The sequence below is a fragment of the Moschus berezovskii genome, chromosome 1 (genome assembly GCF_049115385.1).
Source record: "Moschus berezovskii isolate FMDL1 chromosome 1, NW_MosBer_1.0, whole genome shotgun sequence".
Classification (NCBI taxonomy): domain Eukaryota; kingdom Metazoa; phylum Chordata; class Mammalia; order Artiodactyla; family Moschidae; genus Moschus; species Moschus berezovskii.
The window spans coordinates 77400018-77526662 of NC_142460.1; the positions used below are offsets into that span (position 1 = coordinate 77400018).

Below are 126645 nucleotides of genomic sequence, written 5' to 3' on the forward strand. Positions count from 1 at the left end.
GTGTGTATGCCCAGGAGTGCTATTGCTGGATCAAACAGTTCTATTTCCAGTTTTTTGAGGAATCTCCACACTGTTCTCCATAGTGGCTGTACTAGTTTGCATTCCCACCAACAGGGTTAGAGGGTTCCTTTCTCTCCACATCCTCTCCAACATTTATTGCATGTAGACTTTTGGATAGCAGCCATTCTGACAGGTGTGAAATGGTATCTCATTGTGGTTTTGATTTGCATCTCTCTGATTATGAGGGATGTTGAGCATTTTTTCATGTGTTTGTTAGCCATCTGTATGTCTTCTTTGGAGAAATGTCTGTTTAGTTCTTTGGCCCATTTTTTGATTGGGTCATTTATTTTTCTGGAATTGAGCTGCAGGAGCTGCTTGTATATTTTGGAGATTAATCCTTTATCCGTTGCTTCATTTGCTATTATTTTCTCCCATTCTGAAGGCTGTCTTTTCACCTTACTTATAGTTTCCTTTGCTGTGCAGAGCTTTTGATTTTAATTAGGTCCCATTTGTTTATTTTTGCTTTTATTTCCAATATTCTGGGAGGTGGGTCATGGAGGATCCTGCTGTGATTTATGTCGGAGAGTGTTTTGCCTATGTTTTCCTCTAGGAGTTTTATAGTTTCTTGTCTTACATTTAGCTCTCTAATCCATTTTGAGTTTATTTTTGTGTATGGTGTTAGGAAATGTTCTAGTTTCATTCTTTTACAAGTGGCTGACCAGTTTTCCCAGCACCACTTTTTAAAGAGACTGTCTTTTCTCCATTTTATATTCTTGCCTCCTTTGTCAAAGATAAGGTGTCCATAGGTGCGTGGATTTATCTCTGGGCTTTCTATTTTGTTCCATTGATCTATATTTCTGTCTTTATGCCAGTACCATACTGTCTTGATGACTATGGCTTTGTAGTAGAGCCTGAAGTCCGGCAGGTTAATTCCCCCAGTTCCATTTTTCTTCCTCAAGATTGTTTTGGCTATTCGAGGTTTTTTGTATTTCCATACAAATTGTGAGATTATTTGTTCTAGTTCTGTGAAAAATATCGTTGGTAGCTTGATAGGGATTGCATTGAATGTATAAAGTACTTTGGGTAGTATACTCATTTTCACAATGTTTATTCTTCCAATCCATGAACACGGTATATTTCTCCATCTATTAGTGTCATCTTTGATTGCTTTCAGTAGTGTTTTATAGTTTTCTACGTACAAGTCTTTTGTTTCCTTAGGTAGATATATTCCTAAGTACTTAATTCTTTTCGTTGCAACAGTGAATGGAATGGTTTCCTTAATTTCTCTTTCTATTTTCTCATTATTAGTGTATAGGAATGCAAGGGATTTCTGTGTGTTGATTTTATATTCTGCAACGTTACTGTATTCATTGATTAGCTCTAGGAGTTTTCTGGTAGAGTCTCTAAGGTTTTCTGTGTAGAGGATCATGTCATCAGCGAACAGTGAAAGTTTTACTTCTTCTTTTCCAATTTGTATTCCTTTTATGTATTTTTCTGCTCTGATTGCTGTGGTCAAAACTTCCAGAACTATGTTGAATAGTAGTGGTGAGAGTGGGCACCCTTGTCTTGTTCCTGACTTTAGGGGAAATGCTTTCAGTTTTTCACCATTGAGGATAATGTTTGCTGTGGGTTTGTCATATATAGCTTTTATTATGTTGAGGTATGTCCCTTCTATTCCCACTTTCTGGAGGGTTTTTATCATAAATGGATGTTGAATTTTGTCGAAGGCTTTCTCTGCACCTATTGAGATAATCATGTGATTTTTATTTTTCAATTTGTTAATGTGGTGTATTATGTTGATTGATTTGCGGATATTGAAGAATCCTTGCATTCCTGGGATAAAGCCCACTTGGTCATGATGTATGATCTTCTTAATATGTTGTTGGATTCTGATTGCTAGAATTTTGTTAAGGATTTTTGCATCTATGTTCATCAGTGATATTGGCCTGTAGTTTTCTTTTTTTGTGGGGTCTTTACCAGGTTTTGAGATTAAGGTGATGGTGGCCTCATAGAATGAGTTTGGAAGTTTCCCTTCCTCAGCAATTTTCTGGAAGAGTTTGAGTAAAATAGGTGTTAGCTCTTCTCTAAATTTTTGGTAGAATTCGGCTGTGACGCTGTCTGGACCTGGGCTTTTGTTTGCTGGAAGATTCCTGATTACAGCCTCTAGTTCCGTGCTTGTGATGGGTCTGTTCAGATTTTCTCTTTCTTCCTGGTTCAGTTTTGGAAAGTTGTACTTTTCTAGGAATTTGTCCATTTCTTCCAGGTTATTCATTTTATTGCCATATAATTCCTGATAGTATTCTCTAATAATCTTTGTATTTCTGTGTTGTCAGTTGTGATCTCTCCATTTTCATTTCTAATTTTATTGATTTGGTTCTTCTCCCTTTGTTTCTTGATGAGTCTGGCTAGTGGTTTGTCCATTTTATTTACCTTCTCAAAGAACCAGCTTTTCGCTTTGTTGACTTTTTCTATGGTCTCTTTTGTTTCTTTTGCATTTATCTCTGCCCTAATTTTTACGATTTCTTTCCTTCTACTGACCCTGGGGTTCTTCATTTCTTCCTTTTCTAGTTGCTTTAGATGTAGAGTTAGGTTATTTAGTTGACTTTTTTCTTGTTTCTTGATGTGTGCCTGTATTGCTATGAACTTCCCCTTAGCACTGCTTTTACAGTGTCCCAGAGGTTTTGGGTTGTTGTGTTTTCATTTTCATTCATTTCTATGCATATTTTGATTTCTTTTTCGATTTCTTCTATGATTTGTTCATTATTCAGCAGCGTGTTGTTCAGCCTCCATATGTTGGCATTTTTAATAGTTTTTCTCCCGTAATTGAGATCTAATCTTACTGCATTGTGGTCAGAAAAGATGCATGGAATGATTTCAACTTTTTTGAATTTACCAAGGCTAGATTTATGGCCCAGGATGTGATCTATCCTGGAAAAGGTTCCATGTGCACTTGAGAAAAAGGTGAAATTCATTGTTTTGGGGTGAAATGTCCTATAGATATCTATTAGGTCTAACTGGTCTATTGTATCATTTAAAGTTTGTGTTTCCTTGTTAATTTTCTGTTTAGTTGATATACCCATAGATGTAAATGGGGTATTAAAATCTCCCACTGTTATTGCATTATTGTTAATTTCCCCTTTCATACTTGTTAGTAATTGTCTTACATACTGCGGTGCTCCTATGTTGGGTGCATAAATATTTATAATTGTTATATCTTCATCTTGGATTGATCCTTTGATCATTATGTAGTTTCTTTCTTTGTCTCTTTTCACAGCCTTTGTTTTAAAGTCTATTTTATCTGATATGAGTATTGCTACTCCTGCTTTCTTTTGGTCTCTATTTGCATAGAATATCTTTTTCCAGCCCTTCACTTTCAGTCTGTATGTGTCCCTCGTTTTGAGGTGGGTCTCTTGTAGACAACATATATGGGGGTCTTGTTTTTGTATCCATTCAGCCAGCCTTTGTCTTTTGGTTGGGGCATTCAACCCATTTACATTTAAGGTAATTATTGATAAGTACGATCCTGTAGCCATTTTCTTTATTGCTTTGGGTTCGAGTTTATACACCCTTTCTGTGTTTCCTGTCTAGAAAAGATCCTTTAGCATTTGTTGGAGAGCTAGTTTGGTAATGCTGAATTCTCTCAGCTTTTGCTTGTCTGTAAAGCTTTTGATTTCTCCTTCATATTTGAATGAGATCCTTGCTGGGTACAGTAGTCTGGGCTGTAGGTTATTTTCTTTCATCACTTTAAGTATGTCTTGCCATTCCCTCCTGGCCTGAAGAGTTTCTGTTGAAAGATCGGCTGTTATCCTTATGGGAATCCCCTTGTGTGTTATTTGCTGTTTTTCCCTTGCTGCTTTTAATATTTGTTCTTTGTGTTTGATCTTGTTATTTTGATTAATACGTGTCTTGGAGTATTTCGCTTTGGGTTTATCCTGTTGGGGACTCTCTGGGTTTCTTGGACTTGGGTGATTATTTCTTTCCCTATTTTAGGGAAGTTTTCAACTATTATCTCCTCAAGTATTCTCTCATGGTCTTTCTTTTTGTCTTCTTCTTCTGGGACTCCTATGATTCAAATGTTGGAGCGTTTAACATTGTCCCAGAGGTCTCTAATATTGTTCTCATTTCTTTTAATTTGTTTTTCTTTTCTCCTCTCTGTTTCATTTATTTCTACAATTCTATCTTCTAGCTCGCTTATCCTGTCTTCTGCCTCTGTTATTCTACTGTTTGTTCCCTCCAGAGTGTTTCTGATCTCATCTATTGCATTATTCATTGTATATTGACTCTTTTTATTTCCTCTAAGTCCTTATTAAACCTTTCTTCCATTTTCTCAATCCTTTTCTCCAGGTTATTTTTCTGTAACTCCATTTTGCTTTCAAGATTTTGAATCATTTTCACCACCAAAATTCGAAATTCTTTATCAGATAGATTCCCTATATCTTCCTCTTTTGTTTGTGTTGGTGGGCATTTATCTTGTTCCTTTACTTGCTGGGTATTTCTCTGCCTCTTCATCTTGTTTATATTGCTTTGTTTGGGGTGGCCTTTCCCTCTTCTGGCCGTTTGTGGAGTTCTCTTTATTATGTAGTTTCCTCGCTGTGTGTGGGGTTGGACAGGTGACTTGTCAAGGTTCCCTGGTTATGGAAGCTTGTGTCGGTTTTCTGGTGGGTGGAGCTGGATTTGTTCTCTCTGCAGTGCAATGAAGTATCCAGTAATGAGTTATGAGATATCAGTGGGTTTGGAGTGACTTTGGGCAGCCTGTATATTGAAGCTCAGGGCTAGTTTCCTGTGTTGCTGGAGAATTTGCGTGGTATGTCTTGCTCTTGAACTTGTTGACCCTGGGCTTCCCTGGTGGCTCAGAGGTTAAAGCGTCTGCCTCCAATGCGAGACACCCAGGTTCGATCCCTGGGTCGGGAAGATTCCCTGGAGAAGGAAACGGTAACCCACTCCAGTATTCTTGCCTGGAGAATCCCATGGACGGAGAAGCCTGGTAGGCTACAGTCCACGGGGTCGCAAAGAGTCGGACACGACTGAGCGACGGAACGGAACGGATGGATGGTTGGAGACGTTTGATGAGCTCCTATCGATTAATGTTCCCTGGAGTCAGGAATTCTCTGGTGTTCTCAGGATTCGGGCTTAAGCCTCTTGCCTCTGGTTTTTGGTCTTATTCTTGGAGTAGCCTCTAGATGTCTCTATCTGTCATTTCCAAGGTGGTTCCCTCTGTTTTAGCTTCTGTTTGCTGGTCTCTTCAGTGTGTCTAATTTCCGCCCTGATACTAGGGGGTGGGTGGACACTTTTTAAGGCTCAGTTGTTCAGTCCTGTTCTGGGAAGGGAGGAACGCTGCAGACGAATATCTCTGGCGTCTGTGGGGAGTTCGCGCAGCGTCTCGGCCACACTGGGTTTGCCCCCGCTCACAACACGTATGCTGTCCCAGTCTACACTGCACAGGCTCTAGGTTGCTCTGCCGGGAACTGTCCAAGGCTGGCGCCCGGTTGTATGCACTTCCCAGGTCTGAGCGGCTCAAGTTCAGGTTCTCAGGTACTCCACAAAGGCGCAGACTTGGTTGGGCCTGCGTTTTGTGCCTTCCCTGGTCCGAGCAGCTCAGGGGACCAAGTGTTTGGCGAGAGCGGTCTCTGCGACTTATCGCCTCCCCAGTCCCCGCCACTCAGTTTTCTGGGTGTACAACCTGTGCACCTTCTCAGGGGGATATCGACCAGCCTGAGCCCAAGAAGTCCTGATTAGCAACAAGCCTGTCTGCAGTTTGTATCAGATGCCTTTCTGGGGCCGCGGTTGCCCCCTCCGGCTCTGGCTGACCTCCCTGCCTGTCTCGGCGGGGGATGGGGGATGGGCCAACCGCAGCTGGCTCGCTCTGCTCAGTCCTCTATTCTGTGAGCGGGGCTGGCCAAGTCTTAGGTTAGAGCTTTCCGCCTTTTCATGGGGAAGCTATCCCACAGTCTGCTTTGCTCTCCCCAGTTCTCTCAAATTGTTCTCGCGGCATTCAAGCCCAGTCCTCTCTCCAAGCAGTTCAGCCGGCTCCTCCCTGCCCAGCCCCCGCTTGCTAATGGCGTATGCAGGCGTCTGCGCTGCTTCTCCGCTGGGAGTCACCGTTTGGCGGGTAATCTGTGGGTTTTAAAAAAATCTTAAAAAAAAAAGAGGGTTATGTGGCCCTCTGAGCTTCCAAGTCTCGCCAGTGAGAGTGTTTCCTGGTGTTTGTTTAAAGCTCCGTCCTTACTTCTTTTGTCTCTCTTTTTATCTTTTATGTTTTTTCCTACCTCCTTTCGAAGACAATGGGCTGCTTTTCTGGGTGCCTGATGTCCTCTGCCAGCATTCAGAAGTTGTTTTGTGGAATTTGCTCTGCGTTCAAATGTTCTTTTGATGAATTTGTGGGGGAGAGAGTGGTCTCGCCGTCCTATTCCTCTGCCATCTTGTTCCTTCCTCGGATATGGTGTTTCTTAGTCAAGAGAGTTTCACCCCCCTAGAAGCATTCATATAGTTTCCATGGGGGCTGGAGAAAGAGCAGGGAGTAGGGAGACAGACTTTGTGGCCTTCTTAGTTACTTGAGGATGATATTCTCTGGAAGAGGAATTGGGGACTGAAAAAATTATTGTAAAGAAGAAGGAAAAGGCAGTTCAAGGGTGTATTATTAAACAACTAACATGGGGGACAAATGTGTCTGTGTCCCTCTGGGTGCCTTCTGAAGAGTCGGGTAGAACATTCTCATGTGAGAATCACCCATATGAGTGTCAGAAGAGGAGGGATTTATGCAGCAACTCCTGTTCCCCCTGGTCGTGTCCCCCTGCCCCTGCCATGGGGGCATTAACTCCTTGTTTCAACATTGTGCATGTGTCAGAGGGGATGAGACCCTGTATCTCTTCCCCAGAGATGCCCAAGTCAGAAAGTAAGAGGTGTTCAGGGCAGCTGGGGAAGGGTGCCTTCAGGCTGCAGATGGTAGCTGCTGTTTGCCTCCACAACAGCTGGAGGTCAAAGGTGGAGAGAAAGGATGTTTGGCAAGGCACAGAATCCCTGTACTCACAGAGCTTACATATACTAATGCAAAGTGACAGTGTATTATACCATCACCGTATTAACTTACAATGATGGGCATGACAAAGGAAATACAGCTTTTGGTGTGGCAGAGACCTACGGTGGGAGAAGGTGGAGGAGGCTTAGTCACAGGAAGGGCCTCACAGAGGAAAGGACACTTGAACAGCCCCAGAAATCCAGCCATGTAAGGATCTTGTTGAAGGGTGTTTAAAGCAGAGAAAATGGCAAATACAAACACCTTGGGGCTCAGTGAACATGGAGAGCCTGAGGGACAGAAAGGAAAGAGTGGGCAGGATTGTGGTGAGCGAGGGAGTTGGTCATGGGGAACCTTGGTGAGCGGCTGATTCCTTTCAAGTGTGTGTCTGACCTAGGGTGTATGCGAAAAGGAGCTTGGACATTCACAGAGCTGGCAGTTGAGGTCTGCACCTCTCTCAAGTATCTCTTGGGGTTTCTGAGCAGTTTTCTGTCATAAAGGCACACATCTGAGATATGTGTGCTGTGAGGCTGATATGGCAGGGGGTGAATTGCTTTGTTGGGGACTGAGTTTAGTTGACAACCCAGCACCCACATTTCAGCCGGCTTCTGTTGTCCATCACTCCTGGCCTCGTACATGGCAACATCTGTGATGTGATTGATCCTTCCTTCTGTGGAGAAAATAAAGTAACCCAAGGTAAAGCCAAACCCTTGAGTTCAATATTTACAGTATAAATAGCTCTTGTGACTTCAGGTTCATCCTTTCCCTTCCCTGGACACCAGAGTCCTCGTTTTTAAAACAAGGGAGCTGATTCTTCTGAGGTTTCTTGGTTCTATAACTGTGCTTAGAGTGTGACATTGATACAAATACTTCTAATTCCAAGTAGACTCTAACTTTCCCAGAAGCAATGAGCCATGATTCTCTTGTAGAGGGAAGGAAGCTTTTCTAACATTCTCAAAAGTGACAAAACATGATTTTGTTTTAGGGGAAAAAAAAAGCCTTGGGGATTTTCAGCTTGCTTCAGAGGACCCTCCACACACAGCATTTTCTTTGTCATTTCGTTTACACCAGCCTCTCATGCTCCTGGAGATATGCCTTCCCAGACAGGTGCTGGGTTCCCCACTCAGCGCTAATTGTGGGTACTGGGGATAAAGGGGAGACTGAAAAGAGAAAAAGAAGTTGTAAATTGTAAATTATTTACAATTGCTCGGAATTGTAAATAAGAGAACTACGATGCCTTCTCTGAGCAAAACCAGAGGGAAAAAAAGATAAATGACTAAAGAACAGTGAAAATAGGATAAAAACTGATGCTGAGTTATAAACACCAGGGTAAGGTTAATTCAATAACTTCCATTAAAATATAGAATACCTGGTTTCACCCAAAGAAATAGTCAGAGTTCCTCCAGGAAATTAACTTGAAAAGGAAGCAAGCAAATACACAAACAGAAACTTTTCAACAAATATATATGTATGTGTTTATACATGTTGAGTATGACTATATAAATGTACATATACAAATATATACATATAAATCACTCACTGTTGTTTCCTCTGTAACATACAGATGCAGGTTAGTAGAGAAAAATGTCATAGGAATTTTTTTAAAAACTATGTTTTCTAGATTGTTGCTTCATTGTCAAGATATTGAAGGCAATTTGCATATTAACTTGAAGAATGGTTGTTTTCAACTGTTGAAAACATAAAACTGAATTTTTTAATAGTGTTGAGATAAGACCCAGGTGGCGCTAGTGGTAAAGAACCTGCCTACCAATGCACCAGACCTAAGAGATACAGGTGTGATCCCTGGGTCAGGAAGATCCTCTGCAGGGAAATAGCAACCCACTCCAGTATTCTTGCCTGGAGAATCCCATGGACAGAGGAGGCTGGAGGGCTACAGTTCATAGGGTCACAAAGAATCAGACACAACTGAAGCAACTCAATATAACAAGTAGTATAGAATTCTTTCTAAAAAAATCTTTGACCTTGGGCAAGACAATTTTATCTTTTGTGCCTCAATTTTTTTCTGTAAGATGAAGTGTTCTGTCTACACTAGATAATCATACAATTGCTTCTAGCTCCAACATTCTCTAGATCTTGGCAGAAAATATTCACGTTTTGTGTGAAAACACATTTGTGTCTCTATTTTTGACCCTTCTACAAAAGACAAATCTTTGAAAAGTTGGACTTTTCTGGAAGTGGGGAGTATGTTTTTATTCACAACTATCTTCTATGTTCTTTTGTTCCACTCTGGGCTCTGAGGTTTAGAAAAATATCCCTGGTCTCTGTAAGAACCTGAGTCACCAAATAAGATGAAATAATGTTCATTACAAGGTTTTTATTGATCCAGAAATGAGAAGCAATACCTTTTAAAAAGATGTTCAGCAATGAGGACTTTCTCTCTGACCATTTCCTCTCCTCCTTACAATCATTCCTCCTCCAGGAAAAAAGATTGGTTCAGCTCTCAGTTACCCTAGAAATCTATTAATCACATCTCCTATTTCCTGATAGCATTATTTAATTAACTTTGCATTAGGTTCACTACAAGAAAGAGAGAAGGAAGGAAGAAAGAAGAAGAAAATAAAAACTGACGTGGTCTCTTTTTCTCTCTACACTTCTCACTTACTCTCAAACTTAGAGCTTCATTTAAAGCAAATTATTGGGAAAAAAGAAAAGTAGAATTACTGACAAAGGTCAGATCCCATGCTTGGCCAACTTTCCCTAGCCTCTTGTTTTCAGAGTGTAGTAGCACAGTATCTCTATGTGACTCTGAAGTTTGTAAAAAGGTAATGTGGCGAAGAGTTTGTTTGTAGCAGTCTACAAGAGCTGACTCATTGAAAAAGACCCAGATGCTGGAAAAGATTGAAGGCAAGAGGAGAAGGGGACGACAGAAGATGAGATGGTTGGATGGCATCACCAACTCAATAGACATGAGTTTGAGCAAACTCAAAGAGATAGTGAAGGACAGGGAAGCCTGGCGTGCTGCGGTCCATGGGGTTGCAAAGAGTCGGACATTACTGAGTGACTGAACAACAACGAAAGGATCAGGGTGTGTGATTTTGTTCCATGCTTTTTTTTTTAAGCTCTAAGATCAATTGAACACTGCTCAAGTTTTCAAGGTGCTTTTAAATTTCTCCATTGATTGTGAAGAGACATTTGAAATAAATTTCATTGCTTTGAAACTATAGAATTTAAAATGTTATTTCTAATTCTGTTTATGCCAACTTAACCCTAGAAATGTTAATGGTTTTTCATGTGTATTTCTGCAAAAGTCAAAATTATTGAGTTATTGAATCATTAGCTTCCCGGGGCTTTGGAAAAATCAGGAACCATCTCTCTCTCTCTTTCTCTCTCCCTCTCTTTATTTCAATCTGCCACTGAAAAGAAATATCCAAAGATTACTTATTATAATTATTCAACTGAATTTTGTAATTCTGTTTCTAAAAATGAAAACTATTTTAATTTTTACTTAAAAACAGTTTTCTGAACTTCTGTAGAATAATATATTATGAAACTATTTAAAAAGGAATAAGTTTAGTTTTGTTGTAGAATATATATCTATGTCTGCAATATAGTATGACGTAAACAAAGCACAGGTTAGAGTGCAAGTGGCAAAGTACATAGAGAGCATCCATTTCTTCATATATACATATTTATGTGAATGTCTAGAAGAGTATAAGACAAAATATAAGTACTTCAGTTGTCTTTGGGTGCTTAGAATGCCAACTGATTTTTATTTATTTACTTTTATCCTTTTAAAGTGTTTTCTTGTAATGAGCAGTTGTTATTAGAAAAATGGATTACATTAAAACCAGTCCTCAACAGATGGATTGAGCATGATGGAAATGATGGTGATAAAACAGATTGTTGTGTGAAAAGTCTCATGAAATTCTTTCTTTTCTATTAGATGATAACTCTCAAGATTCAAAAAATTTGAGTGAAAACCAAAAGGAGGACCTTCATTCTCGTGGAGGCAGGGCCACTCAGTCAGTCAGTCAGTTCAGTCGCTCAGTCAAGTCTGACTCTTTGCGACCCCATGAATCACAGCACACCAGGCCTCCCTGTCCATCACCAACTCCCGGAGTTCACTCAAACTCACATCCGTCGAGTCAGTGATGCCATCCAGCCATCTCATTCTCTGTTGTCCCTTTCTCCTCCTGCCCCAATCCCTCCCAGCATCAGAGTCTTTTCCAGTGAGTCAACTCTTCGCATGAGGTGGCCAAAGAATTGGAGTTTCAGCTTTAGCATCAGTCCTTCCAACGAACACCCAGGACTGATCTCCTTTAAAATGGACTGGTTGGATCTCCTTGCAGTCCAAGGGACTCTCAAGAGTCTTCTCCAATACCACACTACCTGCACCTAATTGGTTCACTTCCAGTTGGAAGTCCAGTGATCACTTGATGATTACTCCTGGGGAGGGCAAAGGAGTAGGACCCATTCTTCCATCAGGAATCCAACTGCAGGTGGTTTTTCTTTCCTTGTATTCGGGTGCATGAAAATTCAGAGGAGATTTGATTCCATGTGCAATTGGATACCAAGCCTTACCTCCTCTTTCTTTGTAATGCCCATGACCCCATCACGCTGTGGTAAGGCAACTGCGAGGAAAGCTCTCATCCTCAGGTGCCTAAGGAAGTACAACATTCCTAAGAGATCTCCTGCCTCTTTGTTTTGCCTTCTTTTTTTCAGTCTACACGTGTCTACCTACTAATTCACCTAATTTATCCTACTAAAATGTTATTCTTAAGTACAACACTCTTTTGTTGAAAATCCAGTAACTCTCTCTGACCTGAAGAAAAAAATCTATAACCTAGAATTCAAAGCTCTCCAAAACTTAAACTCATCCTAGCACGACTTTGCCTCAACACCCCCAAGAAAGCCTTTGCTTCATGATAACAGCTAACTCACTGTATTGACCTTGAAATTCAATACTCCCAAGTGTTGGCTTTTCCTGTTTTCTCTCTCTGGAATGACTTACCTCATGGTTTCCCGCAGATTCACTTCTACAAGATAAAGCCAAGTTAAGATTCACACTTGATATGTTCCTAGCCCACTGATCTCTGAGAGATCACCCCCTTTTCTGAAGATCTGTGCCTCATTCACTTCTGTGCTTTATGTTACTTGACTTCTTTGGTGCGTGTGGAAGTCTTCTCCCCAGCAAAATAATTAGTTGTCTTAAGGACATGGGCTGCATTTTATCATCTGTATTTTAAAATCACCTAGAACTATGTTTCTTCAGTAGTATCCCCTTAAGAGTTGGCACTAAATATGTATTTTTTTTTTTTTTTTGATGAACTGAAACATTAACTAGAATGTTTTCTAAGCATTTTGGTAAAGAAACATGAACAACAGTAGAACACTCAACATTCCTGTTTTTTTTTTATGTAAGTAGTTAAAGGATGAAATCTAAGACCAATCAGTCATATTTTGAGTTAACCTCAGTGAAAACCACAAGAGTAAGATTACCTTTTGCTCAGCTTCCTATTTCGGAAATGTCCTTATCTCGTTGAGGGTTAGTGTTTAGATGGAGCATTTAAAAAGTTTGTCCAAAACACACAATTATGGCTTGCCTCTGGCAGAAATAATGTGTGCCCCCACTTCTCTGTCAATAATTGAATTTGCCTCTGAAGTTCAAGATTTCCTTTTGTGTGTAAAACTGGCTGCTTCTGTTTTCTCTGTATATGCAGCAGACCCAAATCTAAGGCAGAAGAAACGCTGTGCAGTGGGGATTTGTGAGCAGGGACAATAATAGGAGAGATTGACATGACTTCACAGAAGAGTTATTTTTAAGTGGAGAGAATGCCTATCCTTACGCTGAAAGGGCCTTTAGAAAATATTCCTGGGATTGAAAAGCAGGGTGGGTGCAATTCCCATCACCGGGCTAGCAGTGTTGGTCTGCAGGGCGTTGCTGCCACCTGCTGCATGCGAACAGCCATGGAGGGGCCGGTGTGGGGCTGGCAACTGCAGGATGCCAGGTGTGCATAGTTAATGTTCTGTGGGCATCCGAAATTTTTCTTCTCTTAGAGCCTGATTGAGTCTCAAAGGAAAACCTGTCCAATCTGTTGACTCTGGGCCACAGAAGTATAAAAAAAAAACCCAGGAGGGAGCTTTGTCCAGTAGCCACTATATGGGGACCCTGGGCATCCCAACCCCAATGAGAGGCAAAGATTCCATTAAAAGTGAGTCTGTAGCTCTGGAAAATAAGTGAGAATTCCCCTTTTTCTGAATCTGAGGGTTTTTTTTTTTTTTTTTTGAAGAGCTGCTTCACTTTACAACATTAAGAGATAGGAGACCTCTAGAAACTTTAAGAGGAGGATATTTTTCCTAGAGAATACAATAAATTTAGAGTCTTATTGGCATCCAGTTAGGTAGATTTCTCTTAATATGAAGAGTAGAGTAGGTATCTGAAATCCCTCCCCAGGCTTGTAATGTGTCTCAGTTTAATAGGGACACTAACCTACAAATCAGGGTCTTCGTACTGTATCTTCTGGCCTGTTTTTGCTACTGTACTCCAACACTGTGATTTACTGGAATTTCTAGGAGAAAAGGGGCAGAGATGAAGGCATCAAGATCAGTGATATTTCTTCCTGCCTTTCATTCAAAGACTTTGAACTCCCTATCCCTCCCTGAAAATACCTGTCAGCCCCACCTGACCCAACACTTCCAGGGACCTGAGACTTACTGAGGAGTTGAGAGTGGGGAGTAAGAATAAAGGTCTGGGAGTCCTGGACTAGGAAATCAGTAACTCTATCGTCTGACCTTTGCAGGAAACATCATTAGCTGAGCAGTAATGAGTAAGTACTACAGTTGTCATAGCAAATGTTTGTAGTGTGCTGTAGAGGGTAGCCTGGACGTCCAGGAAGACAGTAGCCCTGTTTCATCGTGTGAAAATCTCTTCTGCCAGGTAATTCTAAAATCTCCTGAATGGCAGGAGTGATGCTCTATATCTTAGCATCATCCATATCCCCCTAAATCCTTGCGTGGGCCAGATCAGTACACGCATAATAACACAATACTTGATGACAACCTGGTCAGATTTATCTCCACCTGACCTCAAAAGAGAAACCATCTTAAGAACACAACTCAGCCTTCTCATTTGTCTTTAGGCTTGCTGGGTGTTTCCTATATTTCAGTAATCAGATTAGGGTCACAGAACATTTCACCAATCGTTCATAAGATGGTATAGGTTCATTAAACTTATTCTGTAGTTCCAGCCTAACATTTCTTAAAGTTGGAAGGTAAAGATATCCTATTTTACCCCAAGCTAGAAACCCAGTACAGTCGTATCTGGCAGGGAACAGTCATCATGTCCCTCTGTGAATGACCAGATGTCTTTACCAAGGAGTCATTTCCCTGAAATCCAGTCTCCATTCTCTATAAATGGAAGTTAGTGGGTGGATGTTAACAGTCCTGGCGGCCAGCTGAGGTGGGAGATACTCGGCCTTTGGATTCTGATTGTTTTCTCTGTTTCTGTATGGTGTTTGCTGAAGCACAAACAGGATTTTCTGTTATCATCAAAGTAGGCCTCCTGCCCTCATGGTGGGAGACTTTCCTCCCTGACCACCAGCCTATCCTGGACAGAGTGGAAAAGGAGCCTTCACTTCTACACCTTCAGGGGATGTGGGATTCCCTGAAAGAAAGGAGATGTTAAAATTTCATTTCCTAGCAGGAGCTGACCTCTGTTACTTTTCAGATTTTATTAAAATTAAATGTGTTAATTCTTTGTCCTTTCACCCTGAAGTAATTCTGGAAAGAAAACATATTTTAAAATTGAACAGAAAGACTATTATGAAAGACGGTGAGCTCACATTTGTTAAATGACTTTGTGCTCTTGCAAAGAAATGTATGAAAAGCGCATTATGAACTGCTCTGCATGATTTCCTTTGTTTGGATTTTAGAAGCAGTTTGACTGACACAGAGATCCTGAAGGAGAGAATCTTTGGATACTGAAAATGCTTTTAACGAAGGTGATGCACAAGACTTCAGAGAACAATTTCAACATTGTTCTGTTGAAGGTTATACTTAGCTCTGAACCACATTACTTTCCTGTCGACGTTTCATTTCCTGGGGTCTTGCCAAGTGATAAACAGATACAGACGTGTGGTGGGTGTGGGGTTTTTCAGCACGAATAGGGTGGCTGGAGTTTTCTTAGTTAAAGGCATCTATTGACTTCTGTGATCATTATGAAAATGCTGGTGTGAGGCCTTCAGGAGACAATGGAGAAAAAATGGACATACTGTGCTGTCTATTCCATCATCCAAGTGCATTTGGTCAGGGGTAAGGCTTCTGGTTGTCCTTTCTTCTTACACTGACTGCTTTAGGGAGGGAATGGGGCCTCTCTTCATTGAAAATGCCTTGTGACTACTGCTGGAATTGATCACCAAAGGCAGATTGTTACTAAAGTTTTCAGTTATGTATTTAAGTGGCAGCTCTCAGAGAGATGTAAGGATCTAGAAATGATTACAAATGAGCACTAAAAACAAGAAAGGAATGGGTGGTTTGTGCCACTGCTCTGAGTCGTTTTCACCCATTTCCTTCCTAAGAGGGTCTCTGGAGTAACTGGAAAGCTATGCTTCTTGAAAATGAAATGCTCTCCAATGGTTGTCAGAACAACTCTGGAACACTAAACAAAAAGAAAAAAAAAGAAAAAATCACAATGCCATCAAGGCTCAGAGCTCCTTGCTCAACTTCTGCTCTCTCTCAAATACTTTCTCTTTTGGATTTAACAAGCATTTCTCCTCCAAATACTCAGATCTTTGGTAGTTGAACATATGCTGAATTTTAATGAGGCATGTATAGGTATGGACCTGGAAGACAAAAGTAGACTCCTTGTGACAGCGGGGACCAGCGCCTAAAGGGCCTGTTTAAAATAGCAGTAAGAAAGATTCATTCTGCATTCCATAACATGAGGGTATTACTGTGAGCCTGAGTGTCTTAAGACTTAACTGTGCTTTTCAGATATAGCTACGAAGATTTTAAAGAGGATTTCTAAATCAAAGGAGACATTGGAATATAATGCTTTAGATAGGATAAAACGTGTATTATCAGGCAAAGCCGAGCTCACAGGCAGCTACATTAAACTGCACTAACCTCTGCCTAACCAAACTTCTGCATCCATAAAAGTGTAGTAATTCCCATTTGTCAAGTACCTTTGAGAGCCTGGTTTTTTCTCGGTTGCTTGTCATCTTTTTTATCTTTTTCCTTTGTGAGCTTCAGTGGTACCTGTCACAATAATATATCATTCCTGAAACAGTATTCCATGTTAATTCTAAAACTGAGACCTGCACTATGGAAGGCATGTCAAAGGCTTAACATATCTGAAATGTCTTGTACCATTTGGTCAAAGAACTGATGAGAGGGAATCTTCTTTCATGTCTTGTATCTCAGTGTTGATTATAGATGATGATGTTCAATGGTTTATTTTCAGTGGAAACCTTTACCACTGTTTTTCCCCTTTTTACCTCAGGAATCCTAACTATAGGGATGGCCCTTTTGTCTCTCTTATATTGAATGTCAAGTTTCTGACTCTTCTCAACCAATTTGGAAGGCAGTTTGGAGGTTCTGTGGAGAAGGCGATGGCACCCCACTCCAGTAGTCTTGCTGGAAAATCCCATGGATGGAGGAGCCTGGTGGGTTGCAGTCCATGGGGTCGCGAAGAGTCGGAGACAACTGAGCAACTTCACTTTCACTTTTCACTTTCATGCTTTGGAGAAGGAAATGGCAACCCACTCCAGTGTTCTTGCATGGAGAATCCCAGGGATGGGGGAGCCCGGTGGGCTGCCATCTATGGGATCTCACAGAGTCGGACATGACTGAAGCGACCTAGTAGTAGCAGCAGTAGCAGTTGGAGGTCCTGAAGGTTATAGAAAGAGCACAGACCCTAGACAACTTCTTTCACTGAAGTGTGACTTTAAGCAAATCTCTTAATCTCTCTGTGCCTTGGTTTCCTCTTTGATGAATAGTGTTAACAGCATTACGCTTTGATGTGTGTGGAGGATTAAACACGATAACCTATATGTAAAAGCCACTTGTAAACATGTATTTTTTAAAATTGTTATATGCTCATTAGTTACTTTTCAGCTTCAGAAAATAATATTTGGTGTTATTGTGTGTTATGTGCTGTTTACTCATAAAAAAAGGCCAATTATATTCATTGGAGGAATAGCTGACATAATAAATTTACTAGTGGCCTTCAATCTTTAAATAGGCTTAATTTTTTTCACAGGTATTCAGAGACCTTAAGTTGTGTTTTGGACAAACCAATAGACCAAGAGATATTCAAAATTTGCTAACTTCCTCTAGTGTCTTTAAACAAATGTCTTCTCATTTGTGTTTGAGTTTTATACTTTTCTCTCTGAATCTGGCACAAGTTCTCTCCAAATGCTAAGGCAGCTAGGGAAGAAAGTTCCAGCTGCTCCCTCAGTTCACCAGAGTAACCAAGGTCTTTCACCAAGGAATCCCTCTCTGTGAATCATGCAAACTGATGGCTCACACCCTTCCTTTTCAGGAGTAGTGGAAGAAACGTTCAGTGCAGAAGAACACATTTACGCTTTACCTGGCTCTGATGTCAACCTGACCTGCCGAACACAGAAGAAAGGCTTCTTGGTGCAGATGCAGTGGTCCAAGGTCACTGATAAGGTGGAACTGCTTGCTGTTTATCATCCCCAACATGGCTTCTACTGTGGTAGCAAGAGTCCCTGTAGGTCACTGGTGGCTTTCAGAGAACCTCCTGGGAATGTGTTTGAGTGGACTCTGTACTTGAGGAATGTTTCCTCCTCAATCACCGGGAAGTATGAGTGTAGCTTCACTCTGTATCCAGAGGGCATTCAGACGAAAATCTACAGCCTAAAGATCCAGACAAATGGTAAGTATGACTGCAAGTGGGAAGGAAGCATGTGTTGAAAGCACTCAGCTTTCAACACGTATGTATTCTGAGCCAGCCATGTGCCAAGCACAGTGCCTAAGTACAGAAAGGTTGAGTGGAAAGAGGCATTGCCTGGAACTGAAGACAGAAATTGATCAAATAATGCCATGAATAAATGTTAAATTGAAGCAGTGATAAGTGATAAAGGGTACAATGGTTTTGTGAGGGTTTGTAATAGAAGCCAGGGAAATGGACTCTGAGAAAGTGGCACCTGAGCCAAGGTATGAAGACTGCCTAGATATTAACACTGTTTGGGAGGTGGGAGATTTATGATGGATCCAGAGACAGGAAACTGCTGTTGTGAAGGGCTGTACAGTGTTTCAGGACATGGGGAAATGCCAGTGGGACTGCGGTGCAGAATTAAGGGATGAAGTGGGAGATACAGGAGGACTAGATCATACTAAACCTTGTCAACCATGTTCAAATCTCTGCTGTTTATCTAAGCGCCTTGGGAAGACATTGAAGTATTTTCATCCAAAGAATTTATAGCCTGATTGAATTTATGTTATGAAAAGATGGTGCTGACTTCACCAGCACCAGTATGAGAATGAAGTGAAAGGGGATGAGAAGAAAAGGTGGAGAGAACTTAGGGAACAACCCCAGTAATGCAGAGGAGACAGAGTGGTTGTTTGGATAGATATAGGAAGAAGATGACAAATTTGACGCTTTGGGCATGAAACAGGTAGGACTTGGTAATAGAGTGGATCTAGGACAATGGCAGTGTGAGTGAAGGAGAGAGAAAACATACATGTGTCTGGCATATGTACACCTCAATAGTGGTGCCATTCACTGAGAGGGGAGACTAAGGAATCAGAGCAGATTTGTGGGGGTAATTCATCAAAGTGGCTTTGGATATATTTCTTATAAGGCAGGGAAAAGTACCAAGGAGGCTGCTGAATGTGTAGCATTCACTCATACTTGCTTTATTGGGCCACCTTTGGAGGCAAGACTCCTAACTTCTAATTCCTTTCTGGCTGGAATTGAATTTCATCTGGGGATTGGCTTGTACCTTCTCTGAGCCCATCTAGAAAATGATGATAATAATGGCTATCCTAAATTAGTTGGTCCTAAAGTAAATGATCTCTATACTAGTGGAAAAAAATGAAAATGAAAGTCAACAAATGGAAAATGCTTACGAAATGGAATGATTTTAACTTAGGGGCAAAGTGACCCGGTGGTATAAGAAAAAACACAACAAAAACTAACTCACAAAGGCCATGCTTAAAGAAGGCAAGGAGCTGCCCAGGACAAATAACACATATGGATTTATTGTCTTCTCTCCACTTCTCATCAAGAGATAAGACCATGGTGTTGGCAGTCCAGCTACAGAGCAGGACCTCCTCTACCTCTGCCTTAACAGTGCCCCAATTCCCATTGCTGTTTTCCAGGAAAAATATTTCATTTGGGGATGGATTGGGGTGGTAAGGTAGAATGAAGAGAAATGAGAAGACCTGTACAGAGTTTACCTGCATAATGTATATTTTGGAGTCAGGTAGTCTGGATTTGAATGTTGGTTCTGTCATTCATTATATATTTCATCTTTACCATCTTATTCTAAGTCCCTAAGTTTCTGTTTCCTAATGTAACAAATACAGATAATTATAGGATCTCCTTCATAGGTACCATGATTTTGATGATTCGACGAGGTAATCGCTGTAAAGCACTTAGCATAGTTCCTGCCAAAGAGTAAGAGTTTGGAACGTGGTAGTTTTCATTATGAATAGTAAATATAATCATAATGAGTGAACTCTATTTCTCAGGTCTTATTAAAAAATGAGTCCACCCTCCTCTCTTTTTGTATTTGACTAATATAGGTGGCTCAGATGGTAAAGTGTTTGCCCGCAATGCAGGAGACTCGGGTTTGATCCCTGGGTTGGGAAGATCCCCTGGAGAAGGAAATGGCAACCCACTCCAGTACTCTTGCCTGGAAAATTCCACAGACAGAGGAGCCTGGTAGGCTATAGTCCATGGGGTCACAGAGAGTCAGACAGGACTGAATGACTTCACTTTCTATCTTTCATTTCTTTAATATGGGGCCCAACAGACAATTTGCCACACTTTAGCACAAGTACATGTTGAACTTCATTTTAGAAAGATTTTTTATCTTCTTCCTAAAACTGTAAACTATGCTGCTACATATCTGAGAACATAATGTTTATTCCATGGAGAATTGACAACATGGATAGGAAATAGGAGGTTGGAATGGCTTGACATAAAGACAGCCAATGGAGAGGAGTTACTATGTCATTCAGAAAGGAGAGTGGTGTTGCCTTTGAGGGAAAATGTATTTCTTAAAGGGCCGAGCTTCTAGCTGCTAAAAACAGCAAATCACTGGGGAGACAGAAGTCATGTATACATGCTTTGTGCTTGTCAGTTCCCAATCGTCTGATTATAACTTTACTGTTCATCAGCTGGACCAGAGGGGAGAAAAATGGTGTCAATGTTAAAGAAATGTTCTGGTGCTGTGAATTTGGATATAAAGGGAGAAAAATAGAAAAGAAAAAAAAAAAGAAAGGGAAAAAACTCTTTCACCATGCAGGGATCTAAGATGTTTGTGCTCAGTCCCTCAGTTGTGTCTGACTCTTTTCAGCTCCATGGACTGTAGCCCACCAGGCTCCTCTGTCCATGGGATTTCCCAAGCAAAAATACTGGAGTGGGTTGCCATTTCCTCCTCCAGTGGATCTCCCCAACCCAGGGATTGAAACAGTTGTCTCTTACATCTCCTGCGTTGGCAAGGAGGCTTTTTACCACTAGTGCCACCTGATCAAAGCTGTGAGCCTGGTATAAACCTAAGGGACAGATACTTAGATGGGGCCTCTTATTACTCAAAAGCCCTGTCGAATTCCCCTAATGATATCTTTTTCCCCTTAATTCTTTTGATCCTTCGCTCACTTCTCTTCTCACTTGTGCCACTTCCCTCTCACATCCCTGGGAGATCTTCAACAGGTTGGTTGGGTCGGCAAAGCACACATGAGTGCAAGTGTGTGCAGTAGGTGAGCAAATATAGACTGAAGTGGTGTGTAAGAATCTAAATATGAAAATGCCAAGGGCGTGGTTGTGACCTCTTTCTGTTTCCTGTCTGTTGTTTGGGGGGTCAGTCTCTTCCCTGTCTGTTCTCGAAACAATGTGTCTAAAGCCTTCCTGCCTGCCCACATTCCTGGAGTCTTTGAGGGAAAATGCTGAGAAGGGAAAAGCTGAGAAAGTGAGGGAAAATGCTTTGATGGAAAAGCTGAGAAGGGACTCTTCTGACTGTACCTTGTTCCTTTGTATGAACTAATGCTCTGAGGCTGTGGACAAGGGCAGAAATGTTACACACTGGCATTTGCTTCTTTTTTCATTTTCATTTGACAGAGTTTCGTTTTAGATTAGCATTTGATTTATTCCAAGAAACACAATTCGTTGAGTCAAGCCTTGGGTGACTGTAATCCAGGTTTCCTTCATTTGATGCTACTGGATCACACAGTGCTTCAGACTATTAAGACTTTAATGCATTTAAAATATGTAGTTGTTAGGACTGGTTATAACACATATAATGTGGCTTTAATTTCCCAGATTACAGCAAAAGCCTTGTGGGGGGAGGGGTGTTCAAGTTTTTAGAAGCATTCATAGGAGAAAAAGGAGGAATGGTAGTAGAAGGAGGAGGAGGTGTGGGAATAAAGTAGTATGGACCGTAATAACAGAGTGGTAGTACTGGTAATAGAAAGGAATATTCTTGATAATATAATCTTGAAAATCTTAGTCTAACTGCATGCTGTTACCCTGCCTAAAGGCATAATTCATTCTTCGACCTTTTTTCCCCAGTTTCATTGATATATAATTGACATGTAACATCGTATTCACTTTAGGTATACAACATGATGATCTTTTATGTGTGTATGTGTGTGTGTGTGTGTGTCTGTGAAGTAATCATCACAGTAAGTTCAGTTAACATCCATCACCTCACACAGTTACATTTTTTTTTTTAATGATGAGGACCTTTAAGATGTACTTTCTTTAGCAACTTTTAAACATGAAGTATGGTTTTTCACTTTAATCACTATGCTCTACATAACATCTGCAAAATTTATCTATCTTTTAACTGGAACTTTATACCTTTTTATCATCTTCATTCATTTTGCCCACTTCCCACCTCCTGCCTCTGACCAGTCTGTTCTCTTTTAATCTGAAGTCTGTCTGACATTTCTTATTTTTCTTTGCCAATGCACCTGTTGAGCAAATTTGATTATTTGTCTTGTATAATTACCCACAGCCTGGATTTTGCTTTTACATCTCATGGTATCTCCATTTCTTCTTTCACCTTTTAGTTAGGTATACATATTTGATCACATTTATTTTTATCTTCCAGTAAGAATATTTCATAGATGATGTTGTGTAGTTATATCAGCACTACATAATGTATGGTTGTGTGATGTTAAGAGCCATTGATAGGTATTGCCTTAGATCCATTCATTCATTATTCACTGCCTGATAGTGATGTTCTAATCTTTCATTCCTTCATTTATCAGCAGAAATGTTCTTATAAAGAGGAATTTCCTCTCATGAACCAACTGTTTATTAGATATACAATTTGTTTTAAAAAAAAAACACACAGCAAAACACTTGATTCTTTCCCTTTACTTACAAGTTTTAAAAATGAGTTTATTCACGTGGATTCTTAGGTGACAAATAAGTATTTGTGTTTAGTACCAAGAATCTATATGAACTTAAGCATATTAGTGAGTTTTAATTCATTATAGTTATTATCTTGATTACACTGATAATATATTACATATAAAATATATTAACCCTTTGTGATATAAATTGCAAATATTTTCTCAGTTTTTCATCTATCCATACTTTCTTATGGTATTGTTTCCAGTGCAGCATAATTCTTACTTTTTGAAATAAAATCTATCACTTTTTCCTTAATGGTTCTAATTTTGAGTCACACTTAGGAAAAATTTCCCCCATTCCTAGATTATACAGAAATTCACTCTTTTATTTCTAACACTTCCATGTTTTTAAAATTAGTATTTAAACTTTTGATGTTAGGTTTCTAGTATTAAATATTATATCAAAATATATTTTTATTATTTCTAGTACTTTTTTGGTATTTCTTACTTTTTTCCTCTCTGTGGTTCAGTTAGGAAATTTTCTATTGACCTATTTTCCAATGAACAAATAGTGTTTTTCTTGATATACAGTAATTTTTCAATCTCATCAAATTCATTCTTAATTTCTGATATTTTAAAGTTATTGTTTTTGATAGAGTTTTAATTCTCTGATGAACTTGTTCATCTTTTCACCTATTCCTTTCATCTTTTTCTCTATTCTTGAATATGTTAAAAAATTATTTTAATATCTTATTGTTAACTCCAATGTTTCTGTTTTTCTGTGTATGCAGCTTGTTATATGTATAACATATATAAAGAAGACATATTGTGTTGTTAATGACAATAATAACAAAAGGAAGGGATGTGCTGGAGTAAGGTGTGAAAAAAAGAGAAAAAGTAGACAAAAAACAGACACATGAACGATCTCATATAATAGATCCAACAGAACAGTGCTATAATTAATGATTTGAAGAATTTCATGTTTTTAACAAAAACTGAGAAGAAAAAAAGAAAATATATATAAAACCTTATCAGTTCAGTTCAGTTCAGTCACTCAGTCGTGTCCGACTCTCCGCGACCCCATGAATCACAGCACACCAGGCCTCCCTGTCCATCACCAACTCCCAGAGTTCACTCAAACTCATGTCCACAGAGTCGGTGATGCCATCCAGCCATCTCATTCTCGGTCGTCCCCTTCTCCTCCCACCCCCAACCTTTCCCAGCATCAGAGTCTTTTCCAGTGAGTCAACTCGTCGCATGAGGTGGCCAAAGTTTTGCAGTTTCAACTTTAGCATCAGTCCTTCCAATGAACACCCAGGATCGATCTCCCTTAGAATGGACTGGTTGGATCTCCTTGCGGTACAAGGGACTCTCAAGAGTCTTCTCCAACACCACAGTTCAAAAGCATCGATTCTTCGGCGATCAGCTTTCTTCACAGTCCAACTCTCACATCCATACATGACTACTGGAAAAACCATAGCCTTGACTAGACGGACCTTGGTTGGCAAAGTAATGTCTCTGCTTTTTAATATACTATCAAGGTTGGTCATAACTTTCCTTCCAAGGAGTAAGCGTCTTTTAATTTCATGGCTGCAATCAGCATCCGCAGTGATTTTGGAGCCCAAAAAAATAAAGTCTGACACTATTTCCACTGTTTTTCCATCTATTTCCCATGAAGTGATGGGACCAGATGCCATGATCTTTGTTTTCTGAATGTTGAGCTTCAAGCCAACCTTTTCACTCTCCTCTTTCACTTTCATCAAGAGGCTTTTGAGTTCCTCTTCACTTTCTGCCATAAGGGTAGTGTCATCAGCATATCTGAGATTATTGATATTCCTCCCAGCAATCTTGATTCCAGCTTGTGCTTCTTCCAACCCAGCATTCCTCATGATGTACTCTGCATATAAGTTAAATAAGCAAGGTGACAATATACAGCCTTGACGCACTCCTTATTGACCCATATATTACCATTTCACATGGTCTTCATTCCATCCCATGGAGAGAAGTTACTATTTGGTATCATTTCCTTTCAGTCTGAGGGACATCGTTTAGAATTTCATATAAGAAAAATCTACTTGCCATGAATTGTTCTTTTTTTCTCATTTTCATTTTTGAACGTTAGTTTCACTGAGTGTAAAATTCTTAGTGGACAGTTTTTTCTTTCAGTATTTTGAACATGTCTCTGATCTTCATTGTTTCCAGTGAGACACAAGCCGTTGATTCTGTTATTGGTCCCTGCATGTGATAAGTTTGAGATTTTTCCTTGCTGATTGCTTTCCTAATTTTCTCTTTGTTTTGGTTTTTGGCACTTTGATTATGATATGCTTAGGTGGGTATTTGGTTATATTTATGTTACTTAGGTTTTAAAGTTCTTGAATGTATAGATTAATTTGAAGAAATTTTTTAAAAATAAAATATAAAGTTTTTGGCTTTTGTTTCTTCAAATATTTTTTCGTCCTCCTCTGTTTTATCTCTCCTTCTATGACTCTAATTACATATATGTTAGAACATTTGATTTGTCCTATATGTTTCTGAAACTCTTTGTTTTCCTTCAATCTTCTTTCTCTCTGTTCTTCAGATTAGGTAATTTATATTAATCATCATTTAGGTATGCTGTGTGTTTTTTTTTCTCCTGCCATCTCAAATTGGCTGTTGAGAATCTCCAGTGAATTTTTAAATTTTTATTATTGACTTTTAAACTCTAGAATAATCATCTGTTTCTTTTTATCTTCACTAAAATTCCCTATGTATTGAATCATTGTCACCATATTTTGCTTTAATCCTTTGAACATACTTTTAATAGCTGCTTTGAAGTCTGTTAAATCTAATGTAGGGTCTGCTCAGAGTGAATTTCAATGAACCACTTTTTTCTTGAGTATGGGTCACATTTTCTTGTTTCCTTCATACATTATCATTTTGTTGTTGTTGAAAGCTAAACATTTAAAAAAAACATAACGTCACAACTCTAGATTCTGTGGGTTTTTTAATTTTTCAATAAGTTACTCATATTTAAATTGCAAAATCTATCTCTTTTGCAGTATATGGCCATTGATACCTGTGCTTAGCTTTTTACTATAATTCTCATGACTTTAGTTTTGCTTCCAAGGAATTGCCCACACATTGTCAAATTCCCTTTGTTGGTTCACAAATGAATTTGCAAAAACTGTGCTCAAATACCTCAAGCCCAATAGGCTTCCACCCTCTACACATAGACGTCTGTATGGGAGGGAGTTAGAGACTGCGTTCAAAGTTTTGACAGTAATACCTCCCTTGGCTTTCACTTTTCACTGAGCTCTCTCCGATCCTCTTGTGTGAAGTCGCTCAGTGGTGTCCGACTCTTTGTGACCCCGTGGACTGTAGCCCACCAGGCTCCTCCGTCCACGGGATTCTCCAGGCAAGAATACTGGAGTGGGTTGCCATTTCCTTCTCCAGGGGATCTTCCCGACCCAGGGATCGAACCCAGGGATCAAACCCAGGAATCGAACCTAGGTCTCCCACATTGCAGGCAGACGCTTTAACCTCTGAGCCACCAGGGAAGCCCCTTACTCATGTATATTTTTCCCAGTCAGCCCGGAATGTGTAAAGAATTTATGTCAGCTCTTTCATGACTCTCTGATTTCTAGAATCTCTGTTAACTGTCTGTCTGGTCTGCCACTCACCCCACTGGGACTGCACACCCAGGCTAACCAAACCTTAGTTTTTTTCTGTTGCCTACCAAGTTTATCCTTGCTAGCTGACAAAGTGAAGGATTTTCATGCTCAGACCTAACTTAAGTCTGTCCCTTCTGGAAGTAAAGCTGCTGGGTTTTGTAACCAGTTCTAAGATGGTGAAATGACCTTCTCCCCGACGTAGTTGAGAAAGATGATGCTGATGCTGCTGCTTCTGCTAAGTCGCTTCAGTCGTGTCCGACTCTGTGCGACCCCATGGACAGCAGCCCACCAGGCTCCTCTGTCCCTGGGATTCTCCAGGTGAGAACACTGGAGTGTGTTGCCATTTCCTTCTCCAATGCATGAAAGTGAAAAGTGAAAATGAAGTTGCTCAGTCGTGTCCGACTCTTCACGACCCCATGGACTTCAACCTACCAGGCTCCTCCATCCATGGGATTTTCCAGGCAAGAGTACTAGAATGGGTTGCCGTTGCCTTCTCCAGAGAAAGGTGATGGAAGGATCCCAAAGCAAGCAGGCTGAAGACTCCTACTGTTCTTATTGAAGCTCTGGTGGCTTGTCAAGAATAAATGTTTCTCAATTAAATGTTTGTCTTTGGTCAATTTCCAGGGCCCTGAAAATGGTGATTTTTTTAACACATTTGGTCATGGAGGAGCCTGTTGGCTGCAGTCCGTGGGGTCACTAAGGGTCGGACACGACTGAGTGACTTCACTTTCACTTTTCACTTTCACACATTGGAGAAGGAAATGGCAACCCACTCCAGTGTTCTTGCCTGGAGAATCCCAGGGACGGGGGCCCAGCCTGGTGGGCTTCTGTCTATGGGGTCACACAGAGTCGGACACGACTAAAGTGACTTAGCAGCAGTAGCAGCAGCATATGTATCTTTTTTTCACTGACCTCTTCATGCTCCTGAAACAAGGAGTCCCTCAATGCCCACCCAACCCTGTTTTTGATACTTATATTGTATCTTCATTTAAAAATATATATTCATTACTACTCACTTATGACAATTATTTATTCTTAGTGCTAAAGGTAAATACACATTCAACACTTACCCTCAGCCTTTATGTAAATGTCTCTTCAGTTTGAAGTATATTCTGTTGGAGAATATTCAGGAAATGCTCATGGGGCACTATTCCCTGAGCTCTTGCACGACTTTTAATAAGTTTTATTTTTATAATCTTCATGTTAAAGATCGAATATAATATCCTTAACTCATAGTTTCTTTCCTTGAGTATATTAAATATGTTGTGTGTAAGTTGTTGCTTAGTCATGTCCAACTCTTTGCAAGCCCATGGACTATAGCCTGCCAGGTCCCTGTGTCCGTTGAATTCTCCAGGCAAGAATACTGGAGTGGGTTGCCATTCTCTTTTCCAGGGGATCTTCCTGACCCAGGGATTGAACCTGGGTCTCCAGCATTGCAGGGAGATTCCTTACCATCTGAGCCACCAGGGAAGCCCATTAAATATGTTACTATATTATTTTCTGGCATAACGAATTACTGTCCCAAAATTAATAATAATTTGATATTTTTCCCCCAGAACTGATTTTGTTTAACATTTTTATAAAAATATGCTTAATATCTATTCTGAGAGTATTTTCCTACTTTTGCAGTATAATCTTTTAATATATATTTTCTAGTCATTTTATTTCAAGAATTTGTACTAAAGTTATAATTTCCAGTGTTTTTCTATTGTTTATTTCCTTGAGTATCTTGTGTTAAACATAGTCTCCATCTTTTTGCCTATCTCTTTCTTTGAATCTCTTTTACCTCTTTTTGCTTATAAAATCCATTATTTATTAACATCTCACTTAAAAATTTCCCTCATTCTATTTTTAAAATTTCTTTTAATGAATTAACTTTTGCATTAATACATTCTTGGATTTTTTTTCTAGTTTGCTTTTAATTTCTGAAATGATTTTAAAACTTATTTCCAACCCTTTCCAGAATTTTCTCACTTATCTTCTATAGAATTTCTTCTCTCCAAATGACTCATTTAGCAGTCTTTCTAAAATTTATCATAGCTTATATCATTTTCTTTATTTCTTTTAGCTAATTTTGAATAATTGGGCTATAGTTTTTATTTATTTTGAAGTCATGTCTTTCTAACATGCTGTTATTATTGTAGGAATATTACTTTGCTCTCTATTCTCTTTTTTTCTTATGGTATCTTTATATGTGATTCCAACCCACTTTTTTTCTATTGCTCTAAATATGTTTGTTAAATAGATTTTGACTTTTATCATGGAAGAGTACACCAGGCTATCTTTTCTAGAGTCTTCAGTGTCTCTAGAGCTCTCTCTTCTGTTATTTTCAAAATAAATTATATGCCATTGTACTTTGTACGATGTACTTCCTTTCCTCCTATCCCTCACTTTTATCTAAATTGCCTCTGCTTTCTCCTGTTGGGCCTGTCTGGTGTAATTAGGATTCTACTCCCAGGGGTTTTGTCTCAGAGTGGGATTTCTCTGAAAAGTCCCCTCTGCTCCATCACTGACAAACCTTTTCATTTTTCTCTTGAAGGCTCTGGTAATTTGGTGCCTACAAACTTCTTCCTCTATTTCTGCTGCTATTCTCAGATTAGTCTGCCTTTCTTTGCAGTGATTGTTGACTTTTTTCTGGAAGGTCGGAGGGATAAGTTCTTAGTTCTAAGGGCCACTGATTATCCTGTTTCTTTTTGCACAATTGCTTACACCACAGTGATTTGTTGATTTGTCCCCAGGGTGGAGGAGCCTGGTAGGCTGCAGTCCGTGGGGTCGCTAAGTGTCGGACACGATTGAGCGACTTCACTTTCACTTTTCACTTTCACACATTGGAGAAGGAAATGGCAACCCACTCCAGTGTTCTTGCCTGGAGAATCCCAGGGATGGGGGAGCCTGGTGGGCTGCCGTCTATGGGGTCACACAGAGTCGGACACGACTGAAGTGACTTAGCAGCAGCAGCAGCAGCAGTCAATGATGTTATATTGTCATTTAGTGTTCCCATAGATATTGCCTACAGTTTTACTACTCTAGTTCGTCTATTTTTATTAGGAATCTCAGGGATATTAGAGTTGTGCCGCTTGTATTGCCAACTTCTCAGAATCTGGACAAACTTTACAAAATTTTACTACTCATGTGTTTGGGTAATGCACATTAAAATAGAATTTGCATATCAAGTAGATTTCATAAACTATAAAATATGTGCCTTGGTCAGTCTCTGTTTAAAATTGATGTAAGTGGAACAATTATAATCTCAAGAATAAAATAGTATTAATGGTGGTATACAAATATGGCCAAAAAATTTGGTGGTGATATACATGTAACTCCATTTGGGAGTGCTGTTATAGTAAAGGCTTTTAACCATAAAAGGCAGGAATTTTGTTACTATTGTTTGTTCTGGTTTTTAAATTCTGAGGTTGGAGTAATGTATGGAAGCAGCAATAGAGAGCAAGGAAGGCCCTGATCCGATCCTCCTGATCTTGAGGCAATAAGGATACAACAAAATAAACAACCACTATCTGAGAATGGTGCAGGGAAGATGGGCCCTAATGGGAAGGCCTGGCTTCAACTGAGAAAGCAGGAGGAGAGAGTTATCATTAAAGAGGACAACTGATATTGACAGGAGCTTGAAATGCAGCAAAACTTTGAAGGCAAAATGCAACATTTGAAACATTCCCATGTTTTTTTAAATGTGCTGTTGATAATAAGGAGAATGTTCATACCTCATGACCTATTAATTATACTTCTGGAAATGTATCTTAAATAGCTAAATGGTCAGAAGAAAGCTATTAGTTTAAGGATGAACCTTGCTATAAAGATTGTAATAATTTAAACAAGTTAAAAACAAAAAGCATACGATTCAATACTTGAAAATTGCTAAACAAATTATGATGTATGTATGTGATGTAATATAAATTTCAACCACAGGTAGCTTAAGAATCATGCAAAACCTTTTAAGTAAACTTATAGGTAACATTTGCTGGTAAATAAAATTGCAAAGTATGAAAAAAAAATAATGCATACAAGCAAGATTTGTATAGATACAGGGAAAAAGAATAAGATTTTCAGGATATTAAGATGATAGAATTGTTTTCATTTATAAATTATTTTTTGATATTATAGTTTACTCACAAATGAATATATAACTTTCCCCAAAAGAGAGACTATAAAACTATCTCATATCACTTTAAAAATGAAAATAGTTCATTAAACACGCTTCTTTGGCATTTCCTGATGTGTTTTTCTTTGTGATTTCTTCTTTGGAGAAATATCTGTAAGCTCTAAAAAGACAATCAGGTATAAAAGCAGTGAAAAGATCAGCATATGTCAGAAGTTTGGTGAAAGGGATGAAAAGGCAGAGCACACAGGATTTTTAGGTCAGTGAGACTATTCTATATGATATTACAAGAGTGGCTATATATCAGACTTTGGTCAAAATTCATGGAATGTACAACACCAAAAGTGAGCCTTATGTAAATAAAATATGGACTTTGGGTGATGATGTGTTTGATGTGGTTTCATTGATTGTAATGAAGGCATCACTGTGGTTAGGGATGTTGATAATGGAGGAGATTGTGCATGGATGTAGGCAGGGTGTATATGGAAACTCTGTGCTTCCCACTCAGTTTTGCTATGAACCTAAAACTTCTCTAAAAAAATTGTCTATTAAAAATTTTAAAAGACAATTGAGGCCAGATTATAATGTTTTATATTCTACCTGATCCAGGAAATATGATCTAAAGACTAATGCACCAACTTGAGGTTAAAGCAGAAGAATGTACTGAACTGTGAGTTGGATTCTGTTAGGGGAGTTTCCCTGTAGTTTTTCAGTGATAGACAACCCTGTGCTTCTCAGTGACCCTGTTGTGCCATTTATACAATGAGGACTGTAGGTGGTGGGGTCCTCTTCATAGGTGTACCCTGAAGATAGTTGAATCTCTATACTAAAACTGTTCTCGTTTCTTGGATTAAAAATACTTTACAGACCAATCATAGATCCATGTCTTTCCCTCCTTATGTTTTGTTACAGTTGCACAGGAAGAATGGAGAAGCAACCATACAATAGAAATAGAGATAAATGGGATGCTGGAAATACCATGCTTTCAAAACACCTCCTTAGAAATTTCATCTGTGTTCACCTTTGCATGGCTGGTGGTAAGTGTTGCCCTTTTCAGTGAATAATGGCCATGATCTTTAAATATTAATGAAGTGAAGATGAATAACGAGTAATAATAGGGAAGGAAGCACACTGGCTAAGAGACAAGCATTATGTGAAGGTTGAGTTAATGTCTGGAGGAGGGAAGGGAGGACACTAGGATTTCTTCCAACTCAGCAAGCCCCCGGGTCTTTGAATGCAGTAACTTAGAAAATAGTTCCTAAAGGTTAGTTTATATTTCAAGCTGTATACTCAACAATGATAACAGAGAGAAAAAAGTGTGGTGGTACTCTGGAGAGGAGCCACATCCAGCAGAAGACACTGCTCACACTTATTTGTTTACATGCAACATGTGCAGGGGCATAGACTCCCTTTTCTCCCAGAACCCTACTACCACATCCTGGAAAATACACAACATTGCTTGGACTGGGAAACACAAACTCTTAACACATATCAAATACAAATAGAAAACGTCCATGAGAGAAGCAGTATGTCTATATGAAACAGCCACTGCCCATCTCCATCACCACCACAGGTAATGACAGGCCCATGGTAGCTATGTTTTCTGATTTACAAGAATAAAACAAAACAGAAATATGGATTTTTATGTGAAATTTTCCAAGGCAAGTCAACCAAATGGCATCCAGCTATTAACCAATATATAGAGTGGACTTCTAATACTACTGTTAAATCAGTTGATAACGCAAGCCTTACACAATTATAATTACCATAAACACAGTTTTGAGAATCATGAAATGGGTGGGGTTATTTAGATGATCCAGAATATGACTATATTAATTATTCAGGTCTTCATCAAATGAAAACACAAGATTTTAAAATTCTTGCATAACTAATAGATGTCCATGAGTATAGCAGCTGATACCATCTGCAAAATACTGTACTTGCATGGTTGATCATTTATATTACAAGTTAGCAGAGTTTTGTGGACTGTCTTGGAAACTGACCCTTCATGTAAAAAGATTTCTCTGAGGATGTGCCAAATCCAAAATAACTGACTTTCAAGGAGACTTTAAAATATAACCTACTAATAATGTTTTATTGTCTAGATATTTTTTGGATAGTTAGTATGATCAAAAGACATTATAAAATGCCTTTCTCAAATTGTTCTAAAAGCTACAGTGTCTGTTTATCATGTCGAAAAACGTTTGCTCCCCCGTTTTATGGTTTGGTTGCTAAAATGTAAGACTTCCTGCCTGACATTATGCCCATCATTAAAAAGTCAGTTTTTCTTAACTAATGTCATACAAGGTGGTTCTTAGGAAAAAAAAATAAGAATAGAGATCTTCTCAAGAAGACAGAAACCTGCTCTACTAAACATTACTGTAATGGAAATACAGTACCTATACCTAGTTTACGTTATTAATATTTCCACCAATGGGCAAAAGTTTTCCACCCTAATTATCACTAATTCACTATCAATATGGATAGTAATATTTAATACTAATCAAAAAAACTAAGATTTAATAAAGCTTTACTTAGAGATTTTTACGGGCTATTAAGTTGATCTGTAGTATCCTTGTCTAATCTGAAGAGAGTCTAATCTGTTTTTCCAACAAACTGTTAAAGTTTTCAGTCAGCTTGTATCTTTTCCGTGACACTGAACTTCTCCAGGGCAAAAAGCTGCATCACTCATTTTAAAAATCCCTAGATCTAGTATATTGCCTGACTATAGGCACTCAGTAAATATCTAATAAATGATTGAGTGGATTTGTCTCATTCCTCTTTGTCCTCTCCCTTCATAGTCCTATTTGTTGGCTTCCTATTTAGTGGGTGATCACCAAACCTCATGCTGGCTGTGTGATTAGTTAATGAGAAGCTCATTAAGTATCAATGACTAGATAACTAACAGGACATCCTCTAACAGTTGTCTTCAAAGAAATTAAGAAGGCTCTGTAAACATTATCTTTGAATCCTGCCAAGACATTTTAGATCAATAAGGGATGGAGAGATTGCATCTATGGTCATAGTGAGAGAGTGAGTCCTAAACTTCTACTGAAACCTCAGGCAGTGCTCTAACTTTAAAGAATAAATCATAACTGAGACAACTTGAGGAATCTTTTTGAAAGAAATTTCTTTTCAAAGGGAACATTGTATTGGCAAATATGCTGATTAAATTCCAACTGTGCATTCCCCTTTTAAATGTCGAAATCTTTTTGCTCCTTTGATTTATATTCATCCTCCACCCTGCCAGCGCTGTGGGATTCAGCAAGTCTGAGATGAAATCATCTAATCTCCCATTATTAAGGAATAAACTACAGCTCTTTATGTCATGACTGTTATAAGTCTGCAGAGGATATAAATATCCCCTCAATCCATATTTTAGTACTTTAGTCTCTTGTTAAGCCAGCAGTAATAATCATAATGATAACCAATCGTTCTTACAGATAATGATGTAATGTGACTTTTAGAAAAGGTTACAAAGTGATGATGAAGATGAGCTCAGGAGGGCAGAAACCCAGTATATCGAACTCAGTAACTCTGGGGAGCTACAGAATGTTCCCCACTTCAAGAGCTGCGTTAAACCCTGCAAACAATTAGACAAACTAAAATTAGTTTAATCTAGGTCACTGGAAAACAAAAGCCATGTTCTGTATGTGGAATTTTATAAAATCTAATTCAGTTAATGACCTTCACGGGAAAGGTAATTATTGGGATTTTCCGTTATCATAAAAACATCGACTGTGCTTCCCTGATCCCATGCTGAGACTGTGTTAAATGTGTCCATGGAGCAGATACATTGCATTCTGGAATTTTACATTCCAGGATCACTACTACACTGAAGTAAAAAGGCATCTGGTGCAAACTGTGTATCTAACATTTCTGTAGCACAAGAGTTATCTAAGTAAGCACAGAGGATGTCAGTTGAGGGTACCTGTGCATGATGTGATGATGAAAAAGTCATAGAATGTGTGTATTTAGATGGAATGCAGTTTGTAAAGGACATATGATATTCTTCCCAGTTTATGTCCTGGGGCATGAGCCTGCAGTCATCAGGGAAATTCTGAGGGTTATTCTGGGAGCTTCTCAATTCACTCTAATGTTCTGTGTTCATTCCAAACTATCATCCTGATTTCCCATAGTATAAATTTCAGTTCAGTCTAACAAACATATGTGAATCTGTTTTAAGCACTAGGTCCTACAGGGATAGAAACCTGTATTGGACATGTTTCCTACTGTGAAATACAACTTTAATAAAAATGTAAAATAGCAACATGGAGGGAAAATAGTTTGATTCTGACTAAATGGACCTGGAAAAATCTCTTAGGTTATTTTTGAGCTGGATAATTAAAGCCAACAAACAGCAGACGTGTATTTCACCGAGACCCTGGGACCTGTGAGCACACGTTGGCAGCACCCCCTTTGTCAGGGTGGGAGAGATGTTGAGGGATGGTTGTTCCCAAACTTGATGGATAAAGAGAAACCCATGACTTTTCTCTTTAAAATCAGGAAAAGAAAGTGAGAAACACAGTTCAATACTGATGATAAAGGCATACAACTAGAATCTTGATGCTTGTTTCTTTAAATTTTTCTCTATAAATGTATCTCTTCTGTACTCTCTTCTTTATTATTTGTAATATTTTACATGTAAATGAAAATCGAAATGAGCTTCCCAGGTGGCGCTGCTGCTGCTGCTGCTGCTGCTCCTGCTGCGTCACTTCAGTCGTGTCCGACTCTGTGTGACCCCATAGACGGAAGCCCACTAGGCTCCCCCATCCCTGGGATTCTCCAGGCAAGAACACTGGAGTGGGTTGCCATTTCCTTCTCCAATGTGTGAAAGTGAAAAGTGAAAGTGAAGTCGCTCAGTCGTGTCTGACCCTTAGCGACCCCACGGACTGCAGCCTACCAGGCTCCTCCATCCATGGGATTTTCTAGGCAATAGTACTGGAGTGGCTTGCCATTGCCTTCTCCAGGTGGCGCTAGTAGTGAAGAACCCACCTGCCATTGCAGGAAACATAGAGATGTGGGTTCGATCCCTGGGTCAGGAAGATCCCCTGGAGGAGGGCATGGCAACCCACTCCAGTATTCCTGCCTGGAGAACCCCTTGGTCAGAGGAGTCTGGCGGGCTACCGTCCATGAGGTCACAAGAGTCGGACATGACTGAAGCGACAGTGCTTACACACTGTAAACAATATTGGTTTTCCATGCCTATGGGAGGCCTAGCTATTCAGAAAAGAAAGCTGTCACCTTCTATCTGATGGCAGCTGACCCTAGCTATCTTCACCATAATCAAAATTGAAGTGTTAGCCAACCTACAAAATGTTGACAACCAACTGTGTTGATTGGAAAAAATATTGTTGTGGATTTCTATAAAATGGACATGGGGAGCTTTGCAAGCAGCCTGCTTTGATAGCACTGACTGGATGGGTATAAATAGAGCAAAGTGAAGATAAGAAGCAGTTAGGAGATAAAGAAGTATCAATCGATGCAGTTAACAGAATTTATTGAATGGGCTCTACACACTCAGCACCTGCCTTGTGCTGTGGCCACTACTGGCTGCTCTGACATGGAGCTCAGGGCAGCCAGAAGTGAGGTAGCCTCACTAAAGCAAATAGTACCATAGTCTGTTTTCTGCACTGAAAATTCTGATTCCACTACTAAAATAGGAGCCCTTCTGCAAATTATCTTAAGGATTATTAGGTCATTAAGAGACATTCAGGAGAAGTTTTCCATGATTCAATATGACCCCTCCCAGCCCTCATCATGCTAATTATTTTATCCAGCTCCTGTTTATTATTTGCTTATGCATTTATTTTCCTTCTCTGGGTCCTGATTTTCTGTTTGTTTTTCTTGTGAATTTGTTCTTCTCCTCAAACAGACTCTCAGCAGAAATGTCAAGGACTATCGGTTCTACTGCCTTTTTGAGGCTCTGTGAAGCAAAGTCATTAACAGCATGGCTTTTAGAGGGAGATTGTCGTATTCAACTCCTGTTTTCAAATCTGCATTTACTAGCAGTGTGACCTAGGAGCTAGGATTAGGGTGAAGTGAGTAGGGCCTTCACCTTGACTGCAAAATTTAAGGAAGTTCCCCAAGAAATCAGTAATCACAATACTTTCAAGTATCAAAATTTACAGAAAATCCATGACAAACAAAATGCCAAATTTTTAAATAAAAGCACGGTGTCTTCTGTTCGTTATGAGACCCTGCTATGCTCTTCAAGGAACAGGGTTTTCACAATCAGCCTGTGGTTCCTGGGTTTTTGTGGCATGGTGCTCCCTTAGGGCCACAGGCATGAAGGTTGACAAGGACAGGAGAAAAGATTGAACAATGCATGACTTAATAAAGTCATTTTTCAAAATGTTAAATTTTAGAGTTTTTATTAACTTTTTCCACTGTTAAATATGTCAGAATATGGGAGGATATTTTGCTAAGTGCGCATAAGGACACACATTTTTCCTTTTGTCTCAGAATTCTATACAGCCTTGGATATGTTGCCCAGCCTGATTTTAGTTCTGTCACCCACAAAAAGAAATAATTATATAATACAATGATAATTTTATTATAATTATATAATTATAGTACCAGCCCCATGGTGGTGTTGTGAGGTGGTGATTAACTTAACAATGTACCTATGCTCAACACATATTAAAAAGTAATTTTTAAAGAGTTCATTTTAGTACTCTCCATAATTCTTTAATTTAACCATGCAGAGAGTAAATACTCATGAATTCACAGCAAACTGATCCAATTCAGGTTATAAGACAGTGATTTAGTATTAACTGAACATTTGTTGAGTGTTAGGACTCGTATAGATGTATCCTATACACTAGCTAATTCCATCTACATTCCTCATTCTATTGTAAAGGTCCAGCAAATTGTAAATTTCATGAAGTTTTGGAAATATTTATTAATATTTTAGGGATTCCCAGGTGGCTCAGTGGTAAAAAATCCACCTGCCAATGAAGGAGACAAGAGTTCGAACCCTGGGTCAGGAAGGCCCCCTAGAGGAGAAAATGGTAACCCATTCCAGTATTCTTGCCTGGAAAATCCCATGAACAGAGGAGACTGGTGGACCATAGATCACAAAGAGTTGACTATAGGTCGCAGAGAGTTGATTATAGGTCGCAAAGAGTCAGACATGACTGAGTTCTCACGCACATTAGTATTTTAACAATTATCAAAAGAAGAAAAGAAAAACAACCAAGAACAAAGATTCTGTGCAAGATCCCCTACCAGTATTTCTTGCAGAACAAACGCCCTAGAATCATTCTTATCAGGTGAGAGTTGAGGTGTATTCTGTGACACCTGTCACCAAAGGTAGGTCAGTTCAGTTCAGTTTTGTGCCCGACTCTTTATGACCCCATGAACTGCAGCACACCAGGCTTCCCTGTCCATCACCAACTCCCGGAGCTTACTCAAACTCATGTCCTTTGAGGTGGTGATGCCATCCAACCATCTCATCCTCTGTCGTCCCCTTCTTCTACTGCCTTCAATCTATCCCAGCATCAGAGTCTTTTCAAATGAGTCAGTTCTTCACATCAGGTGGCCAAAGTATTGGAGTTTCAGCTTCAGCATCAGTCCTTCCAATGAATATTCAGGACTAATTTCCTTTAGGATTGACTGGTTAGATGTCCTTGCAGTCCAAGGGACTCTCAAGAGTCTTCTCCAACACCACAGTTCAAAAGCATAGATTCTTTGGTGCTCAGTTTTCTTTATAGTCTAGCTGTCATATCCATACATGACTACTGGAAAAACCACAGCTTTGACTAGATGTACCTTTGTTGATAAAGTAATGTATGCTGTCTAGGTTGGTCATAGCTTTTCTTCCAAGGAGCAAGCTTCTTTTAATTTCATGGCTGCAGTTAACATCTGCAATGATTTTGGAGCCCCCCAAAAATACAGTCTCTCACTGTTTCCCCATCTATTCGCCATGAAGTGATGGGACCGGATGCCATGATCTTAGGTTTCTGAATGTTGAGTTTTTCACTCTCCTCATTCCCTTTCATCAGGAGGCTCTTTAGTTCTTCACTTTCTGCCATAAGGGTGGTGTCATCTGCATATCTGAGGTTACTGATATTTCTCTGCAATCTTGATTCCAGTTTGTGTGTGCTTCATCCAGTCCTGCATTTCTCATGATGTACTCTGCATATAGGTTAAATAAGCAGGGTGACAATATACAGCCTTGACATACTCCTTTCCCAATTTGGAACCAGTCTGTTGTTCCATGTCCAGTTCTAATTGTTGCTTCTTGACCTGCATACAGATTTCTCAGGAGGTAGGTCAGGTGGTCTGGTATTCCCATCTCTTGAAGAATTTTCCATAGTTTGTTGAAATCCACACAGACTTTGGCATAGTCAGTATAGCAGAAGTAGATGTTTCTCTGGAATTCTCTTCCTTTTTTCAGTGATCCAGTGGATGTTGGCAACTTAATCTCTGGTTCCTCTGCCTCTTCTAAATCCAGCTTGAACATCTGAAAGTTCACAGTTCATGTATTGTTGAAGCCTGGCTTGGAGAATTTTGAGCATTACTTTGCTAATGTGTGAGATAAGTGCAATTGTGTGGTAGTTTTAATATTCTTTGGCATTACCTTTCTTTGGGATTGGAATGAGAACTGATCTTTTCCAGTCCTGTAGCCAGTGCTGAGTTTTCCAAATTTGCTGAAATACTGAGTACAGCACTTTCACAGCATCATCTTTTAGGATCTGAAATAGCTAAAGGTAGGTCAATATATCATGAAAGGCTCCTTTCAATCAGCAAACTGTCCACACCTCCAAGATCTCCCGTTCATATAAAAACCTCTGGCTTCCTGGAGTTTCTTTTAAATTTTTCATTCTAGATAATCCACAAAACTGTTTTATGATGGTTTGGTTTTATTAAGATGTAATGTCTCAGAGACTTTTTTGTCCCTTTCTTGGTACTGTGACTTAAGTACCTTCTCTCTATGACCTTTGAGCAAGTTACCTAACCTTGGTTTATTCCAGATTGTTTTAAGGATTAAATAAGACTTGAAAGAACTTGGCAAAGCACCTAAAAGTAGGTGCTTAAGCTATGACTAATAGAGATTTAGTTGTGGTCATAGTAATAGTAATAGCATTTAGTAGTAACACTAAATAGTAATAGTATTGGTAATAGTAATTTAATAGTAATTTAGTTGTGGTCACAACAATAGTATTGTCTCTCCCTCTCCCCGCACTAGACATTTCATTGTTTGCCTACGTTTTGTCACCTCTCTTCCCATTTGCTCCGTGAAAGCAGGCATTCACATGCAGGTTCCTGCCCCATCCCCTTTATATCTGGGGCCTCTACAGTCTCTCAGGATCTCCTGATGTTATAGGTTACAGGGACGCTTTGCAACTGAATCCATCTTTCCCAATGAAGGGACAAATCCCTCCTCTATAACAGTCGAACTCCCAGAAAACAAGCAAAAAAACCTAAGTCTGATTTCTTTAAAAAATATCTTTTCTCCATCAGTTAAGCTACTTTGGCCAGTCATTCCCAGAAACACAATAAGGAAAAAGCCATATTCTCACCAGTCTCCCAACCTCAGTCTCTGACTGCCTATCTTCCCACAACAAAGTGACAGATGGAAACATTCTAAATAGCAAGGCATTTACTAAAAGATCAAGCATTTTGAACTTCTGGATTCTCACAAAAAACAGCCCCTTGCATAAAACAAGAACAGTGAAATATAGCTTGTACTGAAGGACCTGCAGGGCAAGCCTGCTTCCTTAATTATAGTAAGTTCCCTACGTATGAACGAGTTCCATTCTGAGAGCATGTTCATAAGTCCAATTTGTGAGTCCAACAAAGTTAACCTAGGTACCCAACTAACACAATCAGCTATACAGTACCATACTATAACTTTTCACACAAATACATTTAAAAAAAAAAAAAAACATTTTCAATCTTACAGGACAGTGCCTTGAAAAGTGCAGTAGTACAGTGCAACAGCTGGCACACAGGGCTGGCATCAAGTGAACAGGCAAGAAGAGTTACTCACTGGAGAAGGGAGTAGAGGTGGGAGATGACAGACCTGAAGGATCGTCAGCCAGAGAAGATGGAGAGAAAGCTGCAGTTTCACTCACGCCTGACGATGGCGCAGTTTCTCATTCTTGGCTGGATTCAATCCTCTATCTACCCTCTTGAAAAAATGATCCAGTGATGTCTGGGTAGCAGCTCTTTTATCCTGATCATAGATGACACGATAGCCCTGGATTGCATTCTAAATGACAGGCGCGGCCTTTGTGTACTGTTCTGCATTTGGGTCCTGTGCCTCAAAAGCTAACAGTGCCACCTCAAATAAAGAACGTCCCCTTGCCGGGTCCCATGTCATGAATCTCTTTGGTTCTTTGGTTTCTTCTTCTTCCTCTGGTCTCTCTTTGTTTTCTCTCTGGGCCTCCAGTTCCATCAGGTCTTCATTAGTAAGTTACACAAAGTAAGCGCACAAAAGCACAACCCCTTGTAGAGAATGCATGCACATGACAATGTACACCAGACGCGTGAACTAATTTACATGATTAAACATGCAAACACACGTTCCCATCTTTGAAAGTTCACAGCATGAATGTTCATATATCGGGGCTTTATGTACTGGCCTCCAGATCACAGAGGCTCAGTGAAATGCCTTCCAATTTCTTCTGCTGTTGCCACCCAATACTTAGGACACCTTTTGGGGTCCCTTCTCCAGAACATAATCTGAGGCCCCTGTCTCCCTTTAATTTTCTGTACTCTCTCTTGTTAGGAATACAGCAACCCAGAATATTACGTCCATCTTTATGTGGGTATGTACTTTGCTTCAGGAGTAAGTCTGTGATTCTCTACAGGCAGTTCAGTTCAGTTCAGTCGCTCAGTCATGTCCGACTATCTGCGACCCCATGAATCACAGCACGCCAGGCCTCCCTGTCCATCACCAACTCCCAGAGTTCACTCAAACTCATGTCCACAGAGTCGGTGATGCCATCCAGCCATCTCATTCTCTGTCATCCCCTTCTTCTCCTGCCCCCAACATTTCCCAGCATCAGAGTCTTTTCCAGTGAGTCAACTCGTCGCATGAGGTGGCCAAAGTATTAGAGTTTCAGCTTTAGCATCAGTCCTTCCAATGAACACCCCAGGATTGATCTCCTTTAGAATGGACTGGTTTTATCTCTTTGCAGTATAAGAGACTCTCAAGAGTTTTCTTGTCTACAGGCAGTACTGTCTGTCTATTTTCAGGAAAGCTGTTACCAATAAAAATGGTGTCTTATGTAAGAGTTTTTACTAAGTGTATTCTGGAAATACCTATATAAACCATTAAAGAAGTCTGTCTTCCTGTTTATACTTCCTGTTCTGCTCCCGGCTCATACTTGAATTCTCTCCCTTACCTAGCTTCCTTTCTTCTATGCAGAATCTAATTTTTTGAACTAGAGATTCCAATTCACAGAACTTTGTTTTCATTGTTTCGTGAATTCTTTCCCATCTAATGCATCCTTGTTCAGCCTTCTCCTTTTCAGTTCCTTCCATTTTTCCCCCAGCCCCTACAAATAATGATTTATCTATTGTTTGGCATTAGATCAGTGGTTCTCAGCCCTGGCTTCTCCGAGGACCTTTTTAAAAAAGTGCCCTGAGATGATTGCCTAGAAAATCCCATGGATGGAGGAACCTGGTAGGCTGCAGTCCGTGGGGTCGCTAAGGGTCGGACACGACTGAGCGACTTCACTTTCCCTTTTCACTTTCACACATTGGAGAAGGAAATGGCAACCCACTCCAGTGTTCTTGCCTGGAGAATCCCAGGGACGGGGGAGCCTGGTGGGCTTCCGTCTATGGGGTCACACAGAGTCGGACACGACTGAAGTGACTTCACAGCAGCAGCAGCAGCCCTGAGATGAAGCTTATCCCAAAACAACTGCACTAAAATCCCCAGAGAAGAAGCTGTGCATCAGAATGTATTCAAAGCACTCAGTTGAAAATGCTGAGTTATAAAGGAGTATAAATATAAGGTCATAACCTTCCTCTGAGAAGACTCTTGAGAGTCCCTTGGACTGCAAGGAGATCCAACCAGTCCATTCTAAAGGAGATCAGTCCTGGGTGTTCATTGGTAGGACTGATGCTAAAGCTGAAACTCCAATACTTTGGCCACCTAATGCGACGAGCTGACTCACTGGAAAAGACTCTGATTCTGGGAGGGATTGGGGGTGGGAGGAGAAGGGGATGACAGAGAATGAGATGGCTGGATGGCATCACTGACTCGATGGACATGAGTTTGAGTGAACTCCGGGAATTGGTGATGGACAGGGAGGCCTGGCGTGCTGTGATTCATGGGGTTGCAGAGAGTTGGACACGACTGAGCGACTGAACTGAACTGAACCTTCCTCTACATTTATGCCCCTCCAGAGTCCCCTCCTCACTAGACCCTTAATCAGCACATGTACTGACACAGACCAACACTGTGACGCCTTGTCCATGAAATTCAGGATAAGGCAAGAACGATGGGAGCATTTTTCATAGATCTAGAAAAGAATATGGACTAGAGGAACCAAGTACTCCAGTTAAACTCTGATCTCCAAATTCAGATTAGCATTTACAGCCTAATCTTTATGTGTCCTCCTTGAAGGTCACAGACACAGAAATAAGAGCAGAGGCTAGAAGATGCCAAAGGACACAGTATTTAAGGAGGCACCCACTTTCAGTGCCCTTTCTGCACTTACAAGACCCTGAGAGTGAGTGCCTCCTTAATCTTTGCATTTTAGGAGTCTCTCTTTACCTCATCCTAGTCCTCATTCCAAGTGGAGCTAAAATGAGAGCTTTTCTAAAGGAATGCTGGGAAGAAAGGATGATTTTCATCATCCAGTTCAGTGAAAATTTAATGAGTAAAACTGATACATCCCCCTGAACATATCCTAGCATTATGATTTCAGAACTTGAAATGAGAATTATGACCTGACATTAATTCCCAGGGCTGTACTCTCCCCCAAATCCCACTCTCAATATGCAGCTCATGGAAGGTGATGAAGGAGAAGTTTTAATCAGAAGAGCAGCAATTTCTATTCGTGTTAGGAAAGAATGACAGTATATTTTAAATTGAAAGTTGAGTGTAATGATACTTTCTCTAGTAACATACTCAATATCTCTTAATTTCAATTCTTCATTCATCATCTCCATTGTCACAAGGTACAACTGGATTATTCCATGTGGAATGCCTAGTCCAGAGCTGGCACGATTGAGCACTCAAAGCTGGTAACCATTTTGTCTCATCAGGAGGATAATGGAACTCAGGAAACACTTACCACTCGAGGTCACCCCATCAGCAATTCCGCGTTATTTAAAGACAGAGTCCGGATAGGTACCGACTACAGGCTCTACCTCTCTCCAGTCCAAATCCACGATGATGGCCGGAAGTTCTCTTGCCGCATTGTAGTCAGGCCTGGCAGAGTCTTGAGGAGCTCCACCACGGTCAAGGTTTTTGGTAAGAGTTTCTGTTCTCTGGAGTCTCTGCCATGCTCCTGTTACTGTCTCCAGATTCTTCCCCCGCCAAAGATGAAGCACTCTTGTTAGCTAGAGAGCAGCCACTCAAGGGTCGCTGTTCTGGAGTTCTGTTTGTCTTGACACTTGTCATTCATGTTGGGGGTGGGGATGAGGGAAGGAAGCTAAAGAATGATGATTCAGCTGCCATAGATTATCAGTTTCCTGGTGACCACTAACCACTAATTTACGTGCCCTACCATATGGTTTTCCATATGACCACTACTTTATGGTTTTAACGTCTCTTGAGAATATGGGAAGTCTCTTTCATTATAACTCCCAAAATCTAGTTGCTTAGTTGTCTAGTTGTATTAGTTGCTTGCTGGAGCAAGATGGAATAAGGCCAGTGTGAGAAAAGGTAGATGACAAACACAGCTCCAAAGAAACTCTGCAGGAATCTCCTCGCCCCCACCAAGGCCAGCTGGGGTGAGAGACTGTCCAGCTCCTCCAGCAAAAGAACCTGCAGGGCTGGCCCTCTGACCCTGCATTTGCAGGAGAGTGGGGCTTAGCTGAAATATCCACTGTGGCCTCAGTCAGACTGCAGAGACTCTGCAGGTTGCAAATTTAAGGGAAATGGGAAAATTCTGTTTTGTTCAGTGATGCAAGGAAATATTAATGAATAGAAACTTGTTGGCTTTAGATATTTTTCATTTTTGTGACCAAGAACTGTGTTTTTCAAAACGTCATTTTTCTGTTATTTTTATTTTTTGAGTTTATTTTTTATTAAAACATCATTTTTAAATGAAGGCCAAGAGGAAAGCAGTGATGTGGATGAGCAATTCATGTTTTTGAAAATGAGGTAAAAGAGAAAATAATTCACAAAACCTAAGAGCATGGACTGGTAGATTTTTTTCTCAGTTAACTGAATGATAGGATAAGTGAAAAATCTTTGCTTTTATCTAGAACCTTATTGAATTACTACTAGAGATCACACAATCCAGTATTTTAAAGGAAATGCAAACCCTTCAGGTCACAAATAAGGAAATAGCTGCAGCCAAAATGTATTTAGTTTGAAGTCTCTTGCTGATCGCTTCCCCCATATGTCTTTCTTTGACTCTGTCTTTCTCTTGCCTTCCTTCCCTTGCTCCTTCCTTACCTCCGTCTTTCTCTGGCTCTCATCTGGGATGGGTTAGGGAAGAATCAATTGCTCCCATGATCAGGTTCCTTATTGTGCCTAGACAGTGTCCTGTGATGAGTTGGAAAGACTGTTCATCTCTTTGATTGATACCACCATTCTCTCATTTATGGAGTGTGACTGTCTTAGCCCAAACACGAGACTGATTCATCTGGCCTCACTATTGGCAAATCGATGGAGGCAGTCATCCAGGATGTGAAAAGAAATAATTCTGTGTTAGGCAAACTGTGTCCCATTTGACCAAGGGTTTTTGTACCATAACTCGATCTAATTGCCTTGTCAACATTTAAACCATGTCCTGTGTCTCTTTGCTGCATTAAAGTATCTTCATCTTGGCCTAGAATGCTTTTCACTCTTTTCCATCTCATCCTTATGCCGCTCTACATCTCTCTGCCTCTATATTTTGTTTGCTTCTTCTTTGAACTCCTTTCAGTGGATGCTTAAAAATATGACAGTGCCCACTTGTTTGAATAACTAGACTTTTCTGCTTTCTGCTTTTCTTTTTTAGCAAATGGGCCAGATAGGTTGTGTTTGGACAGTCTTATCCAGTCTTTAATCTTTTTGGGGTGTCACCCGAGTGTATATCATAGTGATCCTGGCACAGAGTTATACTGCATTCAGGACCCACTCTGCATCCCCAGGTGATGCCTCAAATAAAATAAGCCAAAAACAAAAACATGAAAGCCTTGAAATAAATACTCATATGTGTCACTGAGGAACTCTACATGTCGTTCATCTAGTTTATTTCTTCTTCCTGAATACCTTTGTCCTCTACCAGACCGTCAACCAGAAGCTTGCCCTTTGCCACTTCCTGGATCCCCCTCACTAGTCTCCTATGACTTGACTTTCCTTATGGGGAGTCCCCTGCCATCACAAGTTTGTTCTTGCACAATCTTGATTCCCCCCAAATAATCTGTCTCTATCACCGTTGCAACTTTTAGTATACTTGTTCCTGCCTTCAGGCCCTTCATTCTACCAGCATTTGTTGCTAATAAGAGGTCAGAAATAGGCCTCCTCCCATTACTATTGTATCTTGGTTTGAGTTCCCCTGAAAGAAAACTTTGAAACAAGGATTTGAATTAATTTGAGAGATAATCCTAGGAAATATAGGAGTGGGGGAAAATATGTCAAGGAAGGGAAGGAAGATAATAAAATGTACATGATCAAGCCAGTTAGCGATGTAGGCTTAGAGCTCACTCCCACTGGGAAATCGTGGAAGAGCACACATCAGAGATACCCGCAACAAAGGCAAGGAAGTTGGGGCGTTATCCACAACTCCCCACCTGTTACCACCATTAACCCTCTGGGACTTCCAGTCTGCCCTGTTTGTGGACTGAGTGTGTGTCCATAACCCCAGTAGATCTTCAAGAGAGAGTCATAGGTGTGCCTAACAAGAGGCTGCATGGATGCAGCAGAGGCTAAGTGGATGTAGCAGACACTGATGGTACCTGTGACAAGGCTCTTAATATTTTATCCACAGGTTCATAGAAGGCTATGTCTGTTATACTCAATTTATCTTGAGGCTACTTCAGTTCAGCATGATGTTCTCAATGTCTGTTTTATGCTGGGCACTATCAATGCTAGAGATGAAGAGATGAATAAAGCATTCTGGTTTCAAGAACTTACAGTGTAGCAGAACAACAAAATCACTGAAATAGTCCCTGATCTTTTCTGATGCCAAGCAACTAAATAAGAACCAGGTGCTTTTCCGGTCTCCCTTCAGGGACCTTAACTTATGCTTTATTTCTAGACCTGTGTGCACATAGACTGTTCTTCTCTTTTCTCTGCCCACTGCCTGTCCCCTCCCCTCCCTCACATCCCTTCTGTCACCTGCTCCTCCTGTTGCGGTTTAGTTGCTAAGTCATGCCCAACCGTTTTGCAACCCCAGGGACTGTAGCCTATCAGGTTCCTCTGTCTGTGGGATTTCCCAGGCAAGAATACTGGAGTGGATTGCTGTTTCCCTCTCCATGAAATCTTCCTGACTCAGGGATCAAACCCTCATCTCCTGCATTGGCAGGTGGATTCTTTACCACTAAGCCACCTGGGAAGGCCCTTTTCACCTGACTCACCCATAATCATCTTTAAAGCATCAAATGTCCCATCTTCCAAAAGCCTCCTCTTATTCCCCAAGATTGGGTTAGAAGCTTCTCTTAAAAGCTTTCTTCAAATTCTGCCGCTGCTGCTGCTGCTAAGCCGCTTCAGTCGTGTCCGACTCTGTGCGACCCCATAGACGGCAGCCTGCCAGGCTCCCCTGTCCCTGGGATTCTCCAGGCAAGAACACTGGAGTGGGTTGCCATTTCCTTCTCCAAAGTGTGATGTCCCTAATAACAGTTCTTATATTAATTCTAATTTCTAGTTTTTGTACATGTATTTTCCATGTAAATCTAAATTTCTCAATGAATATGATGTGTCCACCTTTGTTTCCTTGGCATCTAATATACTGCTGGAACACAGTGGGAGTTTAATATATATCTGATGAGTTATGAATTTTTCACACACACGTGTGAGCACATACACACACACATATACACACACTAGTGACCAGGCAGGGTATCATTCAGGACCACTAACTAACTGTTTTATTTGCCTTTAAGCTAAGCCGGAAATCCCCATGATTGTGGAAAATAACTCCTTGGATGTCATTGGAGGGGTGAGTCACATTAAAGCCTTTGAAAATTGACAGTATAATATGTCAAGGTGTGTTCATTTGCCTCATTGCTCAGAATGTTTTCTCAAAGGACCTTAATCCAATTAATTTCTGATAGGAATAAAGGTAAACTAATTTGATTCATCAAGGCTGTATATTGTCACCCTGCTTATTTAACTTATATGCAGAGTATCATGAGAAATGCTGGGCTGGAAGAAGCACAAGCTGGAATCAAGATTGCCAGGAGAACTATCAATAACCTCAGATATGCAGATGACACCACACTTACCGCAGAAAGTGAAGAAGAACTAAAGAGCCTCTTGATGAAAGTGAAAGAGGAGAGTGAAAAAGTTGGCTTATAGCTCAACACTCAGAGAACAGTTCATGGCATCCAGTCCCATCACTTCATGGCAAAGAGATGGGGAAACAGTGGAAACAGTGGCTGACTTTATTTTTGGGGGTTCCAAAATCACTGCAGATGGGGATTGCAGCCATGAAATTAAAAGACACTTACTCCTTGGAAAGAAAGTTATGACCAACCTAGATAGCATATTAAAAAGCAGAGACATTACTTGGCCAACAAAGGTCTGTCTAGTCAAGGCTATGGCTTTTCCAGTAGTCATGTTTGGATGTGAGAGTTGGACTATAAAGAAAGTGAGTGTGGAAGAATTGATGCTTTTGAACTGTGGTCTTGGAGAAGACTCTTGAGAGTCCCTTGGATGGCAAGGACATCCAACCAGTCAATCCTAAAGGAAATCAGTCCTGAATATTCTTTGGAAGGACTGATGCTGAAGCTGAAACTCCAATACTTTGGCCACCTGATGCAAAGAACTGATTCATTGGAAAAGACCCTGATGCTGGGAAAGATTGAGGGCAGGAGGAGAAGAGGATGACAAAGAATGAAATGTTTGGATGGCATCACTGACTCAATAGACATGAGTTTAGGTAAACTCCAGGAGTTGGTAATGGACACGGAGGCCTGGCATGCTGTAGTTCATGGGGTTGCAAAGAGTCGGACACAACTGAGTGACTGAACTGAACTGAAGTTGATTCTAGAAACCAAAAGGGAATTCTTATTTTCTGCTTTAGGGCTGTCGGAATGTATGATCTTGTGATCCTTAGTCCTTAAATTTCCTGGAAAAATTGTCTCAGTCGTTTAAATTTCTGTTGACTAAAAATTGAAGTAGATAGTGAAGGAAACAGAGAAGGCAATGGCACCCCACTCCAGTACTCTTGCCTGGAAAATCCCATGGATGGTGAAGCCTGGTAGGCTGCAGACAATGGGGTTGCTAAGAGTCGGACACAACTGAGAGACTTCACTTTCACTTTTCACTTTCATGCATTGGAGAAGGAAATGGCAACCCACTCCAGTGTTCTTGCCTGGAGAATCCCAGGGACGGGGGAGCCTGGTGAGTTGCCATCTAAGGGGTCGCACAGAGTCGGACACGACTGAAGTGACTTAGCAGCAGCAGCAGCAGCAGCAGTGAAGGAAAAGTAGGGTGGAAAGCAGTGTGAATGCTGGTGTAAGAATGAGGTTTTGCTCAGCTGACACTAATTTGTTCTAATTCAATTCCTATATCAGCTTTCCCAGTGTTTTTATTTTTAAGTGGTAAGAGGAAATGTGCCAATCTGAACTTTTTTCAGAATTCTGGCTATTTTTAGGCAATATAGGAAGAGCAGGAGGAAAAGGAAATTGGAATCTGACTTTAATTTCTTGGAAGTAGTTCCTAACCCCTAGTCTTTGGGATCTGGTCTCACTTCTCAGCTCTTCCTCCTATTGGCTGTGACCTTGTGCTAATTAATTATTACATCTTTGTAGTCAGGTTTCCCATCTATATGAAGGGGATGAGGAGAGTTTATGCATATTGTTGTTGTTTTTAAGATGGCTTCCCAGGTGGCATTAGTGGTAAAGAACCTGACAGTTAATGCAGGAGATGCAAAAGACACGGGTTGGATCCCTGGGTCAGGAAGGTCCTCTGGAGAAGGGAATGGCAACCCACCCCAGTATTCTTGCCTGGAGAATCCCATGGACAGAGGAACGTGGCGGGCTACAGTCCATAGGGTCACAAAGAGTTGGACATGACTAAAGTGTCTTAGCATGTTGTTTTTAAGAATTGAACAAAATAATGTGTGAAAAGTTCTTAGTTCTTAGCTTGATATAAAGTGCTTAATAAGCATTTTCGTTGATGTTTTGTTACTCAGCTGTCTTGTGACATTATGACTTCATTCAAACTTTTCAAAACCCCAAGTAAAATGAATATTCTTCATTAATTTTCAAACATGTCCTATTAAATGGGATTAGAGAAAATTATACTCCTCTTCTAGTTTCTTCTTAGTAGTTTAAATAAAAGACATAATCTCATGTTATAATGTTTGGTAGGTGTTTTTGTTTCTTATGAGGATTTTTCTATAGTTTCTTGGGCCAATGTTCACAGGTAATGTGGACTCAGTCCATGTATTGTTCTAATTCATTTCCTCCACCAGCTTTCCCAACTTTCCAATCACAAGATTGGATCCAAGAATTTCAGTTTTTAAGAAAAGGACTTTGTCTTATGTGTCATCAGATTTTCTCTTCTGTACCCATACTTCTCTAGGCACTAACTAGAAAAACCAGAGAATGTTCCTTCCTGGGGAATTAGTGAATAATCTCTCACAACTCCACATAATCAGTTGCAGGACACAGCTTGTCTATGGATCTTTTAAGACCTTGCCAAACATTAGTAATTTCTCACTCTGATATTCTTATAATCTTCATTGTATTTTTAATAGCATATTAACTCTTCAAAGACCTTTCACATACTTTTACCACGTGATACTCTGAAATAAGCTCTGAAATAGGTAGAGATCTGTCACATCACAGATGAGAAACGGGAGCCTGGAGAGTCTAAACCACTGGCTAAGCCACTGACAAAAGGCAGAACTAGGATGAGAATTTAGCATGCCCATACCCAGGCAGGATGGCATAGCAAAGCAATCATGCTTCAGGGGCCAATAGAAATGAGGTCAAATCCTGATTCAACCACTTACCAGCAAGATAGCCTCATCAAGTAGTTAAGCTCTATGCGTCTCAGCTAACTCATTTGTAAAGCCAGGATCATGATAAATATTATGCTGGGTTCTTAGGTACATTAGATTTATCCACAGTAACGAGTAAATAGCACAGAGTCAACGTCTCAGAGATGTCTTTTTTCCATGCACTCACTCTCTTTCACTTATTCCTTCCTCTGCGTGTATACTCATAAATCTACTGTGTGACTGATTCTCAGAGACAGTGGGGAATAATGAAATGGCAGAATACAGATTGTGGAATTTGATAGATCTTGGTCTGAATTCTCCTTCACCACTATTAATTCCGGGCCTTAGACCTCAGATTCCTAGGTTTCTCATCAGTGAGCAGGGACAAAGACTCCAACCACACAATGGTGACCTAGGGACCAAATGAGAGAACCACATGCAGTGTCTACCATCTGGCAACCACAAGTGCTCAGTAATGGTAATTTGCTTCCCCATTCCTTCATCTCTTAGAACTTATCATGCACCTATGGAATGCCTTACTAGGTACTACACATTCACTACACGTTAGAGCAACAGGGATTTGAACTGTGTCTTCCAGTGTCACCAGTTAAAGTTATGAAGTGTATGGTTAATTTAGTTTTCTCATAGAAGAGAAAAGTCCCCTGATTATTCTAACACTGAAGACTTTCAGGCTTAGACATGATAGAGAGTGACAGTGACACTGTCATATCCTCTATGGATGTCATGTTCTTACATGTTTCCAAGGGCTCAGCTTCTCCAGGGCCCCCAAAGTGGCACACAGCCTTGCTGCCACAGCTCCATGGGAAAAAAGGGAGTCTTTAGCCTAAACTTCAACACCTCCCCCCACCCCCCGCCCATGTAGCAGATTTTTGCTCTAGAGCAAAAGATACTGGGCCAAAGAGCCTGTGAACCCAGCCCACAGCCATATCCACTCTGATAATGCAGCAAAAGAAGACTCAGGAGAGATACAGGAAAATTCTAGTTTACTCAACAGGGCAGTCTTTCCATGATGTCTCTTTCCACATGGGTCTCTTTACTTGATCATCTCCATGGGGTCCTCTCCTTGTCACTCTCTATTATGTTTTATAAAATTTAGGGAAAAAACTAGAAAACAAACAAATAAAAAACTACTTCACATGAAACAGGAAGCAAAAGCAAATGGGATTAAAATGCCTAAAAAAGGAAGAGAGGTTAAAATAATGAGACTCATGGAAAAAAGACCCTGTAATCTTAAAACCAAACATCGGAGTTTAGCAGGAGAGCTCCATTAGCTATTTGCAGAATTTGATTGTTCGTGTTTATTTAATTTTGGTTTTATAAAACTTGAGTTTCTATGGATTTCTTGTCCTTCTTAAACGCTATTCCTTGTGTGTGTTTGTTTTAGATATTGCAGCCTCTTTTTTCCTCCTAGCTCTTTGTGGCATAATAAGGCTCCTGAGTCCATATCTCCAGCCAGGTGATGACCAGTCATCATTTGCAGCAGTGAGCCCTGAGCTTTCACCACAGGTGGAGAGGGTCCTCAAAGGGGCAACACACTTTTTGGGGGGAAACCACAAGGGAAGTGAAAGCTTTAATATCAGGCACATTTCTAGAAAAAGAGGGAATTACAAGACTACAATACAGTGTGGGTTTTTCACAAGTCTGGTGTTTGGACTTGTGTCTTTTCCACAAACAGCTCACAGGGAAGACAAGATATGGCTGTTAGAGCTGCTGACAAGTCTAAGAACAAGCAGTAGAAAGGGACCACGTAGGTAAGGACCAAAAGGGGTATGATGCCATATTATACCAACATCTTGTCTGCTTTAGGGAGATGAGTAACTGAAAGCACTCACACTGTCTACAAGATGAGATACTGGCTTAGTCTCCACTTGTCTTCTGCATCTCTCACCATACCCTCCCTCCCACTCCCAACCCAGTTTTAAATATATGTAAATAATAAGGTTTAATAGGAGTCATCCAAAACAAGTCAGCTCCAGCACAAAGGCCAGAGTGGTTTCCAGTTTGATCTTATTCAAAGCCTGTGTTAACATTTTAAACATGGTCTCAGCAGCCCAGGGAATTTACCTTTCTTATGGACTGCTGGATTCCTTTTTCTCAAAGCATCTCTGAATACTTAAAGATGAACAGCTTTTTAAAAATTGGAGAACAAAGCATTGGCATGTAGCTGTAATGCCAATAATCTGAGGTGTATAATCTGAAACCTACTGCTTGAATGAATGAGTGATCCGTGTGGTCTGTGGATACAAAACAAAAGGAACTTTACTCATTAAAACTGACCTCAGAAGTGAAGAAAATGTTCTCTGTCCTTCATTCTCCCAGACAGGCAAGGTCTCTTACCTTTCCACGGTGAACTTTCTCTGGGGAGCTGTCTTTCTCAGCGTCACATTACTTCTCTGTCCCTTCTTCCGTTTTCTGCCTCTTCTTTTTCTCCTTATATAGGCCATCTCTCCACCTTTTTCTTTATCTTTCTGAGTTTCTTTCACCTCCTCCTCACAAACTCCTCCTCTAACAAAGCTTAATGTGAAATCGAATTATGTTTTTAAAATATTTATGAACAAATTTTTATATGCTCTATTTTTAATGTTTAATTCAAATAAATTGGAAAGTCTTTAATTAGCTGTGCTAATTATCCATTAATTACTTATCTGTTAGATTGCTGGAAAGACTTACAGGATTAAGATGGGTTATTCTGATAAAACAGCTTTAATATAAGACTGCAATAATGGGAGAAAGATATACATTGAAAGAGTCTGGAGATTTCAGGCCCACATTTCTTTTTTCTTCCACTGCTGGGTCCCACAGAACCAGCTTTACATCCAGTTCTTGAATCAACACCAGAATGTGTGCAAACACCTGTGTCCCAGGAAGCCTGAGCTCTGCTCATCGTGGGGTCTCCAGAATGAGCTGGCCACATAAGTATATTTCAGCCACCCATCCAGTCTCAACCATCAAAACCTTCAGCTCCACCAAAACCAAGTGCTAGGCATAAATCCCATTATTTTCACTTACTGAGGCTGACAGGCTGGTACATTCTGCCCCCAAATAACTCACAGACCCATGTTTAGTATATTTTAAAGTTTTGGTGAGTACTGTTCTAAGGAACCTTAGATAAGATAAGCATTTGGCCAATTCAGACCTGCTGAGATTAACCTATACTATTCTTTTTCTTAAAAACAAAATCCTACCAGGCTACTTTGCTGTATATTTAAGCTGGAACTAAAAGGACTTTTTTGCTATGGGTCTAAAGTCAGTGTTTTCAGAATAAATTTCTCCCAAGCCCCCGTTTAAACAAAATGAAAGGGATGAGCTGCCCCAGACTGGTCTTTCTCTCTCTGGCAGGCCTCCTTCTCAGCCCTCACCTTCCGCCTCATCTCCAGGATGGCCCTCTCCACCTCCTCCAGGGCTCGCTCTCTCCTCTCCACAGCCCGCTCCCGCCATTCCACCGCCCTCTCCCTCCTCAGAAGCTCTTTTTCTCTTTGGCTGGCCCATAAAGCCAGGGCCCCCACCTGCTCCAGGAGCCTGCCCCAGTCGCCCTCAATACCCGTGGGCAGCTGCGGCCCCTGAGGCCTGGGGTCCTGACGCTGCCCAGCTTGCCCGTGGCCACTCTTCTCCAGCTCGTCTTTGTGCATGCTTTTCAGATGCTTCCATAGGGCTGTGGTGCCCACGTTAACCCCAGGGCCGCGGCTCACCTGCCTGCCACACAGGCGGCAGGTGGCATATTGGTTGGGGTGGTGCCCGGCTCGGGCAGGGGCCAGGTGGAAATATTCCCAGGCCTCGGAAAACCGAGTCCCCTTGTTGTGGGGCATCGCGGTGGGCGTGGCACTGGCAAAAGCGCCGGCCGGTTCTCCCGTCTCACTGATCTCCTCCTCCTCCTTCACTTCCAAGTGCCCTTTTGCCTTCATCCTGTTTCCGTCCTCTTCCTCCTCTTCCCTCCTCATCCTGTCTCCTCTTTACAGCTTTCCTTGAGCCAGAAGTCTCTAAAGCTAAAAGTGTACTTGGGAAGGGACTGGGTGACTCTCAGGGATTTGCAATAGTGGTCAAAGGCTGGCCACACCTGGGTGGCGTGATGTTTCCTCCTTTCTGCTTCACTGGAGAGTCAGGGTGAGTCAGAGCCAAACAAAATGGCCTTTGAGGCTCTCCTGTACCTTCCCTCCATGACCCGGATACGTGCTGATCCCTCCTTGGCTGGGCCAGAAGGCAGGATAATTCAGTGAAGCAATTATTAATACAAAGCTTTCCAGTGAGATTAGTGTTCAGTAGCTCAATCAGCACCACAGGTGTTTTTGAATACTGAGAATTTCAGGTATTCTCTTGATTCTTCTCCTGGATGCTTCCACTGCTTCGGTGCTCCCGGAGACCTGTCTGATGCACTTTGCAGGCAGGAGGAGCAGCCTCAGGGTTCAGGTTGTCCAGGATGCCAGAGCGAGGGCCTCACTGGGTCTCCCTCAGTGTGCGTAGAAGCGAACAGAGACAGATGCTAATGTAGGAGAGACTAGCTGTTCCTCTGAACAGATGCAGAAGTCAGTCCAGAAGCTACAAAGCCTGCCAGGGTCTGGGAAATACAGTTCCCAGTGTAAAGTCAGCTTGCCCCTAGAGAGGTTCCTTGGGGGCTGGGATTCTAAGAACTCCAAACAGCAGGCATAGCTGTTTTCAGCAGGAGGAGCTGGCATACCTGGAGGAGAGAGCAGGGTAGGGCATCTCCACAGCCTGGTTGTGTTGGGGTGACCTCAGCAAGCAGCTCACCACGCTCCACCTTCCCCAGCACCATCACCTGCAAAGCCAACAGTGGATAAAATCTTCCTGATGGCAACTTCCTCCAGATGTTTGGTGTAGGGACCCCATTCTAAGGATAAATTAACACATGGAAAGTTATAGTGCATTTTAAAAAGAGCCTGACTGGTCTCTCTTAGATCATTTTTTAAATGACTGAGAACCTTATCCATCAAGCTTTGCCACCCTGAGCAATTCGGAAGCACCACCCAGCCCCAAGTGGGTACTTACCGGCAAGCAAGGCTTGGGACTGGTCTCTGAGGGTTCCGATGCAGGGAGTGCTCCTACCACGTTGGAAGGTTGTTAGCTGTCTGCTGCCTCCAGGAGGAGGGCACCTCCACTTCCTGTTCCCTCCCACTTCCAGGGAAGCCGTGTTTCTACATGGGTGTGACCCTACCTGTAGGGTTTTTCTGCAATAAATGCAGACCTTTTCTCCTCCTCCTTCCACCACCAAAAAAAGTCGTCCCTGGCAAATGTTGTGAAGTAAAACAATAAATCAAGCACCTACAAGTCTTAGCTGTTTCCAGAAGACTAGATCATCTGGCCTCTCATCTCAAGCAAAGAAGATTTAAGACAAGGGAAGGGTGAAAAATGGGCAAAGCAGCCGCATGCCTTGAGGATACCTGAGGTTTCAAATATTTTGTCCAGTTGTCAGGCTGTGAAGTCTCCATTGTTGGTTGGAAACTATTGGTATTATAAATAAAGTCAGTAGAAAAGTCAGAGAATTTGCAGAAAGGGAAGATTAAATAAAAGGACCCTTCTCCCACAATTTAGAGAAATATAGCAAATTTGGGGTTGATTTCTATTATATTATGTAACTAGAATCGGAAAAGCTGAAATCTGTTGGCTTCTGCTTTCAGCTGAAGTGAAATAAAGGGATAATCACAACTTAAGCAAAAAATATAAATATACAGATAGATAGATTTTAGAGGGAAAACCTACTAAGAGGAGACAAGCACATTTTAAAGATATCCATGGGAGGAAAAACCTTGAGTTATAGGAAGAAAATACAGAAATGGTAGAATAGAAAACATGTAGAGACTAAAAGTTAAATTTCAAGTGAAAAGTAAATGTGTGGGGCCTGGAGAGACTCCAAATAGAAATGAAGAGCTGGTAAAAAAATAGAGGAACTTTTTTTAAAAGTATTTTTCTTTCTAGACTAATAAGCTAAATATTTTCAAACTGATTCTGTGAAAAGTCCTTTGGAAAAGATCCTGTCCAAACTTAACCAAATTGAGTATGGGATCAGTTACAAATGGTCACCATTTCAGTATTTCATCTGTGGAAATAAGGGAATGATCAGTGTTACAGCCAGATTTGGATTCATTTTGCCTGACTCGTCAATCTCATCTTGCTCCAACCTCTGCTTCCAACATCCCCAACTCACACCCAAGTCCATGAACCAATCCATCACCCATCGTCTGTGAATTTCCCACTACTTTTCACCTGTAGGTTCCAGGCCTGATTCTTCCCTGTCCACAAAACATAACTGTGCCAAGTTGTTCCCAGATTTCATCCTTCTCTGTACTCTCACAGAACTCTCCAAATGCTTTTGGCACTTTCTACAGAATTCTTTGTGGTATTACTCACTTATACCATATGTACTTAGAATAATGTGCTGGAGAAACCAATAATTTGCTTGTTTCGTGAATACTTCAGAAACAGACTCACATTGAGTGAGTGAATGATTTTGACTCCTCAGCACAGAAAGGTGTGTGTGTGTGTATGTGTGTGCACGTGTTTGTATGCATGTGTACATAAACTCTTGTTCATATTTATTTCATATTTTTTTCCAATCTGACGTGTTTTTCTTCTTAATCCTTTGAAAGTTAACAAAGAAATACAACTTTGCTTGCTCAGCAAAATCACATATGCTTGACATTTCATAACATGTTTGACTTCAGTTTGAACTAGTTTAGTCTGAAGTTTTTCAATTTTAGAGACCAGAGGAGTTTCAGGACAAGAACCATATTCCTAAGCAAAATTGTAGAACACTGTCTGTAGATGGTATAGAATAGTTGAAACCTGAATCATTCCATGAAATCTGAATTTAGAAAATTTGCAGGCATTAAATCTTTTTAATATTTTTATTGAGTTAACAAGAGATTTCTTCAGTGAACCAGTTGCCTTTATAAAATAATGGAACTTCTACTCCTTCCTGATACTACCATATCATCATCTTTTGGTAGATTAGATGAGCATAGAGAAAATGAATAATGAGAGGGGCTAAAGGTACTGACATTAATACAAACCTTTACACATTTTTAAAACATTTTTTTCACTGTAGATCCTACAGAAATCACCTAGATAAAGTCAGTCTTTGGCATTTTGTTGGATTAAATAAACTGAATTCTCTTTCCTTTACTTAATAAGAATATATTTCAGGAGACCTACTTTTGCTTTTAAGACAGAAAGAGATAGAATTTCATGGATCTGCATTCCTGTCATGTGCCTGCGTCCCCATTAAGTGCTGAATGGGTGGGAAATCTGGGGCTTTAGTGTTTGCTATCTACCATTTTGGGTACAACAAATAACCTCCTCTGAAAGTCTCAGTATTTCCTTGGGGGTTTTACGGTGATGTTCTGAGGGATGTTCATTTGCACCTTGGTGGGATCTCACCAGAAAGATGAGACTTAGTATTATTCTTAGATTTGGTTTCTCAGCTCTGCTCAAAACCAGACTCTTTGGGAATAACTAATCTGTGGGGGAACTGGCACACCAAAATTACATATAGGTAACAGTTCTTTACTAATTAACTAGCATATTCATATATTGTGAAAAATACCTGAGAATTAAAAACAGGGCTGGCCACATGTAAAATACACATATCTCTTGACAAGAAAACAAAACTATAAAAAGGATTATAATTTTCTAGTGTCTCAGATAAAATAATGAAAATCAGATAATACCTTACTGCATATTTTAACCAGGCTCTTGAATAAACCACCATCTCACAGAAACAAGCACAGTGTTGGGAGAAAAAAATAATATTAATAAACTAATTATTATATGAAATTAAAAGACACTTACTCCTTGGAAGGAAAGTTATGACCAGCCTAGATAGCATATTAAAAAGCAGAGACATTACTTTGCCAACCAAGGTCCGTCTAGTCAAGGCTATGATTTTTCCCATGGTCATGTATGGATGTGAGAGTTGGACTGTGAAGAAAGCTGATCGCCGAAGAATTGATGCTTTTGAACTGTGGTGCTGGAGAAGACTCTTGAGAGCCCCTTGGACTGCAAGGAAATCCAACCAGTCCATTCCAAAGGAAGTCAATCCTGGGTGTTCATTGGAAGGACTGATGCTAAAACTGAAACTCCAATACTTTGGCCACCTCAAGCGACGAGTTGACTCACTGGAAAAGAGTCTGATGCTAGGAGGGATTGGGGATAGGAGGAGACGGGGACGACAGAGAATGAGATGGCTGGATGGCATCACCGACTCGATGGACATGAGTTTGAGTGAACTCTGGGAGTTGGTGATGGACAGGGAGGCCTGGCGTGCTATGATTCATGGGGTCTCAGAGAGTCGGATACGACTGAGGGACTGAACTGAACTGAACCCTACTGCTAAGCTCCCTGGTTTTGTAACATAAGCTACCTGCTCTTCTACTTGTTTCTTATTTTAATGCAACGTGCTTTACCAGGAAATATCTTTTGCTGAGATTAAGGTAACACCTCCAGTTTTACCATCAACTACATTCCACTCCCTCTAACCATTCGGTGATTCTGTGCCCTGACTTCCCCATCTGTCAAATGGCAGTAATAAAGTGGGTCCTACCTAGCCTATAGGATTGTTAAGATGATAAAACATTAATTAAGTAAACTCTTTACAAGTCAAAAGTGAAATATTTATATTAAATGGTTTCTGTAGTTGTTGCTACAAACAGTACTTTACCTTATTTGAGGAACAAAAACAACAAAAGTCTGGGTCTCTTTTAGCTTTTGCTCTGACAGAATATTCTTCCCTGGTGTCTGCCTGTTATAACTTCTTTCTATTCTTTAGTTTCCATTTGTGCTATTTTATCTGCCTATATAGAGATGTAATCTTCCTTTTCCAGGACTCAGAATCCAGATTTGCAACATTAGTATAGTAATGGCAAGCCACTCCAGTACTCTTGCCTAGAAAATCCCATGGACGGAGGAGCCTTGTAGGCTGCAGTCCATGGGGTCGCTACGAGTCAAACATGACTGAGCGACTTCACTTTCACTTTCACACATTGGAGAAGGAAATGGCAACCCACTCCAGTGTTTTTGCCTGGAGAATCCCAGGGACGGGGGAGCCTAATGGGCTGCTGTCTATGGGGTCACACAGAGTCGGACACGACTGAAGTGACTTAGCAGCAGCAGCCCCAGCAGATTCTTCTTAAATTGACCTGACCTTGAATTCTAGCTGTTAATTTGTAACATATCTATAAGCGATTGCCTATTTATAGTTCACATTTTAAGCAACCTCTTAAAGGCAAACACTGCCTTGTTAAAAGTGGAAAGGACTTCCCTGATGGTCCAATGGTTAAGACTTTCCATTTTAACTGCAGTGGGGGTGCAGGTTCAATACCTGGTCCGGGGAGTTCCACCAATAAATAAATAAATAAAGTAATAAAAATGGAAAAAGTAATTGTGTGCCAATTTGCCTCATCTGAGGCCCAGTGGAGATGTATGGGGCACCAGTTTCTTCTGAATTGGCAAATAATTCTTTCCATATTCTGTCTCTAACCCCAGAGAATTTTTACCTGCTCACTGAGGAATGTGTTTCCCACAGCAAACCTCACCTGGTTTATACAGAGGAGCTTCCCGCAAGGTGAAAGAGAAGGTAAGGAAATCAGTCAGTGGAAGTGGGTTTGGCAAAGAAAGCAAGAAAACAAAGAACAATAGAAGTTGCCACTGCCCAGGTCAATCTTGGCATTTAAGAACAATTCTTATTCCAAGAAAAACATCATCTTGCCTACCAAATGCCATTTTCTGACACCTCATCTGGCTCCTCCAAGGAGCAGGGAGGTATTTCCCAGAATACAAGAAATACAGTTGACTTTGTCCATTCACATATAAACAGTACTGTTATTATTTAACTGTTGGCAAATGCAGATCTCTTCTATGAGAGCAAGCAAGTTTAATTCAATGTACATGTATTAATCATGTCATTTAGTTCCAGTTAACTTAGCATCACTACCTTAAATCAAGAAACAATTTCTATTTTTTCTTGCAAGGATCTGGGTAGGGTGGGGGTGGAGGATTGAAGGAAGTATATGTAAATAACTTGGCTCCATGACAAGGAACATGTTCATCAGGAGGATTAAAGTTCCCGGAGCAGGACATACATGGAGACAAGCTCAGGTGAGAATGTACAAAGCCATGTTTTCATGGTAAACACGATAGACACTGCCAGAACAATCTGGGCCATCTCTTGCCTGGGACAATGGCCCTTCTCCTTTCTCCAGAGTCATTTTTCCTCAAAGCTCAATATATTTTCAACAGTAGCAGTCACATATTTCTTGCTGCATTATCTTTAATTGATTAAGTTTTAAGTCTTTGTTGATGAATGATTTTATTGATCCACTTGACTCATGTTGAATTACTGGTTTTGTTACTGGATCACTCTAAAAACAATTCACCCACAATAATGACAGGATGCAATCCTGCAAATATCTGTTAAGGGTCTTTATAGATTTGTTCATCATAGATATGTTAGAAGGGTCATTATCCTTACAACCATGAGGCCAGGCACTGTGGCCAGAATTTTACCAGCACACAACTGCATGTAGTTATTACTTTGGCAAGTGCTAACTTTAGAATTAGCATGTAGAACCTTTAGTGTCAAGAAGCTGTGAAACAAAGTTCTGACCTACAGGGACAGAGAGTTGTGCATTCATGTCGTGCTGCCATGTATGCTATTTGGAGGTGGTACCAACAGTGGCAGTTAAATAGGATTCTGTTTCTAAAGAAGACTCACAGGACCCCAAATGACAGTGTTATAAATAAATAACAGCTTGTTTCAGGAAAAGGATATAATCTAGCAACAATATCCTTAAAGTAAGGATATGGATCCCATGTACACATCTGAAAGTGAAGTGAAAGTGTTAGTCACATGCTCATGTCTGACTCTTTGGGACACTATGGACCATCACTGGCCAGGTTCCTCTGTCCATGGAATTCTCCAGGCAAGAATACTGGAATTCAGGCCATTCCCTTCTCCAGGGGATCCTCCCGACCTAGGGATCAAACCCAGGTCTCCTGCATTGCAGGCACATTCTTTACCATTTGAGTCACCATGTACACATTCACAGCACCTCAAAGTGGAGGACCCAAAATGGAGTCTCAGCTGAGGTTGTTTTATATTTTCCTGGTTACTTAGGTGTATTCTTGCTTCTATGCACTCTCCACAGAAGAGACCTCCCAGGATCTCACTCAGGCCAGGGACAAATCATCAGTGTCGCTGTTATCAGCAATGCTGATGAGCTGGGAAAACTTGCCCCCAGGCCCACTAGACCCCTGGTTATAAATAAACCAACGCCTTTAACCAGTATATCCCATACCTTGACCATGGATTGATGCCATGTAGGAGCTTGAACAAAACAGTTAAGTTTAATTCCAGGCTTGCCAGACAAATGGACAAGAGCTTCAGTTTGAACACCTTTAGACTACACCACTGTAAGCTGAACTGTCTCCAGCCATGCCTTGGCATCATTTTACAGCTTATATGGGAAATATTAGTGATGAACCTTATTCTTATCTGTCTTGCAGAAATGTATACCATTAGTGAAAAGAGAAAGCACAAAGATGGATTTTGGGAACTGAAGTCTGTTTTGACAAGTGTCTATGATAATAAATCAGCCCACTCAAAAAACCTGACCATCTGGTGTATGGCTCTGTCTCCAGCCCCTGGACACAAAGTGTGGAATAGCTCATCTGAAAAGATCACATTTTCCTTGGGTGAGTTATCTATTTAATGAGGTCAACAAGGGGGTGGCCAAGACTGCCATAAGATCAGAACATTTCTAACTAAAACAAATAGAATACTGATTGTTTCCATGATATTTTAACCTCTGAAAACTCTCTCTACACTATTCAAAATTATTTGATTTCTACGTATCAAACATTTTTTGACTAAAGGGACTCTACTGAAAAGAATTTCCTCAAATAAAAATAAACTGATTCCTGTTTGCAAGAATTTCTGGTGAATACAGTGAACTTTTTGTTCAGATTCAATTAATAATGACTCAATTAACTAGCATTTTTTAATCTACTATATAATGAAATTTAACACTAATATATTGATAATCAAGAGAGTTTTTAAAATCCTAAAATTACTTCTGAGTCTATAAAATCATTCATTTATATATAGCATATTTAATTCTAATTCTTAGGAATGGATAAGCCATGTTGTATATGTGTGTTTGCTTTCAGTTCAGTTAAGTTCAGTTGCTCAGTCGTGTCCGACTCTTTGCGACCCCGTGAATCACAGCACACCAGGCCTCCCTGTCCATCACCAACTCCCAGAGTTCACTCAAACTCATGTCCATCGAGTCGGTGATGCCATCCAGCCATCTCATTCTCTGTCGTCCCCTTCTCCTCCTGCCCCTAATCTCTCCCAGCATCAGACTCTTTTCCAGTGAGTCAACTCTTCACATGAGGTGGCCAAAGTATTGGAGTTTCGGCTTTAGCATCAGTCCTTCCAATGAACACCCAGGATTGATCTCCTTTAGAATGGACTGGTTGGATCTCCTTGCAGTCCAAGGGACTCTCAAGAGTCTTCTCCAGCACCACAGTTCAAAAGCATCAGTTCTTCGGTGATCAGCTTTCTTCACAGTCCAACTCTCACATCCATACATGACCACTAGAAAAACCATAGTCTTGACTAGACGGACCTTTGTAGGCAAAGTAATGTCTCTGCTTTTTAATATACTATCAAGGTTGGTCATAACTTTCCTTCCAAGGAGTAAGCGTCTTTGAATTTCATGGCTGCAATCAGCATTCACAGTGATTTTGGAGCCCAAAAAAATAAAGTCTGACACTGTTTCCACTGTTTTTCCCTCTATTTCCCATGAAGTGATGGGACCAGATGCCATGATCTTAGTTTTCTGAATGTTGAGCTTCAAGCCAACCTTTTCACTCTCCTCCTTCACTTTCATCAAGAGGCTTTTGAGTTCCTCTTCACTTTCTGCCATAAGGGTAGTGTCATCTGCATATCTGAGATTATTGATATTTCTCCCAGCAATCTTGATTCCAGCTTGTGCTTCTTCCAGCCCAGAGTTCCTCATGATGTACTCTGCATAGAAGTTAAATAAGCAGGGTGACAATAGACAACCTTGACGTACTCCTTTTCCTATTTGGAACCAGTCTGTTGTTCCATGTCCAGTTCTAACTGTTGCTTCCTGACCTGCATACAGGTTTCTCAAGAGGCAGGTCAGGTGGTCTGGTATTCCCATCTCTTTCAGAATTGTCCACAGTTTATTGTGATCCACACAGTCAAAGGCTTTGGCACAGTCAATGAAGCAGAAATTGATGTTTTTCTGGAACTCTCTTGCTTTCTCCATGATCCAGCGGATGTTGGCAATTAGATCTCTGGTGCCTCTGCCTTTTCTAAAACCTGCTTGAACATCTGGAAGTGTTTGCTTTAGTCGTGTCCAACTCTTTGCTTCCCCGTGGACTGTAGCCCACCAGGCTCCTCTGTCCACTGGAATTTTCCAGAATACTGGAGCAGGTTGCCATTTCCTCCTCCAGAGGATCTTTCCAACCCAGGGATCAAACCCACGCCCCTTGTGTCTCCTGCATTGGTAGGCAGATTCTTTACTACCCTGCCACCAAGGAAGCCTGGAAAAGCCATGTATACCATATCATGATTTTAGTATACCTAGATTTGAAGCACAGAATCTCACACAGAGGATTTTTATGACTCCAAAGTTGGTATGTGGAATCATTCTACTTATTACAACATTTGATTAACCAGAATAAATTACTTTGAACCAGATCAAATAATAAAGATTTACTACATAAAAGATGTGAACAAATGTCTCAACAAATATAGTAACAACAGATTGCCCATAAAAAACTGAAGTGTGTAGTGACAACTGTCAACTATTCTTATGTAACAACAAAGTAATGCCTATAAACCTTAATTTTGCAAGTCATTATTACAACTCCACAGAATCACTAACATCTTTTACCACCTTCCTATTTTCAGAGATATTATAGTCTATAGCTTATAAAAACCAGAATAATTTATGAGGGAAAAATTTCCCTTTGTTTCAAGGCTACAGTCTGCATATTGGGTCCTTCCCAACCCTGACACCAATGCTGATGGTTGGTTCCTGTGAGCCTTGGATGGGGTATGTGGCTCTGTAAGTCCACCCCCACCCTGCCGGAACAGGTGCCATTCAGACACCAGGACAGTAGCATCGTCGCTGCATCCCTACCCATTCACTTCATTCTGTGAACTTTGAATTAATTATTCAGGAATGGTCATGAAATATCCATACTCAACTTGGCCTAATTCCCTCAGAAATAAGTGCTCCTCCTTTCTAGAACACTGTACAAGGTTAGGGCTACAGTCTTAGAAGAGGGTAAAGGTAAATGGTTCTCACATAGATTTTAGTAGCTTTGGCAGAATCCTAAATCATCACAGACAGGTTTTGTTGTTCTTGTTTAGTCACTCAATTGTGTCTGACTCTTTGTGACCCCATGGACTATAGCCCACCAGGCTCCTCTGTCCATGGGATTTCCCAGGCAAGAATACTGGAGTGGGTTGCCATTTCCTTCTCCAGGGGATCTTCCTGATCCAGGGATTGAACCCACATCTTCTGCATTGGCAGGCAGATTCTTTACCACTGAGCCACCAGGGAAGCATCACATTTGAAAAATATTTTATGATGTTAAGACTCTGTTCCTTGGTTTTTTGTTATTGTTTAAAGACTATTTTTTAGAGCAGATTTGACTTCACAGCAAAATTAAGAGGAAGGTACAGAGATTTCTCATATACCCTTTCCCCACATGTGCATCTTCTCCCTCATTATCCACATCACCCACCAGATTGGTGCCTTTGTCACCACTGATGAACCTACACCAACACAAAACAATTGCCCAAAGGCCTTAGTTTACTCTAGGGTTTCCTCTTGGTTATGTGCATACTATGGATTTGGACAAATGATGTACTCATCATTATAGTGTCATAGACCCCTAAGTTTTCACTGTCCTAATATAGACTTCTTTCACTTAGTAATATGTGTTTAGGGTTCCTCCATGTATTTCATGGCTTAACAGGTTTTTTTTTTTTTAGCACTGAATAATATTCCTTTCAATGAGTATACCACAGTTTATATATTCATTCATCTACTGAAGGACATCTTGTTTGCTTCTGAGTTTGGGCAATTAAAAATAAAGCCTTTATATTCTTTTCCCACATAGGCCATTCACTTTACTATACACCTGAAGCTAACACACACTGTAAATCAACTATACTCCAGTAAATATTTTTAAAAAGTAACGCTACGAGTCAGACATGATTGAGTGACTTCACTTTCACTTTTCACTTTCACACATTGGAGAAGAAAATGGCAACCCACTCCAGTATTCTTGCCTGGAGAGTCCCAGGGACGGGGGAGCCTGGTGGGCTGCCGTCTATGGGGTCACACAGAGTCGGACACGACTGAAGTGACTTAGCAGCAGCAGCAGCAGCAAAGCTTCAATAAACATTCATGTGCAGGTTTGTGTGGGTCATGTGTTTGCAACTCCTTTGAGTAAATACCAAAGAGCACAATTGCTAGACTGTATTATAAAAGTATGTTTAGATTTATAAGAAATCAACAAATTGTCTTTGAAACTGACTATATCATTTTGCACACCCATCAACCAGCAATGAAGGAGAGTTACTATTGCTCCACATCCCTGCCAGCATTTTGTATTGTCAGTATTCTAGATTTCAGCCATTCTAACAGGTGTAGCAATATTTCAGTGTTGTTTCAATTTGCATTTTCTGATGATATATGATGTGGAGCATGTTTTCATATGCTTATTTGCCAAATGTATATTCTCTGTGGTGAGATGTCTATCTCTGGCCCATTTTTAAATCAGGTTATCTGTTTTCTTATTGTTGAGATTTAAGAATTCTTTGAATATTTTGATAACGGTTCTTTATCAGATGTGTATTTTGCAAATATTTTCTTCCAAGCTTGCCTTCTCATTCTCTTGAACTATATTTGACTTTAATATCAGAAAATAGTGAATATTTTTAAGTTAATAAGGAAGAGCACTGATTCTGGTATTCAAAGCACACCATAATTTCAATTTTACAGGATAACCCTGTGCTAGTATAATTTTAGGCTCTGAGCAGATGGTTAATTTTAAATTGTCAAATAAGTTTTCATCCTTCACAATCAAACATTAAGATAATAAATCTTAAACAGTTCAATTTCCCAAAATTATAGCTTGTATTCTGCTCATATTCTGATATCTATCTTCATGAATGATTTAGAAGATACAGTTGAGGCTCCACAAAGCACTGTCATTGCAATACCATATTTTCCCATTTGTTATACGTTCTTAAACATTTACTTGCAAACATGCTTTCTGCCTGCAGTGGTACTGCTGGATGCTTCACAAACTCTGGAGCAAAGTTCTGATGCCTTGAGTAAGGATCATTGCCTTGTGGAAGAGTCAGACTATTATTGTAGACAGATATTGAGATGAAAACGCAGGAGATAAATCTGTCTCTCAGTGCTAAAATAGAGAAATTCTGAGACTATTATCTAACAGAAGGGAGATTTAGAGAGAGAAGGGGAGGAGTTTTTGCTCTCTTTTGTTCCCAGAAAAGAGTAATAATGTGGGAAGGCTAAAAGGTAACAGCCCTCTGAGGTGCTTGCTTCCCCACCTACCCCTATCTTCCAGGACATTCAACTGCTCAGTGATTCTTACCCTAGAAAACTCAGGAAGGGGAAGGGATCAAGGTGAAGGTGACTTGTCAGGCAGCTATTTGGCCTAAAGAACTGTCGTGATTCAACAGTAGTTTAAAAAAAAAAGACTAAAAATATTCTAACATGTCAACCTAGTCTATGAGAATGTTTAATATTGTAGTGCTGCAGAATCAACGTTTTGGCATATGCAAGGAGTTATTTTGTTTTGGGGCAGTAGAGGGACTATCTTATATTGTTTCAATTCAAAAGTTAAGTGCAGATACCTCCCCAGGTAGGTAATATTATCAGCCTCAACAGAGATTTGTTGATTAAATTGATTTTCAAAACAGCTGAGATCCAGATCTTAGGGATACAAGAGAGTTAAGGATTAATGAGTGGTTCACTGTGTGTAAGAGTGTCCATATGTGTTTGAGGATGTGGGAAGAAGAGTCAAAAGGGATAGCTCAATAGCGGAATAAGAGGACTAGTGAATATGAAGATGACATATGCCAGCCAAATTCTCTGGTTTCATGGTTTCCCACATACCTGTGACTGATCCCAGGAAAGTTGAGAATATCAAGAAAGGACTTTATTGTACATATGGATCACCTAATGATCTTCTTAAAAAGCAGATTTTGATTCAGTAATTTGAGGGGTTGGGAGGGACCTGAGCGTCTGCATTTCTATTAAGATCCTAAAAGTTAGTATGAACCACATTTTGGGAAGCAAGGACCTACCCAAACCCTGAGGTTCAGTTCTTTTCTGAGTGAATCAGCTAATGGCTGAGTCAAACTCTGAGGAAGCTCCAGAATTGACCCCGCTGCCCCTGTGGGACACAGATGGCCACTGCTGCCCATGAGGGTGGTCCTAAGAGCCCTGCTAGGCCTGTGCAGAGTGGACACACTCAGAAATGGATGAAGTGTTCAGTAGCCCAGCCCTTCACAACATTATGGTAAATGTAATAGTCTGAAAACTAGCTGACATGTTTCTGTTAAATTCTGTATTTGATTTTGGGAAATAAATTTTCTTTGTTAGGCTTTAGCCCCTCCTTTCTATACCTGTTTAGTTTTGTTTTCACCAGGACAGAATTTCTACTTCAGAGGCCAGTCTGAAACTAGAAACTCTTGATAGCCTCAGCAAAGCTGTGCATCATTTTTGTCATAGAGCAAAGGGCTCATCTCAAAATGCAAATCTTTCAGTAATAACATCATAATGCTCTGTGAAGCTAAGGACCCTGCAGCTTACAAAGATATTTAGTGATGAAACCTGGCAAAATAATATCTTGAGATAGAAATAGTCAACAAATAAAAATTAAATGCTTCTTTCCTAATTTGGAAATATAGGATTGAGCATAACCTATCAACAGCTTTTGTTCCAGTTGGCAAACATTTTCTGTTTTTAACCTGCCAGATAGTAAATATGTTGTTTTGTGGACCGTGTGGTCTCTATCACAATTATTCAGCTTTGCTATTGTAGTACAAAAGCAGCCATGCTGCTGCTGCTGCTGCATCGCTTCAGTCGTGTCCGACTCTGTGCGACCCCATAGATGGCAGCCCACCAGGCTCCCGTGTCACTGGGATTCTCCAGGCAAGAACACTGGAATGGGTTTCCATTTCCTTCTCCAGTGCATGAAAGTGAAAAGTGAAAGTGAAGTCACTCAGTCGTGTCCAACTCTTAGCGACCCCATGGACTGCAGCCTACCAGGCTCCTCTGTCCATGGGATTTTCCAGGCAAGAGTACTGGAGTGGGTTGCCATTGCCTTCTCTGAAAAGCAGCCATAGATAATACATAAACAAATGGGCATGGCTGTATTTCAATAAAGCTTTATTTGCAAATATAGACAGTGAGTGGAATTTCACCTTAGCCATAGTTTGCCAGTCTCTATTATAATCAATCTACAGACAAAAACACCTGTGCATTATTTTTCCATACCCATGTTCCATCTCATTAAGGTTGCTATTTCTGTCAGGTGTTACCAGAAAAACCCAAACGAACTTTTTGCCCAGCCCAATAGTTTGGAAAATGAGGCTTATGACACAACAGCAGTCAGATACATATTTAAAACTGATCTTCTTTCATTCAGGGGTAAGAGGGAATCTATAGATATATATTCATCCACTTGTATTTGCCAGGAACTAGGAATATAGTGAGAAACAAAACAATTGCGTCTCTTGAGAGACATAGCAATGAAGTAATGGGACCTTTGCTAGGGTAAACATTAAGTACTATGAGCACATCACAAAGAACCCTAGGGTTCTTTGAGTTTGAGAGGTACGTAGTAGAAAGTTTGGAATGGGAAAGTCTCAGGAAACAGCAAACACAAAGATCAAGAAGTCATAGAAAACATATTATGTTTGGTAAATTGGGTTGGATTGAGGATATGATTTTAAAGAGATGTAAAAGATAAAGATTCCCTGGTGGTTCAGTCAGTAAAGAATTTGCCTGCAAAGCAGGAGACCCAAGTTCAATCCCTGGGTTGGGAAAATCCCCTGAAGAATGGAATGACTACCTCCTTCAATAATCTTGCCTGGAGAATTACATGAACAGAGGAGCCTGGCGGGCTACGGTGCATGCAGTTGCAAAGAGTCAGATATGACTGAGCGACTAACACTGTCCAAAGATAATAGGCAACATCAGGAAATGAAGATGGAAATTTAATGTGGGATTAAATCAGAATCAGATTTGTGTGTCGTACTGAGGAGTTCAGACTTGTTCCTGATAGCATGAGGGGAAGAGGATAGTCACTCTACTACATACTCACATACTCTTCATATAACTACCCCTCAGAATACTTAATAGCAAGCAAGTGGTCATTTATGATAGCAAGTCACAGCCAACTGTGAGCACAACCTATAGTCAACAGCAATAACAAATCACCAATGAAAATAAAGCACAGATGCTTTTAGGTTACAAAAACAAATTCATTCCAATGTGCTCTGTGCTATCAAGTGACATAAATTATATATACCTATTCCTTAAAGAATAGAAACAATGATATCATTTTTAATTAAATGTCCAAATAATTGATTCGGATCATCAGATGTGTAATACTATCCTCAATGCCATTATATATAGAAAAATCACAAAATCCCCTAACCTTAAATAAAAATAACTTTATTTAAATAAAATTAATTTAAATATAATTAAATAACTATATTTAATAATCAAATACTAATTATATTAATCCACATATTCCTAAAGTCAATAGGTCCTTCTGACATTTGTAAATTGTTTTAAACTGCTGGTAGAATTATTTTACAGTACAACAGTGAACCTTAAGGAACTGACATGAATGTATAATGATAAGTGAAACAACATATATCAGCCTCTCTTTCATCCCAGAAACCACACACACACACATGAGGGAGAGAAAAAATAGTTGTAGCCAAATAAAAATTTTACGAAAAAAATAGAAATTTTAGTAAGAGCACAATAGTACCATCAATCTTATGTCCATTCATGTCATGTCCTTTTGGAGAGCTGTATCATTGTTTCTATTCTTAGTGATAAAAAATATTTTTGTGGGTCTATGGATTTGTAAACTGTATAGTTACTAGCCAAATGCCTCAAAACATAGCTGCTATAATGGTTTTAACAGGTCTTGGTTAAAGGTGGCACTCTCCAGGAAGCTTTCCCTAACCTCTCAATGTTGGTTGGTGCCCCTGCTTGCATTCCCCTGGCATTCTGCGCTTCTCTTATCAGAGCACTCAGCACGGTGCCTAGCTACCTACCTGTATTCTAGGCTGTATGCTCTTTAAAGACAGTCCTATGTCTTTACCTTTCACCATTTTAGTCCACTGCCTTGCCCATAGCAAGCAATAATGATGACTTTTAATCGATAATAATTTGTTAGATGAATAAATAAATGTTTGGCGGGAACTAAGTTAATATTTTATCTTCCTGCCACAGTATTTTGCTCATTAGCAATGTCTGTTTATCCTTCCAGGCTCAGTGAACCCTCCAACAGATTCTCCACTCAATGCTACAGAAGCTACCCTTGGCACGCGACCTTCTCCAGCCAACAGCATATCTCCTACAGGTAAGAATGTTTTCATATGTTTTACTTCCCATGAACTATTAATCCTTTAAATAGACTGATAAAGAAAAAAATTTCAGAAAATTTGTATAATTCATGCCCCATCCTTATCTATGGAGATTTTAAATAAATATATTAAGTACTATTTTCATGGATTAAAAGAATTAGCACAACTTCCAAAATGCTTCACTTTAAGACCTGGCAAAACCAGGGTCAATAAATAGTCAATGAGAAATTTAAATTGTTTTTATTATTAAAGAAGTTAATAAATTGACAGTGCTCCTCTACAACCGTGCTCTCAGTGGGGTGTTTAAGAAATTCTTGTAAATAGGGATCCTGTGGGCCATAGGTAGGTAGATAGTTTTAAATTTAAATTTGTTCTGGTTCAAATTAATTTTGACAAAGTTGACTGGGGCGAGGACTTGAATTCAGACTTCCAATGGCATTATTAACAAAGGAGTTCAGGCTGGATCAGTCAGTGTTACCATGGCAAAGGGATAGCAGTGACTTTCATAAGTTGGCATTGATGCAAACAAATCATAAATTTCCATGTCTGTGGCCTTTATGTTTAATAAAGAACCAAGGTGACTTTCTCTAGCACAGAAAAGTATGTTCTACATACAGTAGAAGTATGCTTTTTATTTCTTCTTTAATTAAAACTATCAATTTTAGCTCAAAACAAGAACTGAAAATGGAATAAGACAAAGCAGGCACTAGCAATGAGCAATTCGTTTAGCCTGTAGCCTTTGACAGATAGCCTGCAGCCACTGTCACAGGTTGATGGCGCTCAGAGAATGAAGCATGTGGCAGAGTGAGAAATGCCTGCAAATCACCCAATAGAAGTTTTGCATCTGTCTATTTTTTCCTAGTTCTTAAGGCTTTGTAATTTTCTCTCTTTTATGCTTCTTTTTCTTCCACTTCTAACTCATAATTCAGCAATAAACCATAGTAAATTATGATATTCTTCATTCAACAAACATTAGCATATTCAACAGTAATACCTTAAATCTCTCTAGAACTCTATGTATTAGTTATCCGTCGCTGTATAACAAACTATCCAGACAAAAATAAAGTAGGTATAACATATATATTGTCTCATTTTTTTTTATTTTATTGGAGGCAAATTACCTTACATTAATATATTGGTTGGTTTTGCCATACATTGACATGAATCCGCCCCGGGTGTACATGTGTTCTCTTTCTTGAACCCCCCTCCCACCTCCCTCTTCCCCATATCCTCCCTCCATGTCATCCCCATGCACCAGTCCCAAGCATCCTGTATCATGCGTCGAACCTGTACTGGTCACTTATGATAATATACATGCTACAATGCCATTCTCCCCAATCATCCCACCTTCACCCTCTCCCACAGAGTCCCAAAAACTGTTCTATATGCCTATGTCTCTTTTGCAGTCTCGTATGCAGGGTTCAGGTTACCATCTTTCTAAATTCCATATATATGTGTTAGTAGAGTTTGAGTGTACTCCGGGAGTTGGTGATGGACAGGGAGGCCTAGCGTGCTGTGATTTATGGGGTCGCGGAGAGTCGGACACAACTGAGCGACTGAACTGAACTGAACTGATTGTCTCATATGTTTTTACACAAGACAGGAGCAGCTTAGCTGAGTGTGTGACTCAGATTCTTTCATGAGGGTGGAGTCAGGCTGTTGGACTCCCATCATCTGAAGGCTTGACTGAAGCTGAGGGCTCTGCTTCCAAACTTGAACACGTTGGCAGGAGGTCTCAGCTACTCACCACATGGACTCTCTACAGGGCTGCCTCTCTCTACAGCAGCTGTAGTCCCCTAGACTAAGTAATTCAAGAAATAGAGTCACCAAGATAAAACCCCCCTTCCTCCCTATGACCCAGTCTACAAAACTGTACACCACTATTATTGCTATATTCTATCTGTTAAAAGCAAGCCACACGTCCAGCTTATACTCAAAAGGAAGAGAATTGAGCTCCACCTCTTGAAGGAAAAAGTGTCAAAGAATTTGTGTACAAAGTAAAGCAACCACATTTTATCACTTAGAAAATGTTTGCACCTAAAATTCAATGTGGTTTGATCTTTTATATGGGAGGATCCCATAGACAGAGGCAGGTTACAAGTCCATGCGGTTCCAAAGAATCAGACATGACTAAAGTGACTGAGCATGCACACATTTATAATGAGAGGTAGGTGGAGTAAGCATTCCCATTCCCATTTTCCAGATGTGGACACTGAGATACTGAGAGCTTAAGTGACCACATGACTAATAAGTGGCAAAGCTAGTATTCACACCAAAGTGTTGTGAATATAAATCTAGTTCTCAACGCATTAGATGCCATGTTTTTTCCAGTTGGTCTAAAAACTTCATGAGGACAGGGATCATGTTTGTTTTACTTCCTCACACATGCCTAACACAGAACTGGCATGCAAAAATATTAGTTGAATAAGTGAATGAAAAAGAATAAATGAGAATAATGTTCCTTCACTATGTAGATATCATGTAATAGATTCTGTGATGATAATTTGTTTCTGCCTTGAGAAAGATTGCTGTGTGCTTGGAGAGAGATAGCATGCACATATGAAACTAGTAAGTCCAAACAGTAAGGTGGAAAGTGCCGTGTTTTATAGAATTGCAATACTGAAGGAGGTCATCATTGTCATGCTTGGTCACTCAGTTGTGTCCAACTCTTTGAGACCCTTTGGACTGTAGCCAGCCAGGCTCCTCTGTCCATGGAATTTTTCAGGCAAGAATACTGGAGTGGGTTGCCCTTATCTTTGAGTATGGAAGGGTGTCTATGAGTTCATGAATTCAGGAAATGTTACAAAAAGAGATGAAATAAGCTGACCTTAAGTGTGTATTGTATTTATTTGACAAGTTAAGAGTTTGAGAAAATATTTTAAACAAAAAATTGGGGTCACAAAGAGTCAGACATGACTTTGCAACTGAACAACAACAAACGAAAAGAACAAAGTGAGCAGTTGTGTGCTGGTGAAGATATTCGTGGGGATTTGAGGAAATATTGGTAGGTAAGTTCTGGCTAAAGGAGTGGGATTGTGTAACAGAGAAGCAAGGATGAAGATTGGAAAATGCAGAATAAAGACAGCCTTAAGACCAATCTAAGGATTCTAGTTATTATACCTTAAGAAATGGGAGGGACCTCATGAAGCATATTTAGAAAGGAATTGAGATAATTCATTCACCAAATGTTTATTGAGCACGTACTATGTACCAGATACTCTTCTAGGTGCTAGAAATTCAACAGTGACTTTTTCTCTTTTTCAAAAGAAAAAGAATCACGATGATATATCATGGTATATACAGTTTGCCAATTAAAAGCATAAGTGAATTTCTTCTAGCTCAGTTTTCTATGTCGTTAGTTGACATACACTACTAAACTGTTCCATCAGTTCAAATATCATTCTTATTTCTGTGAAGAAATTCAAGGAAAAGAAAAGGACATTTGTTATCCTTAAGGAGTCTTCAATCTAATATAGCCTCTAGTATTAGAGAAGTTGAAAGAGTGCAGTCAAAGAAACATATTTGTTTAAAGCAGAAAAAAAAAGTGCTACCTCATCTACAATCATACTAAGGTAACATAGTTGGGAAATTCCTGGAAAATCAAAAAACCTCCTTAAAAATTAGGTCCCCCCACAATGGACCTCAGGACTCTTTCAGATCAGTCGTTCTCACCAGGGTGATCTTGTTCTCTGTGCCCCCACTCCAGGGACACATGCAGTATCAGGGGACAGTTTTGGCTGCCACAATGAGGGAAGGGATGGTGCTCCTGTCATCTCTTATATAGAGGCCAAGGACGCTACAAAACAGGACAAAGAATTAATAGGGTCCAAAATGTCAATAGTGCTGAGACTGAGAAACCCTGTTTTACTTCCAGACTCAAGTAGCTCAAGTATACTAAGAGTAGCTATTTCTCACTTTACAAAATCTAGACTTCTGTCAAGATAGTAACAAGGTTATGTTTGATATATTTTCAAACATAAGTGATTTTTATATGTCAAAAAAAAACATGATTTAACATGGCTGCTTATATCTAAATGAAACTCACTTGCTTAGAATAAGCATTGACTTATAACTGAAAAATCTAAATTTCGTTTTGGCTATCCAGAGGGTAATTATGAAATCACATGATGACTGGCTGCCTCAGAAGCTGGTAAGGTTCACCTTTGTGTTCTTTTAAGAAAGGAAACAGGGTGGAACATGTCATGAAAACCAACTTCAAAAGGCTATGGTTTCATTACAAATTCTAAGATCTAGTGAACTGTATAATCAGTCAGAATTATTAAGCTACAGATCTTGCTGCAAACATCCAATTCATAGTCCTTTTCTCCCTAATGAAATTATATTCTTTAAACAAATGTAGAAAGTAATGAAAACAATGGAACTTCATAGCCAACGGCAAGAGTTACTCAGGAAAGCCCAGCTCAATTCAACCTGAATTAACGTGTTTTCTGTGTCCCAGCTGCTTTCTCAGTACTGTCCTAGGAAAAGACAAGAGGCTGAAAAGCTGAGTGGTGAAATAGGCACACACCTGCGTGGAATCATAGAAGACCCCAGACAAATTAAAAATGAAACAGTACTGGCATAAATCCAGGTCTTCCAGACAAGAATACTGGAGTGGGTGTGGGGAAGATGAACTGTAGCCTGCCAGGCCCCATTGTCCATGGGATTTCCCAGGCAAGGATGCTTGAGTGGGTTGCCATGTCCTCCTCCAGAGATTGAACCCAGGTCTCCTCCATTGCGGACAGATTCTTTACTGTCCGACCCACTCCTCCCCCAAAAACAATGGTATAGGTACTATCATTATCCCCATTTTACAGATGAAGATACCAAAGCACAAAGAGGTTAATTAACTTACCCAAAATTGTGCAGAAAGTGAAACAGCCAAGATGGAACCTAGACAGTTGGCATGAAAGCCTGAGTCTTACTGCCTCTGAAAGTACATGATGGGTGCTCAATAAATGTCACTGGACATTGAATAAATCCCTTCTAGTATGATGTTGGTATTGTTGCTATGAAAAGTCAACATGACAGTTATGCCTATATTAATCTTTCCCTTCTCTAGACCAGTGCTTTCTGAGAAATGCAGCCTCCAAGTGGGGCTAACATTTCCTCAGTTGGAAATAAATTGGAGACAAATCTGCTCCTCCATTCGTTTTCCATTTTCCTCTCAACATCATCATACTATAATTCTTATTGCCCAGAGATATGTACAGAATCCAAATAAAACTTCAATGCTTTCCATTGAATCCTAGGAAATTCTAGACACAGCCTCTTTGTCACCACCATTTACCTGGGACACACATTAGAGTTTGTTAAATAATTTCTCAATTCTTTCCATAGCTGTTGCACATAAGTCAAGGGTAGCCTCCTTGATGACTGATTTACCTTGGGTATTTGTTTATTCAGTTTTTCCCCTTGGGGTGAGTTACCTCTGGGGAGAAACTATTGGACATTCTTCAGTTCATTTACTAATTATTGAGTGTCTGTGGATGCACCACGTGATGTGTGATGAGCTCTGTCCGGCCTACTGTCATCTTCCCCTATAGGAGTCTTGAAAATTCTTTCTGGACCAGTAATCCAGCAATACACCTTGCCTTTAGTCCTTCAGTGAGCACCTGTTCCCCCTAACTATCTGCCTTCCATGGAAAAGAGTTGTATGTAAAAATTAAAATTTCACACCACACATCTTTTTTTGTTGACCTGAGGCTCTATATACACCTTATCCTGATATCAGGGGTTGATGAGGCTGACTCAGATGTGTTTAGATGTATTTGCTGACCTGTATTCTTTTAAGTGCAAATGTCCAGCTAATGCCATTGTGGGTTTAAAAGCTCTATTTTTATGCTGCAGGTGAATTGATGGAATATAAAATTATACATGTGTCAAGGAGACTGGGTAACTATGTCAATAAATGCTATGTCAATAGAGTGAAAGGTCAAATGAAAATATTACTATTTGAGAAAATAAGTTAGATTTTTAGATTTAACTCTACATAAGATTAGGCAAAGTCATGGACAACTGAGCTTGATGAACCAGATCACTATGACAGTAGCAGCCTAAACTTACAAATAAATTTTACCTTTGTTTTTAGTTGAATAAATAAGCTAAACTGAGTAGCTTAGTAAAAAGAATGATTTTCTTTTTTCTTATCATTCCCTGTTCGAATGAGCACTGTAGAGCTTCTACCTAGCTTCTGAAAGAAATTTTAGGTAATTTTTTTCCTTGGCTTTTTTGGTGATTTTTGTATAATAATTATCTGGTACCTTTCAGTCACAAGAACAAAGCTGTATCCATAATCAGCGTAATGTCAAAATTTGAAAAAGTTAATTCAGAACTTCTGTCCCTCCTCTCCACCAAACTTGGGTCTACTTCAACTATGGAATCCTGGAATGTCAGGTTGTATCTTTTATGTGTGCGGTAGGGAGCAGAGAGACATAGGAGGTATGGTTGAAATTTCCTGGCTCCATCCTCTTCTCCACTTTTACTTTTTGGCTTGAATTTGTCTTTGGAGATCACAAAATGCAGAAAAATGAGGAGGGGTAGATAAGGAAAGATCTTCCTTGTCAGCCTTACTGTAATGTAATTTAGGCGCCGTAAGGATGAGGACAATAAAAATTTCTATCTTGATTTCATGGCAACACTTTATCAGATTTCTCATTAACCCATAACTGGCCTATGGATGCTGGCCACTTGTGTGGGCCATGCCCATCCTTCAGTCTCCTGCTTACTGCACCCAGCACCGCCTGCCCTCCTCCCCACAACCAGTTAGTTTCTACTTGGGAACTCTTTTGTTCCTCTCAGTATTTTTCTTGGGTGAGATTTCTTTCTGTAGCATCCTGTTTTGTTTGGGAAAACATGCACCCAGCTTCCGATTGGGGGAAGTGCTCCTCTTCCCCAGTCTGGCTGTGTCTCTCTTCTCTATGCCCATTTAGCACTGTCGCCCAAGCATGGACTCCCAGTGCAGTCTCTTTAGCCTGTCGCCAGTCTTCTTGTCCCACACTCCAAAACACAGTCAGGAGCTCTCAGTGGTCTCTTGAACCCACACTTCACTTGGCTAAGGTAAGGAAGCATATTCTTCTTCCTTCCTCCATGAAAAGGGACTTGGTTCACAGCTCCCCGACAACTCTCTCCAAAGAAATGCTCGCCAGGACTGCTTCCATATGCTTATATGGCCCTGAGGTGCACGATGGAGCTGGCAGAGCCCATTCTGCTCTAACTTCACATATCCTTCATAGGTGGTCTAGAACTCTAGAAGTGAAGATGGCTTGCCATATAAAATCATTCTTAGCCTTTTAGACCTCTCCTCAAACAGGGGTACAAATAGTTTCATTTGAAAATTCTGTTCTGTGTTTTACATTAAAATTAAAAGGAATTCAGTGACACCAACAAAAAAAAAAGAAATCAAGAAAACAGTCCTATTCACAATAGCATCAAAATAGAGTAAAATACTTAGGAATAAATTTGAGCAAGAAAGTAAAATACTTGTACACTGGTAATTATTAAACACTGATGAAATATGCAAGCACATGAAAAGACATCTAATGTTCATGGACTGGAATAGTTAATACTGTTAAATTGTCCACACTACTCAAAGCAAAATACAGATTCAAAAATTTATTCAGTCCCTATCAAAATTCCAATGGTATTTTTCATGGAAATAGAAAAAAAAAACCCTAAAATTCATATTCACAAAAGACACCAAATAGCCAAAGCAATCTTGAGAAAGAAGAACAGAGTTGGAAACCCACAGCTGTGTTTCATTGCTGAGAACACAGAGTTCTCAAGTGATTTCTCAATATATTACAAAAATGCAGTAATCAAAACAGTATGGTATATGCATAAACAGACATGTAGGCCAGTGGAACAGAATAGAGAGCCTAGAAATATACCCAAACTAATTTTCAACAAAAGTACCAAGAATACACACTGAAAAAGAATAGTCTCATCAATAAATGGTGCCTAGGAAACTGGATATCCACATGCAAAAGATTTAAATTGGACCCTTTTCTTATATTGTATACCAAAATCATCTCAAAATAGATTAAAATTTAAATATAAGACCTGAAACTATAAAAATCCTAGAAGAAAACTTAAGGGAAAAGTTCCTTGATATCAGTTGGCCTCATCTATAACTTCTTTGATATGACACCAAAAGTTCAGGCAACAAAAGCAAAAATAAACCAGTGTCCTACATCAAACTTAGGGAAAAAACAAACAAACTAAAACCTCTTGCACAGCAAAGGAAACAACAACATGTAAAAGCAATCTATGGGTTGGGAGAAAATATTTGTAAATCATATATCTGATAAGGGGTTAATATCCAAAATATATTAGGAACTTCTTTAATTCATTAGCAAAATAAGAAACAACCTGGTAAAAAATAAACAAAAGACCTGAATGGACATTTTTCTAAAGGAGATATACAAATGGCCAAAAAGTATATGAAAAAGCTGCTGAACATCACTAATCATCAGAGAAGTTAAAATCAAAACCACAATGAAATATCACCTCCTACCTGTTATCCAAAAAATTAAAGGTATCCTTGTGTTGGCAAGGATATGGAGGAAAGAGAACCCTGTACACTGTTAATGGGAGTATAAGACACAGACAGTGGTCATGTATGGATGTGAGAGTTGGACTGTGAAGAAAGCTGATCGCCAAAGAATTGATGCTTTTGAACTGTGGTGTTGGAGAAGACTCTTGAGAGTCCCTTAGACTGCAAGGAGAGAGATCCAACCAGTCCATCCTAAAGGAGATCAGTCCTGGGTGTTCATTGGAAGGACTGATGCTTAAGCTGAAACTTCAATACTTTGGCCACCTGATGTGAAGAGCTGACTCATTTGAAAAGACCCTGATGCTGGGAGGGATTTGGGACAGGAGAAAAAGGGAACAACAGAGGATGAGATGTCTGGATGGCATCACCGACTCGATGCACATGAGTTTGGGTGAACTCCGGGAGTTGATGATGGACAGGGAGGCCTGGCGTGCTGTGATTCATGGGGTCACAAAGAGTCGGACACGACTGAGCGACTGAACTGAGCTGAACTGAAGACACGACTTTAACTGAAAATAGTATAAAAAACATGGAAAATGGTTTCTGAAGTTCCTCAAAAATTTAAAAGTAGAACTACTATTTGATCCAGGAATCTCTCTTTTTAGTATATATAGAGAGGAAATGAAATAAGTCACCTTTAAGAGATATTTGTGCTCCCATATTCACTGCATTATTCAAGATAGCCAAGATATGAAAACAGTCTAAGTTCCCATTGATTAAAAAATACATATGTGTGTATGTGTATATATATATGTGTGTGTGTATATATATATATAATTTGACCTTTAAAAAAGGAGATCCTGATGTACAACGTGGGTGAACATGGTGTACATTATGCTAAGTGACATAAGCCAGACACAAAAAGCAAAAGGACTACATGATCTCACTTACATGTGAAATCTAAAAAGAGTCAGATATATGGAAGCAGAGTAGAATGGCAGTTCCCAGGGGTGAGGAGATAGGGAAAATGGGGCATTATTGGTCAAAGTGTACAAAGTTGGAATTAAGAAGGTTTAATAAGTCTATATCTAATGCATAGCATGATGACTACAGCTAATTATACTGTAATGAATGTTGGAAATTTACTGAGAGTAGATTTCACGCATTTTCATCACATATACACAAAAGTAACTGTGAAAAGAAATAACATATTAATGGGCTGAGTGTAGAAGTCATGTCACTATGTATATGTATATCAGATCATCCTGTGTACACATTAAGTTCACGGTTCACATATTGCTGAAGCCTGACTTGGAGAATTTTGAGCATGACTTTACTAGCGTGTGAGATGAGTGCATTTGTGCGGTAGTTTGAGCATTCTTTGACATTCCCTTTCTTTGGGATTGGAATGAAGACTGACCTTTTCCAGTCTTGTGGCCAATGCTGAGTTTTCCAAATTTGCTGGCATATTGAGTGCAGCACTTTCACAGCATCATGTTTCAGGATTTGAAATAGCTCAACTGGAATTCCATCACCTCCACTAGCTTTGTTCGTCGTGATGCTCTCTAAGGCCCACTTGACTTCACATTCCAAGATGTCTGGTTCCAGGTGAGTGATCATGCCATCGTGATTATCTTCGTCGTGAAGATCTTTTTTGTACAATTCTTCTGTGTATTCTTGCCATCTCTTCTTAATATCTTCTCCTTCTATTAGGTCCATACCATTTCTGTCCTTTATTGAGCCCATCTTTGCATGAAATGTTCCCTTGATATCTCTAATTTTCTTGAAAACATCTCTTGCTTTTCCTATTCTGTTGTTTTCCTCTATTTCTTTGCATTGATCGCTAAGGAAGGCTGTCTTATCTCTCCTTGCTATTCTTTGGAACTCTGCATTCAGATGTTTAATATCTTTCCTTTTCTCCTTTGCTTTTCGCTTCTCTTCTTTTCACAGCTATTTGTAAGGCCTCCTCAGACAGCCATTTTGCTTGTTTGCATTTCTTTTCCATGGGGATGGTCTTGGTCCCTGTCTCCTGTACAATGTCACGAACCTCCGTCCAGAGTTCATCAGGCACACTATCGATCAGATCTAGTCCCTTAAATCTATTTCTCACTTCCACTGTATAGTCATAAGGGATTTGATTTAGGTCATATCTGAATGGTCTAGTGGTTTTCCCTAATTTCTTCAGTTTAAGTCTGAATTTGGCAATAAGGAGTTCATGATCTGAGCCACAGTCAGCTCCTGGTCTTGTTTTTGCTAACTGTATACAGCTTCTCCATCTTTGGCTGCAAAGATTATAATCAATCTGATTTCGGTGTTGACCATCTGGTGATGTCCATGTGTAGAGTCTTCTCTTGTGTTGTTGGAAGAGGGTGTTTGCTATGACCAGTGTATTCTCTTGGCAAAACTCTATTAGCCTTTGCCCTGCTTCATTCTGTGCTCCTAGGCCAAATTTGCCTGTTACTCCAGGTGTTTCTTGACTTCCTACTTTTGCATTCTAGTCCCCTAAAATGAAAAGGACAACTTTTTTGGGTGTTAATTCTAAAAGGTCTTGTAGGTCTTCATAGAACCGTTCAACTTTGGCTTCTTCAGCATTACTGGTTGGGGCATAGACTTGGATTACTGTAATATTGAATGGTTTGCCTTGGAAACAAACAGAGATCATTCTGTCGTTTTTGAGATTGCATCCAAGTACTGCATTCGGACTCTTTTGTTGACCATGATGGCTACTCCATCTAAGGGATTCCTGCCCACAGTAGTAGATATAATGGTCATCTGAGTTAAATTCACCCATTCCAGTCCATTTTAGTTCACTGATTCCTAGAATGTCTATGTTCACTCTTGCCATCTCCTGTTTGACCACTTCCAATTTGCCTTGATTCATGGACCTAACATTCCAGGTTCCTATGCAATATTGCTCTGTACAGCATCAGACCTTGCTTCTATCACCAGTGACATCCACAACTGGGTATTTGTTTCGCTTTGGCTCCATCCCTTCATTCTTTCTGGAGTTATTTCTCCACTGATCTCCAGTAGCATACTGGGCACCTACCGACCTGGGGAATTCCTCATTCAATATCCTATCATTTTGCCTTTTGATACTGTTCATGGGGTTCTCAAGATGGGGAAACAGTGGAAACAGTGTCAGACTTTATTTTGGGGGGCTCTAAAATCACTGCAGATGCTGATTGCAGCCAGGAAATTAAAAGACGCTTACTCCTTGGAAGGAAAGTTATGACCAACCTAGATAGCATATTAAAAAGCAGAGACATTACTTTGCCAACCAAGGTCTGTCTAGTCAAGGCTGTGGTTTTTCCTATGGTCATGTATGGATGTGAGAGTTGGACTTGAAGAAAGCTGATCGCCTAAGAATTGATGCTTTTGAACTGTGGTGCTGGAGAAGACTCTTGAGGGTCCCTTGGACTGCAAGGAGATCCAACCAGTCCATTCTAGAGGAGATCAGTCCTGGGTGTTCATTGGAAGGACTAATGCTAAAGCTGAAGCTCCAATACTTTGGCCACCTCATGCGATGAGTTGACTCACTGGAAAAGAGTCTAATGCTAGGAGGGATTGGGGGCGGGAGGAGAAGGGGATGACAGAGAATGAGATGGCTAGATGGCATCACCGACTCGATGGACATGAATTTAAGTGAACTCCAGGATTGGTGGACAGGGAGGCCTGGTGTGCTGTGATTCATGGCGTCGCAAAGAGTCAGACACGACTGAGCAACTGAACTGAACTGAACACATTAAGTATATACAATTTTATTTCAAAATTAAAGAATGAGTACAATAAATTCAGTGAAAATGAAGCAAGCTGATGTTATGATTTACTACTGAGATGGTCCACAGAAAGCTGTAGCTCTTGGCCACAGTGTGATGGATTGACAAGTAATAAACAGAATTCTGAAAAGCATAGCCATGATGAGGATGCTTGAAGAAAATGGGAAAAGAGAGATAAAAAGAAAAGGAAGAGTGTTAGCATGGGTAGTGCCTTTCTCGGTGGGTTACTAAAAGCAACAGAGGAGACTTGGCATGGAAAACACTTAAAGTACCTGGTTTATAGCATCAAATGTTACATTTTATTGTTAGTTCCCTTATATCTCTTTGAGGGCTTGCCAGGTGGCTCAGTGATAAAGAATCCACCTGCCAAGCAGGAGACACGGTTTAGATCCCTGGGTCTGGAAGATCCCCTGGAGAAGGAAATGGCAACCCACTCCAGTCTTCTTGCCTGGAAAATCCTATGGACAGGGTCGCAAAAAATTCAGGCACAACTTAGCAACTAAAGAACAACAACTATAAATCCCTTTGGGAACATGATAGAAACCCAAGGTAGGAAATAGAGTGGTTGATTAATTAACCAGTCTGTCTTTGTCTAAAGTGTGTGTGTGTGTTTTAATTTTTTTTTTAATCTAGAATTATATGTGAGATAGATTTGGATATCAATGAAGATCACCAAGATCATGTTCTCATGAGTGAAGGATGGAAGTGGGCCATGAGAAAAGGCAGATATCTATAAAGTTGGCCTGAAAGGTCACATGTTTATTATATTCTCACTACTCTGCTTTCCCCCTCACTCACTGTACTTCACCAAGTTCGGCCTCCTTGCTGTCCCTAAAACACGCCCTGGTCACTCTCACATCAGGACCTTTTCACCTGTTTCCTCTGCCTAGAAGTTCTTCCCCTGACAATCTACATGGCTTACACATCATCTTCTCCCAATCTTTGTTCAAATGTCACCTTCTCAATGTGGCTTTCCATGACCAACTCATTTCAAACTGCAGTACCCTCTATCTCACTTCTCGTCCTCTTTCTGTTTTATTTTTCTCCTGAGTGTCTTTTCACATCTTCTATAATTTACTTGTCTGGCTTTTCCCCACAAGAAAGTAAATCCCATGAGGACTGGATTTTGGGGTCTGATTTGTCTCTGATAAATCTCCATCACCTAGAACAATGATAATATATGGTCATCAGTAAGGATTGGTAACTCAATAAAGACTGGGGGGAGGGGAGTTAAGGGTATTTTCTTTTTTTTTTTTTTTTTTTTTTTTTTTTTTTTTTATTTATTTATTTTTTTTAATGTAGTTAATTTATTTTTTATTGGAGGCAAATTATTTTACAATATTATATTGGTTGGTTTTGCCATACATTGATATGAATTTGCCCCGGGTTTACATAAGTTCCCCCTCCTGAACCCCCCTCCCACCTCCCTCCTCCCTTTATCCTCCCTCTGGGTCATCCCCGCATGCCAGCCCCGAGCATCCTATAACATACATCGACCCTGAACTAGTGATTCGTTTCACATATGACAACATACGTGTTTCAATGCCATTCTCCCAAATCATCCCACCCTCACCCTCTCCCATAGAGTCCCAAAGACTGTTCTATACATCTGTGTCTCTTTTGCTGTCTCGTATACAGGGTTATCATTTGCATCTTTCTAAATTCCATATATATGTGTTAGTATACTGTATTGGTGTTTTTCTTTCTGGCTTACTTCACTCTGTATAATTGGCTCCAGTTTCATCCACCTCATTAGAACTGATTCAAATGTATTCTTTTTAATGGCTGAATAATACTCCATTGTGTATATGTACCAAAGCTTTCTTATCCATTCGTCTGCAGATGGACATCTAGGTTGCTTCCATGTCCTGGCTATTATAAACAGTGCTGCAATGAACATTGGAGTACATGTGTCTCTTTCAATTCTGGTTTCCTCGGTGTGTATGCCCAGGAGTGCGATTGCTGGATCATATGGCAGTTCTATTTCCAATTTTTTGAGGAATCTCCACACTGTTCTCCATAGTGGCTGTACTAGTTTGCATTCCCACCAACAGTGTAAGAGGGTTCCTTTCTCTCCACATCCTCTCCAGCATTTATTGCATGTAGATTTTTGGATAGCAGCCATTCTGACTGGTGTGAAATGGTATCTCATTGTGGTTTTGATTTGCATCTCTCTGATTATGAGGGATGTTGAGCATTTTTTCATGTGTTTGTTAGCCATCTTTATGTCTTCTTTGGAGAAATTTCTGTTTAGTTCTTTGGCCCATTTTTTGATTGGTTCATTTATTTTTCTGGAATTGAGCTGAAGGAGCTGCTTGTATAATTTGGAGATTAATCCTTTATCAGTTGCTTCATTTGCTATTATTTTCTCCCATTCTGAAGGCTGTCTTTTCACCTTACTTATAGTTTCCTTTGCTGTGCAGAAGCTTTTGATTTTAATTAGGTCCCATTTGTTTATTTTTGCTTTTATTTCCAATATTCTGGGAGGTGGGTCTTGGAGGATCCTGCTGTGATTTATGTCAGAGAGTGTTTTGCCTACGTTCTCCTCTAGGAGTTTTATAGTTTCTGGTCTTACATTTAGCTCTCTAATCCATTTTGAGTTTATTTTGGTGTATGGTGTTAGGAAGTGTTCTAGTTTCATTCTTTTACAAGTGGCTGACCAGTTTTCCCAGCACCACTTGTTAAAGAGACTGTCTTTTCTCCATTTTATATTCTTGCCTCCTTTGTCAAAGATGAGGTATCCATAGATGCATGGATTTATCTCTGGGCTTTCTATTTTGTTCCATTGATCTATATTTCTGTCTTTATGCCAGTACCATACTGTCTTGATGACTGTGGCTTTGTAGTAGAGCCTGAAGTCCGGCAGGTTAATTCCCCCAGTTCCATTTTTCTTCCTCAAGATTGCTTTGGCTATTCGAGGTTTTTTGTATTTCCATACAAATTGTGAGATTATTTGTTCTAGTTCTGTGAAAAATATCTTTGGTAGCTTGATAGGGATTGCATTGAATGTATAAATTATTTTGGGTAGTATACTCATTTTTACAATATTTATTCTTCCAATCCATGAACATGGTATATTTCTCCATCTATTAGTGTCCTCTTTGATTGCTTTCAGTAGTGTTTTATAGTTTTCTATGTACAAGTCTTTTGTTTCCTTAGGTAGATATATTCCTAAGTATTTAATTCTTTTCGTTGCAACAGTGAATGGAATAGTTTCCTTAATTTCTCTTTCTATTTTCTCATTATTAGTGTATAGGAATGCAAGGGATTTCTGTGTGTTGATTTAATATCCTGCAACGTTACTGTAATCATTGATTAGCTCTAGTAGTTTTCTGGTAGAGTCTCTAGGGTTTTCTGTGTAGAGGATCATGTCATCAGCGAACAGTGAAAGTTTTACTTCTTCTTTTCCAATTTGTATTCCTTTTATGTCTTTTTCTGCTCTGATTGCTGTAGCCAAAACTTCCAGAACTATGTTGAATAGTAGTGGTGAGAGTGGGCACCCTTGTCTTGTTCCTGACTTCAGGGGAAATGCTTTCAGTTTTTCACCATTGAGGATAATGTTTGCTGTGGGTTTGTCATATATAGCTTTTATTATGTTGAGGTATGTCCCTTCTATTCCCACTTTCTGGAGGGTTTTTATCATAAATGGATGCTGAATTTTGTCGAAGGCTTTCTCTGCATCTATTGAGATAATCATATGATTTTTATTTTTCAGTTTGTTAATGTGGTGTATTACGTTGACTGATTTACGGATATTGAAGAATCCTTGCATTCCTGGGATAAAGCCCACTTGGTCATGATGTATGATCTTCTTAATATGCTGTTGGATTCTGATTGCTAGAATTTTGTTAAGGATTTTTGCATCTATGTTCATCAGTGATATTGGCCTGTAGTTTTCTTTTTTTGTGGGGTCTTTACCAGGTTTTGGGATTAGGGTGATGGTGGCCTCATAGAATGAGTTTGGAAGTTTCCCTTCCTCAGCAATTTTCTGGAAGAGTTTGAGTAGAATAGGTGTTAGCTCTTCTCTAAATTTTTGGTAGAATTCAGCTGTGAAGCCGTCTGGACCTGGGCTTTTGTTTGCTGGGAGATTTTTGATTACAGTTTCAATTTCCGTGCTTGTGATGGGTCTGTTCAGATTTTCTATTTCTTCCTGGTTCAGTTTTGGAAAGTTGTATTTTTCTAGGAATTTGTCCATTTCTTCCAGGTTATTCATTTTATTGCCATATAATTGCTGATAGTATTCTCTAATAATCCTTTGTATTTCTGTGTTGTCAGTTGTGATCTCTCCATTTTCATTTCTAATTTTATTGATTTGGTTCTTCTCCCTTTGTTTCTTGATAAGTCTGGCTAGTGGTTTGTCAATTTTATTTACCTTCTCAAAGAACCAGCTTTTGGCTTTGTTGATTTTTGCTATAGTCTCTTTTGTTTCTTTTGTATTTAACTCTGCCCTAATTTTTACAATTTCTTTCCTTCTACTGACCCTGGGGTTCTTCATTTCTTCCTTTTCTAGTTGCTTTAGATGTAGAGTTAGGTTATTTAGTTGACTTTTTTCTTGTTTCTTGAGGTGTGCCTGTATTGCTATGAACTTCCCCCTTAGCACTGCTTTTACAGTGTCCCAGAGGTTTTGGGTTGTTGTGTTTTCATTTTCATTCATTTCTATGCATATTTTGATTTCTCTTTTGATTTCTTCTATGATTTGTTCGTTGTTCAGCAGTGTGTTGTTCAGCCTCCATATGTTGGCATGTTTAATAGTTTTTCTCCCATAATTGAGTTCTAATTTTACTGCATTGTGGTCAGAAAAGATGCATGGAATGATTTCAACTTTCTTGAATTTACCAAGGCTAGATTTATGGCCCAGGATGTGATCTATCCTGGAAAAGGTTCCATGTGCACTTGAGAAAAAGGTGAAATTCTTTGTTTTGGGGTGAAATGTCCTATAGATATCAATTAGGTCTAACTGGTCTATTGTATCATTTAAAGATTGTGTTTCCTTGTTAATTTTCTGTTTAGTTGATCTATCCATAGATGTAAGTGGGGTATTAAAATCTCCCACTATTATTGCATTATTGTTAATTTCCCCTTTCATACTTGTTAGTAATTGTCTTACATATTGCGGTGCTCCTATGTTGGGTGCATAAATATTTATAATTGTTATATCTTCATCTTGGATTGATCCTTTGATCATTATGTAGTTTCCTTCTTTGTCTCTTTTCACAGCCTTTGTTTTAAAGTCTATTTTATCTGATATGAGTATTGCTACTCCTGCTTTCTTTTGGTCTCTATTTGCATGGAATATCTTTTTCCAGCCCTTCACTTTCAGTCTGTATGTGTCCCTCGTTTTGAGGTGGGTCTCTTGCAGACAACATATATGGGGGTCTTGTTTTTGTATCCATTCAGCCAGCCTTTGTCTTTTGGTTGGGGCATTCAACCCATTTACGTTTAAGGTAATTACTGATAAGTACGATCCCGTAGCCATTTTCTTTATTGCTTTGGGTTCGAGTTTATACACCCTTTCTGTGTTTCCTGTCTAGAAAAGATCCTTTAGCATTTGTTGGAGAGCTGGTTTGGTAATGCTGAATTCTCTCAGCTTTTGCTTGTCTGTAAAGCTTTTAATTTCTCCTTCATATTTGAATGAGATCCTTGCTGGGTACAGTAGTCTGGGCTGTAGGTTATTTTCTTTCATCACTTTAAGTATGTCTTGCCATTCCCTCCTGGCCTGAAGAGTTTCTGTTGAAAGATCAGCTGTTATCCTTATGGGAATCCCCTTGTGTGTTATTTGCTGTTTTTCCCTTGCTGCTTTTAATATTTGTTCTTTGTGTTTGATCTTTGTTAATTTGATTAATATGTGTCTAGGAGTATTTCGCCTTGGGTTTATCCTGTTGGGGACTCTCTGGGTTTCTTGGACTTGGGTGATTATTTCTTTCCCTATTTTAGGGAAGTTTTCAACTATTATCTCCTCAAGTATTCTCTCATGGTCTTTCTTTTTGTCTTCTTCTTCTGGGATTCCTATGATTCGAATGTTGGAGCGTTTAACATTGTCCCAGAGGTCTCTAATATTGTTCTCATTTCTTTTAATTTGTTTTTCTTTTTTCCTCTCTGTTTCATTTATTTCTACAATTCTATCTTCTAGCTCGCTTATCCTGTCTTCTGCCTCTGTTATTCTACTGTTTGTTCCCTCCAGAGTGTTTTTGATCTCATCTATTGTATTATTCATTGTATATTGACTCTTTTTTATTTCCTCTAAGTCCTTATTAAACCTTTCTTCCATCTTCTCAATCCTTTTCTCCAGGTTATTTATCTGTAACTCCATTTTGCTTTCAAGATTTTGAATCATTTTCACCACCAAAATTCGAAATTCTTTTTCATGTAGATTCCCTATATCTTCCTCTTTTGTTTGTGTTGGTGGGCATTTATCTTGTTCCTTTACTTGCTGGGTATTTCTCTGCTTCTTCATCTTGCTTATAATGCTTTGCTTGGGGTGGCCTTTCCCTCTTCTGGCCGTTTGTGGAGTTCTCTTTATTATGTAGTTTCCTTGCTGTGTGTGGGGTTGGACAGGTGACTTGTCAAGGTTCCCTGGTTATGGAAGCCTGTGTCGGTGTTCTGGTGGGTGGAGCTGGATTTCTTCTCTCTGGAGTGCAATGAAGTGTCCAGTAATGAGTTATGAGATGTCAGTGGGTTTGGAGTGACTTTGGGCAGCCTGTATATTGAAGCTCAGGGCTAGTTTCCTGTGTTATTGGAGAATTTGCATGGTATGTCTTGCTCTGGAACTTGTTGACCCTTGGGTTTAGCGTAGGTATGGAGACGTTTGGGCTTCCCTGGTGGCTCAGAGGTTAAAGCGTCTGCCTCCAATGCGGGAGACCCGGGTTCGATCCCTGGGTCGGGAAGATCCCCTGGAGAAGGAAACGGTAACCCACTCCAGTATTCTTGCCTGGAGAATCCCATGGACAGAGAAGCTTGGTAGGCTCAGTCCATGGGGTCGCAAAGAGTCGGACACGACTGAGCGACAGAACGGAACGGAACGGAACGGATGGAGACGTTTGATGAGCTCCTATCGATTAATGTTCCCTGGAGTCAGGACTTCTCTGGTGTTCTCAGGATTCGGGCTTAAGCCTCTTGCCTCTGGTTTTTGATCTTATTCTTGGAGTAGTCTCTAGACGTCTCTATCTGTCATTTCCAAGGTGGTTCCCTCTGTTTTAGCTTCTGTCTGCTGGTCTCTTCAGTGTCTAATTTCCGCCCTGATACTAGGGGGTGGGTGGACACTTTTTAAGGCTCTGTTGTTCAGTCCTGTTCTCCTTTCGAAGACAATGGGCTGCTTTTCTGGGTGCCTGACGTCCTCTGCCAGCATTCAGAAGTTGTTTTGTGGACTTTACTCGCGTTCAAAAGTTCTTTTGATGAATTTGTGGAGGAGAGAGTGGTCTCGCCGTCCTATTCCTCCGCCATCTTGTTCCTCCTCTCCGGTATTTTCTAAAGTGTGAAGGAGAAAGTGATTAACAAAGGAAGGGTTTTAGAAAGGGAAGAAGAAGGCTCTCTAAAGGAAAAAGGACCTGGTCAGGACCTGAAAACTGAGTAGTTTCATGACAGAAAACTAAGAAGTGATGATGGGAGAGAGGAGAGAAGCAGAGGCTATAAAGGTTTCCATTCTGGGCGGCTGTGTGTTAGGGACCGCAACCAAACACGTCCGTGACTAAGCCCCGGTTCTGATAACGTGAGCTGTAACAAGGATCTCTGCACTATACGGCCACCAGAAAGGAATGAATGTGATCTTTGGTGTCAGACAGGCTTGGATTCAATTCTTCTCTCTGCCACCTACTAGCTCTGTAACCCAGGGAAAGTTATTTCACTTCTCTAATACTGTTTCCTTATATTAAAAAACAAAGTCATATTATCACATAGCTGTTAAGAGTATGAAATGGGAAAAGGCATAAAGAGCAAGTCTAAAGCTAAGGCTTACACATTCCAGGCCAAGAAGGATGCTGTGATCATAGGAAGAGTCCAGTAAGCAAAATTAATCCTAAATCAACACCTTTACTTGTATTTTTTAATTCCTTGAAGAAGAAAGCAATGACTAAATCAACACTCCTTTTTGTTGTGATAATTGCCATTTTATCCTTTATCCTCCACTTACCTCACATCACAACTGCTCACCTGTCTTTTATATGGCACATAGTCGTCCATGTTAAATAATTAATTTAAATTTTTGGAAAATATTTCAGACTTTTCCCAAATTAATTCACCATGGGGCCTCTAGCATTTCCCTGCCCTTTCCTCTCTGGCAGTGAGAGGGACAGTCACTGGGAAGATGGCTAGAGTCCAGGTTAAGAGGCTGGGTTTTGCTTTCTAATGTCACAAAAAGGCAACCAAATTGGCTCTTACAGTACATATTCTGTCTCCTCCATTCAACTCAGAACTGACTAGAGTTGACTTCCAACTTAATTGAATTTATAGTGATAACATAAAGGGTAATTTTTAACCTCAGTGAAAAAACGTTTTAAGTTTTAATAGAAATGGGCTTCAAAAAGTTTCGAATCTCATATGACAACATACGTGTTTCAATGCCATTCTCCCAAATCATCCCACCCTCACCCTCTCCCATAGAGTCCCAAAGACTGTTCTATACATCTGTGTCTCTTTTGCTGTCTCGTAAACAGGGTTATCATTTGCATCTTTCTAAATTCCATATAACCTCATGACAGTTCATGAATTAATATAGCAAGACATTTTCTACAAAGTGATATTTTCTTCTAAATCCCTTCTTCTTTCCTAGAAACCAAGGATCATGGTTACATATCTGTGGACATGTACAAGGTTAAATAACAGTAAATATTCAAACTGAAGAAAAAATAAACAACCAGTAAACAATATCTAGCCATCTAAACAAAGCAAATAACTGTCTATCATGGGGTAATACTTGCTGTATTACTTGCCTACAAAGAATGTCATAATATAAGGCCAACTATTGAATGTTGAAGAGGATTTGCCAAGTTGTGAATGCAAACATAACCATGAAACAGAAAAGACAAAAAGCAAGTATGACTTATTCACATGCCAAACTATATAATACGAATCTAAAGGAATATGAAGACAAGTCTTTTAAAACACTGTACTTGATGTCAAGAGATTGTCAGATACACATGTCCCCTTAAAGTTACAGAATCTCCAGGTCAGGCTCTAGGAAGCTATTGCTTTCAGAAACAGAGTTAAAATAAAACAACTGAGAAACTACCAGTGCTGGCCACCACCAATGTGCCACAGTTTGATCACTGTCCTACTGACGCTGAGGCCATGAGTGTGCATGGTGACAACTCTCAGTTCAGTTCGACACACAGAACAAACACTGAGGGCTTGTAAAGGCCCAGCCTGGAATAGACGGGTACCACCCACTGCTATTACTAAACCACTGCATGTGAGACCATCGCAGAATCTTTGCACTCGCTGTGTCCTTGGCCTGAAAGCTCCCACAGCCCTTCCCCTGCATCCATTCTCCCTCTGCATTCCTAGGGCAGCCTTCCTGAGACTCTGACTAGGCCTTCCCTCCTTCAGTGTTCTCATATTTGGATTGATTAATGTGAGCTGCTGGTTAATAGCCATATCCTCTGTAAACCCAAACTCCAGAGAAACTGATCATTGTGTCCCCAGTGCTGAGCAAAATGCCTGGAAAACAGAGGCTCCCAAATTCTGGGTGAATAAATGAAAGAACGTGGACAGGGAATGGAAAGAGATACCAACGCTGAGATTGTTGAAGTTGGGTCATATAATGCCAAGGGGCCTTAACCTTGAACCGTTGTGTAAAGCCATCTCTGGATGGCTTCAGCTCTGACTTCTGTGTGATAGACAAAGTCCCAGAGTAAAGGGGTCACTCTTTCCATAACCTATGCAATTCGATACAGACCCTTAAGCCAAGATCAGAACAAAACTCAGCTGGAGATGAGTAAGACTGAAATGATCGTGGGCCCCTTCAAGAAAGTGATAGGTGCCATTGATCCTTCTGTTCCCAGAAGCCTATTTGCATGTATTCAGCCCTCAACAAACTCCACAGGCCTGCTCGTGAGAGGACGCATAGAGCTATTCTCTAAGCCAGGCAAGAGACACAGTGAAGCGAGGATCAAGGCAGCATGCGTGCCTTGGCAGCGTTCCTCTTTGCAGTGGTCCACAAACAACACTTGTTAGATGGAATCGAATGAATCCTTCCCCTGCAGTAAATCTGCAGTAAGCAAGGATTTATGTCACATTATTTTTTGACCTCCAGAAAAGAACATTTAATCAGTCGTTTTAATACAAATGAAATTCCCAGTTATCATACTTCATCACAATTCCAGTGAAACCTGCCAGAATTAAATCATATGTTACCAATCAGTGCCAGCACCCAGTGTGGGCAATCAGAAAATGTCAGTTCATCGTAAGTAAGAAGTATTTTCAGAGATGGCTGGCAGTTGTTTATTAGCCTGAGATTTCCAGATGATGGTGGTGAAAAGAAGTGAAAGTCGCTCCGTCGTGTCGGACTCTTTGCAACCCCATGGACTATGCAGTCCATGGAATTCTCCAGGCCAGAATACTGCAATGGGTAGCCTTTCCCTTCTCCAGGGGATCTTCCCAACCCAGGGATCAAACCCAGGTCTCCCACATTGCAGGCGAATTCTTTACCAGCTAAGCCACAAGGGAAGCCCTCACAAAAAAATATCCAGTTCTCTGATCATTGCTTCCTCGTTTTTTTCTTCGTCGTCATTACCATTGTTATGATCATATCACCAATGTTTAAGCCATTTCTTTCTGCCTTCACTTACTAAGTCACTTGGTGAATACTGTGAAGGTCAGCTCTCAGAATGAGAGGGAGAGAAGAGGGAGGGAGGAAGAGGGAATAAATGGATGAATAAAAGATGCTGGTCCATGGGAGGGGAGACAAGAGACTACACTGACTGACAGAGGAAGCCATGTGTTCTCCCATACAAGGAACAGAGTCCCCGAGTAAAGGGATCATTCTTCTCTTATCCTTCTGAGAATAGTCTAAAACATGGATAGTCTGTCTTGTTTTTCCTTTCCCCTCCACATATCCTCTTTCACCTTTTCTTCCTGTAGTAATTAGGAGGAGCAGAAGCACATCATATCTTTCAGTATCCCACAGTATCTAATGATTCCTTATAGCTAGTTATTTAATTCTCTGTATTTTTTACCTTGTCTTGTATGGTTATGCAAAAAAAAACCACAAAACTCTGTTGCTAAGTTGCATCTGACTTTTTGTGACCCTATGGACTGTAGCACGCCAGGCTTCTCTGCCCATGGGATTTCTCAGGCAAGAATACTGGAATGGGTTGTCATTTCCTTCTCTAGTGGCTCTTCCCTATGCCCGGGTCTCCTGCATTGGCAGGCAGATTCTTTATCACTGAGCCACCAAGGAAAACACATAATCACACAAAATTTTTAAAAATAGATAACTGCAGAAATTACTGCAAAGAGGGACAAAGATGAATCCATCTTGATGAGAAAGAAATTCAAATTCACTCTTTGATCCGTAGGTTCATAGAATCATAATGAACCACTTGTGGAGCCATGAAATTAAAAGACGCTTGCTCCTTGGAAGAAAAGCTGTGACAAACCTAGACAGCATACTAAAAAGTAGAGACATCACTTTCCCAACAAAGTTCTGCATAGTCACAGCTATGGTTTTACAGTAGTCATGTATGAATATGAGACTTGGACCATAAAGAAAGCTGAGTGCTGAAGAATTGATGCTTTTGAACTGTGTTGTTGGAGAAACTCTTGAGAGTCCCATGGACTGCAGGGAGATCAAACCAGTCAGTCCTAAAGGAAATCAACCCTGACTATTCATTGGAAGGACTCATGCTGAACCTGAAACTCTAATACTTTGGTCACCTGATGCAAAGAACTGACTCATTTGAAAAGACCCTGATGCTTGGAAAAATTGAAGGCAGGAGGAGAAGGGGACAATAGAGGATGAGATGGTTGGACAGCATCACCGAGTCGATGCACATGACTTGGAGTAAGCTCTGGGAGTTGGTGATGGACAGGAAAGCCTTGCGTGCTGCCATCCATGAGTTTACAGATTCACACACAACTCAGGTGACTGAACAAGTTGTGGAGGAGACGCATAGCTGCTCTTCATGCAGAGACTTCCTGAGAAGTCCTCTAGAGGGCGCGGTGGAGCACAGCCAGCAGAAAGTTCATAGGGAGTGAAGCGTGACTGACCTCCCCAGCAACCTTGTCAGGATGGGCCAGTGGGTGAATGCCAGTGCTCAATTGCCTATGATTGGGGAGAACGGCATTGTAGCATGTATATTATCATAAGTGACCAGTCCAGGTTCGACGCATGATACAGGATGCGTGGGGCTGGTGCACGGGGATGACATGGAGGGAGGATATGAGGAGGTGGGAGGGGGGTTCGGAAGGGAGAGCACATGTACACCCGGGGCGAATTCATGTCAATGTATGGCAAAACCAACCAATATATTAATGTAAGGTAATTTGCCTCCAATAAAATAAATTTTAAAAAAAATTGCCTATGCGTCCAGGAATGTGATCCCAATACTCAGTTTGAGACAGTCTGAGCTTCCTCTGCAAATACTTCATTTATCCTGTAAGCAGTCTTTTGGTGTGTTTTTTTCCTATCACTTGATGAGTGGTGGAAGGCAATGAGGTAGAAGTTACAATGACTGCACAGGTCTATGAACCACTAGGGGCTCAGTGAGGTGAGAGAGGAGAGTTGCAGGTGACTCTGTCAGCAGAAATGAATTCTCCATCATAGAACTAGTGCCCAGTAGGCTACTGTTCTCTTTACCCTGGACAGATAGCCGCTTTCTGGTACAGCCTTTTGGAATGTAGTTCTTGACTTGGGCCAGCCATTCAAGTTATCTATTGTTACAATATGCTTTTGTTTTCAACACCTGAGCTAAACTGCAGATGAGCTCTTGTATAGCTTCTAAGATTACATTTTGGCCCTTGCCTCATGCCAGGCATACTTCTAAGTACTTTATATATTCACCCTATAGAAAAGTACTGTTATTTTACATGTGAGGAATTTGAGAAAGAGAGAAAGGTCAATAGATTCTACCAAGATCACACATCTAACTTCGAACTAAGGCAGGCTTCAGTTCATGGTATCTGGTTCTGGAATTGATGCATTTAATAGCAAAGCTGCTGCTGCTGCTGCTGAGTCACTTCAGTCGTGTCCCACTCTGTGTGACCCCATAGACGGCAGCCCACCAGGCTCCCCCGTCCCTGGGATTTTCTAGGCAAGAGTACTGGAGTGGCTTGCCATTGCCTTCTCCGAATAGCAAAGCAACACTACTGCAAAACTGTCTTGTAGACTCTGGATGCAGTATGATGTGTCTAATGCAATGGCTTCCTAGCAGTTAAGAGCCAGAAGGAAATCTGTTTTCTTGGCAGCATTTGACTGCACTGACCCAACATCTGGCACACAGTCTTCCCTCACAAATATTTGCTGAGTTGGGCTGACTGGCCCTGCTTTTGGAAACCCTCTGTCACCTTGGCTTCTCTAATAACGTAGCCCCTGGCTTTCTTGCTGCCTCCCTGGCTCCTCCTCTCAATCTCCTTTCTCCTGCCAGTATGTTACATGAAAGTTTTCCCCATCATTCCATCCTAGGCTCTGTCTTCTCCCAGGACCCATCCTCCTTGGAGCTCTGAGTTACTCCAATTACTGTCTACACACTGATGTCTCACAAATATTCATTTGCAACCTAATTTCACTCCTAAGATTCAGACCCACATGACTAGCCCTCTGCTGGAATTTGATATCTCGTATGTAGTCAAAATCAATCTGTCCAAAATTTATTTCATTTTTGTACCTCTGGACCTTCCAAGGATATCTTTTCTGTTTATTTTCTCAGATAACGACACTTTGATCCAAACACCTGCCCAAACTGGAACACTGGGAGTGATTCTGACTTCTCTCTTTTTTTTATTTCCTACATTCAGCTATGTACCAAGCCCTGTCGGGCCCACACTTGAAACCTTCCCACTTCTTTTCTTCCCTTCCCTATCACTTGTCCAGGCCACCTGTCACTTCCCCTGGGGCATAGCATCTTGTAAGGACCAGCTGGATAGTATTCCTCTTTGGGGATTTTAAGGATGTAACTTCTTCTTACTTCATCCTCATCTCTTTACTTCTCACAGAGTGCCTTCAGCATTCTCACCAGACTTCAGTTGTCTGTCCCATTTTCTGTCCACACTGCTTGGAACGTTCTGCTCCTTGGTTGCTCTCTTTCTCTGATGTGTCTAGCTAATTCTTGTCATTCTTCAAGCTTAGTTGTTAAGTCACTTCCTCCAGAAAACCTTCCCTGAGCTTCCATGCCTTGGTTACGTGTTCCTGCTCTGGGATCTCACAGCACCGTGTATTTTCTCTGCCATAGTACTTAGCATCTTATACTGCAGTTCTGTTTTCACTCTTTATGAGGGAAAGGAAACAACCTGCAGTAAGAACAAATTTCAAAATTTCATTTCTTCATTTATACTTGATATAAATTTATTTATCCTAACAGAGTCAATATAAGGCCAAGCTAGTAGCTGAGTGCTCTGCTCCATGGTTATTTGACACCCCAGGCTTCCAGCTTTGTCACATGTAATGCTGACTTCCAAATCACTCTGCATCATATTATCTAGATAGTACATGAGGAAAGGTCATGGAGGATCATGTGTGGGATGTTTTTATATGACAAGCCTTGAAGCAACAACCATCACCCTACTCATAGTCCATTGCCTGGGACTTGGTACATGACCACCACACTTAACTGCATAGGAGGCTGGGAAGTGTAGTTTCCCTGTGCCAGAAAGAAGAGGACTGGGTTTGGTGATCAACCAGTCATCTGCCACAACGACCTTTATTCTCACTAAATTATATACTCCATGAGGGCAGGGGCAAATATTCTCTTTTTCTGCACGTTATCCTCAATGCTAGTACACAGTGGGAACTTGCTATTTGTTGAGTAAATGAAACTGTGTGTGTCCTGTCTTTAAAAGACTTTTTCTGTCCATCCTGATGCTGGCTGCACATTTTTTTCCTCAAATAGCATCATCTGAAGCAGCGTCTAACATGTCTGACTGGTTCGTGGAGCTGGGGTATAGTATGTCTTTGGTGTTCATTGGTAGGCTATGCTGCAAAATGATGATTGTTGATCATGTCTTATGTGACCTACAACTGGTACTAATGGTAAAGAAATTGCCTGCCAGTGTAGGAGACATAGGAGACACGGGTTCAATTCCTGAGTCAGGAAGATCCCACTGAGAAGGATATGGCAACCCACTCCAATATTCTTACTTGGAGAATCCCATAGACCGAGGAGCCTGGTGAGCTACAGTCCATAGGTTGCATAGAGTCAGGCATGACTGAAGTGACTTCACATACACACACACACACATGAGCCATGATGCCAATTTATTTATTTATCTTGTATATACTTCTTTCAGAGATTCAATTACCCTTGTTTTCTATTTAAGGCATGCCCTTTCCAGGAACTGAAATACCGGGGAATTTGCCAGGCTGCTCTCTACTAATTAAAGCTTGAGGGTGAAAGAATATATTGGCTGCCATACTGTAAAGATATTATTGAGAATATCGTGCACATTTTCCAGTACCCTTTTCATAGAAACTGGGGAGAAAATTCTTTCTAATCACAATAAAAAGAATAGTGGCATTTTTCTTAAAAATTGACTGTTTTTTATCTTATAATGTTCATCAGTGGTGTACAAATGCTTTTTATTTCTTAACATTGTTACTAGAACATTCTGACCAAATGGGAAGTCCATATCTACTAAGAGACTATTACATTGAGAAATACGTTATAGAATAGCCCCAGCTAGCTTTTAACAACACTCAACATTCTTTATCTAACTTTATTTTTTCCTATCCTTATTTTCCCTTTCTATCCACTTCTTTTATCTTCTTGTATTTGCATATTTATGTAAGCCACCATGAACATGTTTTGGAGCAAAGGAGAAATACATAGAAATAAAATCTATTAAACATTTGTCTTCCCAAGAGACATAACATGTTTCAGTGGCTATAGTTGAGTATTTTTGTATTTCAGTCTACCTTGCTTTATCTCTAGAGGTATTTTCAAATGAATATGAATTAGTCTTTCATTTTGGGGGGAAGGGAGGAAGGAGGAGAATGGAAATTATGGCTTATGAAGATGAAGATGATTTAGAAAGCTAAGAAATGAAGTAAATGTGAAACCATATTTCATATGTGAAAATATTATATATAAGTGTGAAAATTCACTACAAGATAAGTTCCATAAGGGTGAAGATCTTGTCTTCATTGTTCAAACTGCATGTTGAATTGTCTTGCACACAGTAGACACTAAAATAATATATTTTGAAAGTGTGAATATAATACACTTGCACTTAGGAGAACTGGGTTAATATAAAATAAACAATATTGAGCATTGGGTGTGCAACCACAAGCAGAGAACTTTTGGACTCTGTTTTATAATTTATAAAATGAAACCATCAGACTATGTATACACTAAGATTCTTTCCAAATCCAATACTCCATGTTCTACATGTCACCTTTGTTAAGTATAGTAGCACATTTAAACATATGAAATTAAATCCCTATGACAGTTTTGAAATTTTGTTTTCAAAATAGGTTATCGAACTCCATCATTAACAGCCCATGTAGATGTGAGCACATCAACTTCAAACGTCACCCCTCCAAGTGTTCAAAGTGAGTAGCAAGACTCCTCATGTGACTCCAAAGAGACAATACAACCACAGGTTTTATTGCAGCTATAATATTATTGAGGTTTGGGGAAAAACTATATTTTTCATTTTAAGTTGATATTTCGGTTTTGAGTTACTCTGTGGCAAACTGTAATCCAGTGACTATATATTGATATGACAATTACTATAATCTTAAAAATATGGATTGGTGATTTGTTATTCTATTGTACGTGTCATTTGTCATGGGATTTTTTAGAGTAATATTAAAGTAATTTTGAGTACTCCCAGTGATCTGAGTTGGTGACAAGAAGAGAAAAAAAAAAGAAAATCTCTGCTTTCTTTGGGCATTAAACATAAACTACAGACTTTAGCTTAACACGAGCCAGCTAGTGTTCTCTGTGTCAGGAAGCATATTTTCAATTTCAGACTTCCCCAAAGTCATACAGTCTAAAAATTCAGCACATCAAAGTAAAATTAAATTACAGCTTTATCAGAAAATAGAATTCTGAAATTTTTGTCTTTCAGCCAGTAATCCCGATGTGCCTACCCGAGGCTTCAACTACTCCTGGACCTCCAGTGGGAAAGACGGCAAACACTGTAAGTGAAACGTGAGTTCCCTGGAGTCCTCCGGGCCTCACTCATTTATCCAACACATATACTGAACATCTACTGTGTGCTTTGTTTATGATCGTATTAACAAATATTTACAAGGTATCGACCATGTTTAAAGCATTGTTGTGGTTGCTGGGGATACCTGTAAACAAAACAGGTCTAAGTTCCACAATCTGGTGGATAAAAGATGAACAAATAATGATAAGTGATATGGAGAAAATAAAGCAGAGAAGGGAGACATTGAGAACCAAGAGTGGCGGGGGGCAGTGCCCTTCTTTAGGGCGGTCTTGGAAGGCCTTCCTGAGGAAAGTGACATCTGAATAAAGTGGAGATGAAAAAGCAACTATGAGTAGATCTGGGGGAAGAAATAACTAGCTAGAATGTGCATATCAAGAGAAAAAGGATAAAAAAGAAGCTCAATGTGAGGCACAGAAATAGTTTGTTACTTGCCATGTGACCAAGTAGCAGCAGGCTCTGCTGATGCTGCTTTAGCAGGTATTGACAGGGTCTAAAAAGGAAATGCACTGCCTGTTAATGGTCAAGACAAAGATGAGTGTGGTCTTAAGTGGCAAAGGATGTGGCTGAAGCAAAGAGAAGTGAAGCCCCTGGGTACCACAGGTTCAGGACTCTGAATTTAACTCCTGGGCCCTTTGCCACAGAGTCAATGTGCATGTGCCTTTTAAAAAGCATTTAAATTGTACACTGAAAACCTCCAAGCATCTTTTATACCCACTGACTCAGTCATCTCACTGATGGGAACGTGTCCTTAGGAAATAAATCAAAGAGGGAAAAGGAACCTATGTAATATTTATCTTTGAGCATTATTTATTTATCTTTTTTATGGACTTCAGGCTTCCCAGGTGGCTCAATGGTAAAGAATCTGCCTGCTGATACAGCAGATGAAAAAGACACAGGTTCAATCCCTATGTTGGGAAGATCCCCTGGAGTAGGAAATGGCAACTCACTCAGGTCTTCTTGCCTGGAAAATTCTATGGACGGAGGAGCCTGGCAGGTCCATGGGATCACAATGCATCAGACAGAGTTGAGTGACTGAGCTTGAGCTCGATGGAGCTCAGGTTCACAAATTTAGGTTAGTCATAGTCTTTATGATACTTTCATCATTAGTCTAAGCATGACCCTCTGTAATTTAATGTAAAATATATCTCTGAACAAATATGCTGGTAATATAACAGATACCTGTGAATGTAGTGCCCAAATACAAGAATGAAAAGGAAGAGAGACACCACACAGAAGAGAGAGCACACAAGGAGATCACCAGGCAGTGTAACTTTGATGCATGTCAAAGTTCAGTCGCTCAGTTGTGTCTGACTCTCTGCGACCCCAGGAATCACAGCACACCAGGCCTCCCTGTCCATCACCAACTCCCAGAGTTCACTCAAACTCATGTCCACAGAGTCGGTGATGCCATCCAGCCATCTCATTCTCTGTCATCCCCTTCTCCTCCCGCCCCCAACATTTCCCAGCATCAGAGTCTTTTCCAGTGAGTCAACTCGTCGCATGAGGTGGCCAAAGTATTGCAGCTTCAGCTTTAGCATCAGTCCTTCCAATGAACACCCAGGACTGATCTCCTTTAGAATGGACTGGTTGGATCTCCTTGCGGTACAAGGGACTCTCAAGAGTCTTTTCCAACACCACAGTTCAAAAGCATCAATTCTTCAGCGATCAGCTTTCTTTACAGTCCAACTCTCACATCCATACATGACCATGGGAAAAACCATAGCCTTGACTAGACAGACCTTGGTTGACAAAGTAATGTCTCTGCTTTTTAATATACTATCTAGGTTGGTCATCACTTTCTTTCCAAGGAGTAAGCGTCTTTTAATTTCATGGCTGCAATCAGCATCCGCAGTGATTTTGGAGCCCAAAAAAATAAAGTCTGACACTGTTTCCACTGTTTTTCCATCTATTTCCCATGAAGTGATGGGACCAGATGCCATGATCTTTGTTTTCTGAATGTTGAGCTTCAAGCCAACCTTTTCACTCTCCTCTTTCACTTTCACCAAGAGGCTTTTGAGTTCCTCTTCACTTTCTGCCATAAGGGTAGTGTCATCTGCATATCTGAGATTATTGATATTTCTCCCAGCAATCTTGATTCCAGCTTGTGCTTCTTCCAGCCCAGCGTTCCTCATGATGTACTCTGCATATAAGTTAAATAAGCAAGGTGACAATATACAGCCTTGACGTACTCCTTTTCCTATTTGGAACCAGTCTGTTGTTCCATGTACGGTTCTGACTGTTGCTTCCTGACCTGCATACAGGTTTCTCAAGAGGCAGGTCAGATGGTCTGGTATTCCCATCTCTTTCAGAATGTTCCACAGTTTATTATGATCCACACAGTCAAAGGCTTTGGCATAGTCAATGAAGCAGAAATAGATGTTTTTTTGGAAGTCTCTTGCTTTCTCCATGATCCAGCGGATGTTGGCAATTTGATCTCTGGTGCCTCTGCCTTTTCTAAAACCTGCTTGAACATCTGGGAGTTCACGGTTCACATATTGCTGAAGCCTGGCTTGGAGAATTTTGAGCATGACTTTACTAGCGTGTGAGATGAGTGCAATTGTGCGGTAGTTTCAGCATTCTTTGGCATTGCCTTTCTTTGGGATTGGAATGAAGACTGACCTTTTCCAGGCCTGTGGCCACTGCTGAGTTTTCCAAATTTGCTGGCATATTGAGTGCAGTGCTTTCACAGCATCATCTTTCAAGATTTGAAATAGCTCAACTGGAATTCCATCACCTCCACTAGCTTTGTTCATAGTGATGCTTTCCAAGGCACACTTGACTTCACATTCCAAGATGTCTGGCTGTAGATCAATGATCACATTATTGTGACTATCTTGGTCATGAAGATCTTTTTTGTACAGTTCTTCTGTGTATTCTTGCCACCTCTTCTTAATATCTTCTGCTTCTGTTAGGTCCATACACTTTCTGTCCTTTATCGAGCCCATCTTTGCATGAAATGTTCCCTTGGTATCTCTAATCTTCTTGAAGAGATCTCTTGTTTTTCCTATTCTGTTGTTTTCCTCTATTTCTTAGCATTGATTGCTGAGGAAGGCTTTCTTATCTCTCCTTGCTATTCTTTGGAACTCTGCATTCAGATGCTTATATCTTTCCATTTCTCCTTTGCTTTTCGCTTCTCTTCTTTTCACAACTATTTGTAAGGCCTCCTCAGACAGCCATTTCACTCTTTTGCATTTCTTTTCCATGGGGATGGTCTTGGTCCCTGTCTCCTGTACAATGTCACGAACCTCCGTCCAGAGTTCATCAGGCACTCTATCGATCAGATCTAGTCCCTTAAATCTATTTCTCACTTCCACTGTATAGTCATAAGGGATTTGATTTAGGTCATATCTGAATGGTCTAGTGTTTTTCCCTACTTTCTTCAATTTAAGTCTGAATTTGGCAATAAGGAGTTCATGATCTGAGCCACAGTCAGCTCCTGGTCTTGTTTTTGCTAACTGTATACAGCTTCTCCATCTTTGGCTGCCAAGAATATAATCAATCTGATTTCGGTGTTGACCATCTGGTGATGTCCTGTGTAGAGTCTTCTCTTGTGTTGTTGGAAGAGGGTGTTTGCTATGACCAGTGCGTTCTCTTGACAAAACTCTATTAGCCTTTGCCCTGCTTCATTCCGTGCTCCAAGGCCAAATTTGCCTGTTACTCCAGGTGTTTCTTGATTTCCTACTTTTGCATTCCAGTCCCCTAGAATGAAAAGGACATCTTTTTTGGGTGTTAGTTCTAAAAGGTCTTGTAGGTCTTCATAGAACCGTTCAACTTTGGCTTCTTCAGCATTACTGGTTGGGGCATAGCCTTGGATTACTGTGATATTGAATGGTTTGCCTTGGAAATGAACAGAAATCATTCTGTCGTTTTTAAGATTGCATCCAAGTACTGCATTTCGGACTCTTTTGTTGACCATGATGGCTACTCCATTTCTTCTAAGGGATTCCTGCCCACAGTAGTAGCTATAATGGTCATCTGAGTTAAATTCACCCATTCCAGTCCATTTTAATTCACTGATTCCTAGAATGTCTATGTTCACTCTTGCCATCTCCTGTTTGACCACTTCCAATTTGCCTTGATTCATGGACCTAAGATTCCAGGTTCCTATGCAATATTGCTCTTTACAGCACCGGACCTTGCTTCTATCACTGGTCATATCCACAGTTGGGTACTGGTTTTGCTTTTGCTCCATCCCTTCATTCCTTCTAGAGTTACTTCTCCACTGATCTCCAAAGGCAGAGTCCAAAGTACTGTGGAGACACCGTTCAGCAAGTGGACCCAGGAATGCTGATCTTTTTAATAAGAAAAACATGTTAAAATGCACCCCACCATGTACATTACACAAAAATAAACTCCATATAGCTTAAAATATTTATGTCAAAAAGCTAAATATTAAAACATGTAATAAAATCATGGTGAATTCCTTCCTGGCTTCGGGGTAGGGAAAGACAGAGAAAAGAAGAGACACTAGACATGAAAATGACTGAAAAATTAAGAAAATTCTTTTCATTACGACTCCTTAAAGAAAGTTTTGAAAAAGGCAGGCTATAATCTGGGAGAAGATATTTGCCACATGTTTGAAAAAGGATCAAGAATATATACTTAACAAAGGGTCAAAACTTTAAATCAAGAAAATATAAAGAATGTCTACAAACCAGTTTTTGAAAAGACAAAAAGCAGTAGGAAATGAGCAAATAGGCACATCACAGAAGACAACATCCAAGTAGCCAGAAAACATCTAGAGATTCCAAGCCTCTCTAACAATCAGGACATGCCAGTGAAGACTAAAGTCAGAAAGTTATTTTATACATAACCAATTTGCAGAAATGAACAAGTCTGAAATTGCGGAGAGTTGTATAGGATGCAGATCAATACAATTTGTTCTATGTTGCTGGTGAGAGTATTAATTGTTACCATCTCTTTCCACTAATTAGGCATTATATTTTATAGCTAAAGAGTTCTATATCAGACAATCTAACACTTCTACTTCAAGTATTAGTCACTCAGTCATGTTTCAACCCCATGTACCTAGCCCACCAGGCTCCTGTGTCCATGGGATTCTCTAGGCAAGAATCCTAGAGTGGGTAGCCATTCCCTTCTCCAGGGAATCTTCCTGACCTAGGGATCAAACCCAGGTCTTCTGCAATTGCAGGCAAATTCTTAACCATCTAAGCCACCAGGGAAGCCCACTCCTATATAAATACCCCCCCAAAATAAATTATTACATGTATCCAGGAGATTTGTATACAAATGTTGGGGAGGGGAACACTACTTATAATAACAACAAAAAATAAAACTGTAAATAATCTATAGTTAGGAGTGTAGATAAGTAATTTGTAATATAATCATAAAATACTATGGAACAATGAAAAATGAGTGAATGGCAGTCACATATGGCAGCATGAATGAATTCTAATAGCACTATGTTGAATCAAGAAAGTAAATTCTAACTGAAAATATATGGAATGATAAATTCAAGCAAAATTTATTTTTTAAGTTTAAAAAGTTTTGTTTTGAAATATAGTTGATTCACAATGTTGTGTTAGCTTCTGGTGTACAGCAAAGTGATTCAGTTATACATATACATAAATATATATTCTTTTTTTACATTCTCTCCCATTATAGGTTATTACAAATATTGAGTATAGTTCCCTCTGCTATACAGTAGGTCTTCTGCTAATTATCTATTTCAGTTTGAGTGTACTCTGGGAGTTGGTGATGGACAGGGAGGCCTGGCGTGCTGTGATTCATGGGGTCGCGGAGAGTCGGACACGACTGAGCGACTGAACTGAACTGAACTGAATGTGTATTTTAATCCCAGACTCTTAATTTATCCCTCCCCTGTCCTCCCCTTTGGTAACTGTAAGTTTCTATGTCTGTGAGTCTATTTCTTTCTGTTTTGTAAATAAGTTCATTTGTCTCATTCTTTTAATTCCACATATAAGTAATATAATATGATGTTTGTCTTTCTCTGTCTAGCTTACTTCACTTAGTGTGATACTATTTAGGATCAAAACAAGTATTAATATAACCAAATACTATATGGCTTATATTTAATATTTGATAAAAATTTAAAATATGTAGACAATATTCAGACAATGTTTGCTTTTGAATGGACATACAAAGGATAGGAGAGAGTGTAAACACTTATAATGTTATTTATATAATTCCAAAATCTGTGTATGAGTTGGGGAATTATTAAGGAAAAATATGTTTAATAATAAGAGAATGTGAAATAGGATGAGATAATAACTCAATGAATATTATGAAGCCAAACAAAACAATAGCCAGTATGTACTACAGTGAGAAGACATGATCTGCTTAATTGAAGGTTTTGAACTTTTCGCTTAGTTCCTTTATTTAAATTACTACAGTAGCATCTGTGCCCATACTAAAATCCTTTTCATCCAGTGCCTCACAACAGTATAAAGTACAGAGACCACCCAAGGTACTTTTTGCCCCAGAAACTATAAAATTGAAAGGGCTTCCTAATTTTACACAGGAATATTTTTGTTCTTTTTAATAGATTTCATAATGAAATAAACTATTGTAATCCTTCACAGTTTCTGTCCTACCCCACTTGAAAGCTTCATTTATCCTCAGACATCTCTTTATCATTCTTACCATAAAAATAGCCTTAGAAATTGTGAAATCTAGGAAGGGACTCTAAAACCCAGCAAACAATTTTTTCCTGGCAGTGAAAACCCCCTTCTTACTTATGCAAGAAGATCTTGTTAACCGGTTGCCATTTTTCATCTATAAGCTTAGAGAAAAAAATTCCCTTCAGTGAGTTGCTCTATTTATAATCATTCACAAAAACACATTAGGGTCCAACAAGTTAATATTGATTGCTCACTCCCAAACTGTTTTTGAAACATGTTTCTACTCGTTGGATTGGACTGTAATATGACATCCAATATTAGATGATGCATTTGGCAAGATTTGAGGCAGGCATTGGTAATGGGAATTTTTTCTTTCAATATGTTCATTTCAATAGATTTATGAAATGTTCAGAGGCAGAAAAAGAATGATAATGGATAAATTTCTAGTGAAATAAACCCACTAGCAGTGTTTCTAGGGCCCTTGCTCTTTGTGAACACATTCTACGAGATATTTGCTTATACATACACTTTGTATAGTTCATATATATTAAATGTCACTAGAAGATTCTGAGCACATATCATTTACACTAAACTCATAAATAAATGTTTTAATATATTCTTTTGTTGTTATTTTGTTATTTACTAACTTGAAGAGGTCTAGACTGGAGTTCAGGAATATTAGAATCTTAATCCCAGTTCCTGCAGTCTAGAAGAATGCATATTTTAGTGTAACCATCTATGAAATGGGGATACCAAAACTGACTTTCTAAATACCCAAAGTGTATGACCTTAATAATGTCCTGGGACACATTTTCATCCTGACACTCAGGTGATCAGGCCATGGAGCAGAAAATTGAAGCTTAATTTTTTTTTTCTTTTTTCTTGGGTTTTCCAGTCATCCATCTGGCCCAATGGAGCCTGAAGCCACACTGAAATCAGTCAGTCTGTCTTAGACAAGCAGAAAAATGATATGAGTCTCCATGGGTCCTTAAACCCTCTAATTTACCCATTACCAAAATCATCAAGTTTACCTACGCATGTGCACACACACACACACACACAAGTCTCAGGATACTTCTTATTGATCTCATATGAGGTCTTCATTCTGTTCTTTGACTTTGCATCCCTTATTCTTCAAATTTGACATACTCTTAACTCTTTTTATTCTAAATTTTTTTGTAAATTGAAAGATAATTGTTTTACAGAATTGTGTTAGTTCTGCCAAACATCAACATGAATCAGCCATAGCTCTTCTTAACTCTTACAAGTGTACTGCTTATCCTGCCCCTGGTCCTGGCTATTTCTCCTCAGACTCCTGGTAATAATTTCATGAGAACCCTCTACTTTTTATAGGCAGAGGGTGATGGAAAAGCTGAAACTAAGGAGCTGAGGATCAATGGAAGGGACCCAGCAATGCCAGGACCTACAATACTGGACCCTATCACAGGCTGCACCAGGATCTCTTCAGCCCCTCTGTTCCCTGTTGGTCAGGATGCTGACTCCTTGAGTAATAAACCCACCATTCTTACCCTCACATCTGAAAATCTTACATGTCTCAGGTCACACCTCTTTCCATTTTTCTCTAAAACACTGTTCTGCTCCCATTCTGTCACCTAATTCCTCATTATGTCAGCCGCAAATTATAGATTCATTCCTCTGATTTAAAATTCTCTCCTTCATTAAAATACCATGGGGATTCCATGGATTTCTACAATGTTAGTACACAAGCCCCACACTTCCAAAGCTTGTGAGTATCATCTTTGTTTTGTGGTCAGGAAGAGTATAAGTGTCCCATTTATAGACTAAGTGATCATGGCAAGAGTGGACAGTAAGTAGTTGGTGCCAGTTGCATCTGATGGAAGGGGTGATGCTGACCCAGTACCTTGAAGAAAAAGGTAAGGCAGAAGACCAAGATCAGTGAGGTCTCTATGTCATAGCCTTGCATCTGTGGCTATTGCTTGCCACCCTATGCCTTTGCTCTAAGGACAAAAGTAAGGACAGAACTCAGAATGTCTTAAGGAAGATTGGTTACCCAATAGAAATTCTGTACATGTAAAAATTATGCCAGAATTTTAGAGAAGTTCACATTGCCTCAAGAACCCTGAAAGAGTAACAGAAATTATCTGTGATGTGGTCAAAAGAAGATCTGCCAAACCAGACAATCTGGGGCTTTGATATGACACTAAATAGATCTTCCTGCAAAGGGAGAGATGCCTAACGTGTCATAATATTATTGAGAACTGTAAGCTGGTTACAGATGAATGTCAGAAAATGTTGTACTATCGAAGTTGATCTTGTTTTTACTATGGAAGAGAGGTACCCTTTTATGGTAGAATGGTACTCTAAATCACAGAGTCTCCTTGTCAAATAATGTTTATTTTATCCAAAGCTAAATCTAAAAGAATTGTGGAAGAAACTGATGCTATGCTAAAGAAAGGATATAAAAATATATTTGATAAACTCTAACAACACAGTATCCCTATGTTCATATTTCTGGTTGATAATGGTGATGTACTAGAGGACATTATCCATCAATCTCATGTTTATCATCGAAATGTCAACGTAGTGTTCATTCTTAGATGTAGATGAAAATGTTCTCAAAGGACTCAAAGGAGAATTAACTTATATATTTAACGAACAAGATGATACCTTGAGAACACAGAATATTTCAATCAGAAAACAACAGTAATTTAACTCTGCTGAGAGACACCCAAGGTGACTTAAGAATGGCAGATGGAGTAGCCAGTGTTTAACACATCCTAAAACTTGGATATCTAAATGATGGACTAGTTGAGCTTTTAGAAAAAGTGTTCTTTAGTGAAAGATAAATCACTGGAGATGGCCAGCTCTGTCTTACTGAGGATTCTGTAAACAGGCATTCTGCAGGAAGACCTCTCTCCTGTGGAGGAAGCAGCTGATACAAGATCTACTATCTCCTCATCTTGCTCAAAGACTGAACTATGATATAGTCTTGCTCCTGAAGTTTTTCCTTTACATTACTTAAATATTTTCAGACATGTTCAATCTATCAGCTGGAAGCTCCTTTATTTCACCTCTTTCTACAGTTTCCACTTTTTTTTAACAGATTTTGAAAAATCTCAAAGACAAAATCAGAAAAATAACTCCCTAATTTTCCAAAGTGAATTTTTTATAGTTCAATTTTTATTTATTATTTTTAATTGAAAGATAATTGCTTTGCAGTGTTACATTCGTTTCTACCAAACATCAACATGAATCAGCCATAGGTTTACCCATGCCCACTTAAATATCCTGTAGTTCAATTTTATTGCACAGTTTTTGAGATCTTTTTATACTTGCAAAGTTTTCAGAAGGCCAAAAGGAAGTCTTATAAAATGGTCAAATAATTTACATCATTTTAAATATTGCCATATTTGCAAGTTGGATGTATCATGTTGATGACATTAACATCTCCTGAAATTGTATTATGCTTGGTTCTTTTGTTTGGAGAAAATCAATATTGATTTTACAGAAAGGACTGGCACTCTTTATTTGATGAAAAAAACTAGTGTTGTTCACATGTCACTGATCATTACAAGTGTTCTATACTGACTTACTGATAATAAACATAAAAATCTTTTTTCAAATACCCATTTCTCTCAAAGTGATAGAACTTGTTAAACCATTTGTATCTTAGCATGATTGAATTTATCACATCCTTTCTTGATAGCAGATTTTGAAAAGAAAAGAAATAGGGGCATTGGGACTTCCTCAGTGGTCTAGTGGTTAAGACTCTGCACTTCCAGTGCAGGGTTGTGGGTTCATTCCCTTATTGAGGAACTAAGATCCCACATACCATGCAGCAAAAAGTTAAAGAAAGGAAGAAATAGAGGCATCAAGCCCTAAAAGTAGGAAGCAAAGGAGATTCCATATTGAACAACAACAACAACAAAAATAGTCTAAGGTTATTCAGAACAAACTGCCTTCTTCATAATTTTACCTAAACACAGGCTTGGTTCCAGTTTCTTTCTAGTCGGTTTTTGCTCATTGTCAATAAACTCCTAGCTTAATGGCTTAAACATTAAAACTCAGTGTTAAAAAATACCCAGTCTGTTGTCATCTATAGATGTCTAGAACAAAAAGTTGTCAAGATCACATGCACAGGGTCATAGAACTATATTGAAGACAAGAACATCTCCCTGACCTAAACAAATTCAAAATAGCTATATACAAAATCAGCCTAACCTTGGGGAAAATCCCAAGTGGAGTAGCTATGACAGACTGTCCTGGGAGCAGTCCCCAGAGAGCACTGACTTACAGCTCGACGGAAAGGCCTGGTAACATGCCTTTGTCTGCACCTGCAACTGCCATTGGCAAGTAGCGAGAAATCAAGAAAGGGTCAGGCCACGGGGGGTTTTAATGTTTGTTTTATTTTGTTTTGGCTTTGTCTATTTGTTTTGATCTTGACATGCAAGAAAGCATTCAACTGGGAAAATCACATATGCCAATGTTTTAAATAAATGAGTATAATATCTTTTTACAGATTATAACCATATACTACTGTAGCTATTTTACTTTACATTACATTATAGGCATGTTATCAAGTACAGACATGGAGAGACTGCCAAGAAGTGGAACTCTTCTGCCAAAGATGGAGAACTAAATAAAATGAATTGATAGGTCTATTTTAGAAGCCATATGTGCTTCTGGAATTGCTACCATCCACTTAAAGGGGAAGGTTTGCCTCTGAGTGGATCAAAGGGATTCACCCAGCAGCTAGCAAAGCCTGTAACCAAAGGGGTCTGGTAATTCACTGAAGATATGGTTCAGTTTTCATACTCAAACAAGAATGTCATCTTACACACAAGTTCAAATTACTTTGTTCACTCTTGCAAGTTTCACCAAGGTCTTCAAAGCCCTGTTGGCATCTTCTCTTGATTGAGGCCACCGTAACACACCTAGACTTTCCTTCTCTCCCATTCTTTTAGTTTATCCATGGGACAGATATGAGCACAGTCATAGCACACTTTCTGTGGCTCGAGAAACTGCTCCTAGTGTTTTCCTTCCCTTTCTTTTTCCTGCTTTAAATGGCTATAATCATGAAACTTTCCTATGGTACAGATGAACCTATTTTCAAGGCATGAATAGATACCAGACATGGGGAATGGACTTGGGGGTGGGAGGTGGGGTGAACTGGGAGATTGAGATTAGTGTATGTTCACTGCCATGTGTGAAACAGATAGCTAGTGGGAACCTGCTATACAGAGCAGAGAGGTCAGCTTGGTGCTCTGTGGTGACCTAGATAGTTGGGATGAGGAATGGAGTGGGAGGGAAGTCCAAGAGGGAGGAAATATATGTATACATATAGCTGATTCACTTCGTTGTACAGCAGAAAATAATACAACATTGTAGAGCAACTATATTCCAATTTTAAAACAAAACAACAAAACCTTCCCTAGTAGACACATCTTCAGCTCTCACTTTATTTTGGGACATTCTGTGGTGTGCTGCAGAGTATTTTGATGATATTACTTGAAATGTTCATTAATATCCATCTTTTCATAATAATTAGACTCAATTGAAGGTCAAGAAGAGACAATAAATTTTCCAATATCTTCTTCCTTTAGCAGCTCCATGGATGCCCAGTGAAACAAACAGTTCACCCTCCTCAGGTGCAGGTTCAACACTTCCTGGTGAGCATTTAGAGGAGACTTAGGGTCAGGGAAGGTATTAGTCTGCTTTATTTGGGAAGAGGTGGAAAAGAACTGATACAAAGCCAGTCTCAGGTATTTACAAGTGCATCTTGATGGAAACGACAGTGAAGATGAAAATGACAATGAATGAAGGCAAAGTTCTCAGTCACTCAGAAAAGTTAGTCAGAGACCAAGTCATAGACTTGCCTCTATTTTATTTCAAGATGCATTTGGGGGCCAAATAAATCCGTTAAAATGCATTTTAAGCTTCAATTTTCCATTGTAAAATGGAATGATTTGTCGACATGGATTTGTCTACTAAAATGTTGCACAGGAATTTTTAATAACCTTATCAAATACATTAGAATGGGGAGACCTCTAATAACCTGGGACACTAGAGATAAACCTCTTCTCTCCATGACCCCAGCTTCAGACCTTTTCCTATAATCATTTTCTCCTGGAGATTCTTTAGCAGATATTATTTTACTGTATGTGCTGTATTGTTTCTCTTTTTTTCTTTAAATTCATAGGAAACTTCACTCCTTTGGTAACTACTAGATCCTAGGATACTAACCTTGCATAAATTGGTCCTTAATAAACTTTACATATGATATTAGTATTTTAGGAGCATTTGAGCCATTCAGATGAGCTCTTTTATAGCAGGTGAAGTCCAATCATCATTTTACACCTTTTGACCAGATGGAAATGGTCCTTAGGATTAGTTCAGATATTCCCTCTGTATCCCTAGGTGACATCTTCACCAGCACAACCAGAGCATCTTCAGAAGTTCCCACAACTGCCAATGTATCTACTAAAAATAATCACATTCACATCACTGGTGAGTCATTTACCATTTTTTTAGTTTTATTTGCTCTACAAATATTTACTGCATGCCTATCATCTGTCAGGCACTGTGACAGCTGTTGAGTATTGAAAACACTGGCTTCCTGAAGAGTATAATCTATTACAGATGATACATAGTAAATAAATAATCATGCAGTTAAATTTATTTGTGACAAATCCTATGATATAGTGCAAGATGTTGTCAGAGTCTAACAGAAAGACTGATTGTAATTGGGGAACTAGAAAGGATTCTCTGGGGATACATTTAAAATAAAATCTGGAGTGAGTAGGAATTAGCCAGGTGAAAAGTACTGAGAAATATTTCAACTTTATGAAAGTATAGTCTGATGGTTGGAACAAAGAGTATTCCTATAATTCAACTAATAGAAGTTTTTCAATGCTAAATATAATCCTTGTTTTTTATCATAAGAGGTCAAGGTTTTCAATAAAGTTAGGACCCTCCCAATGCAGACCTTGATTGTAAATTCAAGGCATAATCAACTCTTTAACTTCAGAAGGTATTCACTTACCTGGTGAACTCTACCTAGGGATTCAATTTATTTTATAGTGAAGTTCATGAAACATTCAGTCACTGGTGTATCATCCATCCTGCACACAGCATGGCAGTGGAGCTGCAAACTGACATCCTACCAACATCTTCAACTATTGGTGCCCTAAAGAACTACCTAGGACTTCCCTGGTGGCTCAGTGGTAAAGAATCCACCTGCCAATGCAGGAGACACAGGTTCCATTCCTAGTCCAATATCCCACATGCCACAGAGCAACACAGCCTGTGAACCACAATTATTTGAGCCTGTGCTCTAGAGCTGGAGAATCGCAACTACTGATTCCCCATGGTGGAATCACCCATGTGCTGCAGGTACTGCAGCCTGCAAGCCCTAGAGTCTGTGCTTCGCAGCAAGAGAAGCCACTACACACCACATCAAAGAGGAGCCCACGCTCTTTGCGACTAGAGAAAAAGCCTGTGCAGCAACAAACACCCAGCGCAGCCAAAATAAATCAATAAAATTATTTAAAACAGAAAAGAACTACATACTTGAGGAACTGGGGAAAATTGGAGCTCTGCTTTTCCACCAGGATATTGCTGAAGCCAATGGCCTCATTTTCTATATTTGGTTGGGAGAAAATTAGTAAGCATTGATAGAAGATCTATCTAAAACCTATGGTTCTTTCATTTCTCAGAAACTTTGGAGGTAAAATGTTGTAGTCCACCATATTGCCAGTGTAGAGTAAGTCTTGACTTCACTGAAACAACTGTGTGGAGTCCTAAGTTGATTTCCTGTGTAATTGTTTCTTTTGTGATCATGATACTTTAGTACTTTGAACAACTGTGAACTCTAGCCCCTGTGCATCAGTGAGCCACAGGGTTACTTAGTATAGGCCTGTGTGAGCTTCCAGAGTACCATCAGCATCTGCCTGACAGAACTAAAGTAGCACGAGCAACAGAAAGACCTCCAATCCCTGGATATGTGTTGTAAGAGGAAAAATCTTCAGCACTGGTGATCAGTGTTATGACAGAATCATATGGCTGCCGTCCAAACTATGTAAAATATAAAAAAGATTTGGTAACAAATATTTTAAATCTAGATTTTTTAGCTTGTGTGTGTTTTATTTTTTTGAGACTTCACTTAATGAAAAGCAGTGTAATAAATCTGAAGCAATCAAATAAATTTTAAAAGTCTACACACGGTTTATAATCTAGTTAAAATAATGAAAATATTCTTTTATTAATAATAATAAATAAAGCAAAAATGCACTTTTGCCCAAATGATTTCTGTAATCTGAAGAGCTAAAGATCTATCTATAATGTATAAGGAATTTCACTGTAGTGTTATTAGAAATAAGAAAGGCCTGAAAGCGATTTAACCAGCCAATGTCAAGGCCGATTAAATAAACTACAGTAGATCCACACACTGGGGAACCATCCAGTCATTTAATCAAATGAGGTAAACTTCTGTGCACTCCTGTGAAAAATATTCCAAGATTTTTTTTAAGAGAAAGAAGCCAAGAACAGACAGTATGTACAGTATACCCCCATTTGTAATCTGAAGGGATATATATATTCATGGTACCTATATTTGCTTATATTTGCACTAAAAGTTTCTGACAGGAATTAACTATTAAATAGTTAACGTAATTGACTATTAAAAGTTATAACCTCTAGTGTGGGTAGCTGGCATTTGAAGAAGTAAGGATACTTCCTTTTCGTTGTAGTTTATATTTCTGTAGTGTTTGAATTTTTAACATGAGCATAAAACATTTTTTAAAAGGAAAAAATTAAGTAACTATGCAATTATAAACATTCCCTTTTATTCTCTGCCAGGCAGAGCCAGACAATCTTATTTCCTAAAAGAGTTCATTTACTTAATTTTTATATTGTATTTATGTTGCCTCTGGCCTTCTCAGCTTTGTACGTTCAGACCTTTAGAATGTTATAATGCCTTTTACTTTTTCTTCCTCCTCCTAACACACTAATATTTCATAAAGCATTTTAATGACTCCTTAAAGAATAAGAATTTAAAGATAGACCAGTATTTCATACATAAAACTTTTACTTTACTGGAGTGAATTTGGAAAACAAATTTACAGATTATCAGTTTTATGTGTTCATTCTTTTTTTAATTTTTTATTTTATATCAGAGTATAGCCAGTTAACAATGTGACAGTTTCAGGTGGACTGCAAAGGGATTCAGCCATACATTCAGCCATACCACACAGGTGTCCACTCTCCCCCAAACTCCTCTTCTCTTATAAATCACATTTCATCGGCCACCCTGTGCCAGGAATTGTCCAGGGCCTTGAGAAAGTGAAAGAAAAGAAAAGATTAGGTCTGGAACATTCTAACAAGAAAGGCATTCATATAAGAAATGCAATTGTATAAATGCAAAATCGACATGAGAACGAGTCATAGAAATGATCCCAGAGCACGATTGTGATCAATGAACACCCCGTGGCCCTTGGAAATGCATGTTGCAGGTAAGCAAACTAATTCAATTCATCCTGCTTCCCAGTTGCCAAACTTTGGCATTAAAGTTCATCCCTCTTTATGTCCTTTTCAGGTATTGTGATCAGTAAGCCCAAAGATGGAATGTCCTGGCCTGTGATTGTGGCAGCTTTGCTCTTCCCCTGTCTCGTATTGTTTGGTCTTGGAGTGAGAAAATGGTGTCAATACCAAAAAGAAATGTGAGTACAGTAATGAGGCATGCAGGAGCAGTTACTTTTTTCAGCAGAAAATATTCACTCAACCCTTTAAATATCATTCCTAGATAGTAGTGTTTCTCTCCTATGTAACTGAGGAAATAAGGCTTAGAGAAGCTCAGAGAGGCCGCCCAGCTTCCCCAGTACCACACAGTTGGAATGAGATGCACAACCTCTGACTTGGTGCCTCTCTACCTGTTCAGGCTGGAGCACTCACTGGATGGAACAAGTCAGTAGGCATGAAATGAGAATGGAGGCTCACATCACCTCAAAACTGAAACTGATTTTTCTTTTTAATCTTCATTATTCTTTTCATTTTCATGCATCTCTGAACTGCCTGCGCCCAGGTGGGCCTAGATACTCAAGTGTGAAATTGAGTAAGAAAGGTAATTTTAAGAAATTTCCAGCTGCTTTTCAGCAAAAAGGGCTTTTACTGCCCTTATCCTTTCTCCCTATGGGCAAAAGAAAGCAGTCTTCTTGTCTTATTGAAATAGTTTCCAGAACTCTCCTCCCTCCACTGAGAAGTCTGAAATTGCGTGGAAGGTTAAGCCTCACTTTTCTGACTTGGCTGTTTTGGATCAGTCTGGTTCAGGCCATGCTTAGAGGAGATCTTCAGAATACACAAAGTTGATCCTCCACATATCTTACTACCGCTGTGTCAGATAATACTGACTGTGTGGCCTGCCTTCTACTTAGTGTATCCTTGAAGACTCTATAGCCATGTGCAGGGGATGTTTCATGGTGAGTAAAACACCAAACCACGAGTCAGAAATTCTGGACTTCTGTCCAAGTACTACACTTTGGCCACCATGTAACCTTAAGAAATTCCTAATTCCCCAGAAAAAAAAAAACAGAATTGCAGATTTCTTAGAATGCTATCCACCTTTTGATATATATTGTCACCACTAAAGCACCAGAAAACCAGGTAATAGGTGTTGGGGATTTTTATATTAAAATGAGAAAACGGGAATCTGAAAATCTGAATTGATTTTTTTTGTTGTTGTTCTATATTCAAATGTCTGTATTATATAGAGATGAAAAACAATCCCCCTCTGTTTTTCTCAGTGTCTCTCCTTCTCTCTCCCTCTAAGGAGAAATTAAGGTACTGTGGATTGATAGACAAGGGGTAGAGGTTTTTGAGTCTGCCCACAAATATGCCTCTATTTCCTGATAGCAAGAGAGCTGGAGCATTTGTACAGCTAAATCCCACACTCACCTTATACACGTCAGACAAAGAGATGAATTTTGCAAACATAGACCAGTACTTACTTTATACAGAGATGACTCTAAGAGTGTTCAATGATACAAACAGAAAGGATGCGGGTGCCATCCATCAACTCAGGGACTCAGGCAATTTCACTTCCCACCCCCAACCTTCCCGCTGGTTCACACACAATGAGTGTGTGCTGAGGGCTGGGGGTCAGGTTAGCAAAGGGACTCTTAGAAAAACTGCCATCTTTGGTCCCAGAATTTGAAAGTTTTTTCTCTGGAGGAATGCTTTAGCCCACATAAGAGAAACACTTCTTCAGTTAGGAGGCAGTTGCCATGGAGAGTGTAAGTTCTGTTTAAAAGGCTTGACTTGCTGGTCTGCTCCTCTTACGCAAGTTGCTTAAAACCTCTGAGCCTCAGTTTTATCCGTGGAATGGTGGCAATAATATTAAATTCCTAAATGCAAATTATATAACTCTATGATAAAAATGGTTTACAAATTATAAAATATCACAAAAATATTAATTAATGATACTAACAGGACTAGCAAGCAGGTTATGCCAGGGCAAAAAACTGAGAGAGCCAGGGAAACATGCCTCTTTCACTTTCTCTGTTTCCTTCTAAAAAATATATTATGCATACATACATCACCCCTGACATTCTTAGCCTTGAATGAGGATGTTTTGTTCCCAGCATGGAAAGACCTCCGCCTTTCAAGCCACCTCCACCTCCCATCAAGTACACTTGCATTCAGGAGTCCATTGGAAGTGATCTGCCTTGTCATGAGCTGGAGACACTCTAGTCCTCTGAGGCTTTGACACACAACAAAATTCTGCTAGAATCCTGTCTGAAAAGTAGATATCGTGATTTATTAATATAATCGCCCTCTAGCCAAGCCTCTTCTGCAACTGAAACGGATATCAGAAGTGTATGACCTGTTTTCCCAAAAGCTCACCCTCTTTCGTCTGCATATGCCGGAAATTTAAACAAGACTGAGAGGTGATGTGAAGCGTTCACCCAGTGCAGTCTACAAGGATTTTCTTGCTTATGTAAGAAGTGTAAATTAGGCTGCTGAATAAAAAAAAAAAAAAAATGCTTGCAGTGTTTTATTTTTCACTTTTAATTCCTGAGGTGATGACAAGGGTTTTAAACTTATGTCCATACCAGATCTGCTCTTTGGGGCATCTGCCAACATTCTAAACTATTAGCCAAAATTATGTTCATCTCTGAGGGAGGGCTTCCCAGGTGACTCAGAGATAAAGAATCCGCCTGCCAATGCAGGAGACACAGGAGACATGGGTTCAGTCCTTGGGTCAAGAAGTACCCTGGAGAAGAGAATGGTAACCAACTCCAGTATTCTTGCTTGGAAAATCCAGATGATGCACAGAGGAGCCTGGCAGGTCACATGGGGTCACAAAGAGTCAGAGATGACTGAGCAACTAAGCACCTGGGCTGTATTGCATTCCCCAGGAAAGTTATAAGATGAAAATGTGAAAGCTTCAATGAGCGTTCCATATAATGGGAAAGTACAATTAGTCTTTGTACTGAAATCCAGTTGTTTATTTTCACTGGAGGAAAACAGAATACCTTGCATAAGCACCCCAGTTGCAATCTTCCTTCCCTCTTCCTCCCATCATGCTCAGCCCAGGCTCCTGCCTATAGCATGAGGAAAGAGCATAGGGATAACAAGCCAACCACCAGACATCTGGTAGCTAAGACAGTCGGGGTATAAAATTTAAGGAGCTATTCACACTCAGAGTCATAGACTTGCACTATCTTGTGAGTGAGTACCAGTCGCAGGCCTGGTATAAACAAGAAGATAATTGCAGAAATGACTAGAGTATGCCTTCTAAGGTTAGGTCATAAAATACTTTGTAGCTTCTGCCTTGATCTCTCCTTGATCACTTGCTCTGGAAGAAGCCAGTTGCCATGCTCTGAGGACACTCAAGCAGCCCTACCAAGAGGACCACCTGTCAAGGAACGTAGACCTCCTGCAGCAAGTAGCAGGCAGCCAGACTTGATTAAGCGAGGTCGTTAAGCCCATCCTCCAGCCCCCACTCAAGTCTTTAGGTAATTGCAACCTCACTTGATGTTTTGGTGGGGATTTCATGAGAGTCAGAGCTACCCAATTAAACCTCATATGAATTTCTGACCTGCATAAACTGTGAGATAATAAATATTTATTGTTTAATAAGTTTGGGTTCCCAGGTAGCTCAGTGGTAAAGAATCTGCCTGCCAAGCAGGAGACCCAGGTTCAATCCCTAGGTTGGGAAGATCCCCTGGAGGAGGAAATGGCAACTCACTCCAGTATTCTTGCCTGGGAAATCCCATGGACAGAGGAGCCTAGCGGGCTACAGTCTATGGGGTCGCAAAAGAGTCAGATACAACTTATCAACTAAACAACAACATAATGTATTACAGAATAATAGATAACTAATACAGTCCAATAAATGGAGAAATAAACTAAAGTTTGCCTGCCTTAATTACCCTCAATTTCTCATTAGTTCTCAAGAAAGAAGACTAACTTCATATATACATATATGACTATTGCTTCATTAGTAGTTATTTTTAATACAACTGAATCACCAGTGATTTGTGTAAAAGTCACTATGGCTTTATTTTTACTATTCAATCAGGAGACATGAATACAAGTAGTAGAAGTATTGGAGTAAAAAGTGGCAGAGCTGGAGGATGTTTAGATCATTTTGGTAAAGGGATAGACAGTTGTACAGTACAACATAAGTCATGTAATTTTCAGCCTATCATATAACAAGTGTCTTATGCTGTTTTTGTCTTAGCCATCTCTTTGAAATATTCTCTTCTGGTTTTATTATAAATAAGTTCTGGTCAACATTTGTAAATTCATCTCCAACTTGAATAGAGTGAACAGTTGCTTATTCATGGAGGGATAGTCAGTCTGTGATTTAGAGGAATTTTTCTGCAAAACAGAAGGACTCTAGATGCTTTTCAGGCAGTGTTATGATCTTGACCTCCCTCGTTTGACTAAAGTGACACTTTCACCTGCACCTTAAAATTTTTAAGTTCAGAGAGCCTGTTTCAAACCAGCAACTCCTCTCTCTACAAGTGGATTTAGTTCTGTCTCACTGGAGAAGTAGCAACTTTGCACCCTAATCCCTAAGATTTCTGAATGCCTTCATTATTGACTTAGTTTTCACTAGGAAGAAGCCATATATAAGCCTTTTAATCATGCATTCCTAAAGCATGGTGTGTTAGATAACAGTGTTGCTCAGCAATATTCATTTCTTTACTCACCTGCATCATGAGCACATCTCGACCTAGGCCTTGGCCATACGACTTGCTTTGGACAATGGAACATCATGGACCTGACTAACCCAAGACTTGATAGGTGCTTGTGTGTGGTTGGACTCACTCTCTTGTTCTCTGCCAGAATTATAGAAAGAACATTTTCAAGGTAGGTTGTTAGCTCCAAGAAGATGAAAGATTCACAGATTAGAGCAGAAACACTCAAACCAGGCCCAGTTGAGATCAACCAATCTCCAACCTAACTCAAATGTGCATTATTAAAGAGTGTGATGGTTACACATCATTATTATAGCAAAAATCAATCTATACACATAAGTCCAAAGGTAGGCATATTTTAGCTCTTACTCAAGTACTGGAGTGAGAGATAAAGTCAAACTTAATTCAATCAAAATAATCATTTTCCTTGATTCAGCATAAGTTTTGTTTTGGCTAATGAACATATGGTTGGCTTGACCAAGCTAACTTTGCAGTGTAGATCTTTAAAATCATAAAATATATGATCATGTTGGGCATTAGAGGTCATACTATAAATAAAGAGTTACAGAGTATGTGAAATCGACTTCCGAAGGTCACATAATTAAAAGTGATAGAGCCAAAATGATGAGCCAGCTCTCTGAATTCCAGTCCAGAATGTGATCAGTCTCCATTATATCATGATATTTAATTTCTTTGGTATCTCCTTTTATTATAGACAAGAGCTATTTTCTGTGCCCTTAAGTAAATATTGATTTTTTTCTAACGCCCAGGTAGTATATTCTGAAAATTGTTGACACAAAAAAAAAAGAAAGTAGAAATAATTGGCCCCTGGGGTAAGATGGCCAGGAAAGTGTGCAAAAAAAAAAAGAAAAAGAAATGACTATGAAATGAAAAGAGAAAAGGAAGTAATCAAGATCAGAAGTTGGAAAGAAGTTTAAAGAAACTAACCAAGGCTGGAGATCATAGAAAGGACCTTGTTTCAGAGCCTCTGAGCAGGGGGAGAGGTTCTTAAAGGCAGCCCTCTCAGCACTCTGATTTAGGAGAATGATTTGGGCTTGAACTTGAAGGTTGAATCTACAGAAACACAGAAACTTTGTTCTTTGAGAGTTGGCAGACATAGCCTGAGTTTTCGATGACAGCAACTATGGCTGTGTCCACCAGCTGAAGCTTGAGTGTCCAGCAGACACATCTGAAACAGTGAGTAGAAGTTACCATGGTGGGAGAAAAAGACATTAACTGGCAGAAATGAGCTGAGGTTCCAGTCAAAAACACACGGGAAAATGATGGGAACAGAACACTTTATTTCTCAACTTATTTTTTCTGGATTCTCTGTTTGCTAACAAGGCTGAATGCTACAGCCAGGAAGATCCAACTAGACAGCAAAAGAACATGACTTTAGGTCAGGACCGGGGAACACTTTTGAAATTACTCTTAATCCCTGTCTAGTGCTTCTCTGATGGGTCTAGGCATTCAGTTCAGTTCAGTTCAGTTCAGTCGCTCAGTCGTGTCCGACTCTCTGCAACCCCATGAATCACAGCACGCCAGGCCTCCCTGTCCATCACCAACTCCCGGAGTTCACTCAAACTCATGTCCATAGAGTCGGTGATGCCATCCAGCCATCTCATTCTCTGTCGTCCCCTTCTTCTCCCGCCCCCAACCTTTCCCAGCATCAGAGTCTTTTCCAGTGAGTCAACTCGTCGCATGAGGTGGCCAAAGTATTGCAGTTTCAGCTTCAGCATCAGTCCTTCCAATGAACACCCAGGATTGATCTCCTTTAGAATGGACTGGTTTGATCTCCTTGCAGTCCAAGGGACTCTCAAGAGTCTTCAGCACCACAATTCAAAAGCATCAATTCTTCAGCAATCAGCTTTCTTCACAGTCCAACTCTCACATCCATACATGCATTGGCTGGGTGCAAATTAACTAAGGAATGAGAACAATAGAATCTAAGTTTTTCTCCCCAACCGCATCTTTATACTCTCCTAACCTGAATTAGCAAACTGACAAAGAATGTAACCAAAGTTGTTGTCGTTCAGTTGCTCAGTCGTGTCTGACTCCCTGTGATCCCATGGAAGCCTGGCATGCTGCACTCCATGGGGTTGCCAAGAGTCAGACACGACTGAGCGACTGAACAACAACAACCTCGGGTACATTCTTCGTTGGTTTGCTCACTCAGATCCCTCATGTTAGCTCAGAGGCTCTGTGGGATTGTGATTATAAGGAGCAACACTGAGGGAAATAAAGGGGAAGAGTAACAAACCCAAGATGACGACATAAAGCAGAGAACACAGGTCGGGCCTCATCTAGCTACCATTGGTAAATACCCGGAATGTGTCTGCCCAGAGTTCTGTCAGACGACTCCCATTTACTGTCCAAAAAAGTCATACCACCAAACGAAACTGATCATAGCCTTAAAGCCATTCACCTATCACCAGAAAATACTCAGAAGCACTGGGAAGGCAGAGTGAAGTGGACGGAACAACAGTCATACGAGTTGTGAAAGAAAATTTGATGGTGGACCTGTGAACAGTGGAAAGAGTTAACATCTCTTAGGCATGTGAAACTACATGAAACCAGTGGATTCTTGTTATAATACATTGGGCAAAACCCATGGAAGGCACATCAAGAGTGAAACTTAGGGTTATAATTATGTGTCTATATAGGTTCATTGATTCTAACAAATACACTGCTCTGATGTAGGACGTTGATAATGGGGGAGACTGATAGTGAGGGGCAGGGGGAAGATGAGACGTCTGTATTTTTCACTCAAATTTTGCTGTGAACTTAAAAGTTCTCTAAAAAATAAAATCTATTTTTAAAAAAAGTCAATTTCTCAGTTCTGTACTTTCTCTCTTGAAGACATAAATATATGTTAATACTGAATAGGAAGAGAAATTAGAATTTGAGAGTTTTATCTATGGTAGAACCATTTTTGTACCACTAGTTTGGGATCAGCATAATTCCACTCTTATAAGCCGTTGGGTTAAATTGAGTTTTTCTTATACATAAAGCTGTTGCACTGATTCAAAATAACATACTTTGATGCCTAACAGATCTGAACATCACATAACTATAAACAGGACATTATTTCTGTGACCAGTTAATGGAAAAGTGTGACAAGCACCACTCTTGAGTAACTCCTTTGGATGGCCAGTTTAGGGTCTGGAGATTTCACACGGAAGTAACTGATATAAAAAATTCCTTAAGAACCACTCCAGTGGTTCAGTGAGTGTAGAGTTTAGTGGGAGAAACAGATTCTAAACAAATAAATACAGTGTAGTGTGATAAGTCTGAAAATAAAAGTATACACAAAGAAGAGAAAAGAATAAAGAAGAGAGTATTATTTCAGGGACAGAGTGTGAAACATATATTTTAAAGGCTCCAGGGAGGAGAGTGTTGACAGAGCAAAGGCACTTCAGTAGAGACCTTGACATCTGAGACCTAGTGATGGGACTTAAAACTTTACCTAAGGATTATACCAGGAATGCAAGGAGGGCTCACTAATAGAAAATCTCTTAATTTTCCATATAAATAAGGCTTAGGAGGAAAGATGTAGGATTAACTTCCATGGATACTTTAAAAGTCTTTGGCAAAATTCAACAACTATTTCTAATAAAAACTCTTGAGAAAATGAGATATTTTCCTAACTCCATATATACATAATATATCTGGGCATATCTATATCTATCCATTTATATATAGCTATATCTATATTTATATAATATAAAATTTATATACATTTATATAATATAAAATTTATATAAATATAGATATAGCTATATATAAATGGATAGATATAGATATGCCCAGATATATTATGTATATATGGAGTTAGGAAATACATATATAGACTACTGTTATAATGTATATAATGTATAATGTTACTATATAGTTAAATATAGTAATAATACAGTAATAGTATATATTACTATACAGTTAAATATATACACACATATACTATAGATTATATACTAATATATATAGTTATAGTATAAATTATTATATAGTTAAATATATATATATACATAGACTAAAGTATATAGGGCTTCCCTGGTGGCTCAGACAGTAAAGCGTCTGTCTGCAATGCTGGAGACCTGGGTTTGATCCCTGGGTCAGGAAGATCCCCTGGAGAAGGCAATGGCAAGCCACTCCAGTGCTCTTGCCTGGAAAATCCCACCGACAGAGGAGCCTGGTGGGCTGCAATCCATGGGGTCGCAAAGAGTCGGACACAACTGAGCGACTTCACTTGCTTTCTATAGTATATATACATATACATATGTCCTATATCACTGTTATACACATACTACTGTAACCATGCTTGTGTATGAATATATATGTATATTTCCAGATTCAATGAGAAGAAAATGGATAAATTTGACTACTTAAAGAAAAGCAATTTTCAGAGAATAAAGGGGAGTGAAAAGGCAAATGATAAACTGAGTGAAAATATCCACAACATATATCACAAATAAAAAATGATAAAGAATTTTCAAAATGATAAAGAACTTACAAATAGTGAGGGTAATAAAGCTGAAAAATTCTGTGGGAAAAAAATGTGTCAAACATATGACACCAATCATTCACAAAAAAGATGTGAAAATAACACTTGAACCCTTGAAAAAAGTTCAAATTCATTCATATTAAAAGAAATGCAAATTAAAACTTCATTGAGACGTTATTTCTTCCCATTCACTTGTCAGGAATTTGAGAAGTTTGGCAACACGCTCTGTTGTCAAGGCAGTGGGAAACAGGCACTCTCCCGTGTTGCTAAAGGGAATGCAAAATGGAACAACTACCGTGGCGGGGAATTGACAATATCAAGCCAAGCTACATATTCATTCATCTTAGACTTAGCAGTTTCTCTGTTTAAGAACTTATCCTGAAGCTCGACTTCCAACAATATCAAACTATATATACGCAAGATTATTCTTGGCAGCATTATTTGTCATTGCCAAGTACTAAAAACTAT

General features: G+C 39.7%; 2 protein-coding genes, 1 non-coding gene and 1 pseudogene across 5 annotated transcripts; 3 read left to right on the forward strand and 1 right to left on the reverse strand.

Moving 5' to 3' along the window:
* Positions 1 to 15124: 15124 nt before the first annotated feature.
* CD96 (CD96 molecule) lies at positions 15125 to 119555 on the forward strand. Of its 3 annotated transcripts, none has more exons than XM_088836851.1 (14): positions 15125 to 15283; positions 17514 to 17870; positions 31199 to 31323; positions 43517 to 43724; positions 47510 to 47565; positions 60091 to 60181; positions 62110 to 62298; positions 71200 to 71292; positions 100188 to 100265; positions 100787 to 100858; positions 113082 to 113144; positions 113893 to 113982; positions 117068 to 117191; positions 119109 to 119555. In XM_088836851.1, the coding sequence occupies exons 1-14, from the start codon at positions 15223 to 15225 to the stop codon at positions 119215 to 119217; spliced, it is 1716 nt and encodes a 571-aa protein (XP_088692977.1). In that variant the 5' UTR covers positions 15125 to 15222; the 3' UTR covers positions 119218 to 119555. The 3 variants fall into 3 exon arrangements, with proteins under 3 accessions (XP_088692977.1, XP_088692979.1, XP_055274273.2); XM_055418298.2 differs by having other exon boundaries at positions 15126 to 15283; positions 113079 to 113144; positions 119109 to 119551; XM_088836853.1 differs by lacking the exon at positions 113082 to 113144.
* Positions 53331 to 55743, reverse strand: ZBED2 (zinc finger BED-type containing 2). The gene is made up of 2 exons (XM_055418312.2): positions 55600 to 55743; positions 53331 to 55441 (listed from the first exon to the last, which is right to left on the reverse strand). Exon 2 carries the CDS (start codon positions 54534 to 54536, stop codon positions 53883 to 53885), a length of 654 nt encoding a protein of 217 aa, XP_055274287.1. The 5' UTR covers positions 54537 to 55441; positions 55600 to 55743; the 3' UTR covers positions 53331 to 53882.
* Positions 109528 to 110498, forward strand: LOC129550562 (cytosolic 5'-nucleotidase 3A pseudogene; annotated as a pseudogene).
* A 1062-nt stretch (positions 119556 to 120617) lies between the features above and the next one.
* On the forward strand, positions 120618 to 120688 carry TRNAG-GCC (transfer RNA glycine (anticodon GCC)). The gene has a single exon. It is a non-coding gene; the product is annotated as a tRNA-Gly (tRNA).
* The last annotated feature ends 5957 nt before the right edge of the window (positions 120689 to 126645 follow it).

What these genes read in the sequence shown, in the direction of transcription:
- CD96 (XM_055418298.2), top strand. Translation starts at nt 15,223, where the DNA reads ATGGAGAAAAAATGGACATACTGTGCTGTCTATTCCATCATCCAAGTG. An exon ending in CCAAGTGCATTTGGTCAGGG is followed by an intron (nt 15,284 to 17,513) that starts GTAAGGCTTCTG and finishes CTTCCTTTTCAG; the next exon opens with GAGTAGTGGAAGAAACGTTC. An exon ending in CAACAGCATATCTCCTACAG is followed by an intron (nt 71,293 to 100,187) that starts GTAAGAATGTTT and finishes TTTTCAAAATAG; the next exon opens with GTTATCGAACTCCATCATTA.
- ZBED2 (XM_055418312.2), bottom strand. Translation starts at nt 54,536, where the DNA reads ATGAGGAGGGAAGAGGAGGAAGAGGACGGAAACAGGATGAAGGCAAAA.